Source organism: Cydia strobilella, chromosome 6 (assembly GCF_947568885.1).
Source record: "Cydia strobilella chromosome 6, ilCydStro3.1, whole genome shotgun sequence".
NCBI lineage: Eukaryota > Metazoa > Arthropoda > Insecta > Lepidoptera > Tortricidae > Cydia > Cydia strobilella.
In genome coordinates this window covers 5,069,181-5,213,359 of record NC_086046.1, presented here as the reverse complement: position 1 = coordinate 5,213,359, position 144,179 = coordinate 5,069,181, and the positions used below count along the sequence as shown (strand labels likewise).

General features: G+C 36.4%; 5 protein-coding genes across 7 annotated transcripts; 2 read left to right on the top strand and 3 right to left on the bottom strand.

Moving 5' to 3' along the window:
- Positions 1-38,853: 38,853 nt before the first annotated feature.
- On the bottom strand, positions 38,854-114,562 carry LOC134742007 (mitogen-activated protein kinase ERK-A). Its single transcript, XM_063674925.1, has 8 exons — positions 114,137-114,562; positions 68,202-68,328; positions 62,196-62,306; positions 61,327-61,461; positions 58,632-58,748; positions 50,372-50,539; positions 45,298-45,486; positions 38,854-42,368 (listed from the first exon to the last, which is right to left on the bottom strand). Exons 1-8 carry the CDS (start codon positions 114,259-114,261, stop codon positions 42,249-42,251), a joined length of 1,092 nt encoding a protein of 363 aa, XP_063530995.1. The 5' UTR covers positions 114,262-114,562; the 3' UTR covers positions 38,854-42,248.
- An 867-nt stretch (positions 114,563-115,429) lies between these two features.
- LOC134742012 (calcium release-activated calcium channel protein 1) lies at positions 115,430-128,460 on the top strand. Of its 3 annotated transcripts, XM_063674933.1 has the most exons (4): positions 115,433-115,639; positions 116,058-116,136; positions 122,375-122,524; positions 124,384-128,460. In XM_063674933.1, the coding sequence occupies exons 3-4, from the start codon at positions 122,387-122,389 to the stop codon at positions 124,912-124,914; spliced, it is 669 nt and encodes a 222-aa protein (XP_063531003.1). In that variant the 5' UTR covers positions 115,433-115,639; positions 116,058-116,136; positions 122,375-122,386; the 3' UTR covers positions 124,915-128,460. The 3 variants fall into 3 exon arrangements, with proteins under 3 accessions (XP_063531001.1, XP_063531003.1, XP_063531002.1); XM_063674931.1 differs by lacking the exon at positions 116,058-116,136 and having other exon boundaries at positions 115,430-115,725; XM_063674932.1 differs by lacking the exon at positions 116,058-116,136.
- On the bottom strand, positions 128,415-133,040 carry LOC134742013 (MORN repeat-containing protein 3-like). The gene is made up of 5 exons (XM_063674934.1): positions 132,794-133,040; positions 132,136-132,199; positions 131,679-131,926; positions 129,235-129,422; positions 128,415-128,550 (listed from the first exon to the last, which is right to left on the bottom strand). The coding sequence occupies exons 1-5, from the start codon at positions 132,936-132,938 to the stop codon at positions 128,440-128,442; spliced, it is 756 nt and encodes a 251-aa protein (XP_063531004.1). The 5' UTR covers positions 132,939-133,040; the 3' UTR covers positions 128,415-128,439.
- A 1,099-nt stretch (positions 133,041-134,139) lies between these two features.
- LOC134742004 (small ribosomal subunit protein mS22) lies at positions 134,140-136,932 on the bottom strand. Its single transcript, XM_063674923.1, has 7 exons — positions 136,741-136,932; positions 136,438-136,667; positions 136,207-136,331; positions 135,858-135,915; positions 135,305-135,513; positions 134,481-134,661; positions 134,140-134,388 (listed from the first exon to the last, which is right to left on the bottom strand). The coding sequence occupies exons 1-7, from the start codon at positions 136,856-136,858 to the stop codon at positions 134,173-134,175; spliced, it is 1,137 nt and encodes a 378-aa protein (XP_063530993.1). The 5' UTR covers positions 136,859-136,932; the 3' UTR covers positions 134,140-134,172.
- Positions 136,933-137,336: 404 nt separating this feature from the next.
- On the top strand, positions 137,337-143,392 carry LOC134741983 (zinc finger CCHC domain-containing protein 8 homolog). Its single transcript, XM_063674889.1, has 7 exons — positions 137,337-138,158; positions 138,590-138,759; positions 139,152-139,350; positions 139,721-139,852; positions 140,150-140,327; positions 141,391-141,674; positions 142,150-143,392. The coding sequence occupies exons 1-7, from the start codon at positions 137,451-137,453 to the stop codon at positions 142,693-142,695; spliced, it is 2,217 nt and encodes a 738-aa protein (XP_063530959.1). The 5' UTR covers positions 137,337-137,450; the 3' UTR covers positions 142,696-143,392.
- The last annotated feature ends 787 nt before the right edge of the window (positions 143,393-144,179 follow it).

The window sequence follows — 144,179 nt, the reverse complement described above, 5'->3', positions numbered from 1 at the left end:
GATAAAGGGGGGAATAGGCTTTTTGTTGCCTATTTTCTTAAATAACTTCTAAATTGTTTATCTTAAAGCTATAAAAAAAAATTGAGATTGTCATAATGAGCTCTTTCATTTGATATGTAACACGACATAGTTTGAAAATCTTTATTTTTTAATTTTCTCATTTACCCCCCAAAAGTGGCCCCCGTGATTAAACTTCATTTGTTTACGTTACATGTCCATCTTTGGGTCACAAACTTACATATGTGTACCAAATTTCAACTTAACTCAGTAGTTTCGGAGAAAATAGGCTGTGACAGACGGACAGACAGACAGACGCACGAGTGATCTTATAGGGTTCCGTTTTTCCCTTTTGAGGTACGGAACCCTAAAAAAGATTCATCCTACTCAAACAAGGGGTTAATTGAAGCCAAATATCGAGAGAAATTGAAAACTAGCAAAGTTAACAAATTATAAAACACTCGCTGCCGAATGTCGAAACGAACGAAAACTTTCACCACACCAACACAAGGAAAATACTAACTGTTAATATCAAACAAAATCAAGGAAAATCGATTCAAAATGAATGTACCTATTAAATATTTATCATTTAAAATCATCATTTAAAAGATAATTCTACCAGCGAAAATAAGAAAACAACTCAAAATTTGCATTTGATTACTTTCCCTCACATGTGAATAAGCTTTCTTATCAGTTCACAACACGGTTCACGGTTTTTGAACAATCAAGAGAGCCTTCACCAGCTGGTGTGGTGAAAACATTCATTTCATTACTGTTATAATGTCCTTAACTGAAGATTTTAATAATCATCATTAATTAATGATTTAATTATCCGTTCCTCCCGATTGTTAGCGTTCAATTCTCATTGTTTCGAAGAGGGTAAATAATACGAAAGGCATTCTCCATTCATTTGTTTTCCAACTTGGCGAAGCTTTTTGCAATTTAGTATCCGGTTTCTGGGGCTGAGTAAGTATTATTATTGTTAAACGAGTTCATTTTGATACAAAGTTCTGATAATTTTAGTTTACGCTAAACAAGAAATTGAAAGCGTCAGTTGAATAAACTAATTGATGTTTAATCTATTCAGTGTGATTTATAATTTAGCCATCGTGTTTTGATTAATAAGAATTCTACTCATAGTATATATTTCAGCCAGCTAAGGCGTGACGCGTAATAAAAAGTAGTCGGCAGGAAAATAATGACTTTATACCTCTAAAATTTAATAGATGCGGTCCCCATTAAGTAGTCAACTTCCCAAGGCCTATAATGCTCCATCTCCCCTTTCCACCCTGCTAATGTTAGAACCTTTATTTTACACTAAATGGGTTTGCTGTTTCCTATTTGCAAGGAGAATATTAAAAGGGCACGACGTCCGACGCGCCCTTTAGTGAGGTCATTAGTGTCGCGAAGCGGAAGTATCAGGTTTTCGTAACGAAACCCAATAGAAGACAAAGATAAACGCGCCCTGATATCGGGAGCAGCGATCCACGACCTCTATTACTCATCGCCTCGCCGCGAGACGTTATAAATTCTGTCAACCCGGGGTATTATTACATACCCACTGTTTTCCACCGACGAACACTGTGCCTACATTCTGTACGCAAGTATCGAGAAACAGTGTGTAAGCTTCCAGGCTGTTAGTAGTCGCATGCCGCTTACATTACCATCACGAAGACAATCTCTGAAATACTGTTCCCCACTTTGACGGGCACTCTCTTTTAGTTGACGATGTATTTCCCAACCTTGTGCTGTCGTATTTTTATGTTTTCCGAGAGAAAACCGTCATTTTCTTGACTTAATTAAGTGCCTCCCCTACCTCTGTCGTTACATTTTAAATTCTAATCAAGGTTCAAAGTTAAGTCGTTCTTTCATATCCGAAATCTGGAACAGTTTTTTAGGGTTCCGTACCCACAGGGTAAAAACGGGACCCTATTACTAAGACTCCGCTGTCCGTCTGTCTGTCTGTCTGTCCTTCTGTCCGTCTGTCACCAAGCTGTATCTCATGGACCGTGATAGCTAGACAGTTTAAATTTTCACAGATGATGTATTTCCGTTGCCGCTATAACAACAAATACTAAAAACAGAATAATATAAATATTTAAGTGGGGCTCCCATACAACAAACGTGATTTTTTGCTGTTTTTTTCCGTAATGGTACGGAACCCTTCGTGCGCGAGTCCGACTCGCACTTGGCCGGTTTTTTTTAAATGTAAAACGGATGTCACTTGAAATTTTATATGTTTATATTATTTTATAAAAGTATATTGATGTCCTCCCAGACGTATCCGCCGACAACGACATCCCGACAAGCGTTTTATTTGTATATTATTAATATTATTATTTCTAAATCTACAGATTTTTGTGTTGCTTAAGAAGCAATGTGAGGAACATACCTACGGTACGCGAGCGAATATTCCATTTTGTGACTTTTCTCTATTCAAAAAGTTGCGTAACCTTTGTAGATAGTACATACTAGTAGGAAATTATAGTATAACATGGAAAAATATTCGAATTAAATCGGTAGGCAACGTAACTTTTGTAACTTTTCCCCTTAAATATTAAACGACGGCCGCAGATTGCGAAAACGTAACTGTTAAATATTTATAATAAGGTTCCTTTAAGGATCCTTTTTTTTCTCAGTTCAATATTTGAACAGGATTTGAGCACTTTCACATTCTCTCACCCCGTATTTGAGTCGAAACCTGAGATTATTTATATTATGTACCTCCGATACGGAATATATCGATAGGATAACGTGATCAACCGGGACCTATTAGCTATTTGTTTGTACGGTTGAAACATATCACATACCTAGTAGCCGAGCCGGCATAAGCTACCGGTCCAAAGTAAATTAAAAAAAAAACGGTACAGTCAACTCAGTTACAATTACAGTTGTGCCGTTCCCGGTAACACCCCCATACAAAATGGGGAATGTTACCGAGCGAGAAATTTCCCCATACAAAATGGGGAATGTTACCGGGAACGGCACAACTCTAGTTACAATCCATACTAATTCATACTAATCCATCCATACTAATATTATAAATGCGAAAGTCTGTCTGTCTGTCTGTCTGTCTTTCTGTCTGTGTGTTCCCTCTTCACGCTTAAACCGCTGAATCAATTTACATGAAATTTGGCATAGAGATAGGTTGAGTCCCTGAGAAGGACAAGGGATAGTTTTTATCCCGAAAATCATCCCTTAAGAAAGTAAAAAGTGGGGTGGAATTGAGATAATTAATGAAGTGCCTGCTAATTTGTGTGCATAATATGCTCAAATTGAATTTGCTATGAGAATTTTTCCAGGCGCTATACTTACTTTAGCTGTTGTTACTAAGTCCACGCAGACGAAGTCGCGGGCAAAAGCTAGTCTCTATATAAATATTGTTTTATTTCAGGTACCTAGTTAGTGCTTACATGTTAATTTTAATATTAGTTGTAAGGTTGTAACATACATTAATTAATGTTAATCAGTGCTTTCTTAAGTGTACTCTTTACTTTATCTGGATATTTTTTTAACTATTTGTTTGGGTAAGCTGTTGAGGATATTAGGTAGGTATATTAGCCAGAGAATTTTGACATATAGATGGCGCCTAGAAAAAAGTTATTATAACCATAAACTACTAAAACCAGAGGGTTTATAAGCTAGGTGCATACAATTAACATCAACATGTCATATCATTACATAAAGTCATGCACAGAATACAACTACGAGTCTTATAATATAATGCTTACACTCCGATACTGGTAGTAATATAATGTCGGATAATGTTAAATGAGTCATACTCAACCCAAAATTTCACGCACACAAATTCCAGTGATGTGGATCGAACGTGAGAACGCAACATTAACTTTTCCTTAAGTAATACAAGTGTAACCGCCCGTCATAAACAAGGCGTAATCTTTTGTTTATGCCATTAGTGGTCCATAAATCTGCGCAGGGTCGTAAATCTCGTAATGGCGCACTCTATCATGGGGAATTGACAGCCAGCGACCCGATTAGAACTTAAAAGCACAGTAAAATTATGATAGGTTTCTGAAGTAGTTGATCGACGATAGCCAATTAAGGCCGTTCCGTCGGTTTGCCGCTGTCTCTGTCACATTTCGCAAGAAAGAACGGGAAAGGTCATGCGCGCCAAGTGTCAATTTTGATCGAATTTTGTCAATTTTTATTTATTTTAAAAACGTTACCCGACAATATCGAAATTCGAAAGCTATGAAATTATTATTTAAGTTAAGATTGTTTTTTCTTCTTTTTTTATTTATAGTATCATATAATAAATAACCGAGTAAAGTTGGATTAAATGTCTGAGTTAGAGGTTACTTTGGGAATTAATTCTATCGAGCGAAGTGTCATAATTCGTGTATCGGAAGCTATGATATTAAAGATAATATAGTCAAGAACTACATATATTTTTTCCACGTCTACGTATATCAACGCCTTTTAGGAAAACAGGATCATATAAGGAGATTTTTCGCCTTCTGGCTCAGGGAACCGCCTTAAAATGAAGTGGGTAATTAAATAGTGTTGGAGAAAATGCAACAACTAGGTATGTATCTTGAATTTGATATTAACTTAGTTGTTACCATGTTGTTAATACCCTGCCTACAAAGCGAGAGTGGCCCCTAATTCTAACGGCGCGATTCGAGAAATGAATTAGAGATTCACTAGATATGAAATAGTAAAGATATGTGACATTTCATGGCAAATGTACCGTATGGCGGCTGGCGCGTAAGCGCCATCCAATATTAATTGGAGCGGCGTTAATAACAGCGTAAGATCCAACCGCCATAAGGTACCTTTACTCGTGGGACGTCACATATCTTTACTATTTCATATCTAGTGAATCTCTAATTTATTTCCCGAATCGCGCTGTAATTCTGATAGATAGGCGTAGTTTTTAAGAATAAATTATTGCTTATACTGCTGGGATCTTCTTGATGTGTGGATTTTTGTATATGTTCATACGTTTAGATATCTAAAGGTGATTAATGACTAGATCGACAATCCACTTCTCAATACCGCTTCAGACGTTGCAACATATGGCATGCAGTTTAAATAATTGCTCGCTAAGTAGTGGGTAAGGAGCAACGAATTCAAGCGATCGACCAAATGCCGTAATGTATTACAAATTGCCTGCGATCATCGGTGACGTTTGGCCATTACTTAACACTGGAACCAAGTTCCAATCTTTGTCAGATTGTCCCTCATTATTTATTTATTTTTAGAAATATATGTCATTTCAGTTTTAAAGTTACTGAACAACTTATTTTCGTAGCCACGGTATACCGGGTGCTGGGCTCTGTAACAGGAGCAATAAATCAAACTGTAGGCTACACTCCTTAAACTGACCAATATTTGTTCAGCGACTTTTGAAAATAACTTGTGTTTTGATTTTAAGTCCACCTTAAAGTTTATTCTAAGATGCATTGTATTGCGAATTTCGTTATGTTTCAAGCGTGACAAGCAACGTCAATTGCAATGATGATAGCTGTGGATGATAGCGTACATTGAAGATAATAACTTGTGGCTATGTGAGCTGTAGACCTCGCGATAAGCTTAAAAAATAAACTTACTTCATTGAATCTTTATCAAAGCGAACTCACAATAATCTTAAATGCCATAGACCCTACTGGCGCTTAAGTCCTTTAAGCCAATTTCCGCCATTTTTTTAAGGAAACGACAGAATAATTATATCTATTTACCGAACCTGCCCACAAAATTTCACCAGAATCGGTTAAGGAATGCGACCTGTAGAGCAGAACATCCGGACATACGAAAGCATAATATGCTCAAGCTAAAATGGAACACCTTCGCTAACGCTCGGTCAATTAGTTCTTTATACATATAATATATTATTATATTATTGTTAAAATGTAGTGTTCCTAACCACTGATAAGTGATAATATGAACTAATTACACGTTTATGCCCAATTATATGCGTGAGTGAACTTGGATACTTTTGCTTGATGGGAGATATATTTTTTCAGCCAGGTATTTCTAATTACACAATGTTTTTGCAGCATACCTCTACAGTCTACAATCTAGGGCAAATTCCAATCTAATACAGCACGAATAAAGCAGATTTCTTAACTAACTATTTAAAATGTTTAAGAATCCACCTGTAAAAATACTTTTCTTAATTACAGAATAAAACTAATTCCAAGAAAAATTCCGCTTTCGAGAGGTTTTACAATAAAAACAACGTGCTTTTACTCGTTGTTTTTACTGGGGAAATAACTAAACAATGTCTGCAATTAAATTAGCAGTAGTGTGAGTGGATAGTTTATAAATAATTCCACCGACGTGGCTCGTTTTCGACTGAAAAAGAACCGTACATATTCGGATTTTTCATTCAGATATTCTCGCTTGCTCGTTGTTGATATTTAGTTCTAAGTGAGTAATGTTCTCTTTTTAGGGTTCCGTACCAAAAAGGTACAAAAGAAAGGAACCCTTATGGTGCGACTCTGTCCGTCTGTCTGTCTGTCACATTGCTAAATATCTCGAGAACTAATTAAGCTATCGATTTGAAATTTAGAATTGTCATGAAGAACAAACAAACAAACATATTGAGTGTAATTTTTAAATATTTTTTTATTAATTATAGAAAATGCCCAATATAAAGAGGAGGCAAAATTTCAAAGTCTTGTTGCTAGGTTGAGTGGGATATCATTTAAAAAAACTCAAACTGAGTATTAGGGAAAGGAGGGCATTGTCACGAAGAGCAAACATGATTGCCCGCAGGTTTGCACGATGTTCACGTGACGTAAAACTTACACTTTTTAGAGCGTACTGTACAAGTTTTTACACGTGCAGCCTGTGGGCTAGATTCAACAAGACTGGTTACAATGCCCTCCGAGTACAATACAACAACGCATTTAGGGTACTGTTGGGGCTGCCTCGACACTGTAGTGCATCAGGGATGTTTGCAGAAGCACACGTAGACTGTTTTTATGCAACAATGCGTAAAAGATGTGCCTCCCTGGTGCGCAGGGTGAGGGCCAGCACCAACAGTATCCTGAAAATGATCTCGAGCAGACTGGACTGTCCGTACATGAATCGGTGCTGCACAGTCGCAAGTGGAGGTGTTCAGCGGTGATCCATGAACGGACAATAATAATATAATGTAATGTAATTTAATTTTCAATTTAATTTTAATTGTTATTTTATTGTATTATAAACCTACTAACCTTAGTTATAAGTAAAACAAAATATGTAACTAACAATATGTGGATCCTGGTTATCTAAATAAAGAACTTTTAATAATAATAATTACAAAACAATTTTTTTTTCATAGTAAAAAAAATTGACTTATGAAGGAAAATGTAAAAAAATACCATCCCCACTCCATCTCCACTTCGGAGGTAAGGGGGGGGGGGCTTATCTCCGAAGTTTACTAACCAAAAATTATGAAATTTTTAAACAATAATAACATTATCACAAATATTACAGAGAACATATCACACCTCTATCTTGAACACCTTTTTTAAATTATCAAAAAACATTTTGTAATTTAATTTGCAATTTAAGCCCATTTGCGGGTGTTTATTATTCTTGAAATATCTATGAGATTACAATAAAACCACCTTCTTTCAAATAAAACAAAAATTGTTGAAATCAGTTTACAACTTTACATGATAAAGAATTATCCCAGAAAAACCAACATACATACAGGTCGCGCAGATTAGTTAGCCAATTTGCGGAAAGATGGGGCTATACACAATTACGCTTATTACTTATGATTCTGGTCAAAAGTCTTTTGTGATTATAGTTACATGAGAAAAGTTGGTTTGTACGGAACCCTCGGTGCGCGAGTTAAACGAACTCGCACTTGACCGGTTTTTTTTAAATATACTGTACGATGTAGGTACTTGTAATATTTAAACTTTACTTTATTTTATTTTATAAAAATAATACCTAGGTAACTCGAATTGCCGATTTCGGTGAAAACAAAATTACCGTCACACACGGGGAGCTGGGGGGAGGGGTTTGCCAAATTGGTAGATAAAAATTAGATACGATAGTTTCTGGTCCATTCTAATTTAACTAAATTTGATAAAGTTTTGAACTGGTTTGATACGAGATAAGACCTTGACGGTCGTCTTGGTGACTGGCGCGCATCTCATACACGACTTTCACTTCATTTCGCATGCATCAATCAGCGTGAGCGATCTTCAAGGTCGTATCCAAATAAGATCAAAACCGTAACAAAATTGTTAAATCTGAATCAAGCTCCGGTTTTTACATGATACTGTATGTAGCATACTAGCTAAAGAATGATATACTTAATCTGTGCTAATATGTATAAGGTCCTATTTATTTATTAATATACCAGTACCAAGGCCTAAACGCTGTTTCTGATTACTGACACTTTTGAAGTTCAAAGGGATATTAAGAATTTATAGTTCATGTATGTTCATGTCAGTCTTTCTTTAGCTAGGTACCTGTCAGTCAAAACTATAACGTAGGTAAGCCCTATTATAATATTAACTTGTATAATTATAGAGGGTTCGCGTCTTGTATATAGCTGACGGGTGACAGGTTTAGGTATTATTGTACTTGAGGTTTTACGTCTAATATAGAGATTTTCTTGACTTCACTGCTACGCTTGTAGTGCTACATCAACGTTTTTGATTGTAGGGTAGTTTTTTCCGGTGTGTAGCGAAAAAACTAACAATTCCAATTCGAACAATGATATCCACTCAACAAACCAATCAACTATCAATTTATTATCAACTAGATATCCACTAGATATGAAACAGAAACGATAACGAAATATTTAAGAAAGTCATTTGCGCGATGTCGACATTTCCGCGATTCCGAATGTCGTCTTGAACAATCTTTTCAAGATTTGCTTAAGATATTACTTAGACATCCCAAAACGTCACAATAATTGTAGCGTGAAATGACAATTGGTTTCTCGAATCGAACTGCAAAAGATAACTAGTTGAGAACCAAACTATAACGTAGATACGTTAGATACGTTAGATCTCGTATTGTTCTCGTATCTAGTAATTATCACGTTTTTCGAATTGACCGGTAGGGCTGAATGAGTTAGTTGAGGGTGCAGGAGAATAAGAAGACATGACGAACATGATTGTCAAATACCTAGTCTTGTTAGGCAGTGGCAATGGCACTTCCGTAGGAAGTACGAGTTGTTATCTATTTTATGGAACGAGAATCCCACATGGCCCTTACGTTCCACAGAATACTGTCCGCTTAGCATTAAAATTTCTACGACCGCGACGCATTAACATATATATTTATAAATAAAGTTGACACGTTTAAAACATCTGGCTTAAATATATTTTATTTGTTTAGTCAGTTCATGATTAAAAGTAAAATATGCTACGCACGTACCATGCAATACGAGTACAAATCCAACGTGAATAACTTTAGCAAGTAACAAAGCTGTACCTTGAAACAGGAAATATTTATTATACATACAAGGGATGAAATGAATGGTCCTTTATATGATGCACAGTATGGCATTTTATATACCAGAATAGTCGGTAGACCTGTGCGGGGCCGTAACAATTTTATTAGACTCAGTATACTGCGGAGTTGCGCATAAAAGTTCACTATTTATGGGCCCGTCCCAGGACCTGTAACGCTGAAATGTAGATTCTCTATTTGATACTCTTACCTAAAAATATACAATTTGTCTAAAAGGGTTCGTGTAGGTATAAATAAAGTATGTCCACGAAAAAAAGTGGTCGTGGATGATCTGGTATATCTTTTTACCGAATGTACATTTACAAGAAGTTTTTTATTTTAATAATTTCTATATATAATACTATATAACAAAAATAAGATCGTATTTTAATGTATGCGTTTGTGTGAGTTTTCGCCAAATATATTCCATCACACCTCTCATTGCTTGTACAGTGTTTTTTGACATTCTTCACTCGCTTCGTGCTACAATGTTACAACAGTATTTATATTTTTACAAGCTGTTTTAGGCACATTAGAATGTCATCTTACAAAAAAAAAACTTCTTGAAACTCATTTCTATTTGTGGTAGTCAGGAAGACTTTCTACCAACTTACTCCAAGCACTGAAAGTAGTTTTTATATGGGAGGCATTTTTTCGTCAAAAAGTCAAATTCACCAAAGTTAATTAACCTCAGAACTATCTCAATCTGAATACAATTAGAAAAATTGTTTCTTTTGTGAAAAAAAGGACGTCATAAAGTATAATTTGGATTATCTGATAAATAAAAAAAACCATATATTTAGCAGGACAACTTGGTAAAAACTGCCAGAAGACGCTGTACAAGAAAACATTGGTACCATGGGATATATATTGCCAAAATTCATAAAAAACCTAACGTTATATAATGTTTGTATTTTTAATATGTAGATTGATATCCACAAATTATGTACAAAACGTGCTGTTTGAAAATTCACATTCAAATAAAAGATTTACACTATTATGCATGACCACTTTTTTTCGTGGACAGACTTTAAGCAAACACAGATCATCAAAATGCAATCCTTCTTTTGTAAAGTGAACGGTTGTAAGAGTAGACAGAGAAAGGTTTATGAAAACACGGATCAAAAATGTATTTAATTTTAAATATCCTGTTTTAGACAACGTCAGTAGGGATTCTAAAATTAGATAAAATGACATACTTACTTACTTACTTGGCTGGCACGATGACCCAAAATGAGTCTTGGCCTCTAACACAAGAGCACGCCACTTTGCCCGGTCGAGAGCGATATCCCGCCAGCTTTCGCCGACGCCGAGCTCACGGAGATCAGCCTCCACATAACAGACACCCACAGATACAAAGACATAGTGTGAAATAATATTTTTTGATTTAGATATCATTTAAAAATATAAATGTGACGACGTAAATGTAACACCATGAATATAAAAGTGGCTTAATTTTTGGAAACTGTAGAATTTAACCCACAGTGCGGTTCCTAATGTCATGATATAGGCACACCGAGTTTATCCAAGTAGTTCTGAATATTACTGTAAACTTATGTATTAGGTATCGAAAACTAGGATAATGTCAAGTGCAAGAATATGCAATATCAGACCTTACAATAAACGCTTTGTTTTTTAAATCCGTAAAAAACAATCAATCAATAATAAATCATAACATCTTCAACAGTACCTACAGTCAGCATCAATAGTAGCGGATGAACCAACGGACCAAAAGTATCTACCATCCTAGAATCATTTTCCAAATAGAGATATCTCTTCAGTTCGCTTTCTGATTGTTCTGAGTTATACATAATCACTGTGTAATTATTCTACATAGAGGGATTTATGTTTTTATTAAGCTATCAGATAAATGAAATAAAACTATGAAAACGGATTATATCGCGTATATTAAATTTATAATACATCCCGACGTTTCGAACCCTTTACAGCGTTCGTGGTCAACGGGTGACTGAGGAAAAATTACAAAGTGCAAAAATACCCACATACTAAAATAATGAACAATCATAGACTATAAACTTTAAGGCTGGTTGTACATGCAAAATCGGTTCATAAGGCTAGTTATACAGTACAATTATTTTCAAGTAAAGATATATATATATACGCGATAAAAACTACGCCGGCTCCAACCCTACACCACGGAGCCGAGAAGATTTAATTCCCTCCTAAATTGTAGGAGGGTATCCCAATATAGGACCGGCAACAAACTCAGCTATCAGATAAATATTTGACGCTGACCGTACCAGTCCCGTCCCGTATTGCTTTGTACAGCCAGTACACTACACTAACTTAAGAAGTGTTTTTATAATTTAAATTATTATTCACTTGTACATTGCAACGAAACACTTGACACTCGTAGACGTTATAGTGTTAAAGGGCAATGATCATAATAGTTATAATATAGGCATCGTCAAATATGTAAGAAATTACGTACGTTTAGATGTTTCTATTAACCCTTTACAAAAAAAATAAAAAAAAACAATTAGAACAAAAAAACAATTAGAATAAAAAAGTTTTGACAGCTTTGTACCGTACTCAGGCGTTAATTATTTTTACCAACAAAAATTTTAATCTATTCTTTGAGTGTCCCTAAAGTGGCTTTTGGCTTTGTGTTAATTTTTTATATTGTCATTATGAAGTTAAATATTGAACATTAATACCACGTTTATTTGTTTGTTGCTTGATTTTGTTTGAAGAATTTATATGAAGGCATGGAACCCTCCATAAGAGGCGGTCCGACGCGGAATTGGTCGCTTGTTTTCTCATTATGCCGATTGAAATAGAAAACATTACGTGAACATTGCCAAACTGTATCCTATGTTTATATTATACGGAATAATTGTTTGTGCCACTTGAGGTAGGGACTATCCAATCGCGAAACTCTCGGAGCGCGTGTCAATTGAACAATTTTAATTCTAAATACTTGTTGATATTTCCATCTCACTAATATACGGAAAACAATACTGCAGTAACGATGCGCCTTTGTTTCCGGGGAACTGAATTTCAGCAGCGAAACAAGCTCTGTTGACCACACACGTTCCAGTTAAACATTTCGGTTGGCAACTTGGCGAGAGTAACAAAAAGTTTAAATTGCCTGGATTCTTTTATCCAACTTTTATCGTTACCAATTGCAATGTTACAGTAAAGCCAACCAATTATACTATTTAGAATACAAACTTTTCCGTATTGCTGATTTGTTACCTATTTTTTTGTTTTGCATAGTGCAAATGATAAAGAAAGTGCGGTCGAAATGGAAAGGTTTTTTAAAGTTTCAATTCAACTCTTAAATTCTTTTTCTTGTTGCGCAAGTATTTTAATCTTTTTCTAATTTGCCTAATTATTAGCAATAGTACTTACATTACTACAGAGGCTGGGAATTAAGAGGTTGCCGGTCGAATATATATATGTTTTATTTCTCTGGAAACTTAAAGTAAACTAGACAAATATCACTAACACGTATATCTTTATCACACTTACATTTTACACGTTTATTTTTGTTACCCGTATTTTTTTTAAGTATCTTTGATTTTTTCGCCTTGTATCCATCTGACTACTTTTAGCCACATAACTAAGTTTCCATTTTTTTATGTTGATATTATTCTTCACATACATACAGCATGGAGTGTAATTCCCACAGTGATGACGATTTTATAGTTACTCTCAGTGCTATAAAATGCGTATGCCACAAAATCGGGTCCATATTGGGTTGCATCTTTGATACGCCTAATAACTTGTGTCATAATCATCATTGCGCATACAAATGAAAAGTCATATTATATTGTGTCATACATTTTTAGCCATAATATTTGATGACATACAAAGCAGTTGTCATAAAAATTTTATGCATATAGCTTTTAGTTATAATTAATCAAATGTCATATTTATTGATACTTATAACGTTTTGAAGCATAATAATTTACAACCATAATGGTTTAAGGCATACTTAGTTATTGATAGCCGTATATACACCCTTCTCCCAAATCCCTAATCCTTTTCCCTAATCTCCGTCCAAACACTTTAATTCGACGGAGCCCCACTATTTCTGCGTAGGTTGTCCTTCGGACATCTAAAGAACCTCACCTACCTACTATTTAAATAAATCTATATCTATGATTCGTTTCTTACCGTTACTCCTACTGGAGGGGGCTCCTCTCCTTCGATCTCCTCTTTTATACGGTCTTTGTGTGGTTATGATTATAAATAAGGTAATATTTGCTTCATTCACAACCATACATATTTATTATTCATAATTTGGAACATTTATGAAAAAAAACATATTATGACCAGTAAATATATGACTTAATGTGTTATGTCTATATTAATACTATGCACTGCAATACTTCGAACGAAAAACAATTATGGATATCAAAGAGATGACTTAAAATTTTATGCGAATTAAATTAATGACTATAAAAATTATGACAAAAACCCAGTTATACTCAGGAATCATTCTGACTAAAGATTTTTTATGAATTACAATTTTATGCATAAAGTGTTATGACAATCTATACATATAATAAAGCGGAAGAGGGTCGAAAGTCTGTACATGGAAGATATTCGAAAAAAAATTGGCTGGGGATACTTAGAATCGATAACAGAACACATTCCAACAGTTTTTAGAATTTTTGTCTGTTTATCTGTTTGTCTGTTTATCTGTTTATCTGTTTATCTGTTTATCTGTTTTTCTGTTTATTTGACCGCGCTACAAATGAAAACGGCTGAACGGATTTTGATGCAAACTTTACTAATCTGTCGAAAAAATCCACGGCCAGGTTATAGGCTATAAAAATTTGAGAAATTTTACCCCTAAGGCGGTTAAAAAGGGGATGAAAGTTTGTATGGAGTTCAAGATTTATTTTAAGCTAGCAATTTGAAACTTCGTAAGAAGATATATTATTGAAATACAAGAAAACTAATTTCAGCGTTTTTGAAAATTCATCCCCTAAGGAGGTGAAATAGAGGTTGAAAGTTTGTATGGAGTTCAATTTTGTTTGAGTGCGTTACTTGAAACTTTGTGTAATGGGCATATTATTATAATACAGGAAAAGTAATTTTAGCGTTTTCAAGAATTCGTCCCCTAACACAAAAAATCGAATCTTTCGCGAAAGTCTCGCAATGCATTGCGGCCACAAGGGGCACGGTCTCAGGAGTCTAAGAAAAACCACGGTGAGAGACTCAGTGGCGCTCTAGCCAGGCAGGTCGCTTCGCTTTCGGCTGAAACGGCAAGCCAGCGCGAGTCTCGATTGTGATCCCAAATACATCGTACGCAATACATATGTAGGCGCAGATCCTGACGGAGTGTGGCGCCGGAGAAGCCGTGTTCATCCTGCGTATCCCCCTCATTCCGAGCAACTTCCCGTTCCGCTTTAAGCGCCTACAGGTCCCCGTGAGCGTCTGCTTCGCTATGACTATCAACAAGTCGTAGGGGCAGACGCTACGCAGTTGCATTTCCCACTCTGAAAACAAAAAAAAAGGGGCAGACACTGCCCGCCGCCGGCGTCATGCTTAGACTGATTTGACTGGAGGACCGATTTGGATGACATGATTTTGATGGGTACACCCAAATATTCCGAAATACGTTTTTCCGATTTTTATAACCACGACTTTCATAATCCCGATTATTTATAAGTCCGAAATAACAAAATTACGATTTTTAAAAACACGATGGAATAAAATCACGAATGTGCTATTTCCGAAAACTTTAAATCCGATTGTCACTTGACAGAAAGCTTAAAGTTCCGATTTTACACTTTTCCGAAAATCTTTATTCCGAATTCCTAAATTCCGAAAAATCATTGTCCGATCGGAAATAAAATAATTCGGTATTCAGAAATTCGGTTTTTTACAAGATTGGAAAAATGAAGTCCGTGATATTCAAATGAACTCACGTTTTAGTAATTATTACGGGTACCTGTCGTGCCGCGTCATGTTAAATTCGGCATAAAATATTTTTCGCATAAAAATTCGGCATAAATAAATTAGACAGAACTGCGAACCCGAACTGTTGCTAGAAGTGGGTTAGGTTAGGTTAGAACTGCGACCCTCAAGAAAACGAACTGTTGCCAGAAGTGGGTTAGGTTAGGTTAGAATTGCGACCCCCAAGAAAACGAACTGTTGCCAGAAAAGTGGGTTAGGTTAGGTTAGAACTGCGACCCCCAAGAAAACGAACTGTTGCCAAAAAAGTGGAAATTTAAAAATTGGGATATTTAAAATAGGAATCACGTTAATTCGGAATAAGGGCAATTCCGAATTCGCGATTTTGAAAATCGTAAATGTTAATTTCGGTGTTTGCCACCATCGGAATTGTTATAGTCGGAATTATGTAGTTCGGAATTTACAAAATTCGGCTTTTTGGGTTTTCGGAAATATAAATTTTCGTGATTTTCATCATTCGTAATTATGACAGTCGGAATTTTGATGGGTCGAGCATTTAAAAATCGGAATGATAAAATTCGACATTCTAAAATTCGGAATAATTTTTTTTCGGAAATATGTAGTGTATCCGATTTGGATAGGTACAGTCAAGGACGTAAAAATACAAAAATGGTACTGTATCGTTCGATATACACCTACTACTCTATGCCGTTTAAATCACGTCAAAAATTTGAATAAGGGCAAAAAAAACATTTTGGAGTGTAATTTTATTTAGTGGTAGCAAAGAGGATGTAATATTATAGAGCGGTACTGTCATAGTAAATTTTGTAACCACACTAAATTCACTGCCATCTATCGACACACTTTAAAACTAAAAATGAAGATTTATAAAAATACGATAAAATGTATTTAAATATGGATAAATGTTTTTTATTTTATTTGCATTAATTATTTTTATTATTTTGACCCATGTTCTTTAACTGATATGCGTTAAAATTGTTAAATAATAACAAACGAAACCGTTAACACCCTCTATACGAGAGTAGGCAAAAGGTAGTAGCACCTGATCGAGAATCAAATTTTCGTGATTTTCGAGGCACGTTTTTTCCTTAGACTGTATCCATCTATTACGGAGTTATATCTATCTTTGGTGGTAGGTACCTAATTGTAAAATATTTTATCTGGACTACAGTCCTCTAGCGTATCCATTTGCTTACTTTACTTTAAGTTCCGTCTCCAGGGGACAGGGAGATAAATTAGGGGCGAATTAGCCGCTTACTGACACAGACCGAATTCCACGCAGGCGAAGCCGCGGGCACAGCTAGTTAAAAATATGACAAAAGTTGTTATGCGACCAGAGGGAGTCCCCACAAAATCTGTTTCCAATAAACTGTGGGCATTTTTCTTAGTTTTTCAATTTATAAAATTGCCATTATCAACTATACACTTTGCCTTTGAATCTAGCGGCAGCAAGTTATTTATAATATGACCGAACGAGATGGTCTTGGCGTGGCGCACGCATGTAGCAAATCTATTGTATAGGTATATTCCTATTCTACTGCTGCATGTTCTGGCGCAATAAATTTCATATTCAAACTGATTTCCCTATGGCTGTTATTGTTGTTATGCAGTTGTTGTTGTTGTTGTTGGACAGTATTCTGCATTGAATCTACTAACTTTGATCTCAATTGCGCATTGAAACTGTACCTTAGTTAAATTTTGTAATATTATTGAAGACTCAAATTGAAATAGTCATATAACAGTACTAGGTACTAAATAGTACCAATTCTGTTTTCAGTAGAAGATTTTTTTCTCAAACATGCAATGAAATATTGATATTATGTTCTTCATATTAGGCTGGGAATTATCAAGTCTCTGGTGCGGCTAGGGCTAGACAAGGGGTCTTGTATTGTATTCAGCACTTTCTATTTAGTTCTTTGTTGAAAGTGTTTACGTAACTTTGAGCGGTTTGGATAAGAACGTTAACGTTATCGAACTCTGTGTTTTCTTTACATACATACATACCAATTTCTACTGTGGAATGAGAGTAAAGGCCAGAGTATACCGGCTGCGTGTGCGTAGATGGGCAAGTACGCGTTCGCTAAATTGTTTGACGTCCACGCACACGCCACGCAACGTCCACGCAAGCGGTGTGCCGTCTCTCATAAGGATCTGTAGGTATATTACAACGCGCACATGCACTGCACGTGCACGTCTACCAAAGAGGATGTAATAGGATAGAGTGGTACTGTCATAAGTGTCATAGTACATTTTGTAGCCACAGTAAATTAATTGGCATCTATCGACACACGATTAAAACTAAAATTATCAAAAAATGTATTTATATGTATATGGATAAATGTTTTTTTATTTATGATGTACGGAGCGGAGTGCTGGATAATGGAAAAAAAAACCGGCCAAGTGCGAGTCGGATTACCGCACGAAGGGTTCCGTACCATTACGAAAAAAAACAGCAAAAAAATCACGTTTGTTGTATGGGAGCCCCATTTAAATATTTATATTATTATGTTTTTAGTATTTGTTGTTATAGCGGCAACAGAAATACATCATCTGTGAAAATTTCAACTGTCTAGCTATCACGGTTCATAAGATACAGCCTGGTGCCAGACTGACAGACAGACGGACAGACTGACAGACGGACAGCGGAGTCTTAGTAATAGGGTCCCGTTTTTACCCTTTGGGTACGGATCCCTAAAAATCACGAACAGCAGTTGCACACAGCGGAAATGAAGATGCTGCGCTGGGCAGGCGGTGTTACCCGTCTTGATAGAATACGCAATGAGCACGTGAGAGGCTCTTTCAGAGTGGCCCCTATTATTGACAAAGTAAAGGAAAGCAGGCTTAGATGGTACGGCCACATCATGAGACGAGATGATCGTTTCCCAGTTAAATCCGTCCTAAATATCCCCATTGATCCCTGGGAAGAGGAAGACCTCCCGACACATGGTGGTCCAATATCAAGCGGGAGATGAAAGCCCAGAACCTTACCCCTATGACAACCCAGGATAGAGCGTCCTGGCGCCGCCGTACAAGGAGGCCCGACCCTAGATAGAACTGGGACTTAGGAAAGGAGGAAGAAGAAATGGTTTTTTTATTTGCATTAATTATTTTTATATTATGTTGACCCATGTTCTTTCACTGATATGGGTTAAAATTGTTAAATAAGAAACGAAACCGTCAACGTCATCTATTCGAGAGTAGGCCAAAGGTAGTCGCGCCATCTGATCGTAAATCAAGTTTTCTTGATTTTCGAGGCACGTTTTTTCCTTAGACTATTACGGAGTTATATCTATCTTTGCGTTTACGCAAACGCATCTGGCGTGCACAGGCCTTTTATTTGTGACGTTTTCAACCAAAAGGTACCACATTGTCGATCGTCGATAAGGTTGATTTCAAATTGAAGCTATATGGAAATAGCGCCTTATTGACAACCGACAATAAGTACCCTTTTGATTGAAAATGGCACATATTATCTACTATAGGTAGTAAGGTACAGTAAAATGTTAACTTACCTACTTAACATTTATTTTGCCTTGGATGTAGATTTAGGAGAATTTTAATTTGACTGCCCTTTTCAGTTATTTATATTGAGTAAGTAAAGTAATAAACACTTTATCTTACGAAAAAGGTATAAGGGCCACTTGCGTCATACAGGATTAGTCACTAACTCGGGGTTAACCGGTTTAAACCGGAGTTACCAGTACAATATAAACCTGTATTAACGGTTAACTCCGAATTAGTGGCTAACCCTGGATGGTACAAGTGGCCTTTAAGGATTTAGTGCATTAGCTAATAAATAAATAGATATAAGGTAAGTAACAATTTGTTAAGGTTTTGGTCTTGTTATGATACGACCTTTCAAAACACTCAAGTAGACTGCTGCGCACGAAATGCAATTACAGTCGCACTTATTGTTCGGCTACTCGTTTTTAGGGTTTCGTACCTAAAGGGTAAAAACGGGACCCTATTCTAGGCTGTATCTCATGAACCGTGATAGCTAGACAGCTGAAATTTTCACAGATGATGTATTTCTGTTGCCGCTATAACAACAAATACTAAAAACAGAATAATGTAAATATTTAAATGGGGCTCCCATACAACAAACGTGATTTTTTTGCTGTTTTTTTCCGTAATGATACGGAACCCTTCGTGCGCGAGTCCGACTGGCACTTGGCCGGTTTTTTGTATTTGCTCAAATACCTAAAGTATGTACTATGTTCTTAATACCTTCTTAAGAAACAACAGATACAGGTACCCGTTGTACATTGTGCACTGAACGTGTATTTAAAATGTAGCCGATGTCATTAATTAGTCGCAACTTACTCGTAACGACTCGAGACAGCTGTCCAAGTTTGGCTTAAATGGCTCATGCTAGTTTCTAGTTTGTGTTTGGATAGCAACTTAAAGTCCGGTTTACATTCGCGTGCGAGCCACGAGCCGAGCCGCGATCTGCGACACGAGACGCGAGTGTAAACGGTGGGCTCGTGGCTCGAGAGGCAAAGGGAGGGAGGGAGACGAGCACCGAGCTCACGGCTCGGCTCGTGACTCGCACGCGAATGTAAACCGGACTTAAGGGGTTCGCTGCGGTAAAGGACACGACCGCGGGCACTCAGACTCAGCTCGCACTATACATATTTAAAAGCGACAAGAAAGTTAGCAAACAGTTGTAGAGCTCTGTTTGTCTAGGAAACGTTTTCACAACATTTTAATATTTTAACCCTTATTTTGGTGTGTAGTGTTAAGCCGTTTTTAGGTAGTTATATATATAGATATACACTTACCTATTGGTTGAATAAAGGTGTAATAGAATTCTGTTCAAGAACCTATTAATTATTTTCGTCCCATTTGAATCTCGTTAGAAGGCTCTGTACCTATTCAAATCTCCGCCTTTCATAAAGTCTTTGTCGGGCGCGTGTATTGTTGTCGAGGCAAACATCATTACAAATTCAAAGCGTATATAGCGAAAGTTGGGCGATTTAGTAGAAGCGAGTGTCTATTACAAAACTTACTTACATTATAGAACATCGTCCTCTCTTTCTTAGCAGTAGTCAAACAAACGTGAGATAGGGTATCAGAATCAGAATCAAATATTTTATTCGTGATAAACTAAAAATAAAATTACAAACAAAAGTATAACTAAAAACTACAAGCATACATGAAATAGGTAGAAGTTACCATGAAATGGCCTCGCATCTGCATCTGACCCGAAAGTCAACGCTGATCTTCCGGCGAGACCATTTGTGGACCACGATCGCAGTCGTACGACACGGCCCAACCATAAGCTGAACGCAGCTTTTGCAGCGGCGACCAGCGCCACCATGTTAACCTGTCTATGGCAGTAGTTGAAAGGGAGAGGGGACTAAAGTTTCAGAGTACCTACGCAACTTGTTGAAGTGAGAATTTGAGATTACAGGTAGGGCCGTGGAAGCAATAAGTCTGCATAAACCAGTCGTTGGCAAACTTTCTTCATGGGGGGCCAGAAAGTTAAGAAATTTAAGAGGTGGTCCAGAATTGCAGCTATAATGCATTTTAATTTGCGATTATCGTGGGCCAATGCTTATATACTAATTATTACGTAGGACCGGCAAAGGGCCGGATAAAATCCTTTCGCGGGCCGTTCTTTGCCCATCACTGGCATAAACAAAGGATTCGGGTATTGGTGCCGATAGCACCATCGCATCATCATGAGCCCTGGACGCTCGAAGCAATTTTAAATTCACGACCTCTCACCCCCCTTTCCAACGACCCCTCTGACCTTACACCCCTTACTCCGTCTCATTTCCTTATTGGGAGATCTCTCACGTCGGTGCCACATCGTCAAGTCTCCAGCTAGAACATCTCGAGTCTCCCGAGGTTCCATCGCATAGAAGTTCTCAAACAGCACTTTTGGAATCGTTTCTCAAACGAATACATCTTCAACCTTCAGCAGAGGACGAAATGGCGCCATTCGAGAGGAAAGCTTGAAGTCGGAACCATGGTGGTAGTGAAGGAGAACAACCAACCGCCTCTCATGTGGTTGATGGGCCGTATCGTCAACGTGCTACCTGGGAAAGATGGAATCGCCAGAGTAGCAGACATCAAGACAAAGAAAGGAATCATACGTCGGGCATTTAATACAATATGCCCTCTTCCGATCCACAGTCTTGAAGACCAAGGGTCTTCAACGCCGGGAGTATGGTGCCGATAGCACCATCGCATCATCATGAGCCCTGGACGCTCGGAGCAGACCCGGTCGTCCATCCGCGGCCGGGCACGCGCCCCGCGCCCCGCGCGCCGCGCACGACATTCTCTCACCAACCGCGACACACGAAACACGACGGCTCGCGCCCGTCCCGCTCGCGATATACTGTACGCGCCGCGCTGTTATTATTGTAACGGTCAATTTGTAGTTTTTAATATATTTATAAAAGTTATACAGTCCGCTTATTTCTCTCCAGTAGCTAGATCAACAGGTATTTAGTTTATTGTGAAAAGAGCCCGTTAACGATCTTGGAGCAAAAATGTAAGATTGATAGATTTAGTCGTTGAAATTATACACGTTTTGTTACGTAATAACAAGAATTGGTTTCTATTAGCACTTCTTCTCATCTTGCCTTTTAATAATGAGGTCGCGAGCGTGCGTTACCGGTAGTATATGAAGATAAGGGGCAGTTTAAAAAAAAAACCAAATATTATGGTGGTTAATTATACAAAATGATGTATAAGAACAGTTTTAGCACATGTTGTAGATTTTTTAAGTATCAAAATTACAATGAAATTAAGTCGATTATCAGAGAAATTGTCACTTATTTTGAAGTAATTTCTGGAGAATATTGATTTCATCTAACTTTTTTTTACACTACTTCAAAGTCATAATAATAAAAATGTAGTCTGTGAAAGGTCGAGTACAGGATATGTGTAATACAAAATTACTATTTTTAGCCGTCTAAACTTTACGAAATTTACCTAAACGCCCATCAGATTTGTTATTGATATGGTAGGAGCTTGACACTGTAATTTTTTTCCGACAATGTTAGTTTTACATAACTGCTTTGGGGGTTAAATCGGTATGTAGCTTTTAAGGTCCTTCATTGGCCGTCGTTTGATTCATATCAAAACGGACACCTTGTTCTTAATACTATTAGGTATATACCTACACAAGTTGACAAATACACATATGTTATTAACAGAGCTAATCTGCGGTGTTAAATATTAATGGAGTCACGTAACCAATATGCTCGTCAGCGGAGCATTAACAACCTTGTTTAATTATTCCTTTATAAATAGATATGACTCAACATCCTCTCAAGAGGATACGAGAGCTGAGATTTAAATATTTTAAGTGAATACATCCGTCTCGCTAACAGAAGCGGCTCCTAAAACTAGTGCGACAAGGACAACGCCAGGTTAGGCGAAAAATCCTGCGTAAAAATCTCAATAAACGAGGTTTCGTACTCGTTCCTCCTCCGCCAAAACGTAGCCAAATGTAACAAAATTTAGAGATCTAAATGATAATGAAATTATCTGTCGGACTGTCTTGCTTTTTAGGCTAATTGATGTCAGTTTCGAATACCACGCTTCTCTTTGCGGCCTAGTAAATTAGGCCGTTTTTGAATATTTGAAGTGCTCTACTCGTAGCGCCTTAAAAAACAAAAATATCGAAACAGTCCGGTCCGACACAGATATTAATTATAATAATCTGTGTTGAAAAAATCTTTACTCTAACTTTAAAAACCACGGAGGAAACAGTTGAGTACGTTTGTATGGAGAAATGACCAGTCCAGATGCCTCTTAAGAGACTAAATTAGCACAATTTAATTATAAAAAATACGTTGTCTTTTCTTTGTGAAGAGTTTGCGACTCGACCTCGTAACGTCATTCTAACAACGTCGTAAAGTTTGATTCCGATTTTTTCTTGTAATGACTAGGAGGTCAATTTGAATTTACCAATTTGTTATGATTTTGATCTGGTTTTAATCACCGTCTTGGTAGTTGGCGCGCATCAGATAAGATAACATAAGATAGATAAGATAATATTTATTGCAGACGCACGTTGATACTTCATTTTCTATGCACCAATCAGCATGAGCGATCTTCGAGGTCGAGGTCGTATGAAAACATGATCATTGTTTAATTGTGTGTCCAAACGACTACACTGATACTGATACTTATTATTTTTAACAAAAGAAGCAGATATAGAGCATATGCTTCTTAAACATTAAAAAATTAAATGCTTACTTTAATTCTATATTCTATATGAATGATGTTTTATTTATTAGTTAATTTTTATTCTTTTATTTTTGACATGTTTCCTGTAACTTAGTTAATATTTTAGTAATACATATTTTAATTTTTAAGTTTGTATTTTAATTTTAATAGATTTTTATGTTTCAAAGCTTTTATGAGCCATGTTGCTTGAATTAAATGAATACAATACAATACAATTTAATAAAACCTCATTTTCGTGTTACGACGTGTTACTCCTTTCGATGTAACCTTAATTTAACAACAGAGTTGCGGTAGGCTTCTGTCAGTTTTTTACAATAAGGCACACTTCTCGTAGAACTGTTCATAAATGGTACCAATTGAAAATATACTCGAGTTCACACACACACACACACACACACACACACACACACACACACACACACACACACACACACACACACACACACACACACACACACACACACAAATAAGTATGTACTTACACAAAATCATGCAATTTTCACTTTTATTATTTTTAAGCTTCTAATCTTACTTAATATAAGTACTTTTTGTTCATTTATTTTTATTATCTAGGTAACTACTCGTAACATAACGGATGAGCAGGATCTCCTGCCACAGGTATTGTATACCTACTAGGAGATCTTTACCATTGTAAAATAACCTGTATGTTTTAACAGAAATAAACATTTTTCATTTTCATTTTCATCGCGTGAATAATCATTGATATGAACGTTTTTATAGCGATCTTCCAAGTGAGCAGCTAAGTTATGCCGTAAATTACAGTTTCTGGTTAAAATATATCAGCAGATTTGGATAACTTAAAAATATACATAGGTACCTAACTTGTAAGGATCATGAGGTTATAATATAACAGATGATATAATAAGTTTTCAAACTTCGAACTTCAACATTTATTCAGCAAATAGGCCACGGCACTTTTACACGTCAACATGGAATTTACATACAAGCAAAAAAAACATCAACATTATAAAATACAACTAACTGTAAATATCATCTCAAACTAAGTTTAAGTACATCAAACGTGGAAGGTATATTTTCTCAAAGTCTAGGCATTGTGTAAGTTTCCTTATTTAACGAGCACCTGCGACACCATTAATATGAATGAAAAGAAATCTGGGACTATAAAATATTTATGATTCATAAATATGCTAAGAGCACATGTTTTATACATCGGCGAAACGCAAAACGACGAATTGATGTTTTGTTTTTACATGACGCATAGGTAAAGGTGACGTTCGGAGGTGAACTGCAGCTTGTTGCCACCGCCGCTGTACTGTGTATACCTATATTTTCTTGATTTAAATGAGTGACGGAATGAACGCCATAATCGCTTCAGTAATAAACTGAAACAATGACGCTTCAGTAATGCCTGTAATGCGGCGGCTAACTTTGCACATTTTATCAAGGAAATTGACTGCCGTGAATTGACACTTCAAGTGTGGTCGTGTTATTTTTTAACTTATCTCTAGTAAACATCAAAGTGTGTCCTAACTAGTTTTAGTGCATCCCTTGTTTTACTAGTTTCTATCACCGACACGTCATACTTGTACAACAGTAAATAATATGGAATTTTAGAGGTAGTAAATAGAGTACGTGAGAAAAACCACGAAACATGTAGGTTCAATGCATACTTCATTTAATTCCGTAAGACTTTTACAGCACATGTGTAATATGTAATTATCCATCCATACTATATACATAATATTATAAAGATAAACGCGAAAGTGTATCTGTCTGTCTGTTACCTCTTCACACTCAAACCGCTGAACCGATTTAGTTGAAGTTTGGCATAGATATAGTTTGAGTCCCCGGGAAGGAAAGGGAAGTTTTGATGTCGGAAATTATCCTTAAAGAGAGTGAAAAGGGGAGGTGGGCTGTTCAACACCATATTTCCCAAGTGGCTACAGAACCTCCAAAAAGGCAGTCATCAATCCTTGCCTACAGATAAAAATTTACAATCAACAAGTAGGCGACGCATATGACTTAATTTGTATTTGAACAATCTGTCATGAAATGTGATTAAAACTAGAGGATTATTATAATAAAAAAACCGGCCAAGTGCGAGTCGGACTCGCGCACGAAGGGTTCTGTACCATTACGCAAAAAGCGGCAAAAAAGTCACGTTTGTAGTATTTAAATATTTATTTATTTTACCCCACTTCAATATTTATTTTATTCTGTTTTTAGTAATTTGTTGTTATAGCGGCAACAGAATTACATCTGTGAAAATTTCAACTGTCTAGCTATCACGGTTCATGCGGTACAGCCTGGTGACAGACAGACAGACAGACAGACAGACAGACAGCGGAGTCTTACTAATAGGGTCCCGTTTTTACCCTTTGGGTACGGAACCCTAATAAGAACAAAAAAACTGGCCAAGTGCGAGTCGGACTCGCGCACGAAGGGTTCCGTACCATTACGGAAAAAACATTTATATTATTCTGTTTTTAGTATTTGTTGTTATAGCGGCAACAGAAATACATCATCTGTGAAAATTTCAACTGTCTAGCTATCACGGTTCATGCGATACAGCCTGGTGACAGACAGACAGACGGACAGAAGGACAGCGGAGTCTTAGTAATAGGGTGCCGTTTTTACCCTTTGGCTACGGAACCCTAAAAACTACACTCATCCTTTTCTTTTGGGTGCTAGTATTAGTGTAAGACAAAAATAGTATGATTCTCTGTCTATGTTTGAATTGAGACAGTCCTTTGACAAACTATATATGCCTGTAAACAGCATCAGATACAAGCATTTAAAATTCCTTTGAGACTAGACGAATGCCAGACCGAAGTAATTTATTCTCTTTAAAGTGATAGCTTTAAGGTAACTGACGTGTAAATGTTGCCTTTGAGGGAAAATGAAAATAAATTCAGTAAGTATTACTCGAGAATTAATATAGTTGAGAAGAAAATGTCGGCATGAGATCTTAATGTTATTGGTAGGTAAGTATTAGAGCTGAGTAGCTTGTTAAAGGTTTATGTAGGTGTCTCATAATAACGTTAATATAAATTATGTAAACTTGTCAACTTGCTTGTTTACACGACAGGCCCCAGGGGCTTTACACTAAAACTTAAAATATATATAAATATAATTTTGCTGTTAAATGATCCTAATTTAATAACTTTTTTTGTTACAACCTGTCCTGTCCTGTTCTATTGTCATTCTTAAATTTTACGTTAATTTTTATATCAAAGTGTATCACACTAAATATTCCGCGAATGTGTACAAAATGGGTCTGCCCGTATAATTATAGTGCTTGTTATTGCAGCGACCGCGCTACGCGGTGAGCTACGGCGTAGCGGTCTCGTAGCTCGTAGCGATCGCTACGTATTTATAGCATTATTGGAATTCCAGTGAAGTTGCAGTGGTTTGAATTGAAATCCGTGGCGATCGGACAACAATATATTTAATTTATGGTAAACGGATTTAAATTTAAATCCGGTTCTAGTATCTGTACGTTTACATTTGATTTCGTGTTAACACAGACGTGCCACGGAACCAAATGGTTTATCAATCCTTTATTTATTTATTATTTATTTATTTATTTAATAAAATACAGAGTATTCATACAATAATCAAAGCCCCGCAAAACTCAATAATGAGTTTGACTGTGGGGTCATCAGTCTCTAGTTACATATGTACTTAACTTAATTTTAAAGTAGTGCAATTACTACAAAATATTGAGGTAGTGTATTTTTAACATAGATTTAAATTTGGAGGCCATCTTAATGATGTGATGACAGTCACGCGTGCATTTCCCTCGTACATGGCCTCCAGCTATTTATAGAAGTTGCCGGTTTTCGGCCACTCGTACCAATGAGTTTCTAGGAACTTATGTACTTACGAAATATCATTTGATATTTACCAATCGCTTTTAGTGAAGAAGATATTAGAGAAACAGGAGGTTCCAATAAAGCCTAGTTTCCCCCTTGAGTATGACGGTCTAAATGCAGTCGCTTTCGTAAAAATTGCCCGTGCAATTCTAAGGACTAAGTAGATGAGCAAGTGAGCAGTAAAATTATAGGACAACGCTAGGAAGAGTATGGCTACTTCTGATATTATTATTTCTGATATAGCCTCAGATTTTTACTCGTAAATAAATAGGAACCTATTAAACTAACACCTTCACTGCCAGCGCGAGCGCGTACGCTACGAGCGTAGCCGATAACACGTATTTCCGCTTTGTATCAAAACGCCCCTACAAACAGAGAACTGCTGCTGGCAGTGAATGTGTTCAATTGACAAATGTTAAAAATATGATATGATTTTGACAGAGCTGTATAAAATTATCGTAAACGAACCTGTCACTGGATCCTACGTTGGGTTTATGAGTTTTATTGCTCAATCTGGTTAAACTGCGCCATCAATCTACATCACGGTGGTGAAACGTCATAGTGGACATCTCGCAGACATAAGGGGTCGGTTATACGGTCGGAATAAGCGCTCGATTAAACATGACTCAACCTAATGGCAGTCCTTTGTTTCTTGGCATCACAGAACTATGGATGGTATAGAAAGGATGCCAATCTCTTATGGCAGAATTGTTGCAAAACAGACCGCTTTCAGTTTTAAATAATAGTGCTTAATCTCTCCGGTGGCGCTAGTTAGGCTCTGGGACATGAGTATAACATGAACCATATAAGGCAACAAATAACCCGACCAAATTACGTTGGTTGTTTTTGGTAGTATTTCGGTGTATGGTGGCGCCGCCTAATTACTGTTTTTTGATGGCTTTTCATACATAGAGATTTGGCTCCTTTATATAGTCTCCATGCACAGAACGTTAAATAATGTTGTCTTTTCTAACTGTCATATCACCGTTGAACATTTTAGTTAATGTAGCTAGGTGCCATTTCATTTCATTCATTTATTCCTTGCTTAGTGTGTGTAGAAAAGTTCTAATGCATAAATCATTACATGTCTCAACACAACCCAACTTCAAGAACTTTCATGGAATAATATAGTTTTTGTTAGTCTATTAAAAACCTTAATCGACACGGAATCCATGCTCTTTGTAGAGTTTTTTTGGACGTGTGTGTAAGTAATAGTATACACAACAAATATTTTTTCACTTCTAATGCTCGTAAAGTTCTCCTTTGTGCTAGATGTAGGCTGCACAAAATGCTACTTTTCTGCTCTAGTGCACAAAGTATTTTTTTTTTAAACTAAGACAATCAAATCACTGCCATAGTACACAATAAAACATAATCGGATAATATTGTTATTCCACTTAATTTGGCCCGTTTTTTTAATAATCCGTGTTTTATATATTACTAAATCATTAAAATCTTACAATACAGCATAGTTATTATAGAATTAAACTACAAATTGTAGTTATAATTTGGCAGTATGAATAAAGACTTAAAGCCGTGAACGCGATTGTGGACAGTTCGCTAATCAGCGAAATCGACACCACACTCGCGTTCGCGGCTTTGCGCCGCGATTCGCGCACGAGTGTGCAATGGGCTTAAGGTAAATATGACGTGTTAAAAATTAAAAAAAAAGAAAAAAAATGAATTTTATTTGTTTGCCATTGTTTTATTTTACTCACAATCGAAGTGAAAAGCAGTGTGTATAACTCAGGCACAAACGCCTATTTTTATCCTCGGCTTTGTGCCCTTGTTGTACATTATATGACATAACGCTCGAAGAGACCAGTTTCATCGTTTCAAATAAAATATAAATAATGTTCCCAATCATTCAATCAATTCAGATGGCGGAGTTCTGGGTTACAAACATAAGGGAAAAAAAAGGGATTGAGAATGTCCTCCCTTTTCTCCTTGAAGTCAACAATTCAAGATGCACCCTGTTTTGTCGCTCATTTAAATTATTCTCTTAATAACTATGCAAATATATTTAATAAATAAAGTATAGTAAGTAGATAGGTACAGTCAGCATTAACAGTAGCGGATGAAACGGCGCCAAAAATATCTGCCACCCTCGTATATGTCTACGTTCAAAAGTATCTGCGGCCCTCTAATTATTATTAAGACATTTCTTTTTGTAATGTTATTAGAGGAATGGTAGACGCTGTTTTAATCTGATAAACGTATTACTTTTGATGCTGACTGTACATTAGATCAGTCAAATCAGACGTGTATGGAACCAAGCTAGACTGATCGTCTAGCCAATGCCTAATGTTGGTCTCATCTGGCTCAAACTAGTCCAAACTTAATGACAAATCCTAGAACTTAGTTCATCCATTACTTACCCAATCACACCCTTTCACGGGAATTATAATAACTCTTGTGAGTCCCGCAAAACTAATGAACATACAGAGATTTGGGTGAGCACTTTCCCTTTTCCTCGTTATGAATTAATACCACCCGTTAGGAGAACCCAATAATTAAGCTTAATTTACCTTGAGTATTAAGGAAATTGGAAAACTTTTTAATGTGTATTCATGAATAAATGAAACACTTACCTATATCATTGTACAGATAGGAAAAATTATGATATTTGGGTTACTATTGTATTTTAGTTTATTATGTAAATATTTACGCTTTTAGGAATTAATGGTATATCCCATTTGTCCCCGCCGGGCACAGATGGGAATAGGTGCATTCATATGAAACATTCCTATCCGTCCCCGCCTCATGTATGGCGGCGGTCGCGTGGGGCGGGGACAAATGGACACCCAATTAATTACCAATTTCAAATACAGCATTAGATTCAATAAGATTCAAATATTAAGTCTAAAAAAGGAATTCGTCCAGTAATGGTACGTACTTATTTAAATAAATATGACGACCGGTCTGGCCTAATGGGTAGTAACCCGGCCTATGTTTCAAGCCGATGGTCCTGGGTTCGAATCCCGGTAAGAGAATTTATTTGTGTGATGAGCACAGATATTTGTTCCTGAGTCATGGATGCTTTCTATGTATGTATTTAAGTATTTGTATATTATGTATATCGTTGTCTGAGTACCCACAACACAAGCCTTCTTGAACTTACCGTGGGACTTAGTCAATATGTGTAAGAATGTCCCTATAATATTTATTTATTTTATTTATTTATATGACTGCATACCACTTTAACAAACGGAACCGCGGAAACGTTAATTTTTTAATTGAAGTGTTAGATGTACTTCTAGATAATATTTTAAGTTACAATACGTATTACGAATGATGGATTCAATCTTCCATAATCTCATTCGTCAGCGAAGATTCGTATCGCAGAGAAGGGAGCAATTTAAATTACTTATCTCGCAAATTGAAATATCTTTTTGATCTGAACCTGAACATTAATTTGTGTATGATTGCTTGAAGACGCCTGTCACGAATTAATATGAGTGAGTAATCGATGTAATAATGTACAGTCAGTAACAATATTTGCTAAGCACAAAGTGCTCAAATAAATTTTACATACTGTGCGTTAAGGAGTACTTAGTGACGTATTCAGAAATGTAAAATATGATATTAATTTCATCTCAATGTCAGTACGTTGCAGTCGCACACATGGTGTCACATGCAACTTACATGTGCGAGGTCCAATTATCAATATTACGTACTTTATATCCTATGATAATTATAGATTTTAATTTTAATACTTTGTGGCGAACCTCTTTGGTCGGCCAACGTCCGCCTGCGAACGCAGGCAGCTAAGCCGATATACCTCTCGGTGATCAAACTGACTGATGTGAAAAATATTCTTTGATTGTCATTAAAATATATAATTAGTTTTTCTTAATGAGAATAATTATTTATTTATTCCAAAATAGAAGTCCTACAACTGGTGACCCCGACGTGATTCAGTTGTAGGACTTCTATTTTTAGCTAGCAGCTAGCTAGTGGGTTTGGGATATCTTATCGGATTTCGAAAGCAAGTAGGTATTACTTTTTATATGATATCCCATTGCATACAAGCATAAACCTTGAAGACATTCAATACAAATTCTACTACCTACTAAATAATTTTATAAGCGTGTCTTAGCTTAAACAGTCTGTGCTTTTGATAAAATACAATATGTTGGAAATGTTATTGAAATTTTACTTACAACAACGTATAAGGTTCCGAGGCAAGGATAAGCTTTGAAAGGTAATGCTCCAAGACCTGAAAACTACACGTCTATTTTCCTTTCTTTGAACAAAACGTACCTGCTATAAGATTGCAAGTATCTCCTCGGGGTGAGCTTTTATCGCAGACGTGATTCCTTGTTTTCTAGAAATTGTGTAATGTAACCTAGTCATATCTACCAGAAATTAAACGCTTTTTGGGTTTAATACCTAGGTACGTACTTTAATAAAGCTTAACAAAAAATGTCTGTATGTCTCTGAAACAGCCTTGTTCAAAAGTATGTACCTAAACATTAAACTTGGCTTTTACATTATAAAACGCGAAGGTTAATTCAAGTATTTACATTTTCCATATAAGTAGTTACCTATTTTTTGCAATTCTTTTTAAATAAACTGTAATTTTGGAGTGCCGCATTATACATGTTTAAGTCTAAAACGAACAAAGCAACCATGGAAAACTTAACTTTGACAGGCTACAAAATATGCCAAAGAACAAGAAAAGGGCGAGGGTTCGTAACGTCTACAGAATAGATAGTGTATAATTAATCAAACACTTTTCAGCTTAGCTTCAGCTTTTCACTATTTTTTCCGAGTTTGCTTGAGTGATAATGGTAACAACCCATCAATGTGCCCATTGATTAAATGCCGGTTCTCTGGATGGCACTTTATACCTATCCGTTCCACCTAAGCACCTCTAATAGTCCTGGCGGTTCACCCCGAAATTCAGTAAAATGCTGCAAGTCCATATTAATCAATTTGACCCGAAGCACAAAAAAAAGGGAGAAGAGATCACCATATATTCGACATTAGATTATTACCTATAATAGTTAGTGCAGTATTTTTCAAACACCTTAGTTACGGTGACAGATGTCAAGTCAATACAATTTTGCGAGATTTTGCATGCACAGCTGTCACACTACATGTTAAACGATTGCCTTTAAGTAGTTTTGGCCGCAGAACAATGAACACAGTATCAAACAAAATTGCTACACCACCAGGGTCGCCCTGGAAGGGATCCACCTGGCCAACGTTGGGCGCCAGTGTGAGCGGGCAGGTGGAGGGAGCCATACAATACGGGTGATGAAATGAAAAGCAAGTACCAGAGACGACGATATTTATTGTTGGAAATAAAAGGGAAGTGCATATTGTAACGTAGACGCATCGTTAAAAATCGCATGTGCTCGCTCGCTTTAGATCATACCCTCTACTGTCATATTGCTACCGTAAAAAACCGTTTTCACTCAAAAACCCGTTTTCCCTACCTCGTTGAAACTAGTTTACCTAGCAGCAGTATCACGTAATTCATAGCGTTTTAATTCATTGAGGTGTGCATTTGTGCAATAAACACTATTAAGTTACCTATGCCATAATTGTATAAGGTAGGTATAGGTATGTGGGAACACACTGCATAAATAGAAGATATACATCGATTGACACCGTGTGCTGAGAAACAGTGAATGAAACATTTTGAAAATGGCAATTATCTATAAAACCAGAAGCACTATTACCAAGGCGTCTTCCTTACTGTTGCTACAGTAGTAAGTGCTTCTATATATACCTAGTGATAGATACTTTGCCATTTAAAAAAATACCCCGCTTTTAAGGTACCCTAATGCACCTTATGAGTTTCTGAATAATTCATAAGTTGTGCCTATATAAAAAGATGTCAGGCCAAATGATGTTTACTCTGGCATTAATAGGCATGCCTCCAGTGCCAATAATGTACTTACCGTTCCCGCACGTTATTGCTGTTAAGGCAGTTACGATCGCCAATAACCGCGTCGCCGATAATTTTACCAATAATTGGATTAATCCCTGACGCCATTTCGGAAATACGACTTATGAAGAATTCTATTGAAATTATAGTCGGAGCTAATTTTAATCAGAATAAAACATTTTAGAATATTCTTTAGCTACGAACAATTATGAAATAAAACTATGAAAACGGATTATATCGCGTATATTGAATTTATAATACATCCCGACGTTTCGAACTCTTTACAGCGTTCGTGTTCATGAGTAACTATCGCGGTAACCGAAGACAATACTACGAACAATTATGTCAAAGTGTGAAATAGTATTTTATACAATCGTGATATAATAGAGAGCTTTTCAGTCGAGTACCGTGTTTAAGCAACGAAGCTTGCTGAGTTGCTTAAGTTAAGGTACGAGTTTGAAAAGCTTGATTATATCACTATTGTATACAATACTTTTTCTATGAGACAAAAAAATAATACTTTCAACTAGTAGAATCATATAGGTAAACAAACCAAAAGTATATCTACAGCTAAGACACGCGAGCTGCCGCAGCCCGCGATACCTTCATACTCGTACGCGCCCCGGCCACCGGGCCCGGCGCCCCCGGCGGGTTGGTCAAAGACACCTCCTCGTAACTCATGAGGCCCTGGTACCTGCTCCTTGCTAAATTCAATTTTAAAACAATTTTTTTCTCGATTTTGGCCACCGTAGCCTATGGAGACTAACAAGCAACGCTAAGCGGTTTTCGTAGGGTATGGATGTTGCTATATGAAGGGTGTCACATGCGCGTTTCTGACTTTTGAAGCAATTGTTTCTACTACAACATAAAATAAAATGTTTTTGTTGGCCAACCAATCACAAAGCAGATGCGACGCAGCAGCGTGTTTAAGTAGACTAATTTGCATTGAATCGAGTCTCCTTAAACAAGAAATTTTTTATGGAAATGTATGAAGTTCTATTTTCAAAATTTTTATAATTGACTAAACCGTATCGATAAAATTCTTATGCTTAAGTCGGAAGTGCCATAGACTCTACAACGTTGAAAAGAGTAAGGTTGTAGTGTTGCATGTGAAGTTGTAATACACAGATTATACTCGACGAGTAGAAAAACAAATTATCGTCTTATGTATAATGACCCAACTATGGAAGTACAGGATTTACCAGTCTATACAGTCCTCCCATATACTCGTATTATTTTCAAATCAGTGTTTAAACTATACAATATTCAAAATTAAAATTTTGCTACAGGTATTTCAAAGTTAGTTGTGTTTGACAATGTTTTTGATTTTCTATCTGCACACAAAATTTACTTAACTACAAAAAGGCGCCCAATCTTACGAGGCTAAATTTATGATTATTTTAGGTAACAAGTTAGACAATCAACAGAAACAGATTGTATTTAGCATAGTAACCGTGTGCGTAGCATAGTAATAGTAAGTTTGACCAAACGAAACTAACAATTTCTTAACTTCCAAGTAATTAAAGGTCCATTTTCATATTATCCAGCCATCGCTCAACGTTTCCTTAAGTGCAAGAAGCGCCATTAGAAGACTTATCTCAGTTTAAAGCGGCGCTCAGAATAATTGCGCTCCTTCAATTAGAGCAGTAGCTATTTCCATAAATATTAGCCGGCTTATTTTTATGTTTATAGCCGTTTGCGTAGATAGTAGGGTGATTCAAACTACTACCTACTGAAAAAAAAATGGTATTTTTTTCCCCTCACTAGCTCGGAAAGCCGTCTTTTATCCTTTAAAACAAGCGGGTAAAAACTTATTTTATCCACTAGTGGGGAAAGTAATTTGACCTTGGAGCGTGTTTGAGTAGCTTTTGTTGACAGATAACAAAACGTAAAACGCTCATAATAATGGTTAGTTCGATATTAATTATCATTAAATAAATCGGCGATATTACCGTAAATGACGCCTTTTACTACGCAGCAGTCACATAAACTGGTTTTAATATGTTCCATAATAATATTTATCTATTATAAGGTAAATATTATCATGGAACATATTAAAACCAAACCATATCCCACGTAGCAGTTACGTATTTAATTTTTTTTTGTAAAAGTTGGCCGGTGGTACTGGTGGTAGCGACCCCTAAATGTTAATCAAAAAATCTCTAATTAATGATTATTTTAGGAGGTAGGATGAAATAATGGGGTGAGAGTTAAAAAACTTAAAACTCATTTTTTGAATCACCCTAGTACTTAGTAGGTACTTAAATGGTGGATTTGCGTTCATTCCGTTACCAGACATGATTCACTGCGCGTTTCTCGTATGTATGGCTCTCGATTTCTAGAGCATTCAAATACCTATGTAACTCTTTGATGCTATAAAGTAAGCAATAATTATGTTTATTTATTCATATGGATCTGTGTAGGTACTTATAGTACTTGTTGACCACTCACGATGATGATGTTGACGGATGGGTGGCCGCTTTCGGATGAAAGATGCGCCTGGAGTCCGTTAGCTCGTTGGGTGGCCGACATTCGGAAGATGGCGGGGCACTTCTGGATGAGACTCGCCCAGGACCGGGATAAGTGGCGTAGGTTACACGAAGAGAGGCATATGGTCAGCAGTGGCCGCAGTGGGTGACAGTAGGCTAAAATGATGATAATAATTTGACTACACTGCTTTCTAGCAGTGAACTAGCGGCTGAGGCGAAATAATTAAAACTTAACTGTCATCGGAACTAAACGTTGAATTTTATAGGTAAAAGGGGGTGACTTTGAAATGTAGAGATGAGTATGAAATTTCAGTTTAAAAGCCATAAAGCTTTTTAAGTAGGATTTTTTTTGTATTTAAATATACGAGTAAATTAACTTAGTGATACGAACAGTTTGAGTAAATAAAGATAAGGTAATATTCATTTTGAAACCCTTTTAAAACTATCAAAGTAACCCATTTTTTCCTAAACTAACCTCTTTACTACCAAAAGAAAAGTAGGTAAACCATGTAATAATACATCGGCATATCAGAAATGGAATACAGATATAAAAAATTATGGATTTCCTAATAGAATAATGTTCCGTAATCAATCAATTTCACACGCTCCTGGCCCGCATCGAAATAACGAAGCTAGCGGAAATAAATAATACCTACCTTCACAACATAAATAAATAAATAAATAAAAATACCTTCGCTTGCTGCTGCTGCCCGGTGCGTAGCGAACGTGCAATCGTTAACGCTCCGTAGCGAACGAAACGCAACTTTCATTGTCGCACTAGTGGGGAAGAGTGATAGACTCGTAGTGTTTTAAGTATCTATTAGGGAAAATGATAGTAACTTTTTCCATTACCAACCGTTTAAGATGTAGTTCAATGCCCGCAAGAAGCTAAAATATTTTCATACTGCAAGCAGAAGTTCGTTTTTTATTTTTAAATTCTTTTTTTGGTAAAAAATTAAAATTATTTATTTGGTAGCATACAATGTTTCTGTAATTGGGCTAGTATATCTTTTTAAGTTATTGTAAATACTTGTATTAAGGTGTAACGGCTGTGCATTATGGTACGTCGAATTTATGGTTCTTTCGGCATCTCGTTACTTCCAATGAAACTTGCGTTTGTATTTCCCGAAGAACAATTAACGGTAACTTATTGCGGTCCCATGTTGGGCACTATTTGTTTCGATACTTTTATTCATTGTGGTATAAAAAAAAAATTGTTCTTTTTAATGGAACAATATCGTATTTAGGTAGGTACACTCAGCGTCAAATACTCTGTAGCAGTCACATTGGCCAAATACTTCGGTCATCATCATTAACTTAAGAGTTATTCTCTTGTCGGTGGAGTATCTTCCAGCTTTCCCTATCCCGCGCCAGCTCTTTGACTTTTTGATACGACACGACCCCTACTTTTTCTTTCACTTGATCTAAAAAGCTGCGTCTGGGTTTTCCTCTACCCCGCTTCCTTCCTATCCGCCCCTCCAGGATAGTTTTAAAGAAGTAGTCGTGTCGTATTAAGTGTCCAATCATTTTCCCGCGTCTATTTGCAATAGTGTTCAGAATAGCTCTTCTTTCACTCACTCTTCTTAGCACCTCCTCATTCGTTATCCTGTCTCTCCAACTAATGCCTTCCATTCGCCTCCAGCACCACATTTCAAATGCTTCCATTCTCTTTCTATCTCTTAGGGTCATTGTCCACGTTTCACTTCCATAAAGGGCTATACTCCAGATGTACACCTTAATCAGTAGCTTCTTGCTTCTGCATGATAAACGGGATTTCAATAATTGTTTCCTCTGGTTGAAAGCTTTTTTTGCCATAGCAATCCTTGAAACGATGTCTGGTGTGCACCTGGAGTCCCTGGTAATTAAACTACCTAAATATTTGAAACTATCAACCTGCTGAATTGGGATGTTGTTGAGAACTATTGGAGGATGATTAGTTTTGCGTTTTGAAGTTATAAGGGTCTTAGTTTTCTTTATGTTTATCTTTAAGCCTAATTCGTTAAATACTGTGTCCATTGTTAACATTAGATGTTCTAGTTGAGCTGAAGTTCGGTACATCATACTAAATATATGGTGTGGCGAACTATTTGACTACTGTGCTGTGCTTGCTACAAAGTCTTTAACGCTGAATGTACCTACTGACTCTACTACTGAGGCACAAGCTTAAACATATGACAAATAAAATAAACCCTAGAAGAAGCCGAGTTTTAAATTAATGAGAGGAGAATTACATTACATAATGGTGTGGTTACGGTTAAGCCACGAAATTAAATTTTACAAAATTATGGAATTTATTTTTGAAACAACGAAATACATGGATAAAAACAATAAAATACTTAAAATTAAAATTTACAAATAAATAAATAAATGCCCTAAGTCATGATCGCTTGGTAGGGTGTCCCCTGGATAGCAATGCTCACCCGCTGAGCAAAATATAAAATTGAGCTTTATTTTTATCCAGACGTAAATAAATTACTCGTAGCACCGTAATGATGGCCGATTGCCAAACATCACTCGCCCCAAGGGCCCACTACAATTACCTACTTAAAAGGACGCAATAAAAACTATTTTCATTATTTCGGAGACACGAGACAGGCTGAGATGTCTGGTGACCCTAAGTCACATTGGACTGACCCTGTTTCTCAAAACAACATTGTAATTTATCGCAAAAGTCATTAATTATCTTAAAACGCGAAGCTGCTAGTCGTGACTTAATTTATTTAGAATCAAAACTTACCTGCGAAGCCATTGTTGAAAAAAAACTTTTTTATATGTTACCGTTCAGATCTTTGAAGCCGATTACGGTTAGTTTAGAATTAAAGTTGAAATGATCTGAAATGAAATGGGTTTGCCGTGGATAGGATAAAGATTAATGATTCGAGCTCATTTCAGATAATTACAAGCACCTCACCTATATTGGACACCGGTTCTCTGATATATCTATTATTTATTTATAATATTCCAGTTATGAGATGAGACATTGGAAGTGTATTAATATAAGCTAAATTAAATACCGCTCCTGGAAATACAGGTTTATTGTGAAATGAAACTATTTCCATCCTTTCATTTGATTTATTTTCGTAATATTCAACTGCTGACTGACAACAAATTATCTTAATATATCCAATTTGTACATAATGACTTAAGAAAATATGGCAACACTCATATTTAACAATAAATACATGATAGTTAATGGTGTCATCATTTGAAGTTATATAATTAGACCCCGCACTGAGCGCGGCTACATAGCAAGGAGCTCTAGCAATCCGATTACGGTTATTACAGACCCCTACCAGGAATTTAGGTGACCCGTGGATTAAAGCTCTAAACGGCTGCTTTAGTACTTTAATTGTATTTTTTTAATGACGAGGTCTCCTAAATATCTGGCGTGGGAGAGTTGATAGCAATCTATGAAGACAAACGACTCACTTATTCGATGTAAAATTACTACTAAACGTCACAGTATAACTTAAATTGATTGTCTTTTAAGTTAACCAAGGTGGCGACTAATTATAGTCTTACAATACAGTTGAAAATACTCACATTGCTACTCATTTTATGATTACAATTAAAACATTGACAAATTATTTGTCATAAGTATTAAATTTATTAAAACATGTCTGACTATGATTAAATGCAGTTAATAATATTGTACCTGTATGGAAGAGCTGTAAATGACAGATAAAATCAACATCTATTTAACATCACAACATCATGATCTTATTTGATATAATCTCATTAAATTTGAATGCATTTTATGATTCACTTCTTGAATGACAAATGTTCTTAACGCGCAACAACTTTAGTCCTTAGCATAGTAAAAGGAGGAAAGAAGGTCATTTCCGTTTAAACTTTGAACACTGAACATTTCGCGCTTATGTACTACAGGCGGCTAGAACTGGGCGTCGATGGACTGAACAAAATATATAAGACAGCGCGACATTTGACCCACTTTTTCATTTTACTATGGTCTCAGTGAGACAATGCCCAGATTTCATAGACCGAGCACACTAACAACATCATTATTCATTATAGACATATAGAGTATAACAACAGACAGACCCCTCTCGCCGCCGCGCCTGCACCATGCCGACCATTCGTTGAAAAACTTGACACAAACTCCCGCCCAATCAACTAAATTTTTAATCATCATATAAACATTTTCTTAAACACATTTGATATGAATCGCCTATTCTAGAACAGTGTTGTGCGCTAACATGCAAATACAAGGAAGACGATAATTATTAAGATAAACCATTTGAACAAGCAAGTTTTTCAACAAATACCTTCACCGTAGACAACGAGACACGATTATTCGAAAGTAGACCACGATACAATCGAAGAATAAAAGTAGTGCTCGAGAGTCTGAATCGGTGAAACTTTAAATTACATTTATTGAAATGCAAAAATATGTACACTTTCTAGCCATTTGGCTCTCTGTCCCTTCGAAAATAGATGTCACTCGACGTCGACAATTTTAATAAATTTTAAAAATAATATGTATCTATATAGATTATTATTATCATTCTGTTCGCGACAATTGGGTATTCAATAAAGATACGAATATAGTAATAAATGCGAATTTAATACGCAGATCTGTATTTATCAGCATTGTTTTGTAACTGTAGTATGATGTTATGATGTACGTATTCATATCATTTGACACAGTTAACTTTTTTGGGAAGTAGCAACGCAATTATCTGAAGCACGAAATCCTTTTTCGCAGCCAAATATATTGCGATTATATGGAAAATCGAGTCCAATCAAGAGCATAAAGAGAATATTTACTGGCTCAGATTCCAAATCAACGTCGTAATACTGCAACACCCCTCCCCACCTCATACCCAACTGTATTGTATATCTGCATCATATACCCAAATACCAACTGTTAATGTTTAACGTTTATAAATTTCGGAAAGTCCTATCTAATATCCTATAAGGTTTCTAGGCTTACATTTACATTATACTGTTTCAACTTTTCTACATTCTGAACCAGTCGTGACGACTCTTACCCTTGTGTATAGACATTTCAAGTAAAACTATTTCTCTTAACATCACATAAATGATCAGTTCTTCAGTAGCTGACAATACGACAGCAAGAGTTTAGAAAAAAGCTCTGCATATGTAAATAATGCTAAAAATAAGCTTTTTGGAGCAATATAAATATTAGAACAAATCTTTAGACCTGCATTTCTATTTACTTCAATGCTGTCAGTATTTTGCTGTCCTCAAATTCTTAGAAGACTAGTTATGTAATAATTCCGTAAGAAACTCGAAATATTTGCGAAGCCAATTTAATAAAAAAATATTCATCTCTGTCCATTTTCGGTAAAACAATAAAGCGCTTAACTAATGCAGCTATTACACCAAGAACTTCTTCCCCTCTAATATTATATCCAATATTTCTAGGTAACTTGATTATTACAATTCTCTCGCTGAATTCGTACTATTTCAAAAATATAAGCATTTCAATTGAATTTACCGAAATGAAATGCACATTTTTTTACTGGAATACTGTTATAAAGACAAGATAACTCAATATTTTCTTTATTTTAATGCAACTCTCACTGGTAAAAGTCCTTATATTAATCGAAATATGTTATTTTAAGGAATCGCAAGTCGCGATCTAACCACAATCTTTGTGTCAGTGTGAAAAGCATTGATGTCCCATGTATACGATCTATCTTACAGTATAATACCAACTGATCCCGTCGACTCGTTGTCGAGTCCTACGTCCAATACTTACTGAATGAGCCGTGCTGAGTCAAAACGGCCTATGAGTTTTCATTTATGTAGTTCGTTTTAGCGAGGTGTATAAACCGTTTTGGCTCGGCACGGCATGGTTATGCTTAAGTTGGGCCGCCGGTCGAAGTGTAGCTTTGGTTGTCCGGCGGCGTGTACTATACGTTTGATAACGTCAAACTACGTTGACTGCACCGTCCGTTTAATTAGACCTTTTGTCAGTCTGTCCTTGCAAAGCCTTATCATTTTCCTGTTATGATTCTCTGTAGTTTAGAATTCTCGTTACCTCGCGGTAATGCGATCTGATAAGATATTCGGCGGTCACCGCTGGATTATCTTCGCGTTGTCAAATAATGTACATAGGTACTGATAATTTGTTATCAGTTCGCAAACAGTAAGCGAATGCCGTAGATTGATAGACCACGTTCACAATCACGAGGTGTAAGGGAAAACCGGGTGATTTTTTTAGCAATGTAAAGCATTATACATCAATGGCTGTTCTTTTAAAGATTCACGTCTCCCGGTTTCTCCTACATATTATATGATGTAGAAACCATCGCCTCATCAGCCAAAGGATAGTTAAAAGAACTAGGAACCATCAAAATGAAGATATCTTCAAACTTGCTCCATCGATACAAAGGCCAAGACCGCTTACCATACATGCACAGAGGATAACGTAGATCTCTTTAGGACAGTGCGTTAGTTAGTCGCCTACGCGTCTTCGTTGAGTTGCTTGAAGAGTAGAGTCTCCTCGAAGATGTACTTCTTGAGGGTCTCCTTGGGCAGGTCGTCCAGCTCCATCGCGAAGCGGAACGGTTCCTCTGCTACTGGCTGCAGGAAAAAAATATACCTTTAAATATTATACTTTAAAATGACTAAGTACGCAACATTCGGCAAAGTTCAGAACTAGTCGCGTTAATCCGTAAAATTCAACTTTTATATTTGACATTCGAATATTGTGAAATACGAAATTTAATCACGAAATCACCGTAAAACTTTCAAAACTGAACGTATATATGAACAATACAAAAAGCACGATGTCAGGCTTATTGGCAACATCTTGTCAGTGATAATAGATCGATCCCAATAGAGCGTGGCACGACCATTCTCGAGAACTGGCGCACAGGTGAGTGGGTGAGTACGTACGTACGTACGTAGTACGGCACTTCGCGGTCCACGGTCGCGGTCATAATTTTTATTTTTACTTTAAATTATTCGACTTGGTGTGTTTGTATTTTGTATGTTATGATAAGTTATTTATTTATTTTTTAAATTTAACTTGTATGTGTTGTGTATATGGACAGTTGTGTTTGTGTCTGAAATAAACGTATTGATTGATTGATAACCAATTAAGTTCCAGCAGCGTCGGTCTCATGTTTCCGTCAATATTAACCATCAGCAGAGGTTATGCGTTAATAAATAATAGGTACCCTTGTTTGGTAAAATTGAAGGCCCCGGGGGATTGTGCCGCTAATTTAATTTCCGTGTTGAGTGCCGTTACGTCGTCTACCAACTATCACGCAATTTTAATTCAAACATTTACTTAGTGAACCTTTTATTCAGCGCGCCGCTTATGAGGCATTCTTGACCAGTGTAAGTGCTTACTCCGATTATATTTATATATTACGTATCTCTAGGTTAAGTTAGACCAGGCACGTGGCATGTTTTGTGGATTGGAGCAGGAAACTAATGACTAACAATCAAGCTAACGACACGTCGCGCCGTGGGAGGAAAAAGACAAATATTGGACAAGCACGCGTTACACCAGGAAAATGTGTCTAATTATTATCATGATAATACCATGGTAAAAATAAAATTTGTAATAATAGGAGTACCGTAAACATTACCATAAAACATGAGGCTTACTGGCATGTTTCAACTGTGATGATCGATTACGAATATTTGTTATATAACTGTTTTATTACTACTTTAGTTGTAGGTAATTGCATTCATGTAAACGAACACCTTATATTTTGAAAGGAGCTTTTATTTACTGCGGGTTTTTATTTATTTTACTATAACAACACCATTACTATTACACATGATTCATTGCATGTCATAGAATTTTAAATAAAGTAACTATAATTTACGTCAACAGGTGCGGCACCGTTCAGTCCTTTCATATAAAATGTATGCCATAATCTAACCTCTGTGCGGCCCTAGAGACCAAATCATGACGACCAGACGAATGCATACAAATAAAACAAGTATGAGCGGAATGAAATGTATTCAGCTGCCGTCAAGTCAAAGATATGCATACTGCAAAAGAATATGATGCAATAATTGTAAGGATATTTTTATTCGACCTCTCTGAAGTGCTGAATCATAACAAAACAAATCTTGTTGCCTTAGAGATATTTATTATAAGGAAAACGTAATTCCATATTTGGAATTCCTGAAATCACATAACCACATCACCTTATAATCATTTCTCCGCTCTCGCTAATTAATGTATATGTGTTAGGAATTTATCTTGTTATTAAACAAGCGAGAATTTGCATAATTCAAGATATTCGACTTCTCCCAGTAGATCCATTCTACGTTCCTAGTAAAGTACAGTACAAGTTATAATGTACAAGTTTTGTTACGGCATAGTTGCTAGATTAATACAGTAGCGATCAATAGTTATTTGTGCAACAAGAGAGAAAAGTTGGTTTTTCTTGCGAGTGTTGATTTTGAGTCCCGGGTAAGTGAAAGATTCTAAGTAAGAATCTTGAGCGTAGCGAAGGACTCAAAAACACGAGATGTAAAATAACTTTGCTCTCGTGTGACACATCTAATTATTCACCTCAGTAGTGAGAACATAATAAAGGTTAAAATGTATTTCGAATTTGTAATAGACCCCGAAGTATGAAGTGGCAGTTCATGGCCTTCACTAAATTAAAAAGCTACTTTGTTTCACTCCCTAGAGTGAGGAAAGTCGCACTTTCCTCACTCCAGAGAGTGACGAAAATAGGCTTGTTCGAGCTGCTAAGGTGAAAAAGTATTTTGACAAATGAACCTCTTTCAATGCGTTATAAATAGAGTATATATTTAATCATTACGTTACGAATATATTCACCCTTCATTTGTTACGTTCCCACTTAGATTACTAAAACTAAACAACAGTCTTAGAATTAAAACTGATAATTTGCGCTACAGGTAGATCAAAAGTATTTTGACACTATAATGAAATGCTTTTGCTGAACTGGCAAGACGGTTAATAAAACATTTCATTAATGGCATATCCTCTGGCCGTCGTCACAGCAGTACATCGAGACGGCATGGAGTCCCCTAACTTCTGTATATAATCATATAGCATGTTCGCCCATTCTGACTGAAGTCCTTGGAAAAACCAAGGGGGGTTTGAATTATTTCTGCACCGCACTAAAAGCTCAATAGAATTAAGATCAGTACCTTGCCTAGGCCACTCAAAAACCTTAATTTTATACGCTTAAAAAAAGCCTTTACATAATTGGATTTGTGTTAGGGGTCGTTATCACGCTGAAAACCCCAGCGAGGTGGCATATTTTCTTTAGTATATGGTATCATTTGTGTGTAGAGTAAATTTTCATACAGGGTGGAAAAAATAATGGGCTCTGGAGGGAAAGTGCCTTTACTAAAACCTTAAGTTAGCTCATTTTACTTAAAGGAAACATTCTTTTATTTTTAAAAAGAAAGAAAACTGAATTACTGAGGTAACCGCAGAGTCGTACGTATCACTTCAAAGTATGAAAGTATCACGTCAATCGGGCCTGGTCCATGGCAACAGTGAACTAACCTCGTCGTTGGGGTCGTAGTACTGCTCGAGGTAGGGGTGCGCGAGCGCCTCCTCCACGGTGATCCGCCGGTGCGGGTTGAAGGTGAGCATGCGATGCAGTAAGTCGAGAGCACGCGCGTCGGCGCCCGGGAACAGCTCTACCCACGGCACGCGCGGCTTGAACGGCAGCGACTCCAAATAGCCACGAGCCTGAGGGCAAACGGAATTTTGACACATAAATCCATCAGTGATTGCCCTATTTACAAAAGCAATCTTGGACAAATAATGTTGTACCGGTAAGTACACATAAAACATTAAGAAATGGAACTAAAATCTAGCAATCTTCAAGTTGGATTGAGGAATATTAATCTGTAAATCGACTATAAATTGGCCGAAGAATGTACTTGATAAATGTTCAACCAACTTTCACAATTTAACGTGATCTATATTTTCGATGGTTTTATTTTCATTCCAGGGATATTCTTAATTACTATAATATAAAGGTATTGCAAATCGTACATTTCCTAACGTGAAAATGTAAGTTATTTTTATCTGTAGATTAAATTTCTACCGATGCAGTGTTCCGGACAGTACATAAGATTGCTAGTCATTGAACAGGTTTCAATACTCGTGTGCCAAGCCTTTATTTCCGTGTTATTACAAAAACCTTTCAAAGGATAAATGGACAATTTAAAATAAATTTGCCAACTACAATAGCATAAAGCTTTGATCCCGTTTGTAGATTGATTTATTCATGGAAGGCCGCGTATTGGTTATTTGTGTATCCAGAGCGCAACCCTTTCCGCTTGTTTGTATAAATAAATAAGTTACAGTATGACGTTTTAATATCGCCGGCTGATTGGTTGGACGCAATTTTAGAGGGATTATATAGCCCTCGATGGAGCTTGTTTTTGTAAAGATAAAAATAGCCAAATCGAGTAACATAAGTTTATCAATAAAAATGTTAAATACATATATATTTCCTTGCGTCAATAGATTTGACGGAGGTATGTCTATCACCTCCTGCCAAAAGTCAATGTATTGTACGGGATAATGGATGTGGCGTACAAAAGGCATACAGCCGATGACATAAATCACTAAGGAATGTGACGCATCACGCCATCGGCAGTTCCTGGTGCCTTTCCAATCGCTCACCGAGTAGAAGCAACATTCGCACTTTGCAAAATTATTGGTATCAATTTGAGATCACTCGGCAAATATTGGCCATTTGCGAAGTGAATGGTGAACGAAATACAAGCGAAAACGACGCGCAGAGTAGCGAAAATGTGATCTATCAGGGGACGACAGCTGGCAAATAGACGAAGATCCATTTGACAGCTGTCAACTCAACTGTCAGATAACGACTTGTACAAGAACATACTTTACGATCTCATAATTTGTAATTAAGGTGCAGGGGGTTCAGCCAGCACATCCTTCTCGCTGATGCTCACGCTCAGTGAGGGTGAGATAAGAACCTGAACTCCCGGCGCCTTAATGTAATTGCCGCGTAATTGGCGCCTTAACGCACGCTATATACGTTGCATTGCAGTGATGTCAAAATGTTCAAATTACAAGTAAAAACGCTCAGGCTTGTATAACGAACCTGTATCCCCTATTCGTATTCGCGTTTCCTGTTGCTTGTCAAACAAGACACCACAAGTTAATAGAAATATCACAAGAACCCGAGAACAGCCCAAAGCTCGTGCAAGCAATGCTAATAAACAATTTGCTTATTGATGAGCGACGCAATTCACATCCCTTTGGTACGCGTGTGTATTGCCGGGTAACGAGGCGGAAACAAAGGACAGCTGCAAGGCGCGCCTTTAAATAATGAAAGTGGTTTAAAGAGTTAGCCTGACTGACACTGAGATACGAGGCAATTACTAAAGCTTTTAAACAGACTTTGAAAAAGGATAAGTATTGTTTATGTTAAAAGCTTTGTAGTGACATGTGTCTGTGTGTATAGTTACTGGTTGGCAAGTTTTCTTTTGAATATGAAATATTGTTGTTCTGTGTCAATATGTTAAAAACTATTGATTTTACTTGATGTTCAAATAATATATTATACATTTTATTACGGTTTTAGTTGTTTATATTCCAATAGTTTATTTAACACGAAAGGGGACAACCGCCCCGAAACTGCCTTTCCATACAAACGTAATCCACATTTTCCTCTCTGGATATTACCATTATTGAAAATATTTTTAGAGATAGACCATGAAAAGTCTGCAACGATTTTGATAGCATAGGTACGCAATGCAAGTTATTTATACGTCATAATTTCATAAACACTTGCACTGCGTGTGCTATCAAAATCGTTGCAGACTTATCTTGGTCTTACTCTACACAATTTGAAGTATTTTAATCATAGCTATGCCCGCCAGTTTGATGTTTTGGATTTTGTCATTATTATAAGGAGCATTTAAAAATTTGTATGAAACCTGTTTTTCGCTCCTAAGTTTTATAATAATTAAAAAACGACAAAAATTGACATGTAAAAGTGCCCCTGTGGCCTATTTGCTGAATAAATGTTTGATGTACGGTCGAGCATAAGCTTCAGACTAAAATACAAAAAATTATATAAAAATATTTTCCATAATGTCAATATCCAGGAAGGAAAATGAGGACTACGTTTATATGGAGAATAGATCGTCCCCTTTCCTCTTAACGCTGCGCAAAAAACAGCAGCGCTATTTTCTAATATACCTTACTGACTTTTCCTGAAACTACTGAATTTTCGGCGAATACTCACAAAGCCCTCCATTTCCTATGACGCCGAATTTTAACAGCATTCGCATTTTTTCATTAGTTCTTTTTGCAGCCTGGATTTAATCGTAAAAGTTTAAAGCAATTAAAAAGTTTTATAGCAGGTATGTTCTACACACTGTTCAATTGACACTAGATTAATTGAAGCTAGTTAAAAACTTTTAATCATCTGGCCCACGAAACGTAACGCGAAATAATCTTAAGTACCTAGGTGGAAGGCAGTTATTGAATTGAATTATTAAGTGCGAGTAGCAAATGTATGAACTCGCACTTAAGTTAAACACTGATCAAAGTCTTACGGCTTGTACAAATTTCGCGCGGTTATCTTTAATAATCTGTACCAAATCGGCCGCTATCGATTATTATGGCAGTTATCCAATCAGTGGAAGGTCGCCGTATCCCACAACGCGATCCATCACACACTGCTAATCGGCCAGCGTGAGCTATTGCCTGCCGACCGCTGGAAATTGGATAGCGGCGTCCGAACCTATAGATCGCTTACCTCGATAGAGCATAAGACGATTTGAGCTCACCACGCTATCCCATTTTTAAGCATTTATTAATTTCGGTTGCGTCGGTTTACGAGCGTAATAATTTAATATAATCATAAACAAAAAATGGGTATTAGAGGTTATTGGGGCAAATCCACGTTATAAGTAACGCGAGCCATCACTAATGCGTGTTCCTTTTATTCTTAATTCAAAATTTAGTGTCTCTCACACTTTAATTTGCATCATTAATAAAAACACGTTATGAAAACTTAATTCACGTAAATTTTTCGTGAAATGATGCAATGGTTTTTGTAATGTAAAATTGTGTATGGTGTAGGGTACAAGTCTTGCGGTTCGCTGCGTAGTTATTTTCAAGTCATATTAAGTAAGGGTATTGACCAGTATATGTATATGCACTTTAGCAGTAAATGTATGGAGCAGTATGCACTTTAGTCTCAGGCGATGCCGCTTGGCACGATTTTTACTTAGGTCAAACAAAGATGATTTAGCCCGGTAGCCACGAGATCGTGCCCTGAGTACCCCCCAAAAAGAGGGGGGGGGGGCAGGTTCAATCTGTGCTGTATTTCGCAACTAGGGCAAGTTATATATCATTTTCGTATAATTTAGGGACGATAATTATTGGGGGGTACGCACGATACGATCTCATGCCTACCGGGCCCGCCAAATCAGCTTTGTTTGACCTAAGGAACAATCGGGCCAAGCGGCATCGCCTGAGACAAAACTGCAGACTCACTGTTACTTACCCTACTAATAAGGCTATGTGTGATCAAAACGCATTAGCAGATGGCTAAGACAGGGACTCGGTCGTTTCATTTCCGTCTGTGTATTTAACATGTTTTGTAAAATAAACCATTTTAGAAGTTTCATAGTGCGGAGTCTACTGGAAAAAGTAAGTACATATTTGTCGAAATCACACCAGGACGTGCATATTTCAATGCATACCGATTAAGTCGGGCACGGGCACATCGTTGCGCAACGTAACTAACTAGAGATCATTTCGTGACAACTTGAATCACACGTCTAAATGACACTTTGTATTTAAGGCAGTGGAATGTCGTTAGTGCCATGGAACAAATTGTTACTTAGATTTGGGTAGGCACATTTATATTCGTCCCGGGTAAAGTTTCGCGGTTAAAGTTAGTGACGTGATATATTGAACTAGACGGAATTAGACACTTGTCCAACTTTGTAAGTATTCGATCAGCTGTTTCTCGGATTCGCTACGGAAATATGTATGATATATTAGCTGAAGTTTTGTTCCGTGCTAAAATTATAAAGGTATGTTCGCTAATGCGAATAAAGTAAACGTGTTTTTGTTTCATAAAATACAAGGACTAGCTGCGCCAGCGGCTCCCGTTGGACTTCATTCATTGGGCCGTTAATAGTTGACAGAGAGGCACAGCATTTATAATATGTACTTATCAAAGAGGGTAGGAAAAGGAAATAGTATGTTTAATCTGCAAACAAAACCTTGTGTAGGTAAGCTTAGTGTTGGCATTAAATGTAATTGTAACTTAAAAATTGTTTAACAAAATTGCAACAACATACGAGATGTATAGGTATATTTGTCTGCCCTGACATTTTATTATACCTAGAGTAGCCATAATTTCTGTTACACTGTTAATTGTACATACTCATAACATAAATGAAAAGTTATTGAAATAAATTATAGATATGAGATAGACAAACTAATTACGAATATAAAATACGTAAAGATTATTGGATTTTGTCATCCGTTGCGTGTTTACGTGTTTTTTAATGAAGCAGCGAAGTGCCTCAAAAATATGCACGTCTTTTTCACCACCTTTTCCTCTCACCTTCTCGTTGATGATGCACTCAAGATCCTCCTGGCTGGGGGAGCCCAGCACGCCCAGGATGTGGTTCAGCTGGTCGAGGTAGTGCTTGCCCGGAAAGATGGGCCGGTTGGACAGCATCTCCGCCAGGATGCAACCCACTGACCAAATGTCTATGGACTTAGTGTAGCCCTGCGGGAAAGGAAAATGTTTTAGCATTATGAACGCCAGTCATAAGTGTTCGGTATAAAAGGGGATTGATTTCTGCCTCGGCTATGGAAAAATGCTCACAGAGAATTCGCTCAATGTTGACGCCCGCAGCGTCGATCGCTATACAAATATGCTTTCGGGTTAGAAATACGCAGAATGTTCAGCTCAATTAAAGTAAGGACACGAAAAAATCTGGTCATGCAATGATATGGTAAATCTTTTAAATTAATGATTATTTTCAAGCAGCACTTTTTTTTTAAAGATTTGTGGATAAAAAAACATATTGAAAAAAAAAAACATAGGTATGGTGGAATATATAATGCTGAAACTCACAAACAACTTAACGTTATATTATGACTAGCTTTTGCCCGCGACTTCGTCTGCGTGGAATCAGTAACAGCAGCTAGAGTAAGTTTAGCGCCTGGAGAAAGTCTTATAGCAATCATTCAATTTGAGCATAATACAAATTACACAAGGCAAGTCATTAATTATATCAATTCCACCATGATTTCACCCTCTTAAGAGATGATTTTTGGAATAAAAACTATCCTATGTCATTCCCCGGGAATCAAACTATCTCTATACCAAATTTAAACTAAATCTGTTCAGCGGTTTAAGCATAAAGAGATAACAGACAGACATACAGATAGACAGACAGACAGACACACTTTCGCATTTATAATGTTAGTATGGATTGTATTTTTATTAGGTAGTTTGATATCCACAAATCATTAAAAAAAAAAGTGCTGCTTGAAAATCCATATTCATTTCAAAGATTTACCATATCATGCATGACCAGATTTTTTCAAGTCCATACTTTAGAATAAACAAACGAGCGAAACTGCAGTGCCATCGATAAAAAAAAGGCCAGAAGGCACTGCAGTAGGTACCATATATTTACATGAACAAATTTATGTCCTATTTTCCGTCGAAAAACTGTTTTCCTAGCATAGCCTTATTTATGGAGCATTATTCTATTTTAACCTTAGCCTTTAATATTTTCTATTTTCTTATTTAATTTTTTTGGCCATTAGGTAGATGCTTAAAAGCCATTAGGTTCTAGGTTAATAATAGATAGATATATGCTAGTTCTCTAAAACTCTCATAAATTTAAAAGTGGAAAAATTACTGCCTTGGGTGAGACTTGAACTTACGGCCTCTGGATAGATACTCCAGCGCTCTGCCAACTGAGCCACCAAGACCTCATCCATAGTCAGCAAATCTTCCCACTATATGGGTCTAGGGGACCCTAGCGACATCTACCGTAAGAGCGTTACACTTCTTAAACGGCCACCGGAGTTCCAAGTCACATTGGAAATTCACCAGTTACGATGTGCTACCCATTCTAAAATAATTTTTAACAAGCAGAAACGTCTGCGATCGATGCTATTAAGCTTAGAATAAATTTAAAAGTGGAAAAATTACTGCCTTGGGAGAGACTTGAACTCACGGCCTCTGGATCCACTTTTAAATTTATTCTAAGCTTAATAGCATCGATCGCAGACGTTTCTGCTTGTTAAAAATTATTTTACTCTCATAAATATCTAAAATATATTCCCAGATGAGTTAGATCTTTGAAAGTCAGCATCAAAAGTATTTTGAGAAGCCACTACTTTTATGTGGCGCATAAGAACTTTTCCAATTTTGACATGTATATTTCTGGCGGGGTAAATCTTGCTTGCAATAGCGTAGGTAGCGGTGACGTACGCACTGACAAATCGGCGTGATCAAATCAATGCCACATCAAACGGCTACAAGTGTCGAATTCGATTTCACGAGACAGTCAAGGGGAGATGCCAAGCATTTCAACTAACGGAATCGTCTTGATCCGAGTAAAAAACGGTATTTCGGACGAATTTCATCTAAAACGAAACGACACATACGATACAAGCTTTTATTGCTAACGAATTTTCCTTTAAACAGATGCAAGATATCTACTAGTCAACCTTGAGACAAGCCTAGATTAAGGTATTGTTGTTTTATTTATTACAGACTTTTGATTTCTATCATTGGACCACCTTGTACTAATACCATTGCATTGTCACCGAGGTTACGAAAGGTATGCAAAATTTCAACTCAACCGGTAAGTAATTCAAATGAAACCTTGATTTCATTGCAAGGTTTAACCTTAACAATGTAAACACTATAAGCTAAATAAAAGCGTGTAAAAACATCTAAATATATTTTAACCGCTGCTGCTTTCAAAAAATCATAATTATTGTTTATACTAATGGTAGAAGAGCCGGCAGTAAAGTTTCGAACCAACGTGATACCGCGATGAGATGCACAATGGTTTCCCATAAAACTGATGCTAAGTCCGAATTTGATAGTCTGCCACGGCGGAACTAGCCGAAAGTACAAAAAAAATAGCCACTTCCGGTGCGAAAAAGGGGGGGTCATTTAACCCATCTGATACTGCAATAAAAGCTATGGCATCAGTTAGAAATTTACTGGTAGATACAGAAAAGCGAAATCTGCCAGTATGATTCCTGCCGGAAGTGCTTGGCATACGCTCTCAAAGGTGACCATCGGGACCCCTAAATTAACCCATCTGATACCAGCACGAAACCAATTCCAGTCGGTAGATATGAACCTTCTCTTCAGGAATATATAAGTCTGCCAGGGCGCTTTCAGCCGAAACACCTTGACATACGAGATTATGTGAGCAACATCCGTGGAACCCGTATTTTGGAATTGTACAGATTACAGACATTTTAATTATTGCAGGCTTATGATTTATTACCTAATGCTTATATTTGTATATTTTTATGCCATTAATAACATATATTTCAAATTTATTAATATACACAATATAATTTGGGCATTAATTTAATACCTGCTTACGGCTTTGTACTTCTTTGTTTGCCTTATAAAGGTGCTAACAAATTAGCTACCGATATCTTTACAGTTGATAGTACTCGGCTCCTGAAGTATATGTAAGTATGAAACATTATAAGTTTTATGATGTTATTTTGAGAAAATTGGATAACAAATTTGCTTTGTAAAAAAAACTCTGTTAATGAGATAATTAAATGAGACCTCATTGAACAGATTCTAAAACCTCTTTTAAATATAAAACTTAACTGGCCACTTCACGCTGATAAATCAAATGATACGTTGACAATGACATTTAAAACAAACAAGCAGTTAAATACATGATGATTATTTTTTAGATATAATTATAGTTTATTTATTTTGTTCGGTAAATAAAATAAAAATTATGAGAAACTTTCTTAATTTCTATTCAAAGTTAATTGTTCTAGTGTAAAGTACCAACCACCTCGTAAAATTTCTGTAGCTAATTTGTTAGCACCTTATATATAAATAATACAATAATTTCAAATTACAATATCCTTTATTTACCAAAATGAACAAAATTATTATTATTACATACTTATTGTAAACGGGTGTAAAAAGACAGGATTTTCAACGTCAAGGACGAATTTTACCAATAATCCAAATATGAATATTTTAAATCATTTTTAGGGTTCCGTACCCAAAGGGTAAAAACGGGACCCTATTACTAAGACTCCAATAAATTGTATTCTGTTTTTTATTCCGTAATCCGTAGACTAAAATGACATTTCATGTGGTACTAAGAAATGTCATGTCTTACATATGAAACGTCATTTTAGTCTACGGAATAAAAAAACAGACCTTAGTTATCTCAATTTGTAGTGTTATAAAACAACACCCTGAATGTTAAACTACGTCAGTTTTGCGTCAACGTCAAGAAATGTAGGGGAGAGGTGGGCATGACGGGATACTTAATGTTTCAAGTCCAATAAAACTGAAAATGCAATTTTTTTTAAGTTTTTGTTATTTTTATTTTTATAAAATAAACCGTACTTGAAACCAAACAAGTCCTTAGCTGTTGGCGTGATTGCTGGGCCATAGGAATAAATTAACAGTATATATGTGCTGGTGATAATAAGGAAACAAACGCAAACCAAATAAAACACAAAAACCGGCCAAGTGCGAGTCGGACTCGCGCACGTAAGGTTCCGTACCATAATACCATTTCGCAAAAAAGTCACGTTTGTTGTATGGGAACCCCACTTAAATATTTATTTTATTATGTTTTTAGAATCATTTATTCATCAATTGTGCATTACAGGTAATGAATACAGGTGTTATAAACAATTAGTTTTAGTTTTTTATAACGGCAACAGAAATACATCATCTGTGAAAATTTCATCTGTCTAGCTATCACGGTTGATGAGATACAGCCTGGTGACAGACGGACAGACAGACAGACAGACAGAAAGCGGAGTCTTAGTTATAGGGTCCCGTTTTTACCCTTTGGGTACGGAACCCTACAAATAACAAGGAATATGGCAAAAACAGTTTTTTTGCAAATAAATAATTAACGACACCATTTGTCTAGCCGGTCACTGTGCAAACTGATTGCTATGATGGCGACGCATCGTCATGCGTTAACGGGATTCTGATGGTTGGTCAGTCGTGTCGCCATATAAAGCCGCTACCCCGTCTTACTCGTCTTGCCCCTCTCTCCCCTACATAAGATAGTGATTAGATACACCAAATAGGTGAAAAAACGCCTCAAGCGTAAAAGAAACCACCAAAAATCATTTTATGTCGCATTACAAGCCTGATTTAGCTATGAATACTAATACCCCCTTATTCGTAAAACTTTACGAGCCTGAATTAGTTAAATTATGTTTTATCCTTTTCTTACAAATACATAAGTCAAAATGACAGACAAAGACAAACGATTCATATAGCTAATTCAATGACTATTAATCATATTAATCACATTATTTAATTTATTTTAACTTAATTTATTATGTTATTAATAACGTAATAATATACAAATATAAGCATAGAGTAATAAATTAATAAGCCTGCAGTATTTGAAATGTCCGTAATATGCACAATTCCAAAATACGGGTTATACGGGTACCACGGATGTTGCGCCACATAATCTCGTATGTCAAGGTGTTTCGGCTGAAAGCGCCCTGGCAGACTTATATATTCTTGAAGAGAAGGTTCATATCTACCGACTGGAATTGGTTTCATGCTGGTATCAGATGGGTTAATTTAGGGGTCCTGATGGTCACCTTTGAGAGCGTATGCCAAGCACTTCCGGCAGGAATCATACTGGCAGATTTCGCTTTTCTGTATCTACCAGTAAATTTCTAACTGATGCCATAGCTTTTATTGCAGTATCAGATGGGTTAAATGACCCCCCCTTTTTCGCACCGGAAGTGGCTATTTTTTTTGTACTTTCGGCTAGTTCCGCCGTGGCAGACTATCAAATTCGGACTTAGCATCAGTTTTATGGGAAACCATTGTGCATCTCATCGCGGTATCACGTTGGTTCGAAACTTTACTGCCGGCTCTCCAACCATAAGTAATTTACAAAATAGGTGTTTGTTTTTCAACCATAAAGTTCAATAGAAAAACGTTTGAACATCAATCAATAAGACTTATGTGGATAACTGACAGCAAAGAGTGGATGCTTTAGTTTGTCTTTTTCACGTGATAAATGCGACCATTTTGCAGTAATAGCGTTTGTGAACTAGACTGGTTCTAAAACTTAAACGAAGAGCTAGGATTGTGTACAGAAAACATGTAAACTTCATTAAGTTTCAGATTGTATATTCTTTTGGGATCAATGTTATATTCTGTATTCTTACCATAATAATATTACCATCAATAAATATTATATTGTCATCGATTTGTAAACAAGTCCCTATAATCAATGCTCCGCATCTTCTGGTCAAATATGATTCGCAATAAATTGTGGGCTCGATGTGCAAGGACACCAATTGGGCAAAAAGTCGCGGAGCGAAAGTGGAAATGGATCGGGCACACTATCCGCCAAGTGAATATAAATTCACTTCCACTGATATCAACTGGAAGCCGATGAAAGTAGTCCGGTTCGTCTCGTGCATTCATGGCGATGTTGTGTTGAGAAGGAGCTGAATGCCGTTCAGATGTACTGGAATGACATTAAGAGTACTGCTGGATATCGTGAGATGTAGCATGAGCTCATGAAGGTCCTCTATACTTCTAGGGTACCATAGAAACATCATCATCATATACTTAAGAGTAAGTCTCTTGTCGGTGGAGCAATTTCCATGTTTCGCGGTCCTCTGCCTTCTCTTTGACAGCCTGATACGACACGACGTTGAGTTTTTCCTTTATTTGATGCATGTACGCTCTCCTTGGTCTTCCCTCCTTCCTCTTTGCTTCAACTTTCCCTTCTATGATGTTTTTGATAATTTCGTCATGTCGTATCAGGTGCCCAAGCATCTTTCCTCTTCTATTATCTATAGTTCTTAACAAAGTCCTCTTTTCTCCTACTATACGTAAAACCTCTTCGTTGGGTTTTTTTTCAGTCCAACTGATCTTTGCCATTCGACGCCAGCACCACATCTCAAAAGCCTCCAGCCTCTTCCTATCACGTTGCCTCATTGTCCACGTTTCGCTTCCGTACAGTGCAATGCTCCAGATGTACACTTATACTTTACTTATGTTATGTACTTATGTTACTTATGTACCATAGAAACAACAACATTGATATCCATTAAAAGGTCCAGATAAACACCTAGAAGAAAACATAAATAACATGGTCTCAATGTTTGTCGGTACTCCCTAGGGAACGGAATCATTGTGTAAAGATAATGTGTAATATCTTATGTATGTGTTGGCGGGGTAAAGTCCCTCCGGATGTCGCCGGCCCGGGTAAGGTTCTCCGGAAATATACGGTCCAACTCCGTAGCTAATGGACGATTTAGTACAGTACAGTACAGTATAACAGTAATTGTATATTCTTGTATATGTTACATGTCGCAAAATACTAAGTGTACGAAGTGTTAGACTAAGTTTGAATTTAGTTGTTTGATGACAAGCGGGTTAGGTTTGTACAAAGTGAACAAAACCTACTATGTACTTTACAAATCGATTTTAACGTCACTGTACTAACAAACTCTTAATTAACCATGTGTAGATCTTATGTCTATTTGCAATATTATTTTCGAATTGTCAATTAACTGTGTGTACATGTCGACTGGTAATGTAAATCTTAGAATTAAGTAATATTCATATTACAGAAGTGTTTCAACGTGTCTTAATCTCGAGCGCTGAAGCCACACAAATGACGGCACCAGTTTCTAGAGCTGTCGCCTGACTAGCTAACTCAATTTATCATTCGTTGTAATATTAATTATAGACTAGTTAGCTAGCCATCCCTGTTAGAAGCATAGTTGGAAACTAAGATCTAATGTATCCAGGGTCAAGCATATTATAGGACTTAGGTAGAGTCGACACTAACTCCAGATTTAACCATAAGTGAATATTAAGCGAGAATGTAGTTACTTATAAAATAATCATAGAACGTAGCTTGTCGAATAAACAGTAATTCTGGACGTCTTTTGATATTAGACTTAGACTAAATAGGGTTAAATATAGGAGCGAAATCTGATGAAGATATTTGCAAATCTTAATTTAATTAAAACGTGGAATGCCTGGCCCTCCTCTTGTCCAATAGGGGGTTCTTTAAGGGCCGTAAAAAACACCGTTTCTAACCAGAGCATAACGTCAACGCCGGATCCGACCTCGAAATTTATTGTCTTTCCGGTATCACTTTTTATGCCTTATATGTAATTTCAATGGGCGCATTGAATTGTATTGTTTCCATTTGTGTGTGCTAACGAATAAATTATTTCTATTCTATTCTATTAAGCTTTGCTTTAGTGCTACTACACGAAAAACTAAATTAAATCAACTTTTTGGGGTTATGTGACGTTTCGTAAAGATTCTACAATTTACTACGGGATACTAGTACGAGTGCCTACAATATTACGTTTGTGGGCCGTACAATAAATTTTTATGACACTTATGACATAACACATTTCCACAAATTCAAAGTTCAAACTATACGGAACTACTTTTGACTTTGTATTCCGAGAATAACCGAATAAAATGAGGTATGATACGAGTAACAACCAAATATCACTTCGGTCCTGCAATCGAGTTAACTCGTTCAGATTGAATATAAAGTGCGACAATTCCGTACCGAAAGGTAAAATATACAGAAGAAACTTACCTTGGAGTTGAGCATAATCTCCGGGGCGCGATACCAGCGCGTGGCGACGTACTCCGTTAGGAAGCCGGTGTGATCGTGGTCAGGGTCTGCCACTCGCGCCAGCCCGAAGTCGCATATCTGCCCAAGGAAACAATCATAGTTATGCGGGAGTAATTCGTGATATTTTTAATTTTAACGACGGCTGATTTTTAATTAGTTAAAGTGAACGTGTTTGAATCGAGAAACTAATATAGATACTTGATATTATTGTGTAAATAAATCCAGTTTATAATTACTTAAGGATTTGCAAAACGACAGTCCTAATTAGTCACGCCACGAAATAATCGCGTTAAGTTGAAAGAAGCGCTCACAAAATCCCAATTTATTCTCTGAAATTAGACGCTGTTTGACAAAGCATTTCACTTTATTAAGTGACATCCGAGTAAGCTGAAGCTTACTCGGAGGACGTTCACCTTTTCTAGTAAGAAACTTTTAACATCAGTAAACTTTGTTGCCTTAATTTGTGTGGTTGTGCTTAGAAACTTGATACCTTCTAATCACGTACGGATAGATATGTGCTATGAACAATCACGTTCCCGATAAAATTCCTTAAACAAAGTATTACATTGTTGTCCTATAAGGACATTATGAGCAAGATAGTAACGCACGGATTAGAAGACGAACCCGTTTGCCCGCACTTCGTGTAACTATCCCACGTTAGTGAAAAAAATGTAGTCTTAATTTCGCCTGTGTTTTTTTATCACAAATGCGAGTAAAAACGTTTTACAGTACATATGGTGCTACTTTCTCGCACTAGTGCGTCAAATAGCACTTTTCGTGCATATGTCGAAAGTTTAAAGGGCCATATGTACTGTTAAACGTTGTACGATACACGTGCGAATAGGTAATTCGCAACTCGTGTCGATTTAAAACACTCCCTGCGGTCGTGTTTTAATTTATCGCCACTCGTTTCGAATTTCCTCTTTTCCGCACTTGTATCGTAAATAACTATTGCTTGCTCTTATATAGTATTGTAGTCATGAAATTAAATAGTGTCATGATAAAAATGCACGAACACGTTCCGCTTTTTGGGTTAAGCATCTTAAGAGTCCCCGGCAAGCCCGGCCCAATTTCACCTTCCCATACAAACGGAGTTTCGTTCTCATTTTAAAACTACGTGTTGGATTGTAATAAAACAGGCATAGACATGAGGTATATCTACGCCTGTAATTAGTTTATATAGCTCTATTAGTATATAAAAAAACGAAATATTGCAAAAACAATTTTGGTACGAAAAACTTAAATTCGCAATTTTTTTTACTATGGTATCGGAAGCTACATAAACTAATTACAGGCATAGATATACCTTATTCTATTGTAAGTACAAAGTTTCAGAGCAATCTAGCTAGTCTTTTCAAAATGAGAATGTAACTACGTTTATATGGAGAACCGAGCTTGCCGGGGACTTAAAACGAGGATATTCTAAATTCCATTTACTCGTACTAACATTTCCGAGTGTCACATAACTACGGAATACTTGTCTCAGTTGCACCCTTATAATTATACCCCTTGTACGATCCCTGATAGGAGCAGGAACCCTAGTCAGCCGTCTTAGCGCAGTTTGATCTCGTAATAAGTTTAAAGTTCAGTGAGCTATGCTCGTTCCATTTCAGATGGAGTCTAGATTAGATTAGCTATAGTGACCTAGTGCTAGTTAGCTATAGGGACTTATGTCTTCGCTTCTGTTACTATAGAGATAATTTCTCCTTATTCAATTCATACTTCAGTTTTTGTTTATGACTAAAAGTACACTCAAGTATACAATTTTAAACTAAGTAATCCGTTTTTATTGCTCTTAATTGTAGGATATTCTAGATGGTTAAGTTCTTTGGGATAACTCAAAACGTCAGTTATTTTCAAGAATCTACTTTGACACTGAACGCATAAGAGTAATTGGGCTGAATAGTGTATGTTTTTGGCAAAAATTTCATTTATGGTACAAGCTTTTATCGCTGACTGTACTTTTCTTTCCACAGCTAACATACTCATCGAGACAATTCTAAAAACCCCAAACACAATTAGGTTTCGTTGTTTTATCACAGAGTTCCTATGCCACAGGCCACCTTCTGTCTCCATCATCAGATCAGCTCGATGGTACCATAATATTGCATTGTCACCCGACTTACATATGTATGCAAATTTTCAGCTTCATTGGAAGTCGGAAAGTGGGTCAAATTTAACTTGCAAGATTTGACCCGTACATACATAGATAGGTACATTGCAAATTAATAAAAAGCTTGTAATAAACACTTAAACAGTTACCTAGTGCTTGCGCTCGGCGTAATTCTGTCAGGTGTGTCTCTTTTATAAAGCACTATTCAAATGTGACATATCATGTCAATATTATGTCATTAACCGCTTTCATAATACCTACATCCGCAGCCTATTGAAAGCACTTCATCATCATCTTCCTCGCGTTGTCCAGGCATTTTTGCCATTGCTATTGAAAGCACTTACTGTGAACTAATTTTAAAATACTCTTATTAGTTGCACCAAACCTTCAGCCACGCTAAATTTTATTTATTTATTTATAATACACGGAGAACCAACAGCTTTTACTATGTTAATAGTGACATAAATAGTGATACTGACTGCTGTGACGTTGATGAGTCCGTCTAAATGTGACTGTATAGGTAATTTCTAATGATCAAGTTACCTTCAGATCGCAGGTGGTGTTAAGTAGCAGGTTGGAGGGCTTGAGGTCCCTGTGTAGCACGTTCGCCGAATGAATGTACTTCAGCCCTCGTAAGATTTGGTATAGGAAATAACAGATGTGATCGTTACTTAATTTCTGCAACAATAAATAAGTAAGTAAGTAAATATTCTTTATTGCACCAAAATTATACATTTTACATACATGTAAAACTACAAAGAAATATTTAAAGAAAAAATAGAACCAGGTAACAACAGGCGGTCTTATCGCTAAAAAGCGATCTCTTCCAGACAACCTTTGGGTAGCAGGAAATGTAGAACTCATACAAAAGTCAACAGGTAGTGCAAAGAGCTAAATATGGAGACTATTAAACACAAACACACATACTACAATTACTACTTATACATATAAGTATTAAAACGAAACCTAACACACAGATAAATATACAATACAATATATATATATATATATATATATATATAAATAACTGTTAAATAAAGAATAATTTTCCCAAACTTTATACAATCAGCATGAAAAGTAGCGGATCAGACTACGCGTCAAAATCAAATATCTCTAATTATACTTAATTAACAACAGTACTTCTTAAGTGTGTTAACGAAGATACATATATATGTTTCATAAAATATGTGAACATTATAATTGAAACTAGAAATAACCTGCCTGTGTACCTTTTATTGCCTTTAGAAATATGAAAACCATTAAGAAAAAGGATAAGGAAAATAGCAAAACGACACGTGCGTCTATGGATTAAGATAGATAGATGGAATGTTACGTTGTATCAGAAGCCCGAAATATATCGTATTAAATATCCTCGTATCTAGATTAAAATGATGACAATGTACAATATTTACCTGTGTCTTTAACAATTTGTATAAGTCTGTTTCCATTAAGCATTGCACGATGTAGACATCCTTCATTTGATCAATAGAATCCGCCCTTAAAATATCCCGAATGTCGATTATCTGTAAATAAAATAAAATAAAAAGTTACCAAATTGCAAACTTTATTTATACCAATGTACTACTCGTAGCGCTACGCCGTAGAGCGTAGCTTGTTAGGCAAGGAGCCCGATTCGAACACACAGCTGGATATTAATTTGATTATTTTTTGACATCATTAGCCTGTGCATGACGCTTGTAAATGGATTGATGCGAGTCATAAAATATTAACAAATATATATTTAATGTTCGAACACTTCTAGAAGTCGTATATAAATTGGTCCTCCAATGCCGCTCGTAAAGATAGGAAATAAAATAATAAATCACGAATTCGCGCGTCTGTCGTACATATTAGGATGCGCACTTGTCGTGCATGCATATACGGTATTACACATATTAAAATAGCACGTGAACTTATCGTTCTTGAATAAACAGGCAGGTAACCTATAGTTTGTTTTTTTAATAACTATACGCCAACATTACGCCATACATTTTCTATGCAAGAAACAAATGAGCGTTCCATACTATTTCCTATGGGAAGTACCTACTTATTATTATTCAACAACGACGGGACTTAATCGCGTAAAATAAGTTTTAAATTTACCTCCGACGTTTCAAGGACGGCGTTGTCCCCGTGGTCTCGGAGAAGACTGGCTAAAGTTGACATCAACATCTTCTAGGCGCGCGAGTTTTTCGAACTACCCGCACTTGGTCTTGTTTATTAACTTGAACGTTTTATGTTGTTGTTTTAGTACCTACTTAATTGTAAAAAAAAGACCATAGTGAAACACATGCACATAAAGGGTAAACAAATTTCTAACCTCGAACATAACATTTCCTCTTAAAATTTCATGCATCCACTTGCAATATGTAACTAGTTTTCTTTTGAAGAGAGCGTAAGCTTTGGAAACAAAGAGGATTATATTTATACGTGAAAGGTGCCGTGTTCTATCATTTTAATATCAGTTTTTATATGTTTACTCAACATGCGAAAGATAAAACTGCATATTTATTTATTTATTTAAACTTTATTGCACAAAATAAATACAACAATGTACAAATGGCGGACTTAATGCCAAATGGCGTATATATTAAAAGAACACCGATATTGCACGCGTTATAGGGACATAATATATATATTTATATCATTTTGAGCGCTTGATATTGTATATTTTTACTAAATTTATTCGCGGATTGTGAAATATTTTATAACGTTTGTTACGCTCTCAAAAAGAGTATAAAGGCGAGGTATGATAAAGCCGATTGATGATGTCTTTTGGGAGCAAATTCTGTCGAGAGATTGTTGTCGCTAATTGAAGTACGATCAATCGACTTGAGCAAACATGTTCCCTTAAATAAAATTAGCTTCTACAGGCATTAATAATAGCGGATGAAACAATGCGCCAAAGTATCTGCCACCCTGGATTACTTTTCCAAATAAAAAGAGATATAGGTATCTCTACAGTTCGCGGTCAAAAGTATCTGTCGCAATCTAATTGTTCTACATATACCTATAGGTCCCTAATTGTTCTACATAAATAAGCTAAAAAATAAGTGCATTCCCGTTGCCAGGGAGGTTTTGGAATCATACTGAGCAACTTATTTGGTTGTTTCATACATTTTGTCTGGTCCATTTTCTATGGGAGGGTAAATTTCTTTTCGCGATTTCGTGGTTGGTCCCATAGTAAAAGTTGCTCAGTATAATCCCATAACCTCTCTGGCAACGGGAATGCACTTATTTTTTAGCCATCCTGTAAATCTCATCTCTCTTAAACTCACGATTTTTACTCAATTAATCGCGTAAAATTAAGTTTAAAATGAAGTTTCAAGATTTATGTAAGTTTCATGTGAACCTATTTTTGTACAATAAAGTGATTACTGTCACACTACCAACTTCTACCAACAATTCTTAGTTAGTTTTAGTTTTACTTTTAATTGAATAATAATATGTTGTCATCATCATCATATACTTAAGAGTAAGTCTCTTGTCGGTGGAGCAGTTTCCATGTTTCGCGGTCCTCTGCCTTCTCTTTGACAGCCTGATACGACACGACGTTGAGTTTTTCCTTTATTTGATGCATGTACGCTCTCCTTGGTCTTCCCTCCTTCCTCTTTGCTTCAACTTTCCCTTCTATGATGTTTTTGATAAATTCGTCGTGTCGTATCAGGTGCCCAAGCATCTTTCCTCTTCTATTATCTATAGTTCTTAACAAAGTCCTCTTTTCTCCTACTATACGTAAAACCTCTTCGTTGGTTTTTTTTTCAGTCCAACTGATCTTAGCCATTCGACGCCAGCACCACATCTCAAAAGCCTCCAGCCTCTTCCTATCACGTTGCCTCATATAATATGTTGTACAAGTTGTAAAAGAAAAAAATTAATAATTAAATTACAAAATGTCAGTGTCACTTTTCTATTATTTCTGGCACATACAAATTCTAAATTCCCTATTCAAATTCAAATCTTTCTTGTAATCCCTTTCGTCGGTTTTAATTTTCAAAAACTCCGATTGATAAAATACTACTACTACAACCAAAGATAGATATAACTCCGTAATAGATGGATACAGTCTAAGGAAAAAACGTGCCTCGAAAATCAAGAAAATTTGATTCTCGTTCAGAGGGCGCTACTAGTTTTGGCCTACAGTCGTATAGATGGCGTTGACGGTTTCGTTTGTTATTTAACAATTTTAACGCATATCAGTGAAAGAACATGGGTCAAAATCATAAAAATAATTAATTGAAATAAAAAAAAAACATTTATCTATATTTAAATACATTCTATCGTATTTTTATAAATCTTCATTTTTAGTTTTAAAGTGTGTCGACAGATGGCAGTGACTTTACTGGGGTTACAAAATTTACTATGACAGTACCGCTCTAGTATAAGTTACTCTATGACTACAACTAAACCTCTTTTTGTTAATATATTACAGAATGGTAAGTATCTACAATTTTGACGTCTAATTCGCTACTTTTGATGTTGGCTGTACATATACAGTTCAATTTTTTTGTAAAGTTTGTGCAACCTGTTTGCAATAACGATACATTCGTGGAGATTGTTTACTCAAAGAGAATTTTAACAGCATTTGTGGACTTTAGCGCATCAAAGAAAACGTTAAGTATTTATCTAAAGTTTCTGAGATGTTTCTTCAAAAAAATATATAAAATATATCTTGTGTTACAAGGTTTCTCGCGGTAAAATCGGACTGAATAATGAAACCACCTGTGTCTTTTGAGCGTTGTTTGAACTGCACGTGGGAGCTTTTACACCTATATTGCGTCCCTTGGCGGTGTTAATCGCATTAAGCGCTATTGGATGTATTTATAAAACTAGCGCGTAGCGTTGTGCAGCCGTAAATAAGGGTTAAAGCGAGTTTAATGCCACAATTGATATATAACACAGTTCTTGTTGTAACCTACACTAAGGTCTTAAATATAAATACGGATACTACCTACGCAAAAACTGAATTTCCATGTTGAATACTGAATATACATGTGTTGGTGCTGTGGCAACACCGCTATCTTCGCCGCAACCAATGATGTGTGGAAATGCAGTCCTGCAGCTCTAAGATGCCAACAGACGACGGGATCGGCGTCCAACCAGAAACCGCGATGCTAGCGCCAGTTTTACATATATCATGAATCTAGTATAACTTGATCGGTCATGAGGGGTGGGGGGAAATGACTGAACGGGATAGTCTTATGTATCTTTTAGTAGGAGTAGCAGAGAAAGCGCTGTTATTGTTTGTCCTTGTCACAGTCTCACATTTTTTTTATTCCCCACCGTAAATTTAGTATGGTTTATGGTGGGCTACAAATCATCTACTCGACCAATTATATCGTCATTGCGTATGTTTTGTCCCTCACGGGCGCACGCGTATGGCTGATCTATGACATATATATACAACACATCGTCAGGCAGCGCTGCGTGCTCATCCGCCTCTTGCTTCTTGCAATAGTTGCAATCTAAACTTCACACTGATCGCGCGTATCCTAGACAAATATAAGAACCCTAATATACACACCTATATTGAAAAAAAAAAAAAAAAAAACCAGTGAAATGGTCATTTAAGTTAACCATTTGCTTTATTTATACAGCGCAAATAGGCGCTAACAACACGTATTTAATGTACCAAAATATATATTTAACGTTTCCATAATAATAATTCACTTTAGAAGCAATTAAGAGTAAGTAAATTTCTGTAGAAATATTTTATTCAAAACTCCGACATGATACATAGATATTGTTCCAGAACTTTTAATTAAATAAAAGTTACATGATAAATCGGTCTTTAATTATTGTTTCATGCCGAGGCCTCAGTTTCCAGTGTATTAGTGAAATAAACAAAAGATAAATAATTGTGAGAGAAATATTTGTATAATAAGTACTATGTATTACTCGTACATCTGGAATTAAAACCACGAGAATCACAAAATATAATACGGCATTGCAGCTTGGCTTAGAAATGACCACTTAATTTCACTAAAACTACAAAAAATGAGATTGTTCGTTTTATGTTACCTCAAGATATTTATTTTCAAATACGATTCAGTCTACTTAGTTAAGTAGTGATGGTGTAGTGGTGTATTATTTCCAACAAGGTTTTTAATTAGTGATTAAGATCGATAAAGCCCGTTACGGATAATAAACAATTTATGTATATATAAACAGATTAATTAATACAATTCCATCGGACTCCATAAGAACTTCATTAATTAATTCATTAATTAGAACTAGAACAAGCTCAGTACGCTTTGATTGAAAGTATTGGACTAATATCCGAACAATACTTAAAAATATAAATAAATAAATAAATATAAATGTTATAGGGACATTCTTACACAAATTGACTAAGTCCCACGGTAAGCCCAAGGAGGCTTGTGTTATGGGTACTCAGACAACGATATATATAATATATAAATACTTAAATACGTAGAAACCACCAATGACTCAAGAACAAATATCTGTGCTCATCACATAAATAAATGCCCTTATCGGGATTCGAACCCACGACCATCGGCTTTACAGGCAGGGTCACTACCCACTAGGCCAGACCGGTCGTCAAACCACCGATTTGGATACCGATATGGATAAAATCTGTCAGTGACTAAAGTGACATTTCTATAACCAAAAACGTCAGTTTTGACACTGACAGATCTGTATCGTATCGCTGTGACATCTTAGAAGCATTGTTCAAATTGGGCCGTAAATGATTTTTTTGCTTGTTCCAATTGAGCACTTTTCTTTATAACTTTCAGAAATTAGTGCCAAAATCGTTAGTAACCGCAAAATGTTTATTAAGTATTTTACAGTATACATATGGTGCTACTTTCTCGCACTAGTGCGTAAAGAGCACTTTTCGTGCATATGTCGAAAGTTTAAAGGGCCATATGTTCTGTACAACGTTGTACGATACACGTGCGAATAGGTAATTCGCAACTCGTGTCGATTTAAAACACTCCCTGCGGTTGTGTTTTAATTTATGGCCACTCGTTTCGAATTTCCTCTTTTCCGCACTTGTATCGTAAATAACTATTTACGTTGTATCCGAGGTATAGGTAATGTTGATGTTACTGCGTATAGCAATAATAACATATCCTAAAAATATTTTATCCATTTTATTTGCCTTATTTACTAATACATATATATAACTGCTGTCACAGATTGCCTTCAAGCCCCTACAAAGTATTTCCGTAGCAAATACAAACAATAACAGAACTAAACTTACTAGCTACGGCGTAGCGCTACGAGTGCGACAATCGAGTTAAATATAGATCGAACTTACGTTTCGACATCAAGATGATGTCATGTTAATAAATTCTTACCATCCGCCCGTGCGAGCGAAATGAACGCGCGAACGATAATAAATATTGATATCGGAATGTAAGTTCGTAGTCACAAATAAAATGTTAACTTACGTTTTCATGCTTAAACCGTGTAAGGATTTTGATTTCTCTTAAGGTTCTCTGACAATACGTCTGATGCTCGAAGGGCGATATTTTCTTAATGGCGACTTTCGTTTTTTTCACGTTGTCGAAGGCCGATCTGGAACAAGAGCAATAAATCATCATTTATGAAGGTCTCACCACCCCTAAAAAGGTATTATCATATGAACACGTAGATTCCGCAGTTAAGTGAGAAAAGTAATAGGCCCGTATCCAATATCGGCAAACTGGTAATGGCGGGTAGATATTCATCAAAGTAAGCTGTCATATGTGTGAACCTTTAAAAAATTAATTGCCTAAAGGACATAAAAATATAGTTGTTAGGTTTCTTAGCTTATTTATTACCATCCACATTATTAAAACTTCGAGTACCTATAACTAGACTGAGAAAAAAGTTTATCGACTAACTCTTAAATATGTCCGCCTTTAGGTATTCGAAATCGATATACTAAGTACTAAGGACTAAGGTAAGGTATTTCAGTAAATTTGTATTGCATAGCACTCGTGTACCAATTATGGATCTACTGATGTCTATTTTATCGAAATCCACTCAATAGTTTAGGCGCTAGAAGTAAAAATATGATTTACTATTCGGCGTCCTCTCAAGGCGGCTGTATTAAATTTTCTTTAATAAAACAGGTGTAAACAGGTTGTGAAGGGCAAGAGGAATCTACCGATATGTCATTTTAAAAATCCGTCCAGTATCCTGAGCTACAGGGTGTACTGATTTTCAGTATTTAAACCCATAACCCTACTTTCTGTTTAAGTCGCAGTCGAGTAAAATGTTGATATTGGAGTAGAACGTGTACAAATGTATATACAAAAGTGGAATTCATATTCCTCCAAGTTTCATATTAAGAGAATATCCCCTGAAAGGGTATAAACGCTAAATCTGGATTCAGATATTATTTTCTATAACAAGATGTATTTTTTCCGCAAAGTTATCTAGGACTTTTTTGTGTAGAATTTAATAAGCTTTAATGTTGCCTTACACTATATTTTCATAGAGAACGTATATTTAGAGTAAAACGCAAATTTCTCCAGGATGGTACACATTTTCCAAGATGGCTGCGATTCCTCGAGGTCCCCAAATATCAAATAGTGTGGACATGAAAAATAGACCTTTAGTTAACATACATACCAAATTTCATATCTTTGGAAGGATTTCGAGGTGAGACTTAATCCGATTTTGCTAATTTATATATTGGATTTTATAGATATTAAGTAGGGAAGGGTAATTTCTAACTTTACTAGCAAATATTTTTATTTAATCATGTTGCTATGTAAGGTTAGGTAAAAATTGGAAAAACCGAATTGGATTATAAGGCGGTCTTCACATTAAATGCCTACATCGCTATATACGCGTATAGCGCTGTCATGCCCATGAATAAACCGAAGCGACGCGACGTGCGAACTCGCATCGGTGTGATAACCGCGTAAGAGTTTCGCCAACTTCTGTCCAGCGCATGGTGCAGGCATTCCGCAACGAAATTTATGGCCAAGGGCTTAAAAGCCTTGCGGGGTGTAAAACTTAAACATAAATAGTTTTTTCATTTCTCATGCTCTGAAAGAGGGTCATTGTTGTTCTAAAAGGTGCGCAGAAAATGATACGTGTCTGCACTAGAGCATTTTACGTTCGAAGTACGACTTTTTTAATTTTTTTACGATACGCAATTGAAATTTGAGTTTAAATGGATTTGTAATAAATTTTTCATTTTGATATTTGACTCTCCATTCCATAAATAACGATACTTTTGTCTGAATTGTTAATTGAAAGTACCCTCAAGAAATACTATAAAAATGTATACTTAGTCATGTTTAAAAAAAACATGCATTTTACTTTCCTCGTATTCGAAATGAAAAGTAGAGTGTTTAACTCGGGTGAAAGGCATCATTTCTTCCTCGGACTATTGGCGCTCTCACTGCGTTCGAGCCCCAAAATACCTCGGCAGAAATGAGTGCCTTTCATCCCTTGGTTAACAATCTACTATATGTCTGCCTAGCTGGATTACTTACAATGTTAACATGTTACTATGTTGTAAAGAAGTAGCTCTGTGAGCTGTAGACCTTGGGAGTCCAAATCCGCCATTTAGATTTTTTTTACAAACGTGTCATGATTTTTTAGTAATTATATCAAATACCTGAATGTAATAATGTATAAGAAAAAAACAAATTAGGATACATCGTATATTAATTACATCGTTTCCCGCACGGATGACCAGCAGAGGATTGTATTTAATTCCGTAGAATGAATTAGATTTGAACTTGCGAACACAAGTATTGCAAATTAGATTTATTTTAATGTCACTAGTTAATTAGCCTGCTTTGAACTAAGTATTGTTGCAACCACAAAACATGACAACAGTACTTATATCTAGCTTCAGTATTAATTAGGAATAATTAATTAACTAGAACAGGCGACGAATGTCTATAGAATACATACTATTAGTTTACCTAGTATTTTATACAGCTGGCTTTACCTGGAAAACACTAATTAATGATAAAAGTCAATCACAAACTTTCTATAAAATAGAACGTATAATCAATAATGTTCGTATATCGTATTAGGTGTGGCTGCGCCGATAAATAAGATGAACCGTGAAGAAAACGAACCCCGTTTATTTAAATCATGGTATTAATTCTCAAGGTCACCAGAGATATTTTACTTCAGGCAAACATAATTTTTTGCAATTTGAACTTCTCACGTTTCAATTATGCCGGCTTAAATTTTAGAGGGCGGCTGGCGTCATTAATAACAAACAATGACAATTAACGCCGTAAACATAGTTAATCACAATATGCTGATGTGTGTTTTTGGTGTGGACGTTCGTGAAATATGAAACGAGTAATGATGACTGATGAAAGTCACTGATCGTAAGGAAACACCGAAAATATATTTGTATATTAAACATATATGTACATCCCTAAGTGAAAATAGTTTTTAAACTTTTTTTTAATCAAGCCGGTTAACTGTCGACATAAAATTTAGATCTAAGAAGCAAAACATATCTCACTAGATCCATTTTGGATCTACCTATATACACTGGATCTATAAAGATTGAAGCGGTTAAAAAGGCGTTAAACACTCAGTCAAGGTGAAAAAATGTTTCTGAGACAAAGGAAAATACCTAGTGTCTACCGAGAGATCAATAATTCGAGACATCATCGAGTTGTTAGATATTATCATTAGTGACGAAAGGAGCGAACTACCCATATGAAATTAGGACCCTTGCCTCGGAAATCAAGAAAATTTGATTCTCGCACAGATGGCGTTACCACAAATACCAACCTTCGGCCTATTCTCGTTTAGATGGCGTTGACGGTTTCGTTTGTTATTTTTAACACATATCAGTAAAAGAACATGGGTTAAAATCATATAAAAATAATAAATACAAACAATAAAAATCATTTATCTATATATAATTTTTTTGATATTTTTATTTTTAGATTTAATCGTGTGTCGATAGATGGCAGTAAATTTACTGTGATTACAAAATTTACTATGACAGTACCCCTCTATCCTATATATTTTCTTTGGTTACAGGAATGACTTCCGTTGAAAAACCTAAATCTTTATAAGGTTTACTAACAAAAAACTATGGTACTTTCCGTAGTTCCACATAAAGATGACTAAATTGAAGGCGACACGCCCGTCTAGGAACTTTTAACGAGACGTAACCTATTTTCGCGGCTGTTTAAACAGTAACTTTTCTTTTAGTATCTAATGTAACGGCTATATATAACGTACGACCCTTGGGGCTAAAGTTATAAGGACCTGAGCCCCGCCGGCGGGAGATAAGACAATAGAATACTGCGTAAATGATGGCAAGAGCGATTAGATTACGCGACGATACTCAGACGCGCTCGTTTAGGATAATTTCCCCTTAACTAACGACAGTAACGACAACGCAGAACAATTTGGTTTCAGTTTTGTGTAATGGGTAGCAATAGAGCTTAAGTAATGATAATCACGTATAGACTATAAATTGTCGAAACAATATATATATATAGCTTGATAATTCATTATGTAAAACAACCCCAAGCAGTACATCTACAGATAATACTACGAATAGAAGGAATGGCATAAGTCAAGGGAGCGAAAAGTAATGCATCACAGTCTTACTTTTGTGTTATTTCAAGTAGATATAAACAATGTTTTGGGTCACAAACAGGACCCAACTTCTAAGCCTACTCTGTCAGTCTGTTTGCCATCGGGCATGCTAACGGGCTGTATTTCATCATGAACCTTGAAGACTGTTTTTAATTTTTTACGTGTAGCAAATATTTTTTTGCGGCTACAACGAATAAAATAAAGTAATGTGGGATGCCATGGTCTGCACTTGGACAGTTTTTGATTTAATGTTATGTTGTTTAAAATGTCTCTTACTACATACTTTCTCTCACTTCGACGTTAATAACTTAGGAAATACATTTCATCCCAGTAATAAACAAACGAAATTATTTTTTATTCTGCTACACACCAACTTGACGTCAATAAAAGAACAACAACATGTTTTTTCCATGATTAGATGATATATGCTCTGCAATTTATAAATAAATCATGATTTAATTCCAGCGGCGTCCTATGCATGGTTCGCATTTCGTGACCTGTGTAATATGGTACGCTGTTTCTTTAATATTCTCTTTTATATTTATTTGACCCCATATTTTATTCCGAGATTTACGAGGTCGACCCGTCCCGTTCATATCATATTGACAGCTAAATCAACTATGCAAATTGAAATAGTCGATAATCTCATTCGTTAGGTTTACTTAGTACGCCAGTCTGCCAAATAAACTAATAATGGAAATCTAAATAAAATAGTATTTGCTGTAGCCAAAATTGGGTCCCTTTAGCGACACAAGTAGGAAAGGAAGCGAATTTATTTCTAAGTACGCTGCCAATCGAATTGCCGGTTAGCATAAATTGAGGCAATTTTATTAGGAACCAATATATTATCTGAAGTTTGAAACTCACAGTAATGGCAATTTTATTTAAATTAACTTCATTACCGAGCATTTACCAATATTCAATTTCTCGAAGTAGCTTTAAAGATTCAGTTATAAAAGGTGATCAATTTATTCCTGTTGTTTTAAATATTTTGCACTTGGAGAAAAACAGTCCTATTTCCTGCGCCGAGAAACGTGATTTTCTATATAATGCAAGCGAAAATAGTGGAAAAAGCGAGAACGGTGTAAAACGTTGACACTCAATTTCCTTTCCCGGTAAGCGAACGTAGCGGCATAGCGAAGATCCGTTGCCCGCAGTAGAGCCAGTGATGTATAAGAGAATACAATAATTAATTTTGAACCTCTAGAGCCCGCACAATCCTACATGGCAAACAAAGAGATAATAAAAGAAATTTCAAGTAAAATAACGCTTCAGTGTTCTGTGTATTACGGTTAAAGAGATGTGTATTTGTGATTAAAATATATTTAATAGGCTTGATGGCAAATTTTTATTAATGGTATCAATCGATCAGGTTTGTTTTTGGAATCAAATATCTATATGGGATCCATTGCATTAAAGCAATACAAAAGTCAGAAATGATAGTCAAAGTCCGACAGTCGTACTTCACTCGCGAAACGCTCCTAACAAAACGATAAGTGAACGTGACGTCTAGGTCACTGAGAGCCGGTCTTGAATATATGAAAAATTGCGATTTTGTCGGTGAAATATTGCGTTTATGCATATATTTAATTGCTGTTCAATCTTTTTTTGGATAAAATGTAAGAAATCGAATGGCATAAAGATGCCATAAAGTAGACTTTTTCCCCTCACTAGCTCGGAAAGCCGTCTATTATCCTTTAAAACAAGCGGGGAAAAACGCATTTTATCCACTAGTGGGGAAAGTAATTTGACCTTGGATGGAGCGTGTTTAAGTAGCTTGACAGGTAACAAAACGTAAAACGCTCATAATAATGGTTCGTTCGATATTAATTATCATTAAATAAATGGTTTGAGAATCTAATAAAAAATACCAAATTTAGCTTTATTTAATAATTTTAAGTCATAAACCTTAAAATTCCATAAGAAACGTTAGATTTTTTATAATGATGTTAAATATAATTCTGAACGCACAAGTTGAGTCGATGCAATTTCAAAACGCATCGTTGACATTTCATACGTCAGAACAGAAATGTCAACATTGTCAACAAAAATTTTACTGTTCTTCTCACCGACTCACGTAAAAATCAGAATTTCTAGTGTTTTCTGTTATAATATCGTAAAAAAATAGTAATTCCAGTGATGAAGATGATCTAACGCCTGTGGATGTTGCACTTTCCTCGCTATAGTGAGGGGAAAAGTTTTGTGTTACACACGGGTGCAAATGTATTTTACTTCTCGTGTGTTGAAACACTCGCTACGCTCATGTTTCAATTCCACACTCGCGGGTAAAATACAACTTTGCACCCTTGTATAACAAATAACTATATTCCTTTTTGGAAGTTAAAAAAAACTTTAAAATTTGAAACTTTTAGATCCTGTATTTTTTATCATTTATAATATAATACATATATAATACATAATAATACATAATATAATAGTATACATTTATAATACATAATATAATAATATAATTTTTTTATTCAGATAACTAGGATCCATTGGGACGTACATTGTGACTTAAAATCTATTGTTAATATTTAAAATAGTAAATTAATTAATTTAACGAAATAAAAATTTACAATAAATTAAATTAATAACATCAAAATTCACAATAAATATATAATTTTATTATTTTAATATCCATATTATTGTGATAAATTGTTCATTTGCTATCTATGTTACTAGATTTTGTTATAAAATTCTACATGTGTCATCATCCCTATTATTATTCGTAAATTGATTTCAACATTTTCAACCGACATAGCATAAACCTCCATCCATCTACATATCTCTCTACACAGGTATGAATTTTATTTCTCCTTTTTCTTGGACGACCGGTCTGGCCTTGTCGGTAGTGATCCTGCCTATAAAGTCCTGGGTTCGAATCCCGGTAAGGGCATTTATTTGTGTGAAAAGCACAGATATTTGTTCCCGAGTCATGGGTGTTTTCTATGTATTTTTATATTATTATACAGTGTGGAAAAAAAAATGGGCCCTGGAGGGAAAGTACCTTGAAACCTTAAGTTAGCTCATTTAACTTAAAAGAAACTTCCTTTTATTTTTTGAAATAAACAAAACTGCATTCAAGGATTTTTTTTAATTCGCTTGTCTCACCCGGGAATCGAACCGACTAAAAATTCTAAAAAATAAACATCTGTTTTATTCTACTAGTCGATACAGTTAATGTTAATGATAACATTTATCCAAGAAACATTAGGTCTGACTCTCGTCCGTCGTACAAAATATCTATAAAATCGAATATTTAGTACCCAAGAATATTTTTAGACAAGCGGAAAAAAATGAAAAATTTATGAATGCAGTTTTGTTTCTTTTTATAAACAAAAGAATGTTTCCGTTAGGTAAAATGAGCTAACTTAAGGTTTTAAGGCACACGCTCCAGGGTCCATTAATTTTTACCACCCAGTACGTGTGTCTAGTACCCACAACACACGCCTTCTTGAGCTTACTGTGGAGCTTAGTCAATTTGTGTAAAAGGATGTCCTTATAATATAATATTTGTTTGTCCCGACGTTTCAAACTTTTTACAGTGTTCGTGGTAAACTGGAGAAATATAGTTCTATCTCATGAAAAACTATGGCGGTAATCGAAGGCAATTAAATTATACTTTAGAAAGTTTAGAATATTGTTTTAATAACCGGACTAAACAAAGTGCTCATACAGTCAATTCAGCCTTATTAACATGGTATCGTTCCGTAAAAGTCATCTCCATCGTTTAACGGCGAGGAACCCAAGCCCTAAATAAATGTTTAAATAAGAATTAATGGGCCGTTCACTGCGTCAAATAGGTTTTTATGTAAATGTACTAGTTCGGAATTCCAGTACAAGTAAATGCTGGACCCCGTGGGTATCTGTGTTGTTTTCCATGAATAACTAATTAGCTACGCAAACCATAAACAACATAGGAGAGGCCATCTCCTATGTTGTGTATGGTTACATCATCTATCTATACATATAATAAAGCGGAAGAGGGTCGAAAGTCTTACATGGAAGATATTCGAAAAACGTTCCAACAGTTTTTAGAATTTTTGTCTGTTTGTCTGTTTATTTGACCGCGCATCAAATGAAAACGGCTGAACGAATTTTGATGCAAACTTTACTAATCTGTCGAAAAAAACTACGGCCAGGTTATAGGCTATAAAAATTTAAGAAATTTTACCCCTAAGGGGGTTAAAAAAGGGATGAAAGTTTGTATGGGGTTTTATCTGGACTACAGTCCTCTAGCGTATCCACCTGTCAACTTTACTTCAAGTTCCGCCTCCAGGGGAGAGGGAGATAAATTAGGGGCGAATAAGCCGCTTACTGACCGAATAGGCTATTTGACTAATTTTTGAAAATGGTTTTATTTTATTGTTTATGACTTAATAATTACACTACATTGATATTTCCGTGAAATTTCCTGTATTAAATATAAAAAAAACAATGTTAAAGTTTATTTATTTTGAACGCGCCTTAAACGCTGTTTTTGCAAAGGGGCTAATCACGTGACACGTGTGACGTCACGCGCAAGTAAACTCAGTCAATGACCTTAGTTAATCTTATGGTTTATGTGCATTGAATTCATTATTTCACTGTAAAATGTATATAAATGGTGTATAGTGCCGCAATATTCAAGTACGACTATAAAAAATCCAGACAAATCGTTTGTTTCCATTCCAACGAATCCCAAAAAAAGAAAAATGTGTTTAAAACTAGCGCGAAGAGACCCAAAGAGCATTTTAGCGCATATAAATGTTTTTATGTGTGAAGACCACTTCGATGTAAGTAATATTTAACTGTAAATAAATATGGCAATTAAAGCAGCGGATTTTGTTATTTAACGAAACAAGATCTAGGTATTTAATGTATTACTACATAACCTCATAACATAGCTCTTTCAGCATTAGTAGGTACCCATGCATAGGCAACCATGGTACAGTATAGATGTCAAATAGAATGTGGTCAAAATTTTATTATTACCTGTGTCTTATAACTAGAAATAAAGTTTTGTTAAGAAGACAAAACTGAACGTTGTCATTCAATTTATGTATCTAGAAGGGATTCAAGGGATACTAATAATAAATCAGGAAATACAGAGTACCTACCGTAAATAGAGGAAAGGACTAGAATAGGAATAAGTAAGATAAAGACAACTGTTTTATAAAGAATAGCCGTTTTGTTTAATATAGGATATATTGGGCATGGTAGGCAATGTTGAGCAAATTTACGGTACGTGGGTTCGGGAAAATCGGCATCTTTTGTGGATATTACAAAAGTTAACGATTTGGATACATTTTTCTACGATTATTTTCATACACCTTTTAAATGGTTAGAGGTTTTAACATGCCTATAAGGATAAAGTAAGAAAATTACGCTTTAAAGTCCGTTTATGATATAGGAAAGACACATAACCTTAACTCATCTTTTAACCCACATAAACATTAACTATATACGAAACTGATGAGTCACCAAAGTGTCACTATATACACAAGCGACGCTACACCCAGCAACTCACGATAATCTGTACGTTAACCTAAAATCTAGCACGGTCATACACCATAATTTGCATATAAAGCGGAGTTCTCACATTTAATGTCGTATGAAGTGGACGTGGCGCAGTAAAGCGTTCGTTATGCTTGAATTTCAGGCCGAGCATTACCATTACTTGAGGGAGCGCCGCAGTCGCTTACTATGATATGCTTGGATAACAAGACCTCGAGTTACGTAGGTAGCTTTTTCATTGATGACCAGCAATCTTGTGTTTATAACCAGTAATGGACCCCAGTCTCATTTGGGGGAAAGTGACGACAAAGCTGGTTTAGGAATAGCCTAGACGAATTTGTCAGAGAAGAGGCACGACGGCAGTTATCAATAGTTTCCGTTGAGATATACGAAGCAAATCGGTTCGTGCGAAACGACAAAGTAAGGATTGTCTCTTCGACTTGAGGTCCGGTGATGGAACGGAAGACGTGAAATTAGGTCATGCAATGCCTGTGCACACCAAAATGTATCAAATTGAACACAAGTAAAAAGTAATTTCCGTATTAGAGAATGCAGATATGGATTAAGGTATGTACACCGGTTCGTTAAAAGCATTCGGCTGAGCGAGCGCTTGGAATGACATTTCAGTAGAGTTCGTTACGCCTAATGAGAGGCGACCCAGTCTCTTTAAACATATTTACTGCAGCACAACATTGTGCTATAAAACCCGCTCTGCTCTAGTACTTTCAGCAAACTAAAATGCTAATATGCTGCCAACGAGCGCTTGGTTACTAAAAAGCTTACAAAAAACAATGTAGCAAGCACTCTGTTGTAAATTCAGCACCGTTTCCTGGACAATAAAGTTGGAAAGATAGTAGTTTTGAACAGTTCACGAATGGAACCCGGCGGACTGGAGGAATATTCGGAGCGCCCAGATTCAATTATCTTTTTATTCGGTTCACTGTTCCGTTACAACCGGGGTTTTCTATTGGTCTTGTGACAGGAGATTGGAAGAAACCAAGAGTTTATTGTATTATTGTTTGAAAAGTGAATTGTTTTTTCTCTGTTAAGAATACTTACTTAGGGCAAAGTGGAAACAAATCAAAGACAACGGCAAGCAAACGGAGCGACAGTGATGAATTTATGCGCTTGCAACTCCAGAGGTGTCACATGCGATATTTTAATTCGGAAACACTTTAATGTCTCCTTTAAAGCCGAGTTTTCGGCGATCTTTATCAAATCGGCGCCCCATTTCGCTGTGTGTTAAATTAGAAAGTAAATAACAAAAAAGGCCCGCGAACCTAACGACGCGTTTATTGTCCCGTTTTGTTGCAAAATAAAGGCTTATTGTAACGACTTTAGAAATATATCCCGCTCATTGAATATACATTAGCGTAATCCGGGCCGGGCACGCCGCGCAACACGTTATGATTGGCGGTAATATATACAAAATACGGAACATTATTTGGTAATAACAAATCTGCAACACATCGGGCGGTAAAGTTTAATTTTACAAACGCCTGTATACCCAAAATATTCTAATTTATATATAAATAACAAAAAATCGTAACTTTGATAAATTACTATTCTCAGCTCAGTGTAATATTGCACGACAAACATAAGCAAACGTATTATGGAGCACATTAGTAATCTCGGGATACGGCACCTTATGAACGGCGGTGATATAAAATATAACCAGATTCGCGTAAAGCCAGAAATAACGTTAAAATGGGGTGTGATTCATCTTGTTTAAGGATTAAGTTCAGATATGCAACTATGCTTCTTCGTCGAAAGTTTAGATTCTTTATTATTAAAAAAAGTTGGATCTTCCATAAATTTTTATGGAATTTTATTAGCTAACTTTTATACTAATAATAAAAAAATCGAAGAAAAATACACAAAGAGGCATCGCTATGGTTAATATATACCTATTTACCGTTGTAAATAGGTATATTATTAATGGAAAGAATTGTGTAACAATACTTTCCATTATGCCAATATCCAAAAAGAAAAACCGGCCAAGTGCGAGTCGAACTCGCGCACGAAGGGTTCCGCACCATTACGCAAAAAACGGCAAAAAAATCACGTTTGTTGTATGGGAGCCCCACTTTAATATATATTTTATTCTGTTTTTAGTATTTATTGTTATAGCGGCAACAGAAATACATCATCTGTGAAAATTTCAACTGTCTAGCTATCACTGTTCATGAGATACAGCCTGGTGACAGACAGACAGACAGATAGCGGAGTCTTAGTAATAGGATCCCGTTTTTACCCTTTGGGTACGGAACCCTAAAAATGGGGACTATGTTTGAATGTAGAAGCGGTCGTTAGCAATCCTATATGTACTGCTTCTTATTTACTGGTGAACACGCATTACCATAACAACAAAAAATGTACTTACAGGTGATTTAATACTGGCACGCGCCGCGGAAGTAACCACGAGCACCTTTAATAAAATATCCGTCACGTGTACCCCCGTATTTCAGGAAACACCTTCGATAGGCACGGCTGCCTGGAAATAGCCTAGTTCTAAGTAGTCATTTATCTCCAGGCGCCATTATGTTCCATTAGGGGGAAAATGAAAATCCAACTTCGTAAGTTGGTTTGGTAACAGCCATACACCCGAGAATAGATTTATACTTATTTTTTCGGCGATGTAATAAATTGCGAGGAATATTCTATAGGTACATAATTTCCTGGAATCTTTGCAATATTAAAATTGAACCGACTCCGAAAACCACTTTTCTCTACATAATAGAAGCCAGAATAATCGCACTTTGTGTTGGTAACAAAGCGTCCCACCCCTCTAATAGGTAATAATATTTTCTTAAAAAATCTGATCTTTTCTTAAAATATAGACATATAAATATAGACACAGTACGCACAGTGTGTTAAAAACCCTCATTTTGTCTCATTCAGTTTTTATTTGAAAAATGCATAGTTCTAATCGTTTGCGAAATTTTTAGTTTTTATATTATCAGATGTCCCGGTTGTTGTTGTCCCAAAGTTGACCCGGGTGTAGGTGAAGAAAATTGAAAAATAATTAATTGTCATAAAACTAAGCGGCCTATTTTATTTTTGTTAATACACAAGTATTGTAAATGATATGCTTAATTTTTATACAAATTTTCGTTACTAGACCGTGAACAGTTTAGAAGGTACATTATTTTTTATGATCTAATTTAGTTTTTTTACTCCGTAATTCCGCCGTATTAGATCGCGGTTCTTGTGAGCTACCTAAAACTATTAAAACTATGCATGTTACAAATAAAAACTGAATGACACAAAATGAGGGAACACACTGTGACAACGTGCTTTCGCAGAACTACCTATTTTTATGAAACTTTCTGTTTAAGGAATTGAGAAGGGCTAACGCAAAATTGAACTTTTTAGAGTTCCATACCCAAAGGGTAAAACGGGACCCTATTACTAAGACTCCGCTGTCCGTCCGTCTGCCTGTCTATCTGTCTGTCCGTCTGTCACCAGGCTGTATCTCATGAACCGTGATAGTTAGACAGTTGATATTATCACAGATGACGTATTTCTGTTGTTCTGTTAACAAATACTGAAAATAGAATAAAATAAATACTTAAGGGGGCTCCCATGCAACAACCGTGATTTTTTGCCGTTTTTATAGATAATGGTACGGAACCCTTCGTGCGCGAGTCCGACTCGCATTTGACCGGTTCTTTATATTAAATTGTTACACATTTTTACAAAGGAAATCATGAAAAAATCACACGGAAACAAGAAAAAAAATCACGAAAAAGTGTCTATTTCTTCCTTTTTTTTTAGGGTTCCGTACCCAAAGGGTACAAACGGGACCCTATTACTAAGATTCCGCTGTCCGTCTGTCACCAGGCTGTATCTCATGAACCGTGATAGCTAGACAGTTGAAATTTTCACAGATGATGTATTTCTGTTGCCGCTATAACAACAAATACTAAAAACAGAATAATAGAAATATTTAAATGGGGCTCCCATACAACAAACGTGATTTTTTTGCGGTTTTATTCGGTAATGGTACGGAACCCTCCGTGCGCAAGTCCGACTCGCACTTGGCTGGTTTTTATTGTATATCGTTACCCTGCATACCACAGCAATATAATTTTACTTAGTATAAACTAGATATAGCCGAGGGATATGTCTAGCACAATTATAATCGGAAGTCTGATTTCAGAGTTATTGAGGTAAAACTTTTAAACCTGCGCGATTGCCAATCGCGTCACATATTTTAATTTTAAAGAACTGTCTTAAGATAAACACTTACCTACCGTATCTCCTATTGCTCACCACGTGTTTGCGACAAAGTTAGCATTGCACTGCGGAACGACAACGACATTATTAACTGGTTTCAGTGTATGTGTAGTTAGAAGTTCTGTCACGCCGCAATGCGTAAACTGTGTGTGTAGTGTTAGGTTTTCATGTTCCACTGCGTTTTGTAATATACCAGTATTATGTATGACTGACTGTCTCCATTTTCATAGATTTATAGAAAGAAAAAGTAATAAAGATATGTTTCTACAGGCGGATTTTACCCAATAAGAGTTATATATTATGATACTGACAATAGAAATTCTCCCCATCATCCCATAGCCTTAAAGCTTTATTGCCCAACTAGGATACACAGACATAATTTATTGCATAAATTCATGAGCAAAAGCCTACAAATATCTTATCCGCGCCAACAAAAGCAATAAACGAAAGGATGCTAGAATTTAACTACGCCATTTAAACGAACCATACTGTTCAGAATATTAATTAGCCTACATTAATTCCTTGTTTCGTTATTACAGTTAAGGAAAAAGCAATTAAAAGCAAGCAACAATATTAGCATGATTTATTATATTTCTCGAGCAACTTAAGGCGCTGACAAAAACTAAATAGGGATGATGACACATGTTGAATTTTATAACAAAATCTAGTAAAATAGATAGCAAATGAGCAATTTATCACAATAATGTGGATATTAAAATAATATATAACAAAATACAGGACCTGAAATATTCAAAATTTAAGTTTTTTTTTTTTAAACTTCCAAAAAGGTAAAAAGTAAGGGTACCATTCGATTCCTTACATTTTATCCAAAAAATGATTGTATAGCAACTATATGGGTCTGGGCAACTATTGTTTCCCATATAGTTATAAGTCATAATGTATTTAATATTGTCTTCGGTTACCGCGACAGTTACTCATGAAATAAAACTATGAAAACAGATTATATCGCGTATAACTGGCGCGCCTTATGAACCGATTTTGCATGTACAACCAGCCTTAAAGTTTATAGTCTGTGGTGGTTCATTATTTTTAGTATGTGGGTATTTTTACATTTTGTAGTTTTTCCTCAGTCACCCGTTGACCACGAACGCTGTAAAGGGTTAGAAACGTCGGGATGTATTATAAATTCAATATACGCGATATAATCCGATTTCATAGTTTTATTTCATAATGTATTGTTTGTCCACATTTTCGTTAGTCATAATTTGGTTTTTCTCAGAAACGCTTAACTTTTCAGGATTGCCATAAAATAAATCTAACCTAACCTAACCTATCTATAGGATACCTTGACGAAAATCCTGAAAAGTTAACGGTTTCAGAATTATGACTAATGATAATATGACAATCATTACATTATGACTTCCAATAATTATGTCAAACAAAGGGACCCCCAACTATACCTATATACATAAACGCAATATTTCACCGACAAAAAATAAATTTTCTTTTTTTTTGTCCATACTTCAAGATGGGCTCTCAGTGACCTCGACGCCACGTTCACTTGTCGTTTTGTTAGGAGCGTTTCGCGAGTGAAGTACGACTGTCGGACTTTGACTAACATTAAATTTCTGACTTTTGTATTGTTTTAATACAACGGGTCCCATACATACACTTGATCCTAAAAACACACCGGATCTTTTAGTACCATTAATGAAAATTTGTCATCAGACCAATTGACTTAAGCAGTGCTTTAACGCTATCTGATATGCACATGTGAAACCAAAAACATGTAAAAGTATCTTGAAACATGTGACACAGTTATATTTATATATCTATTATGTGTTAGTAATTCGTCATATTGTTTCAACAAGATTAGACGTTGAACGCAATCGGCTCAATACCTATGAGTAAACGTAGGTATCATACGTATATGTCATTGGCTTTAACGACCTCTTAACCCTCGAAACAAGATCTATAGGTAAGGATTGGTTCAGTAAAAAAAAGTAGCAGTGAATTTTTTTTTACTAGCCTATTATGGTGTCCCACTGCTGGGCAAAGGCCTCTCCCCTTGTCTTCCACGACTCCCGATATAGTGCCTCCTCCGGCCAGTTGTTGAGAAAGGTGTCTACAGTACTGTAGCAGTGACTTATCTGGTATATTTTTTTATCTATTGCTAATCATGATATCATGAAGCAGTTTATTTATTTTTGTAGTCTGTATGTAATATACTATAAAGTAAAAATAAAACCATATTGATATGAAATTGTTTGAGTTTTCTCATTTTTATTACATTGTACTTTGAAAACTTTTGAACAACGCAATTTGACAATCTTTACTTGCCGTTTTCCACAATGCCACAATTGCATTACCATTTTCACAACTTGTTTTATGCTTTTAGGAATATCATGTTACGAATAAGTTATATCAATTAAATGGATTTCATCTTGGGTAGTCGGGAAGTATCTCCAATTTAACCTCTGACAGAGGTTTTTCTATGGGAGACAAATTTCTGTAAAAATGGCAAATACACAAAAGTATAAACTCCATGCCATTCCAACTTAAAGTGAAATCAAATCAAAAAAAGTTCAGGAATTACACTTACACAACCAATTAATCCAATTCATTTTCTTGTGTTTCATTGAATTGTTTTGGCACCATTTTACCGCACAAGAAGGCATTTTATGTGGCTTTTTGAATAAATAATTTTATATGGGCTGGCATGTTATGCCACATGCCAAAGCTGTCAAATTCCGCCGAGCACAGTCGATTCGTTTTCCACACAGTAGCCGTGGGGTCATTTTTGAGCTCAGGTATACGAATATACACAATACACTTGTAAACAAGGAAACCTTCGGATTTGAATTGCGTCGACTGAATTATTTATACGCTTCTAAAGCATTATTCATCACGAATGAAGTGCCTCGTAAAACCAGAGTCAACGTGCTACCGATTATAAATGTTTCAAAGGATCTCGATGCCAAGTTATACTAGCTACAAGATTAGAATACAGACAAAACGTTCTGTGAACGAGTAAGCAAATGTAAGTCAGCAAAATTGGTTCTGCCAAAGTGGCAGTTGCGGTCTGTATTGTTTATGTTTAGGGGGGTAACTAGGAATACAGTACCGAGTATTAATATATTAAGTAGGTATACGTATTATATGGGCGTTGGGATCCGTTGTCGTTTCTATTTTTTTTTGGAGTCCTTCATTTGGTCCTGCTTAACACTAGCGTGGTGCGCTAAGTTGATACCTTAATATGAACTTCTCAAAAGTCCCAAACATACCTGGTTAGCGTTAAGTATGAAACTGATATTTGAACCAAGTTGAAGTAAAGTGACAACTCGTGTCAAGCCCGTCATCGTCTACAAACGATAGAAGTAAGACTCAGATTGACTCTCAGATATTTTCCAAGTGGCACTGTTGTTTGCAACGCGTCCCTTCAAGTCGGCGTAGTGGCGGATACCTAACAGTAAGCCATTCCATCCTTTTGGCGTGTAGTTTTCTGTTATAGAGATTTCAGTATTCTCATCATCTATTTTTAAGTTACAGATCCCAGCCAGTCCTGTGGCTTTACGCTAAAATTTAATTAAAACCGAAACCCGTCGTAGGATCTCATGGACTGAAAGCCGTACAAATGCATGCATTAAAACGAGGCTCTCCACTGTTTGCAACCAACGTGTACTTGGTTGCTTCGGCCATCTGAGAAAGGGCCAGATAGTTTGGAAAAGCTCATAATCACTGGCCGTATGGCAAGGAATCTTAGGGATGGACATATGGTCAAGCGTTGGGCAGACAGAATAACATCAAGGACAAAGGCCACATTACAGGCTAACATGCACTGGGCCCAGGATAGAGCGGCTTGGAGAGCACTGGTGAAGTGTCGTCACGTCCCTCAGCCTTGAGGACACGACAAAGAAGAAGAAGAAGAATATTTTTTTAATAGCCTACTATGGTGTTCCACTGCTGGGCAAAGGCCTCCCCTCGTTTTCTCTCCACTCGACCCTGTCATCGGCATTTTCCCACCATTTGGGGTAGAATGCGTCCAAGTCGTCCCGCCATCTCCTTTTCGGTCTGCCTGAACCCCGGCCGTCTATGGTGTTCCGTGAGTCAAAAAATTCTTACTTAAAAAAAATGTTAACATATTTTTGGACCATTACACAAATTCACACATTAATAAGATACCGTTGTTTCCTGATGCATTCACACAAAATTGTCTTTGAATAGACAATAGCCTAAAGCCTCTATCCGGTCCATTACTAGGGCTGTGACTGTGATACAAACACTGAAAGCGAGACGATAAACATGGCCCAGATTCCGAGGTCAGTAAATATCATTAGTACAATAAATAAATAATGAAGATTGGGCTCGGCCTTACGCAAAAAGTGTAATGTAGCGAAACGAAGACCTACTATGTCGTAGCGTAGGGTTACTGTTTATTGAGATACGGTGTAAATGATTTAGGGTTGGCTTTTAATTTCCGGGTTTAGGGCAAAATTAGACACCGGGACACGATGTGTTTTTGTTATCATTCGCCCGTGCGTCTCGCCCGCGCCAATACACGTCCTCCTGAGAAATGCATGCGCGAATAAAAAAATTACATCATTTAGATATCAAAATGTAAGTTCGAATCTTTCTATCTAACGGACAATCTTGACTACTAAAGGAATTGGCCTTATTTTATCATTAAATCATACTTCAGGCCTTAATAATTATGTAGCTACTTTGTAAGTATAATTTAATTTACAAAGAGTGGCGCTCATTTATCATTTATATAATTTATAATAATATCTGATGTTCACACGTACCACAAATTATATACAAATACCGTAAAACATTGTTTTATAACTTTGTCAATGTCGAATACTCTGAAACATTAATAATAAACAGAATAATCGTTTGATTAGTGACGCATACTGTTTGTCTAGGCCCTAGAGTCCCTAGACTCTAGGGCCTCTTGGGAGATTTGTATTAATTCCGGCCTTGGCATCTTCTATAAAAATCCGATTGAAACTGATCTTTCTATTCTGTTTTATGTCTTCTCAAACCAGGGTTCGGAATTGGCTATAAATAATTAAATATACAGGTAAATATCAGCTTACATTTGCTTTATATCGAATAGTCGGAAGTTTTCCTCAGGATACGAACATTTAAGGCTTTTGTTTAACACAGCGGCCCAGTGGAGGGGCATAAGACGTGGTTAAGTTAAAACCTGTTTTAATGTTCTGAGTCGGTTTATTCGCACAAAATTAAAATAAAACTCCAACTGATGAAAAACACTAAACGCAATTAATATGTTTGACTTCTAATAAAATAGATTCACGTTTTGAAAATATAACTGGTATCCGAACCTTGCATCAAAACAGTTATCATTTATTGTAGAAAAATCTCAGCGAACGCGCCAATGAACGCTTTCATTCCAATTATTGGATTTTTCTTAGTTCGTGCCGAGAAGAATTAAGTGATCGGGATTTGCAAAGGCTGACGATATAAATATCTTCAAGCAAGTTTCCTTTGTGTTATTTAAAATATTAAAGCTCTAGTTTTAACAGATTTGTCATTAGTTAGACCTTGTTTCATCAGATCTAATATTTATGAAGAATACATTGCCTTGGTTTTTTATGAATTGTTTAATGGATTTTTTTGGACCGATAGTTAGTTACGTTCGTGGGTAGCAAACGAAAGTACCTACAAGGTATAGGTAATAAATAATCCTATGTTTTGAAGCTCCATATTGTGGGACCATCTCTAGATTCGAAAAGAAAATAATGGCAGTAACTATTCGGTACCGCTTCTTATATTGGTAATTTATTATTATACTACGTCATACGTCACTTTAGTATATTTGAGTGCCCCAAATTATCCCAGGTATGGTAAGTATACTTACCAAAAGTAAACTATAGTATACTTTTTAGGGTTCCGTACCTCAGAAGGAACCGTACCTCACTCTTGCGTCTGTCTGTCTGTCAGTCTGTCTGTCTGTCCGTCTGTCTGTTTCTCCGTCTGTCACATCCTATTTTCTCCGAAACTACTGGACCAATTAAGTTGAAATTTGGTATACATATGTAAGTTTATGACCCAAAGACGGACATGTAACGTAAATAAACGAATATAAAACACGGGGGCCACTTTTGGGGGGGTAAAAGAGAAAATTAAAAAATAAAATTTTTCTAACTATATCGTATTACATATCAAATGAAAGAGCTCATTGTGAGAATCTCAAATATATATTTTTTATAATTTTAGGATAAACAGTTTAGAAGTCATTCAAGAAAATGGGCAAAAAATGACCATTCCCCCTTTACCTCCGAAACTACTGGGTCTAAAATTTTGAAAAAAAAAAATACACAAAATATATCTTTACCTATAGATCACAGGAAAACCTATTAAAAATGTGCAGTCAACTGTCAAGCGTGAGTCGGACTTAATTACTTAGTTTTTGATCCGACCCCTTCCTACGGGTTTTTTACAGACATTTCACTCACGTTTCACATAAACGGAACGGATGTAATGTACGGAACCCTTGGAATGGGAGTCCTCGCACTTGGCCGGTTTTTCATCATATTTCCAAACGGCGTGTACAATATACAAGTAATAATGATATTAATGATACAGATAAAACACGTTTCTATTTTGCCCAAACAAGCCAGAGGCATTCGTGTGGGTGGGAGCCGTTTTATAAAATTGAACTTGGGCAAATTGAGTAAGGCTTCGAACATACGGGCCCGCGTAATTTAATAACAGAACGTGAATTTTTCGTATTGGTAGCTCACATAATTGTATTATATTACGGGTAATTTTATGGCCAACGGCTTGCCTACTTTAAGACCATTATGTATCTGATAGGTAACAATACAGTTTTACCGAGGAATTTTGAAGTTAGAACGTAGTACCTAAAGTGACACAAATAAAAGAGATTTCTATGATGGATTTATGATTTTTAAGAAGACTGAGTAATTAATTGTTTAATATCAGGAAGTACAGTAATATAATTATTACTGTACTTCAGAGAAAACGTGAATCATATTTCATGTTTATTTTTTTATCATATAGATACCAATGACTTATATTTATTGTGACACCGCAACACTTATCTTCACAAGTATCTTCTTAATCCTCAAGCTAATGATTATTATGCAGCTTCCTGGCGCGTTTAACGTTCTCATTAAGCAGGGTCGAATTACCATAACTGACACGTGATCCGTATCCCACATCCGACCCCTGTCTCGTCACTGATCAGGTAAGCCACCCTGTGTAGTTGTACATATCTTGCGCTAGTCAGTTAAAACAACTTTTAATTATGAGACTCAGGCAGTATAGTATTTGTATCTTAATGGGTCGACTTCAATTACGTTAAGTCACGTTGGAAATTTCGATTTTCAAATAATATTTAAAGAAATAAAACTATGAGAACGGATTATATCGCGTATATTGAATTTATAATACATCCCGACGTTTCGAACTCTTTACAGCGTTCGTGGTCAACGGGTGACCACGTTCACGTTCTCATAGTTTTATTTCATGAGTAACTATCGCGGTAACCGAAGACAATATTAATATTTAAAGAGTTCAAATTTCAATTGAGAATTACACCTCAGTCAGTAATCAGTATAAAACGGTGTTCACTAAAATCAGATCCATATGAGATATCCTTTGATCTAAGTATTTAATTCGCTATTTTTACAAAAAAGAGATACTAGTGTCAGTCCTGTGAACTCGTCAATATCCCGATATGGTTAAATGATAAGGGACCAATATGGCCATTTGCAAACAATACAACTAAGCCCAGACGTTATAGACCTTTTTTGTAATTACAGGCACGTAGCAAACCGGAAGAGTGCTAACCACAAAATTGAGTAACCTTTAACTGGACTTTTGTATTATGACTGTGTTTTCTTCACAGACGTCGCAGTCGCACACTGCCAATTTTGGAACATCGGGTACAAGCGAACTTGGGTACTTTACTACATTACACCGAGTGTTTCTAGGCATATACTATAAGAAGTGTTTCTAGGCGTCAGTTATGCTATCGGCATCGGCAGTCTGGAAAACACCGTTTTTTCACGTACGCAATCGGTCCACAGGAAAACTATCGAATTATTAATATCTACCCTAAAAGTCCCGCTTATGTGAAGAAAGTCATAATTTTATTGGTATATTATCCCAGTTGATAGACCCACCGAAGCCAGGATTAGCCGAGTTTCAAATCCCTCGTCTTCGAGAATATATCTCTAAATGACAGATCGGGCTCAAGTGACCTCTTAATTAATCATTTATATTTCGTTGATCGTAGTTCCGTAAAAACGAGGAAAATATTTCGTACTCAGTGATGTAACGGTGCGGCATCGTATCTCTTTAGGTACTGCTGTAATCTAAAGGATATAGATTATATGTTGTTCTCCGAAAAAAGGACCTTGTCGCAAGGTAAACTAAGATCGACTTTATCGGGCAGCGACGCACACAGACGTCTTTAAAGTTATGTTCATAAGCCCTTCTTGGTTCCAGCCAGTATGACTCAGTACGCTAGGGCGCGTCATCCCAACTTCCGCATCAGACGAATATTTGCATTTAACTATTAGAATCATAGAATGAAATGGCGTACGATTGTTTAAAACAGTATCAAGCAGAGACATGTTTATTTAAAAAAAAAACAATTTTTCGGTTCATGTTTGATTAATATTGAAGCAGCATGAAATCATGATTTTGAAGTCACTCAGGTTTTAAAAGATGTAACAATAGAAAGGTTTCATTAAAGAATATTATTTGTTTGTAACGGAACGAAGCCGATACCGTAATACCTCTACCCACCTTTCTATACCTAATTTAAGACATAATATGATTAATAAATACAATAAAACTCCCGTGAGACTCAAAAGCGCGAGCGAGCTATTCGATTTAATAATATGTGAGTGACCCGGTTCAAAATAATTGTAATAAATAGATTGCGCAATTATTATCTGCCAAAATTATTTGTTCTCCGTAAAGTGAAAGTTACCTCATTCTTAAATATGCACCGATGAGCCAATTTAAGACTGCGAAAGTAATATTGATGAAACATATACCTAAGTTTATATTGTGAATGAGTATATGTCGCAGCGCCTAAATCTTAAATAAGATAAAGATAAGATTAAATTTATTTCATTGAAAAATATCCGAAAACTTAAATAGTTACTTAAATACTATAAATGTACAATCATGGTTTAAAAAAGTAAACAAAATTTAAGATCTTGATTGAAATTATTAAGAGTTAACCTTATCTGACAATTAGATACGTTCTAATTGGTTAGACAATGAAATTTTTATTCGAACGCATTGTTCTACTGCTTATCAATATGCAATGCAGATGCAACACGATATCGAACGTATGTCAAGTCCATTCAGTCATTAGTCATGGCAACATGTAAACGTTCGGCAAACTTTCACGTGCATGTACCGAAGAACATCTCACTCGAATAACAAACAATATGAGCAATAAATTTAATTCAGCATCCTATCAACAGGGTATACAAATAAAAGGACGCACGATAAAAACATTTCGAGCATTTTCCAGACAGCAATTAAATGGCAGTTAGATTACGGTATGCTTTGGGGCGTCAATTTCAGCAGTGTGCAAAGAGCCCCGAGCACACGAGGCTTTCACAGCCGTAATAACGTACACATTATATAATAGAGCAGAACCATGACTGAATAGTGAATAGAGCGTCGGAATCGGCGCGCGTATGGAAGTCCCCATTTAGGTTATCAAACGTTGTAGATATTGCGGTATAATATATACGCATAACACGCAAAGCCCGGTATGCGGAATTTATCCGAAACATATTTTGATGGTATTTTTTAACAAAAGCTTTGTACATTATTCACTTGTCGGTATTTGGAAATTTATGAGCATCGTTAAATATCAGCTCTACGAGTTTGCATTACGCCACGTAGTTATACCTATAGGTATTAGTCTAAAACCTTTTTACTACTTACTTATTAAAACTTGAAAAAATAGGTAAATAGTGTTTTCATTTCTCATGCTCTGAAAGAGGGTCATTGTTGTTCTAAAAGGTGCGCAGAAAATGATACGTGTCTGCACTAGAGCATTTTACGTTCGAAGTACGACTTTTTTAATTTTTTTACGATACGCAATTGAAATTTGAGTTTAAATGGATTTGTAATAAATTTTTCATTTTGATATTTGACTCTCCATTCCATAAATAACGATACTTTTGTCTGAATTGTTAATTGAAAGTACCCTCAAGAAATACTATAAAAATGTATACTTAGTCATGTTTTAAAAAAAATACATGCATTTTACTTTCCTCGTATTCGAAATGAAAAGTAGAGTGTTTAACTCGGGTGAAAGGCATCATTTCTGCCTCGGACTATTGGCGCTCTCACTGCATTCGAGCGCCAAAATACCTCGGCAGAAATGAGTGCCTTTCGTCCCTTGGTTAACAATCTACTATTTTAATACAGTTGCTCAAAAAGTGCTTCTTTTCGTAGCTGTTTAGCGTGCGGAAAGTTGGTTTTCGCGAACTAGTGCTTTTTACTTTTCCAGTTTTTTTTAATTTTAACTTGTTCCAATTCATGCCTACTTATTGATGAGTGTTAATATTAGTTTCCTTTAAACGTCGTAATCAACATAAAAACCTACTGTTAATGTAAGAAAACGAAAAATATATTTCATATTTTATTACTTACCTCTTCATCATTATAAGTATTATAACACGTTTATTTTTTTAATGTTGAAAAACCGTTCTTAATAAGTTGTCTGAATGGAACGGAACGCCTGTCAAAGAAGAGGCGTATTTTCTTACTGCAAGAATGTTTTAAGTTTCCAAAGGCAACATTCGATATTGATTTTATAAATATACGATACACAAATAATCGAAAATAACGATATTTAAGTAATAATAGTACAATGTTTTAATATTTACAATTGTTTCTGTCTTATAGAACATGCATTTGAAAAAAAAACTTTCATTGAAGTGGGTTCAATAATAATAACAAAATCTATTCTAGTTGAATAAAAGCTAGAAAAACACCTCTTCATAATGTCAATGTCAACGATGTCAGTGTCACAGAATTAATAATATAAAAGTTTCTAATTCCATTCCCTTACTTGTTGCTTTTCTTATTTTTTCGCAACTGTATTAAAAAACGTCGTTCGATACACGTGCGGATATGTAATGACATACTTTCCGCACTAGCATCGAAATGTACTATTACAGTACATATGGTGCTACTTTCTCGCACTAGTGCGTCAAATAGCACTTTTCGTGCATATGTCGAAAGTTTAAAGGGCCATATGTACTGTAAAACGTTGTACGATACACGTGCGAATAGGAAATTTGCAACTCGTGTCGATTTAAAACACTCCCTGCGGTCGTGTTTTAATTTATCGCCATTCGTTTCGAATTTCCTCTTTTCCGCACTTGTATCGTAAATAACTATTATAGTAAATTTATAAATAAGAGTACAAGCTTTTATCGCTGACTGTACTTTTCTTTTCACAAGCAAAAAAAAAACATCAAAGCATCGAGACAATTCTAAAAACCCCAAACACAAGTAGGTTGCGTTGTTTTATCACAAAGTTCCTATGACCACCTCCTGTCTCCATCATCAGATCAGCTCGATGGTACCATATTGCATTGTCACCCGACTTACATATGTTATGTATGCAAATTTTCAGCTTCATCGGAAACCGGGAAGTGGGTCAAATTTATCTGGCAAGATTTAACCCGAACAAACATAGTTATAGTTACATATATACTTACTTACATAGGTACATTGCAAGTTAATAAAAATCTTGTAAAAACAAAAGTTTCATAGCATGTTATCAGCAGTAGGACATGTGCAGTGTGCATATAAGATTTATATTATAAAATTGAATGATTACCTATGATTCTGTTTCATCATGATTACAAAACGCAGATTTTTTGGTCATTAAATTTTTTACTTAAGCAATTTATGCAATGTTCTGTATTCTCTTTATTCCATGTGTACCCTAATGCCACCACACACGTGTAATCACTAACCATTCGGACTAATGCTAGCAATGTGATGACGTCGGCGATAGAGCGTTAGTTTGATTAACATTAATTAGGGTAACTATGGCAGCCAAATGTAAATGTAATGATCTATACAGAGGGTATGTGACATAACAAAGTTTCACAGATACATATCCACGAATCAATCGATAAAAAGTCATAGTCTTATTCATATTGCCGAATATAGGTTTTCATCTGAACTCGATCTTCGAAGCAATATTGTCTCATGTAAAATATTTCCTTTTTTATTAATATTTATGTACGTGGGATTTTCATCCTGCTATTTCGAATATTCCTCTGAACCCCAGAAACTCAAGAGAAAATTTTAAAATCCGATATGAACGCAGGTAAACGCGGTGTGTGTGCCGAAAAAAGCGAATAAAAAAGCAATGTATTTCATAAATTTGGACATTGTGTTATCCGGGCACATCGTCAGCGATTTTTTCCCAGAAACAAGTGTCTATTTTCAAATATGTATAGTTCAAGCATGAATAGATCTACATTGAAAAATTAAGTGCGAGACCTGAAGTCAACTTAGAACTTAAAAGCATAAACTAATAAACGTTTTATTTTAGAACTATGTATGTATGTGTATGTAAACACTTTATTGTACATAAGACAGATTACAAACACAATAAAAGAACAAAAATATATACAATGTACAAAAGCGGACTTATCCCTATAAGGGATCTCTTCCAGTCAACCTTTGAGCAATTGAGAATGAAACAATAAACAGATCAAGATAGACAAACGAACACTATGAACAGAAAGTAAATTATGGTTCAATTATTACAAACGTAAATAATTAAAACCCGTAATCTAGAATATAAAATAAACATATACCCCGTACCCCGTATCCCGTAGATACACATCAAAGCATTGCCTATCATCAAGAAACGCAATTGCTAATTTGTCCGCAGACCAATCAGAGAAGTAGACAGTATAAACGAAGTTTATTTCTTGTGTTGCGTACCTAAAAATAATTGGTAGGCAACTAATTATTATTGATGATTTCGTTCCGAGCCGCCTCTCACGTCACGACCTCTAAGAATACGACGATTGATGAGATTCGATCACTTGCGCTCGCAGTACGATACAATGGAATACAAAAGTCTGTCTCGTAAATTGTGAATCCGATCGACGTACAATACGACATTAATAGGTTCGGAAATCATCGTTCATTTTTGGAATACTAACAGGGCGTTCAGCAAGGTTTAGTGAGCTGTCGTTGCTTTTATGACCAATTATTGACGTAATAGCGATAGTATAATTTTAGGTAGTTTATGTGACTGACTACACACATATTATAAGCTCTCTATGATGTGTTCAGGAACTGCATTTACTACCGCTATTGCGGCATTTGATCACACTGATGCAATTGGCATTTCATTTTGACTAATACAAAAATGAGGTCAAATGAAATTCCTTTGTTTTTCAGAAATGTTCGAAATTTGGAAGTCATTATTAACGATATCGACGCAATGACAACATTTTCACAGATAAGAAATTTGTTCTAAAAAAATACCTTATTTTATGCTAGCCGTAATTTGCGGTTTTTGATATGTGTGAAGATAAATGTAATAATAAATGTACCATTAAGGCATATTGCTATATGACTACGTTGCTTTCAGGGATGTTTCGTAAGAAATACTTGTATAATAAAATTGTAATAAGTTAGAAGTTTTATGTAAGTTACGACTTTACGATACAGGTATATGTCTATGTTCATAATCTTTTAAATGGTCGAGATGGGATTCCACAAATTGATCTCATCGCTAATTAAATCACAGGAAAAACATATTATTACTTACCTTAAGGCAAATAATGATACCGCTTTTTTCAGCCAAGAAAATTCCTATTACAGATACAAAACACCGCAATTTGGAGAGAATGTTGCCGGGGATACATGGAATTACTTGTTTAGCTAAAACATTAACACGAAATTGGAATAGCAGGTTGTTTTGTAGAACCTTTAAAATCGATTTTTGTCCGGCCGACTTTAATAGAAAGGCGGTCTTAGTATAATGCGAAAACAACTTTGACACATTTTCTTCAATTATTTTTACCAATAATAGAGACAGATTTAATTATTTGCTGCTGAAAAAAAGGTTTACAAGACTACAGAATCATCTTAAAAGTGTTTTTAAACTTAGTGATGTAAGATTGACAAGAATAGCCTAGCCTCAATAATCGTTATAACCGAGATATTCTTTGTCTTTATCTTTTACTTTGTTTTCGTTTATTTTTGCAATGGATCAAAATATTGTTTATTACCTCAGTACTGTATACCTACAGAATGTTTATTTTTGCAACGGCCCAAATTTTTTTTACATTACATCAGTGCTGTATACCTACAGAACAGAAAGTGGCCGAGCATCACACGCATGATCTAATTCCAAGATACCGAGCATCACACGCATGACCTAATTCTCCGTTTCAGTGGCCGAGCATCACACGCATGACCTAATTCAAGCAGGTACAGCCGCCTGACCTTCGTTTGCTCATCCCTGGCCTGGTGGCCTTGATAGGGAATGCCCAGCGTACCGTGGGAAACCTTGTGGCCGCATCTGCCCAAGCAGCTGAGTTCACAAGCTATGACGCTAATTTTTATATCAATTTGACAAAATGACATAATTTCGATTTTCGACATCAAAACGTAAGTTTGTATTGGCGTTGCAGGAATTACAGACTTCACAAGCCGTGTAAAAAAGTGGGAAATTTATTACTAAACAATAAAGGTAATATCCTATTACACCGCCCCATTAGTTAGCCCCTTCAATATTAATTCATGGAAAAGACGATTATTGGGTACCTATCAAACACTTAGACATGTTGGGGTAATACACGTTAAGGAACTGAAAATAATGTATTTTATGTACAGCATTGATTACGTACAGCATTGTATTTTGGGGTAACTCAACAAATTGGCACCAAGTATTTCTTGTGCAAAAAAGGTGTATACGTGCCATTATCGGAACTTGGACTTGGGAAAGCTGCGAACCCATTTATAAAGACCTTGGCGTATTGACTGTCCCCTCATTATACATACTGGAGTGCCTAATGTTCGTTAAAAAATATGACAGTCGCTTTTCAAAAAAACAGCCTAACCCGGCACGTACCTTCCGGCAAAGAGATACACTTTTAATTCCACGTGCACATTGCGCACTTTTTAGGAAAAGCGTTTTTAGCATGGCTGTAAAAAAAATTAACAAACTACCAGAATCGATACAAACTTTACCGATAAACAGATTCCGCAATGTGATAAAAACTTTATTAAAAACCAAGTGCTACTACGACATAAACGAGTATTTAAATGACAGAGAACTTTTTTGATGCATGGATATGTACCTAATGTAATCCAAATTATATAATTTAAATAATTAATTAATTTGACATTTAACAATTAGAATTTTGACATTAGTTGATAAGAATGTGTGCCTATGTAAATAGTTGACATTTATTATTGTATTATTATTATGATGATAATTAAATTGAATCTCATGAGCTTCACCGCCACTCACGTTAAATATTTGTATGCCTCATATGGCCAAAAGTGGAGCACTTAATTATATGTATGTAACAACTGTTTGTAACACTACCTGCTTTTCGACAAATAAACGTATTGTATTGTATTGTACTTTGTATATTACAGTAAAGTTGTTTTTTTTTGTCGGAATTTTAAAAACAGGAGGTGTATAGTTTTACCTCAAATCCTCCGACTTTTATAAAACTTAGATCTTTTATTTTTAAGCCTGAACAATCTTAAGACGAAAGTGGAGGACTCGCGCAAAATCGGCTTTTCATACAAACGTAGTTCTCATTTTTCTCTCTGGATATTAACATTATTTAAATTATTTTGTCATAATTTGTTGTGTATCAATCACAGCTATGCCCATGCCCCTAAGTTAGATCTTTTTCGAATTTTCAATTAGGTATAAGAAGAGTTAGGAGCATTTAAAAATTTGTATGAAATCTGTTTTTCTCACCTAATTTTTACAATAATCAAAAAATTCAAAAAAGTCAAACGCCCCTACGACGTTGACGTTACAATTGGTTAATATACATCAAATTATGTAAAAATATTTTCCATAATGTCAATATCCAGAGAGGTAAATGGGGACTACGTTTGTATGGAGAAGCGACCGTCCCCTTTCCTCTTAACGATTACATTTTGGCAACAACTTTTCTTGTCAATCGTAATCGATTTAACTAATTATTGTTTAAATATTTGAAGCTACAGTGCAAAATAATAGTTACATGACTTCCTCTCACATTAGATTAATTAAGAATACAATCCAGTTATTATATTAGTCAAGTAGCATTGCGTTATACATAAGCAACATCTCAATTAAGTTAGCCTGACTGAACGCTGCCAGTCTATTCAATTGTCTATCGAGTGCGTATATACAGCACAGCCACAAGAGCAGAGATAATAAGATAATAATAATCACGTTAGTGCTACGTAGGCAACTCCAAAAGATCGTAGAAAAAGGCGAGAGATCATATACAACTCTTTATCAAAATATAACTCTTTATAATTTTTTTGAGGTATATGCCATTTGGTCGTTACTTTTGTTTCAGGATTGCTGGCAATTTGGAAATTGTACGTCGAGCGTTTTTCCAATTTCGACCCAAGAATTTTTTCGTGTCACTATTTTAAACGATTTTATTGTAGGCTCAGCCAACAACAGAGTTACAATAGTTATATTTTCATAATGAAGACTAGTTCTCGTACGTCTGTTTATTCTTAAAATATAAACGCTTTTGTAGTTATTTAACGGATGGTCATAGTCATAGAGAAGCATGTCATTCAAGAGCGACGTCAAAAGTTTACATCGCAGTTGTGCGGTTAATAAAAAATACTGACAAAAAATTGTATATCAGCAGTTTCTGACATCCCTCAGTATTCACATGACACTGTAAAAAAACTTCTTGCATAAATATTTATGTGTTAAAAAAACTTTAATCCCGATGGGTACCTCATGAATTTCATACAACAAACACTCAGTTTGCCCCTCGTATTGATTGATAGTATCGCGTATGTCGATGATAAAATTGATCTATGTTTGAGGCAAATTCAATTGAGTGATTATAGATAATATGCTCAAGTGGAATAGATACAGATTTGTACTTAAATCAAAGGTACCCATTTTTATTACTTTTAAGTGTAATATATAATCTAGGTTTATAGAGCGGTAAAGTAAAGAAAATAAATATGCCTCACATCAGACGTTCTTAAATCACTGCCCATGGTGTGTATAATATTATATGTGAGGAAAATGGATTTTATACCTCCATAGCGGGAAATTTTTGTTCCTTTATTGCCTGGGTTGGCGCGAATTTATTTGAACGAAGCTATTATACCTATTATCATACGCGGCGGGTGGCATAATCACAAGAAGGTCTGGAACTCTGGACATAATCCACAAGTTATTATTATGAGCTCTTAATAATAAAAAGTTTATATTACAATATAATTTTCTGGTTTAGAATCGCTAGCAGTTTGAACTCCCCCATAGCGAGACACTGCATGGAATAGCCTTCATGTATTGAGTTAATTCGACGGAATTTTGGCCATTATTAATATTTATTTTGTAATTGTTTAATTTTTTAATGTGCCTTTTTAGTTGTTTTACGACTGAAATTTTCATTTAATTTGAATATTTTTTTTAATGTAGCTATTTTATTGTTATTTTAATTGTGCTCATGATTTTAATGTAATATGGATCTCGTTATCTGCAATAAAGATGAATTGATTGATTGATTGAATATAAGTAGAAAACAACTGAAATGTGATCACAACTATAGTAAGGTGTAGTAGCAACCTAAACAGCGCTGCAAGCTCTCAGTTTAATGAGAAGTTACCACCGGGAGTAACTCTCCCTGGCTCGTCGTCCAAATGGGTTTCATATGGATTACTGTCAGCCTTTTGTAAAACAAACAATGAGATATAACCTTTCGGGTACAATTCTCGAACACGAACAAAAAATATTCAGTAAAAATATCAAATGTCAACAAAGGAATATTATACTAAAATTTTTGTTCGACGCGTCAACAGCAGGCAGGAAGATTGCTATGGATTTCAAATAAAACTTTTGTCGCAAAAATGATTTTTTATACCTATTTGGATTACTGAGAAAACAATTTTCATACTCATGATATTTTTCTACTTTTTATCAATAGGAAATTTGGAAAAACAATAGTGCGAACATGACGACAAGAACATAATTATGTCTGTTTTTCTTTCTATCGTTCCGTTTCTACATCCAAAGAGAAAAAATAAAGAAGACGTGGGAATCCTTAATACGGCGAATAAGTATATTTTATGGATGTGAAGAGGAGACACGACGTCAAAGAAACACTTTCGCGTGAAATATGTATTTTCTCGACACGACGCCCGTTGGAAGCAAACGATGTCATGTAACATTACCGCGTGTATACTGTAAACTTCCAAGGCATAAAATTCGCGACCTCCTAAGCCATTAAATTCGAAGCTTACGCTACGTGACAAAATAATAGGCTGATACAAGTAGTAATTTCTGAGTACGGCTGGCTTGGCATTATGGAAACCTACCGAGGCTGCGGTCGAGGGGTGAAAAACGTGTGTGCGTCGAGTCGAGAAGCTATTGAAAGGCGTGTCGAGGACGGAGCCGCTTAAGATCGAGTCACTGTATCCACCGGTTAGAAGGATCTTTATTTATGAGCACGTAAGATGAAGCCACTATATGTATATGTATAGGTCCTTGAAAGAGGTTAACCACCGTGGAGTTTATGGGGGTGAATTTAAATTGATGAGTTTGATATCTAGCTAATTTTAACTTTTAATAAAGTAGACGCAGGCAACAATGAAGATAATAAATACAGTAAAATATTATAGTCAAAGCAAATTTTTACAATGAATATTTAATCATAATTCTTTTGTTCCTAATTTAGCAAGATAATACTCAGAAGAGTTGCTTAGATAAAGAGATTTTGTAAGATTAAATACATTAAGTAACAGTAGGTTGATTTGTTTTATGAGAATATTTAATATTGTAATTTGCGTTGTAAAATAAATTTCTCAAAATCTAGTCGGTAACTAAGTATTATGAATAATTAAACTTTGTGGATTCAAAGCCAAAGTTTACAGCGCGTGACTGGTATAACTTTTGCATTTCTCATTTAGATTACCGGGGTTAGGATTTACCTAACAGGTTTCTGGGTAATGAGCAACCTTTGCGGTGGAACGTGAACTGAAGTTTTGTTTTACTTTATGTAACAAAATAATAATCTCAATGACTTATATTTATAGCAAGGGATTTTAATAGTCGCTACAATCTTAATACTTATAGTAGTCACGATAATATTAAATATGGAAAGTGACATAACATAACATCGATTAATAAATTGTGTAAGTACAATAATATTTTTTAGATGAAAAATGGTATAAATTAGTCAATAACCCATAGAATATTTTTTGATTATTTTCTCTACAATTTTCATTTCATTAATCCTGTTCAAGTTCAATATTATTTTAGTGTCACACAGAAAATAATCACAGGGTTATCCCTGGCCCGATTGCTGAGAAAACGAATTTATAGAGGCTTTCATGTCAAAATCCAACAAATAAGAGAACGAAGGTCTGTTGCGGGGAACATGTATACCAGAACACCGTGTTCTATGTCGCTGCCCCAATATTACAGGGTTTATGTTACATTTTCAAGATAGTTGAAATTCGACTTAATGTCACTATGATAAAGTTCAAATTTCAGTTCGATAAAAGTGAAACATATGTAAAACCCTGTAATATTGGGCCAGCGATGTGTTGGGTATGTAATCGACTATTCGAGTACGGCCGAATCGTACGCTCGATAAACCCAGTATAAAATGAGCTCTCCGATTACGCAAAGTTGTGTTAGATCGCAAAGTCAGGTTACGCTGGCTCGCCGAGAACCCGACTCGCAGTACTCACGCAGCCAAAGACAAATGCACGTAGAGATAGCCACGGCTTTGAACTGTCAATTATGTCTGCACCGTGTGGCTGCTATTTTTGCCCGGCGTATTGAACAGAACGTAGCAGGTGAGAAAAGACCTTCCAACTTGGTTAAAAGGCACGTTTTCTATTATATGTTTTAGCAGACTGTGCCATTGGTAGCAAAAATAGGCTCTTGAAATCAATGTAGAATTATGGTTGCATTGCAGCTTATACGGAGTTCGTTTGAAGTTGAAGCAAATAAAAACCGCGTTTATAAGGCTATAATTATATTACAATATTTATAATACTTGAAAATTGCACCAAGATGCCTTATTACGATTGCGACTCGTGTCGAACGAATATATGACTTCTTCCTTCCATACGTTCCACCGACGAAGTGTCACAATCACAACGCCAGACGACAATGGATGACATTCGCACAACGTCGCGCGTAGTTTTTAAATTTATAGCCTCATGTCATACGCGACAGTGATATCGCACGATATCATCTGACGTAGCTTTATGGTGACACGTGCTTATCGTAGACGTATGGTGTTTTTGCGAGACAGTGAAAAGTAGACTTATAATAACCACATAAAACAATAGACGAGCGAGCAAGCATAGCAGTGCAAGAAAACATATGAATGCAGTAAAACAGCATCGATACTTCGGTTATTTTGGTTTTTTTTTTTAGCATTAGAAACAATCTTGGCGTGTCTTTTTATTGAAAAATATTGAAAAACGCTTTAAAAAAATTAGTTTATATTACTTGTAAAGCAAAAGAATGTAAAACATCGTATATGATCTAATTGATCTATAATTGTAACATATTTGCTGTGACTTATTCTTATTTTTCAAAAGTGATTTTTAATAAAAAGACACGTCAAGATATCGCTTACCTTCTTTCTAATGCTCAAAAAACCGGCCAAGTGCGAGTCGGACTCGCCCACCGAGGATTCCGTACTTTTAAGTATTTTTTGTTACAGCGGCAACAGAAATATATCATCTGTGAAAATTTCAACTGTCTAGCTATCACGGTTCATGAGATACAGCCCGCTAACAGACAGACGGACGGACGGACGGACAGACGGACAGACGGACGGACAGACGGACAGACGGACAGACGGACAGACGGACAGACGGACAGCGGAGTCTTAGTAATAGGGTCCCGTTTTTACCCTTTGGGTACGGAACCCTAAAAACGACCTATAGAAGTTAAAAGCCATTCTGCTGTGCCATTTATGACTATTACGCACCGAATGGATCTTACGAGTATATAATGGTAATGTCCACTGGCTCTCTCAGTTCCAATTAACCTTATTAAATTGAAATGAGAATTGAGCGTTAAATCATGAATTTCATGAAACTTATGACTATGGACGATGCAATTAATGGCTGGAGTTTCATTGTACGTTTAATGAAAAATTTCCATTTGGAAAATATTCTCGCTAAAGAGAGTATATACACATAATAAGAAACGAATTGGTTAGATTTTATATTAATATATTTCGTAGTCAGGATTCAGTTATACTGACTGCAGCTCAACGGTGACCCTGTTATAGAGCTTGATATGCTCATAACTTAATCGGCCCCGAGGCGATCAATCGTGCATGATTGTCAATTTCACGTGATCGACGTGAAATTGACACGATTTGAAGTGATTGTCAATCGCAGTTACGAGATTGAAAGTGATTAACATAAACTTAGAATGACACTCATTAATATATAACTATTTAGGCGCTATTGGAGCATACGATAAATCGGATCACTAAGTAATGTAATTATATAAATATAATTGACAATCGCGACTGATGATCTCGTAAATCTTATAAAAGGGATGAAATCGCTGTTTAAGGCGCCTCTGAAGACCCTTAAAAGGTCTTAACGATCAAGTTATGCAAGTTCGTGAAGAGCAATTTGTCTAAAGCCCTACCGCAGCTGCTAACACGGGCGAACGTATAATTTTCCTTACAGAATTGCAAATTAGAATAGAATCACGCCAGACTTGTATGTTCAGATTTTAAAATATAATACTAATTTCATTTGCCCGCTCGCACATATATCAAACTACGTATAATTACGAAAGGGACGCAAATAAATAGATAAATTCCGTATCATATTTTTAGATCTAAACACGCTCCCTTATAGCTCTTACGAAGCTCGCGTGATATCATTTAACAGCATTTTTATAACTTCAAATAAAGCTTAGCTTTTATGAAAATATAAAAATTATATGAAGTCTTTGTTACGACGCCGAAGCAAACCATTCTTTATAGGGTTCTAAATTGCCAAGGTTTATTCCCTAGCTTATCTCTTAGTAACGATTTCAGCTTATTACATAGATTAATTCATATTCATACCTTCATGAATTTTATGATATTACTTTTCCATAAATTTCAACTTGAGTGTTAAAACTTAGGTCTTAAATTAGAAATAGGAGTGTTAGACCTTGTTTGTGATAACGGTATGTGCCAGATGTAGGTCAAGACCGGGACCATTATAGGAATGGAAAAAGGGAGGCCACAACGGGCTCTTAATATGATTATAATAATAATAAAAACCAGCCACGTGCGAGTCGGACTCGCGCACGAAGGGTTCCGTACCATTACGCAAAAAACGGCAAAAATGGGAGCAACTTAAATATTTATTTTATTGTTTTTAGTATTTGTTGTTATAGCGGCAACAGAAATACATCATCTGTGAAAAATTTCAACTGTCTATCTATCACGGTTCATGAGATACAGCCTGGTGACAGACAGACAGACGGACAGACGGACAGACGGACAGACGGACAGTGGAGTCTTAGTAATAGGGTCCAGGGTAAAGAGAAGTATATCGCAAAATATCCCTCGTCTAAGTAGATTTCATAAATTTCTAAATTCATCGAAGCATAATCCCGAATGGGACGTCTCATATAGAGTTATGAAGATGATTTGTGCCATTGAGCAAACAATAGATTTAGGTATTCGAGAATGATTATACGAAGACGCTTCGCACGTGAGTCGAATAGAGCAGCAAGCCGCAGATTAAATAATAATGTAGCAGACACGTCACTGTGTTAACGGCCTCCTAAATAGCCCAGACGGTAGTGACCCTAGCTGTGCCCACTAAACCGGAGGTCCCAAGTCCGAATCCTGGTAAGGGCATTTATTTGGGCGTTTATCCCAAATATTTGTTCCTGTGTTATATAACTTATACATATATCGCCATCTAGTAGGTAGGTCCCCACAACACAAGCCTTATTGAGCTTACTGTGGGACTAGGTCGGTTTGTGTAGGATTGTCCTGTAATATTTATTTCACTGTGTAGCGAAATTCGCGTTCATTAACTATTATTTTTACCAGTCAATAAATACTACGATGTAGGCCATCGACCAGCATAATGATAAGTGGTTCTGTTTGTTTATGGAAGAATTTTTATTCCAGGGGTGTAATAAGATGCAAGTTGCCAACAACAACAACAATGCCAACCTATCTAGCATAAAACTGGATATTGCTTTCTTGTACAACCCCTTGGTTGACCCGACCCGATATTTTAACCCTGTTGTTCAAAAAAGCAATATGAGATTTTACAAATCCTCAAGAAAATATCGGCTGAGAGCTAATTCCTTTGCCGAAATTCTTGCAAACATAAATTACACATGTGGAGAGGAGAATAAGTCACTGTCCTTACCACAATTTCACGTTTAAATAATAACATTGAATCTTCAACGATCGCGCATTAATATAAATTGGTAAACGTGTTTTATTAAAAATAGCATATCTGGCTTATCTAATCTATGTGCCAGCTTCAAGCTTGGAGCGGACTCGGCGGGAATACTTATAGCGGCGTCCGTCCACCATTTCTACATCCGTATTCAATATCGGAGGATATGTTAAACAATTTGTCTTTAGCAAAGCTGGAGGTAGTGATATTTTTATTGTATGGATTACGCCTGGAATGGAAACTGAGCACTGATTGCAAGCTTTTTATGAGTTTTGAGCTCTTAGCAAAATTACCCAAAATATAATCCCGTACCACACTGTAGATTTCACGTAAGCGTAAGAGGCAGTCAAGATAGGCAACAAGTTTACAACTTGTTACAAATTATTGCTTCATATGTATACTAATTGTACTTATAATGAAGTTTTAATGAAATACTTAGCTAAAAAGTATAATACAAAATGAAATTCAATTCAGTAACTGCTGCAACCCGTGGTATTGAGTTCCAACATAAGTAGCATGATCGCATGTCTGACTTTAACCGTCGGTCCTGTACTATCAAAAATGTAAGGCGGTAAGAAACAAGAGCTATTCGATAGTGAACTTTCTTTCTGTGACTTGGCTTATGTCAATTTCAGCAAGTTTGGACACTAGCAAATGCCAGGCGCATATTTGGTGAGCCGAAAAAGGTTAAAAGGCACAAAGGTTAAACGTTCAGTACGCGGTTCATTGGTCCCGTTTGAATTATGTATGGGGTTAGCTTATAGGTGAGGCTATTTCGAGTCTACGGGGAGCGAGAAGTAATAGCATTATTTTTTTGAATGTTGCGTAGTTTGGATGTCTAGGGATTCTACATTTTCAGCACAACACGCGGTACCTACTAAGGGATTCAATGCTAGAATAAGCATTTTTTTTTCAGTAATTTTAAAAGTATGGCCTCTTCTTTTTCCTTTTATTGCAAACTAGCGACCCGCTCCGGCGTCGCACGGGTAGTTCAACTAATTTACACAAAACCGTTATAACCTTCCTCTTGAATCACTTTATCTATTAAAATAAACCGCATCAAACCCGTTGCGTAGTTTTAAAGATCTAAGCGTACATAGGGACAGACGGACAGACAGTGGATGTAGTGATATATTTGCTCAGAGTTGTATTATAAGCATAGCGTTAGTTGGGCTTTTTCTGGGCATTGGGCTGTTTTCGTAGTTTTTGTATAAATAGTAAAAGCCAAATGCGCTTTAAAGTTTAAAATAATTATATAATTGATCATTTGTCCTTTTATCTTATTTCAAGACATGCAAAAATAACAAATTTTGTTTTGTTGTGTGCTACCGACTATATCGTTTAGCGATGGTGAATGTAAAATAATCTAATTTGGTTGTACACACGCTGCCATCTTGGTCTTGGATATATGAAACATAGTACTAAATCATAGTTTAATCGTCAATTCTGGTCCTCAAAGCCAACCGCAATAACGCAGCGATACGATTGATACGAAGTACGAACTTCTGTCCGCGCGCGAATTCCGTGCATGGCTGAGGAATGTTAGGAATGTTGGGCGTCATGACAGAGTGATGGGGACCATGTCATCTTCCTCGACCTCCGAATGCACGGAATTGGCGCGCGGACAGTAGATTTACGACGACTGCCATTGCCGATAATTCCCATTGAGGTATACCAACTGAACTGGCAGTTTGAATTTAATTCAACTGCAAATCAACTTATATTGTGCATGAAGTCCTGAATTTACGTAATCTCGCATTTATTACTTTATTCGTTTCTTTATTATATTCAGTTTTGTTTGTAGATTACTAACGACTTCGTTTTTCTAAAAAAAAATAGATTACTTAATAATATCGTACTCGTATTTATTCATAAACCGTTTTAAATTGATTTTAACAGCTCTTTTATGTCTCTGCTGCAACTTCGAAATTGTTGAAGTTTATAAAAAAAAAAAAAACATTTTATAGTTAGATAGTTTGGCACTGACAACTATATAGTCTATATACCTATAGTAGTAGTAGTAATAGTAAACACAAAACAAGTACATAACACAGAGAGGATACAGTAAATGTGTACAAAGGCGAACCTATATCCTTATTATATTATCAAAATAATCTATGGCCAAAGTCATGGGCCTCACGACCACAAGATACCTACCACTTAAATCACATGCTTAGTCTTCTTAAGTAAAATCGGATTTTACCCACTGCCGTCGTTAAGATCTAATATCAAAGTACAAATTGGACTTGCGGTGCAATCTGACAATGATCTGACGGTTGACATGTCGTGTTTAATGAAAATACGGCGTCGTCGGTTATCGAAATCGAAATGTGCATACGTCGGTACTTTAAAAGTGATGTTTAAACTTATTGGAGATTTTAACTTTCTGCGAGTGTGTAGCTGGAGAATGGCGTAATTTTAATCAAACCTACGTACCTAAATCAAATTTTAAACCTAGTCCACCATTACGAATACCTACCTTTACAAATTTCTTGTGGTCATTAACAAATATACACACTTATTATACCTAAATACCTATGCATATTTAAGTTGACCAACGGCAGAGATGAAAAGTTAATCTACCTAAAACAGCGTCCATTGTCAGTTTTCACGAAACGCTGTTTAGCTGTTTTGTGTAGCTCAAAACACTTTACTAATTAACTTTTCTCGGACAACAGCGTATTAAAATAAGCTTTTTTATTCGTAATCGAAGAAGCAAGAATCTTTTGGATGGCAATTGTAGTATCTGCATTAAGTTTTGATGTGGTCTGACGTCGATCTCTCTTCGAAATTTAAAACAAACTTGCAAATAAATTATCAATCGCTTTGATACAAACAAAGGGAAATCTAAAATTGGGACCCACGATTGATAATATCAATTTGAATAAGCACTAACTAGTTTTGGAGAGCTTATTCAAAACTGAAGAGAGCTTTGGTATCGAGCAAATTGGTGTTCTAAAGGCGATTCAATGGTTATGAATTATCTGACATGTATTATTTGCATATTGATAAGGGTTTAGTACGAATTTCAATTAGACGCCGCTGCGATAGAAAGGATCTCGAGTGGCGATATCTATGTCTACGCAGTGGGATGATCATAAACTGAAATATATTTCAGATGGCTCCTCTACACTATCGGCGATGATAGATGATAACTGGCGGGCACGATAGTGTAGAGGGCATACTCGGCAGTCCCGCCAGTCATCGTCTATCATCCCCTGCGACCCGTGAGTTGTCGGTTTTTTGGGCACGCATCAAAGAATATCGCCGGGTGGTTGCGTTGTACAGGCGATCATGTGGATGCTTGTACGATGATTTTGTCGATGATACCATCAAGGATTATCGCCGATAGTATAGAGGAGGCAATATACTAAAGAAAAAGTGACCAAGCCCTCCAGTGGCGGAGGCCGGGTACGAACCGGCGTCGTCAGCTTATGCGGCTAACGCCCTGGAGCTCTAGGCTATCCGGTCACGGTGACAGGCGTCTTTGACCAACTCTAAGGGCGATCAGTGCGTGCTTGCACCTCCGAATCCCTTACGATATAGCGAGAGATTGGTATCGGCGTTATCATTTTTTCCTAAGTATAATATATGATATCTATTTCAGTTTAAGTATATTAAATATACTTAAACTATAAAATATATTGAAATTTTAAATATAGTATTGTGACTACTTAAAAACTCAAATCAAAATATTTAAAAAGTTGTCTAATTGAGAACCTACTCCTTTTTTTTGAAGTCGGTTAATAATTTGATTTGTTCCCTAACTCGTCAGAGTAGGATGATCTAAGTAAAGTGGACTGTACCACAGTACCATATAAATAATTTTTGTATAAGTAAATTTTTTTTATTTTTTATTTTAGTTTACACATAGGTGCAATACGAAACAACCGTATGGCTCGCAAAACTAACGCGACATGAAAACTCGTAACCATCAGTCGCGCGAACTCTTCAGTGCGTTAACTCAATCGACTCAATTTTGGAGTATAAAACAAGTCTAAAACTACGTAAACCAGCCATCATGTTTCGGTCTAAGTAGACTTCTTTAGTATGCAATACAATCGGAGCCATTTGTATCGTTGATGTCAGCAGCATTGCTGCAGAGTCATTGTGCATTTGCATTTCACATTTCTATGCTGGAAAATGTCTAGCAAAAATAATTCCGGTCAAATTGCTGGAAAACCATTGAAGTGGAACGTTCCATTTCGATTGACTTATATCGGTTATATCACAACCTTTTTCTTTCGTGACGAAAAAAGGACATGGAGACCTCCCGCTATCAACGTCTCTTAGTGCCAGTTGCACAAGACTGATCAACGTCACCCGGCGCGCCGCGGCCGTTTACTATGAAACTTTCCATACAATAAAATTTAGCGAACTCTTTAACGATGACTAACATTTTGGTGGTTAGACGCCACGCCAGGAGCACTCGCCGTCAGAATTATCGGAACGGCCAAGGTATACACAAATATCTGAACAGATCATCAAGACGTGTATGTTCAGATATTTTTGAGCATATTGGCCGCTCCGATATATCTGATGGCGACTGAACGTGCATAGTATATTCTTTTGGAAACGGGTTTAATTAATTAAATGGTTTACCAGTAATTGGATTGGTCTGTGCCGAAGGACGAGATCTTCCCTGCAGCGGCCACTTAAAGCTTTTAAGAATAAATCGGTGGTTTAAACTAGAGTACAATGCAATTTAGGAGAATTGTTTTAGCTTAGCTTTGCGTTTGTAAATGTCGTAGTACCTATCGTGTTTTATGTTTTTTTTTTTTTTGAAAAAGGAAAGCTATAAGTTACAAGATCTATTCACACCATTCTGTATCGCTCTGTATTAAACGGTTCTTAGGATGATTGGCTTTTACAGTATTATTAATGTTACTCCCACACAACATACAAGAGCGAAGGTTTTAGTGATAGGTCTCTTATACAGCGCAACACATACCTATAAACATCGAAATCAGTTTATGCAATGACAATTTAATAACACTTCTAACATCTTACGTCTGCACTGGCGTCGGGGTCGTCTTAAGCAACAATCAAAACTCGTTTTAATTTTTATTAATGCACATTTAGATTCACGCCGCGCCCACGCGCTGTGTCTTCGATATCGATGGTCGAGCCTTTATATCCACAGTTTTTGGCTGGCTCAAAAATACATTTAACAATTTTTTTTAGGTGCCTGTTGTTGATAATTTTAACAAAGCATTGCGTTTATGTATTAAATTCAAAGGAGAATATTTTGTGTCAGTTATAAGATTGTAGTTTTAATTTTTAATGACATTTTGTAAAATTACGTGTAGTGTAAGTCAGGCTACGCCAGCCACCTGAAAAATATTGATTTGTAAATAATAATTTTGACTTTTTTATAACTTAATTTGCATTATGCACAATATTACCTTTCAAGCAACGAGTCTAATTGGAATTTTACAATGTTTTACCGTAACTGAACCAATTGCGATCCCGATGATAGTAATACCTACGTAGGGATCTAGGGATCGCAATTTACTTTATTTGTGGTATTTCCTATAAAAAAGGACCTTATTGTCGATGGCGCTTACGCCATTATAAACGATGCTCCGATATAAATACAATGCCGCGCGACGCTGTGCGGCGTAAGCGCCATCGACAATAAGGTCCCTTTTCATAGAAAATGCCCTATTTGTCTCTGGGTCTTTTAGGGAATCCTAATGCCGCGAACCGGATTATGTAGATAGGTATTCATGTATATCTATAAAAAGGTTTATTAAAAAAAAACAGCGCCACATTTTATGCACATGTTCAGCGTGTGCTAAAATAAGTTAGCGTTTTGAATGATTTCTCTCTTGCGTTTAGCCGGTTTAGAGACATTTTTTTTAACTGCTTAAAAAGTTTTGATAGTGTCAAAATGCGCGCTGACGCTTTCGCTTAGGTATGTATGTCACCAATTCTAAAATCATTACTAATTCACATTGTCCTAGTACGTTACCAATTATCACAACAATTAGCCAATCGATCTACGTTCGATGGGTCGATCGACATCTAATTGACTCGGCGACGATAAAAATTAATCGATCGATGATCTGTTGCCACCAGTCGATGCAACGATCGATGGTACATATATATATATACGGTTATTACTCGTTTAAAGGGATAAGATATATGTGCCAAAACAGTTGTCACGCGTGCAATACAGTATTTAAGAGCAAGTTAGGCATTGCCAGCCCCATTAGGGCTCACGCTAGTCAACGTTTATAATGTGTATTTAGGGTCGCAACTGGCGTTTTATGTCTAGGCTTGTGAGGCCTTCTTCAAATGTTTTGACATCGTTATGGATGGTAGAACGCCAGGATGACCTAGCATTACCGAGTCCAAGAGTCCGAACGAACTGGGAATATCAACATTTTAAAATTTTTGCGGAATATATAAACAAATAGTAAGCTCCATGGCTAGTTGGCTATTGTTAAACATGTGATATCAAAAATGAATCAATAATAAATAACAAACCAAAACGCAATTGTTGTCCAGGTTTCCCCACTGACGAATGATTCCTCATACAGCTTAGCTATATATGCACCTCTACAACAAAAGCATGACATACTCTATAGATAAACATGTTTCTATGAAACTATTACATAATCAATAAAAATAAAAATAAATTGTTTAGACAATCTGATTAGGCATATTTGCAGTGTGAAAAATGAGTCACTTTCTGTATTATCAAATTTTACACCTTTAGTGAGATAAGATAATTACATTTTAAGAGCAAATGTTTTGGATTAACTTAGTACATGCATTTGAAAAAAATTCTAAGTTTTTTTAAATCAACTTGCTATTGGGTGTTTGATTTTTCCCTGTATAAAATTATTTCCTAATCTTTAACTTTTACTGTATGTGTGTAAGGTCCTGTGGGGAAGCCTAGCTTATTTTACTCCGAGCAATAGAAACAGTATGAGGGTAATCACCCTACAAGTTCTTCCGGCCCAATGTTTCTTTTACCCTATCTAAATGTTATCCACCATTTAGCCTAACCTAAGGGCCCTGTCTAAAGCAAGGCATTTAACTATCTCAAGATGCTGCTGGATGCAACCCGTTCTCGGAAATATTGATTCTCACCAAACAAATCCAGTACCTGGAGACTTCCATTGTGTGAATAAATAAGCTGCCAGTCATTAAATAAATAAATATTATAGGACATTCTTACACAAATTGACTAAGCCCCACGGTAAGCATAATAAGGCTTGTGTTGTAGATGCTTAGACAATGATATATATATAATACATAAATACTTATATACAAAACACCGACAGGAACAAATATTCATGCTCATCACACAAATCAATGCCCTTACCAGGATTTCAACCCGGGACCATTAGCTTCATTGGCATTTGTATAAAATAAAATGTGTATAAGAATATTCATCTATGATTCCCGGTGTATAAAAATCAAAAATATAAATGAATAAAAATAAAATTTTAATTAGTCTACTAACGTAATCATTAAATCCTAATAATAATAAAAGGTAGAATTCAACAAGCATATTTGTATATATAAGGACTAGGTACATGATATACAAAAATATGCTTGCTGAATGTTCTATATTAAAACTATAGCAGTTTTTTTTAGTCATGTAACTGATGGAACACACATTTAACATTTTAGATAAACATAACGGACAGTAAAGAAGCAGCCCATGTTCATATTAAACTAACAAACACTTGTTACATAAGGCAACTGAAGCACTATTAATAAACTTAATATAGCCAATGAGGAAAAACAAGGTACTTACCTTTTATACCTAGTTACTCAAGCTTCATCACATACGCCTAGTTCGGACTATGTTGGTAATTTAGTCAAGTGACGAGTATTATGTGTCCGAACACCAAAAATTTTGTTGAGTAGCTTAGTTAATGTTTTAGTCGAGTGGATCCATTTTGTTCAATTGTTTTTGGCAAGTGAGCCTTCCCCACCACTTACTAATCTACTAAACTAAATTTTTGGTGTTCAGACACGTTTAGTCTTAAATACTCGCCACTTGACTAAATTAACATAGTCCGAACCAGCCTTTACTTTTCTACAAGTCTGTACTGCGAACGATTTTTGGTCAGTTGACCGATTTTAGTTAAATAAAATACTCGCCACTTGACTAATTACTAACGTAGTCCGAACTAGGCTATATATGTAGAACAAAATGAGGTATAACTAGCATGCTACCTTGCCTAATTCAACTCGGCATCATGTTGTTTTATCACAATGATGTCATTTCTGAATGAGATAATACACCAAATGTTTTAACATTTTTTATTCAATGTTAGGAATATCTGTTCTAAGTTTTTGTCAATATAATTGCCTGTGAAAAGGTTAAATTTTATGCAGATTATGGTCAGTTATACCAAACAATGCAGGTGTAGTAGATACTTACACAACCATCCCGTAGGCGCCTTCGCCGATGTACTGCAGGTTAACGTAGCGGGGCCCCACTTCGAAGACCTGGCCCCGCACGATCTCCGCGTTGGGGTTGGTGCTCGTTGCTCCTCCTTCAGCCATCACGATGCACTTTCAGTAAGCGGGAACACAAACTGTTTACTAAGTACCTCACACGCTCACTTCTTCCAACTTCAGCATCCGTAAATGAGGCCACACACTGATCAAGTTTTGGCGTTTTAATTTACATCAAACACCTAATAATTAACCAAAACAAACCGTATCCGACCTACATTATCCACTACCCGACCAGACCGTACACTTGTCACAGTCACAGTCACTCGCTTTCGCTTATCATTCTCGTTTGCAAGACTTCATGGACACTCCCGCACGTACCGTTACCGCTCCACAAATGAATACACACATAACAGCATCTCTTTCACACTTGTGCTAATTGTAATTTATCGTTTCCTTTTATTCCCGAGTGATGTGCAACTCTGCGGATGCCTTTGATACCGGTTTTTCTGTATTATACAATAAACAAGAGGCAATTCAATTTGACTTTGAGTAAATGAATTTGAATTGGATATTACGTAAATGAAATTATTATTATTATCCTCAAATATAGTTTGTCAAGGGACTGTCTCATTTCGGGCGTAAACGGAGAGAGTCATACTGTCTTTGTCTTGCACTGGTGCTAGCGCCCAGAAGAAGGGGATGAGTGTAGTTTTTTTTGTTCTTATTTACTGACAAGATTTGCTTGACCAACTATAAAAATATTATTTTCATAAACATTTTGTATAATTGCCAGCACACAAAAATGTTTCTGACTGACATTTTTTTTAAAAGATAGTTTTAAGAAGTTTTTCGAAATATAGTTTGTCAAAGGACTGTCCCATTTCAAACATATAGTTTGTCAAGGGATTGTTCCTTTCAAACATAGAGTCTTACACTAGTACCAGCATCCCAAAGAAAAGGCTGAGTGTAGTTTTTTTTGTTCTTATTTACTGACAAGATTTGCTTGACCAACTATAGTCCTATTCGATTTTTCCTCCAAAATTCATAAATCTTTCAACAGATTGTACTCAGTTAACTGTGTTATTATGTTATTTTAAGAAAGTTCAAAAAAATATCATAAATTTTGAACATTTTACTATTTTAATTATTTTCCTGACGGATCCATTGAGTTTAAAAAAACATCTCTTGCTTGACATTTATTTGACCAGGCCATAAATGTTAAAAAAAAAAAAAAAAAATGACATTTATTTGACATGTACGTGTGTCACGAGCCAATACTCGCGTTTTAATTGTTCAATTCAAGAAATGCAAATATTTGCAAATATTATTAAATTCGTTTTAATATCGTAACGCAATCCTCTTTTTTAAGGAATATAAAATTGTTCGTGGAAAACCTGACGCGGGCCATGGAGTGATAGATAATATTATAAAACTGCAAAAGTGACCTCGTCTCATCGTATCGAAGGACTGTGCAATTTTTTAGGTATGTCGGTTTGGTCAGGCAGTACGGTGCCAGGCCCACCCAATCGTTACTCTCAGTATAGTAACTGGTGCCCAAAAATGAGCAAGGTATGATGTTTCTCAGCATGTTTTTTTATGCCGCTCACTGAGTCGTGCTACGCTAAACGCAGTGTTTACAAGCAGACTCGCACGATTACACGTATCACGTATTATTATGCAGTCTCTTGCGTGGTTCTCTGTTGTGTAGTTGTGTCACAAGTTTTCTTGTATCAGCACAGGAAGTCCTCTTAACTGGCACTCTTATGTCCCACATTTCAGTTAGGTTGTTGGAACTGTTAGTAAAATATTGATATTAAAAGTAGTAGATTAAATAAAGACACCGTGAAAGTTACAAGAGCACAAGTAGCATGGTTTAATTTTTATATTTATTTTTTTCATAGTGAAATTGATGTGATTTGCAAAGCCTTAAAATTTGGTTTTGTAACACGGAGGCTGCTACTAGTCCTTCTTTAATAAAAAGTGAGTTAACTGTTTGTTTGTTGGGAAAGGGTTGCTTGGGTCCTGTAGTGTAGTCTGAAATCCTGGTGTAAATGTTGTGAAATATGACTTTTTATGGCAAAGGTATAGGGTAAGGTACTTTATTATTATATGTATTTTATTTTATTTATTGTAATCAAATGTAAAAATTACAATTTAACAAAGCTCCACAAAACTGTATTTAGTTTGACTGTGGAGTGAAGTATCAATCTCTTTTTATACTTAGTTTTTTTTTTTCTTTATTGAACCTGGGAGTTTTAGCAGTGCGCTAAGCCACCCCCGTAATACAAAAATTACATTTGTCTATAACTATTTTCTTATTCTTATACTTAGTTCTATTATTAGATATATTAAATACAATTTAAAGTTACTTAATCTAAAAATTTGATGAAAATAAAGTGAGTAAGTAGGTATATCCGGGCTTATAGAGCATCCAAGAGATATTTTTTAAGCAATTTTTATTATTTATAAACTTACCTTTACCTTTGGTATAAGAATGACACAAATAGATAACTCACAGGATATGAATCAAATGGATGTATTTACTAGCCAGAACTCAGCAAAATGGCACTCTAGACTAGTCTAGCCCTCTATAGTACCATGTCAAATTGACAACTATGAAGAAATTCATTACATACATGGTTTATAAAGTCACTTTAACATAGTTCCACAGGGGGTAACTGCACAAAAGATCCCTATGGGTCGAAGTGTATCCGCAAGGGCCCCCGAAAACCATAAGATAACATAGTTCCATAGTAGTTGTTCTGAGAATGACTTATAAAGTCACTTTGTTTGTATTATGTTATACTAATTATAATTAATTGCATTTATGCATCTAGGTTAATATTTGCTACACTATCGCATTAGGCAACGGTTGTGATAGCTATACCATTATTATTAATAAATTACTCAGTGTTCCCTATCCGTACATAGCAGTACATACAACCATTTGGTTCTTAGAACTTATATTAAGTCACAACAGTGGTGCCAAAACCAGTTTACCACCAGTGCTTTTTTATATTTGTGCCATTTTCAACCAAAAGGGTACTTATTGTCGGTTGACGATAAGGTGCTATTTCCATATAGCTTCAATTCGAAATCAACCTTATCGACAAGCGACAATGTGGTACCTTATGGTTGAAAACGTCACATTTAACATTTACAAATTAAAACAAGATTTGCTATTTAATTGGCTATGCTTCTCGCTTTTTGTTTCAATTAACTTTAATTGTCAGTAATTATTTGTTTTGTGGCTATTCAAGATGAGATGATGATGATGGTATTGGATAGAATTGATTGCTTGTTAATTGTTGTGCTGTCATTGTCAATACTGATTGATAGGGAAATATATAATATTGTTTACAACTTACTAATTATTCAATATTTTCCAAACATTCATCACAATACAGCATGCTCTAGCCACCCAGACATCGAAACTTGCCAAGACAAATGCAAATTTGATTTGTAAAAATAAAGATTCAAATTAGAATGGAACGGGATAGTTTTTAATAGGCCTCTGAGCAGATAGTAGAATAGAAGTAAAGCATTCTCATCCAGTTAGATATTATTATGCAGGAAACTTTTAACTAATTAGCCAATTTCCATAATGATTACTAAGAATACCCAATCTCTGTGGCAACAACTAACACAAACAATTCACTGTTATGTGTTGTTATATTCTATGCCCTTTTATTCTCATCCTTGGAACCGTGACATTTAAATAATAGTTACAACAGAATGAACATAATCAAATTATAAACTGACATAGATAACATGCGCTAAAGGAAAAGTGACCAAGTCCACCCGTGGCCGAGGCGGGAACCGAACCCGCGTCTTCAGCTTACGCGGCTAACGTCCTGACAACTAGACCACCCGGCCACAAAAGCGGTCTAGTGGTCAGGACGTTTGACAGGTTATTGACTTTTCATCTGAGCACTCATCTCTAAGATGATATCATGTTCCTTATACTCAGTCTCATTTGAATATCAACCTAATGTGCTTACATTAAGGATAATTTTTGGTTAGCTATAATGGCACAATGTAACCCATAATATTCAGTTCATGCATGATTGTTTCTTCATGCGAAGCAAGGCCTGCACGCTCAGGCAAATTGTGAATGGCACTTGCACACATGTGGTGGTTACGCATTGTGTTGGATGTATATGTTATAAATAATAATATAATAAATTAAATATATATTATGTTAGTACAGCTTAAACCACCAAAGATTAAGCAGTAGGTTCAGCCAGCAGTTTTTGAAAATCCATTGCGTTTTTTTTAAATCACAATACGGTTGCCAAAAATTTAAGTAACAATCTTGAGGCCTTTCTCTATTAACTTCATTGATTCGAAACCTGGACTATAACCGCGAAAATCGAAGTTCGCAAATTGCGGGCATCTTTCTCTGTCAATCTAATTACGCCTTAATTGGAGTAAAAGATACGCAATATGCTAATTTCGGTTTTCCCGGTAGGCCCTCTCCATTCTTGACTGTCGCTCGATAGAAAAAATCACGAACATAGGTCTAAGACGCATCTTAAAAATTCGTAACAATATTTGCACAAAAGCTAAAAATATGAAAATTGCGTCTAGAAATGCGCAATTTTATTCCTGATCGAACTCATCGATTAGGTACTTTTTTTGTTATTAAGAGGCCGTAGTCGATTTTGGAGCAAAAATGTAAAATTGATGGATTTAGTCGTTGAAATTATACACGTTTTGTTACGTAATATCTAAATAACAAGTATTGATTTCTATTAGCACGTCTTCTCATCTTGCCTTTTAATAATGAGGTCGCGAGCATGCGTCACCGGTAATGCATGAAGAGAAGGGGCAGTTTTTAAAAATTCATCAAAAAATCATGGTGGTAAATTATACAAATTGATGTATAAGAATAGTTTCAGCAAATGTTGTAGATTGTTATAGTATCAAAATTACGTTGAAATTAAGTCGATTTTCAGAGAAATTGTCATTTGTTTTGAAGTAATTTCTGGAGAAAATTGATTTCGTCTAACTTTCATTTACACTACTTCAAAGTCATAATAATAAAAATGTAGTCTGATAAACGTCAAGTACAGGATATGTGTAATACAAAATTACCATGTTTAGCAGTCCAAACTTTACAAAATTTACAAATAAGAGCGACAAAATCATTGCTTTACGCGCGTTTACCTAAACGTCCATCAGAAAAGCAAACATTACTAATTTAGTGAGTCTGTTTTCAAAAAATTGATCTGATAAAAGGTAAGATAAGAAGACGTGCTAATAGAAACCAGTACTTGTTCTTTCAATTAGGTAACATAAGGTGTACAATTTCACGGACTAAATCTATCAATTTTACATTTTTGCGACTAAAATCGATACCGGCCTCTTAAAACTTACGAAAAAATAATTCAAAAAACATGATATCCGCGATCCCGGGCACGCACAGCCATCTCGCTTACGCTCAGTGAGAGTGAGAGTAAGAACCGAGAGAAGTTATTATATTTTAAATTCAAATGTGTTCTAATAGTTAGCACGTAAAGCATGATAAAACACGTTTACAAACATCTTAACCCTTAAATGCATGATTTTTTGTATAACTTTTTAATAAATTGAAATAGATGTGTCATGCTGTATAAAAGTAATAAATGTGATTTTGGATAGCTGCATATTGAGCCACGGACCATCAAATATACGATGCATATATACATCATTATGCATTTAAGGGTTAAAGGATAAAATTAGATGTGAGTGCGAGAACATAAAAATAAATTACATATTTGAAGTTGTTGCAATGTGGTTACGATAACAACCACACAACGCAATACAACTAGGAATATAATAACAGATATAATGAACTTGATTAAAAGTTATATCACATTATTTTGTAACATACATTCGCAGGGAAACGTATGACATTAACAGTTATTTTGTGACTAACTTTAACCTAACGTGGTGATCTGGTAACAAATGTTCAAGCCAAATTTTCGGGGTTTGTAAATTAAACTGAAACTTTCACGACGGCACTTTCTTCAAGGAACATACCTCCATTCAATCGGGTTAATTAAATTAATTTAAATCAAAAAGAAAATCCACTGTGTCGTTTCGTGGTTTATTATCACGTCGATGGCTGCGTCACTTTCGTTTGGAAGGAATAATTTGGGCGCATACGGCAATATGTTGCATAGGTATTTAAAAACTAAGGCGCAATCGAGGCGTTTTGTACGTGGTTTTCCGAAATGAGCGCCTCAAGACCGCTTGGGTACCTATTGAAAAGTATCAGTATATCTATTCAAATATATTGTTTACTAGCGACCCGCCCCGGCTTCGCACGGGTAGTTCAACTAATTTACAAAAAACCTTTATACATTTTACATATTAACTTTCCTTTTGAATCACATCTATTAAAAAACCGCATCAAAACCCGTTGCGTAGTTTTAAAGATCTAAGCATACCAAGGGACAGACGGACGGACAGACAGCGGGTGTTTTATACTATGTAGTGATTGCAGTCAAGGTCTCTGATTGATCTCGCTGCGACCCACTAAGGGTCGTTTGCACCGAACCTTGTGTCACGGTTAAAACGTTCGCTATATTTTCTTGTATGTTGTTTTAATAGAGTTAGACCAATTTTGATAGCCCAGGCTGTAAGTGTTCTTCTTCTTCTTCTTTTAAAATTATGGCTTCAGCCCAGTGGGACTATTTCGCCAGTATCAAGGTATTGAGAGGTTTACAAACGACAAAAATTGTACGGTTGTACAAGACAGTGTACGGTGATTTGTTAGCTCTTGTAAATCGATAGCTAGACTTTACAAGAAGCACGTGGACTACCGGCCGTTGACTCCAAGATGGTGGTTAAACGCGCTTCAAAATTAATTCTCCATTCACTGCACACTACCACATTAGTTTACTGTATAATAAGCTATCGATATTACACTTTAAACAATATTAATAAGCAAAAAACAAAGTAATTAATCACGATGCTAACTATCAAGATGGCGCTCGAACCGGAAGTCCGCTGTAAGTGTTATTTTAAACGTCAAACTTCTATGACATTATGACGTTTAAATAATACTTGCACAACCTGGGCTATAAAATAGCTATTACCAACTTAGCTTGCTCTAACTCTAGTAACATAATTTAATTCATAATCTATTGCATATTAATCATGTGGTACAAAACGGATATTACATTAGGGTAAGTTCACACATGAACCCTGTTAGGGCATAGCAAGTGAGACGCATAACTCTAGTTCACTACTCGATGATGTTGTTTAGTCCGTCAATGAGGGCTAACGCGTATGAATTCGCCGCTAGGGGCGCTAGTGTAGATGGTGGTCTCTTCCATAGTTCGAAATGTCAAATGTCACTTGTCACTTCAATGACTGACAGCTGTTCTTTAGTCTTTTGGACCACCATCAACAGAGGCGCCAACTGGTGAGCAAAAAAACGATAGCCCTCATTGTGGTTGGTGCAACCGGCTGAACCGGCTCTAAGCCTGGAGAACAAGTATAGCAACATTAGCAACCTGTAGGTATCTGAACAGATAGGTACAGAATATTGTTTTCGTCACACTTGTTCGAAAAAGATATTATTTCATGCAGTTGTATAGGACAAAGGCCTATATTGTTCCCGCGGGAGTTATAATTCTGAAAAAAAAAAAAGCTACAACTCGTCGAGTTATAGCTTTTATTTTAATTAGGTCACTAATTTATACGAACCAAGTTTTAGTTTGGAAATACCGACGTTTATAAATTATTTTTGTTGTTTATGCTTAAAAATATTTAATTGATGAATTTAATAGCCGTTTAAAATATATTTACACAATTTTCAATTGTGGCTGAATGTCGATGGGTCTGTACTGTGCCTTCGATGCCTAAACTAACAAAAAAAATCAATATGGCGGACGAATGTTTTAAATATCACCGTATTTAAGAATGATTTCGCTTAAAATTTAGTTTTTTCTTCACAAGATGAAAAACATTGTGTATAACTCCGGGGGTAAAAATATAGTAACTCGAGTCTTTAATTCACTCCAGCCTGCGACTGTCGTGAATATTTACTATCTCGTACGATATTTCACTTACCCCCCACGTTGCACAATGTACTATTATTACCTCATGGCTCCTATGTTTTTTTCGCATGTTACGCGTTCACGCAAAACCAGCTTCTAAAGGTGTCGGGGTCTCGTACAATTTTACCCCAATTTCGCTTTAATTCAAGTTCGTGTTTCGCTTGCAGCACAAGTGCGTGATGTCGGGCGAGGCGCCAATCCAGTCGGACGCAGGGCTCCACACGCCCGCGTACCTGTCATGGCGGAAACTCCAGCTGAGTCGCGCGAAACTGAAGGCTTCGAGTAAGACTTCGGCACTGCTCTCTGGATTCGCTATGGTAAGTGAGACCACATATAACAAAGGCACTAGTGCGTGATTTCTGACGATAAGTCTTATCAGTCGGACGCAGGGCTCCGCATGCCCGCTTACGTGTCATGACGGAAACTGCAGCTCAGTCGCGCGAAGTTGAAAACTTCGAATAAAACTTCGGCACTGCTCTCTAGTCTACTATGGTAAGCTTGAAGTCCCGATAAATACGCCCATTGCACTGTATTATGTAAATTTGTGCGTAACTAAATAAAAACTTTGTGGCCCAGTAATCTACCTGTGAAGTCGCAATTTCTACCATCTGGTTACAACGAATACCTTCTACACGATAGATTTAAAAAGCAATCGCGGCCAAATAAAAACACATAACACACACATAAAACACAAACATTGGCTCCCTGCCGGCTGCCCCCGAGTCTGACGCACTTTACTGCATAAGCTATGGAATATCAATTTCACACGTTCCATATGATGAGCTTTTCAACTTAATAACTCGCCCCATTGACGTCAATGGTTCGTATACTGTTAAGCGTACAATCTATTAAGCGGAGGCTATAAATTACAGACATTTGAAAATTACTTTAAAATGTCGTAACTGGGGGGTTTTTTTTTAAAAAATGGTACCATTTACTTTTTTTCGAAAAACCATCCACGATTTCGAAAAAAAGTAAATGGTACACGTTTAAGAGAAAATGTCCTTCTACAATGGGCTTATGGTGCATGTATTTGTTTACACTCTGAGCCAGAGGAGCGATAAACGAAAGCCTCGTATCTCGCTCTATCAGACAAAATGGTAACTTCTCTACCTATCGTTGGTCTTCCTTTGTTTGCTCAATGTGGACGCAACATTCACTGAGAGTAATAGAATTTAAACTGTCGTGAGACATACTAACATTGAAAGTTATTTTTAGTTGTAATATACTTAACATAAGAAAAGAACTCAAAATTAGCATTTGATTACTTTGCGTCACATGTGAATAAAATGCAACTTTCTTATCAGTTTTGAACAATCAAGAGAGTATTTTAGACTAAAATAAAGTAAGTTTAAACCGTACAATTATTTAGTCACTCGCGCGACATGTTTCGAAGAGCCTAAAAACACGTGAGTTTAAACCGTAAAATTATTTTAATTAGGGTTCCGTACCCAAAGGGTAAAAACGGGACCCTATTACTAGGACTCCGCTGTCCGTCTGTCCGTCTGGCCGTCTGTCCGTCTGTCTGTCACCAGGCTGTATCTCATGAACCGTGATATTAGCTACATTTGAAATTTTCACAGATGATGTATTTCTGTTGCCGCTATAACAACAAATACTAAAAAGTACGGAACCCTCGGTGCGCGAGTCCGACTCGCACTTGGCCGGTTTTTATTTTTGTTCACTAACAGATTTAGGATGATTTCGTTTTTTCCAATGCATAATATGAACGTCAAAAACAAAGTAAGCAAATGTTCTTTACATTCAAGCAAACAAACGAAGGTGAAATCCCAATTATTTGATATGACAAGTATTACAACAAACAACTTATAATGTAAACAATATAATTATGTATTACATACATCCTGAGTTACCGTCGTCCTTAGTTCCGACAATTGAAACAATAGAATTGTTCGCACATAACGATTCTTGATTATTTATGAGTAATACATATTAGTTTTATTGTTTCGATATAGACAGCAATAGATTTGACATATACGACAAAATCCCCACGTATAGTGACTAATGAAGTAACGCGAGTCACCGTGGATTGACCCGAAACACCGTATCACATTTTGTATGCACGTAAATAGAGCGAACCACGAATGCGACCTACATTTACAAACTGCGATAACAATGTTTACAATACAAACGTTGATTTCACATTTGTTCACAGGTAGCTATGGTGGAAGTGCAACTGAACACAGACCAAACCAGTAAAGTGCCCAAGGAGATGCTCGTCGCGTTCACAGTGTGCACCACTCTACTCGTCGCTGTTCACATGCTGGCCCTCATGATCAGCACATGCATACTACCCAACATAGAAGCAGTGGGGAATCTACACAGCATATCTCTGGTACACGAATCGCCCCACGAAAGACTACACTGGTACATAGAAATCGCTTGGGCGTTTTCAACACTACTCGGACTAATTCTGTTCCTAGTAGAAATAGCCATTCTCTGTTGGGTGAAATTTTACGATTTAAGCGAGACCGCCGCCTGGTCCGCCTGCGTTGTACTTATACCAGTCATGATTGTGTTCCTGGCGTTTGCTATACATTTCTACATGTCTTTAGCAACACATAAGTACGAAGTTACAGTTACTGGCATTAAAGAGCTAGAGCTACTTAAGGAACAGATTGAAATGGGCGACCATGACGGTAGGATGAATAATCTCACATTACTCGACCAGGGCAGAGTCGTTTGAAGACTTATGGCGCTATTCATAAACGCACTACAAGCCTCAGTTAGCTATTAATCGTTTGTCTTTACCTTTTGAACGCCATCTATCAAACCCAAGAACGTCTTGCGCACACCGAGCTAGAAATATAAACCATACTGAAAACATCGAAGGTTACTTTGACAACGTACGCCATAGCACTTATAAGCGTTCTTGGCGCCACGGGCACGACTTCTTACGACACTTTTTGGACGCCAATGACCGATATATCGGCACCGCAGGTCCAACGCCAAAGACCGATTAATCCGTCACAGACCACAGAGCAACATAGACCTACGTTGTGCATAAAGTTTAATTTCAGTTTTGACATTTCGGTGACGTGACATCCGAGTGACAGCTTTTGTGTTTGACACGGCGTCGAAAAGGTTAAGGGTTCTTGGCGTTCAAAGGGTTAACCTGTAATTTTGACTTCTATTTGCAAGAGGGATAAAACATAGATTAACTAATTGAGGCTGGTAAAGTTTTATGAATTAGGGATAAAGCCTTACCTTTCCAGTGTCCGATTTTGGGATGTTATTTACCTTTTTGACTTAAATATACCCACGTTTTTATTGTTAACGCGTAGATTGTAGGAAAGTACTTATTGATCTGTATATTAAAAGTGTACTTATATAAGTGCCAATATACTTACTTACTTATCGGGTATATTAGGTTGGGTCGTGAGCATTGGACGTAATATAATAATGTCAATCTTAGTAATTCGTAAGACTTGCCTTACAAAACCAATAGACGGTATAGACAATTTAAAGTTTACTGCCTGCGGAATGAACAGGCGGTATTTTATTTATCTCTCTATCTTAAAGCCAAGTAAATAAAGTATTTGTTACTAAAAACTTGCTCAAAAAACATTTTTTGTGCATATAATCGTATTGTACTTTTTGAATAATATGCGAGGAGCATGACATACCTACATTCGAATCTCCAGTTCATTAAGTTTACTATGAAAATTATCCTTATTATGTTTACGATATTGTTTTTTTTACACATACCTTCTTTAGAAACGTTGGTCATACCATATCTTAATATCGGATATAATACAAACTATAAATATAGGTTAGAAGAATGGCCGAACTTATCCTTTTGTCGAAATGTGAAATAGTTTAATTTCTAACCAACATGTAATTTACATAATAGTCCTAACTACCATCTAACTGCCTTAGCAAAAAAATAAAAATGACAAAAACGTCCTTTCAGTTACCTAATTATATAAGTTGATTAATTAATTTCAAATATTACATGCCTACATTTTAATGTTATTTCTGCAATGGTCAGTCAGAAAGTTATTGTTATTATAAATTGTTCACGAAAATAACTCGCAATAATATCGTCTTCTTTATATTTTGTTTGAAGTGTTTGGGTGCTAATTTCGAGACTTGAGATCCCTTCAAGTTAAATCAGTAATGCCAAGAAATAATAGACCTCAAAAATGCAATTAATGCGAACAAGATCCATAACGGAAAACGAATTTATATTTTGATTGAATTAAACAGGGTGCCGCTGGTTGTTTTTTTAGTTAATTTTTTAGATAATTGATTTATTTGTTAACATAACATTTTAATTTTCTATTATAAGTATGAATAACGAAAAATACAATTTATTTCTTTTGAGTTTGTTTGGTTATGTTATGAGTAGTGATCGGTAACAACGTTTTAGTTTCATGGTCGAGTTAAAGTAACGGAAAGTAACAATTTTAAAGGAGATTCCCAATTAAGTTTTATATAAAGGTTATTAACCTTAATTAATAATTTCAGCTGAATTTTACTTTACAGATTACTTTAATTCAACAACGCTGCCATGAAATTAAAACTTTACTAATTACTAGTTATTAGTTATCTGGAGAAGATGTCGATTCAGGAAAATATGCGAAGACCCGAAATTTCGTAGGCTAACTTTAGTCCTAAAAGTTAACATAGTAAAAATTTATCGTTTATAAGTAAGCGAAAGATGCGACGTACTTATTTAATTTCCAATTACTTCAATGTTGCCTTGGAATGAGTTACGTAGTTTATAACTTCGAATCCTTTTCAGTTGGCTTCAATGTATCTTAAAATGTAGTTTATTATAGAGTACCTAATTACCTATTCACATACACAAATAAAATTATCGCATACCTACAACTAAGTATCAGCTCTGGTTTCCCCGGAATAGGCCGATAAAATTCCGTTCATTGCGAGTTTTATAACCAACCGTAACTTAATAAAATAAAGGCTAAAATCGCAAGTGACTAACATCGCAAGTGAGTAACATTCAACTCTTTCGAACTAAATTATCAGTAAATTGACGATAGATTATGGAAGGCAATAAATTAAATGTAAATGTTAACTTAACATTAATTACACTTAAGTCCTCTGTGATAATGATAAATATGACATTTTGTTGAATCTGTCGATGTATCTGCGTCAGATGAAAATTGTCGGAACCTACCGCGGCGTCGTATTGTGCGCACAAATGTCAATATCAGGGGGGATTGCCAAGATATTGTTTGGTGTTTGTCGATATACTATTGTCATCGTGGCTAGGCCCCCAGTGGTAGCGTTGCCGCGCAATACTTACTCGTAACAGGACGCCACAAAAAAAATTGCTGATGCAGATTACATATTAGCATAAGAGTTTTCAAGTCCATTAAATATATATTGCATTGAATTTTATACATATAAACCCTTAACACGTATCCAGAATAAGAGTAAACTCTTTGAACTGACGGGGAAGTAGCTTATTCATAAGAATAATGAGATTTATAGTGTCCGAACGAAACATGTTTTTTAGCCGAAACGGAAACAGAAGGTTCGGCTTTGGCTCTAGTTTCGGCCGAAACCGAAACTTTTGTAGACTTGGTAAAATCGTTGAAAAAATGACTAAAAACCGCTTTTATGCACATATTAAGACTGCGTCGACCGTCCAGTGGCGCCTTCAGTAGGGGAATTGTGTTTTCTAATAAACCAATTAATTTCTGTATACATAAATCAATATATTAATATTGTTGTCCTACTTGTTCCCCAACTTTTGGTCTTGGTCACATAGTTTTGTTTCCTAGTACGAAGTTTTCGCCCGGGAGGCGATTGGTCATGGAAATCTGTTCCTGGCCCGCGGTCTATCTCGGACTTCTGGTGTCAGTTTAGGTACTCTAATACTGGATACGAGTTTACGTAGCAGGTACCTAAGTATTCATATTAAATCCTAGCATGGAATGTTAAGACATACCTGTGTAATGCGACAGTGCACGACAAAAGGAACTACTAAGACTTGAAAACCTTCAAAGAAATTTAAAATTGTGTAAATCGAAGCAGTGAAAAAAAATACAGACACATTTGAAAACAGCCAATGACAGCAACCTACCACCTATATGTACCTATACATATATATATGAAGTTCCTTTTGTCGTGTATTGTCACAAAATTTCAAATAAGACATCCGAATTATCCGTGCATGATGGCAGTGTACCTATACCACTTTATTTATAATCGATCGATCTGTTATGGTTTTAGTAATAAATCACCACATTTGGTCAATACAGTAGCGTAGTTTCTTGTCAATATTTCCTATTTTCATTTTCAGCCAAAGTTCGCTGTCATCCAGGACTTTTCTGGAATTTTCTAGTTGTTCCTGTGCGAAGGAAATACATTTTTTTCTGACCACGGTAACTTTGCACAAACTTGGCAGTAAGAATGCACGGTTTTCCATACAAACGTATTCCCCATTTTCCTCTCTGGATATTAACATTATTAAAAATACTTTTACACAAATTGATGTATTTTAAATCATAGCTACGCCCGACCGTATTTTTTTTTTCGATTTTTTAATTATTATAAGAGGAGAGAAAAACAGGTCTCATTTAAATTTTTAAAAGCTTATAATAAAGTAAAAAATCAAATGGTCGGGCATAACTATGATTAAAATACCTACATCAAATTGTGTAAAAATATTTTCCATACCTAATGTCGATATCCAGGAAAATGAGGACTACGTTTGTATGGAGAATCAATATATCCCTATCCTCTTAGCGCCACTTGCACCATCCCACTGATCCCACTAACCCGGGGTTAACCGGATATAAACCTGGAGTTACCATGGTCACCAGTACAATTTGACACTGGGTTAACGGGTTAACCCCGGGTTAGTGGGATGGTGCAAGTGGCGCTAAATAAGTCATACTCAGGTTCAAGGTAGGACGGGTTAAGGCGTAGGCATATCACAAAACTGAAGTATGATAATGTTGGATTCGGGCATTTTGCAAAGTCGTCAACTTGCCTGCGTTTGTCTGATGTGCAGAAGATAAACCATACTCACATGCAGGATGGGGTATGGCGTGGGCATATCACAGAACTGCCGTATGATAATGTCGGACATCCTGGACTTGACGCAGATATCGTCCACCCAGCAGCCTTCCTGCATCTGCCCCGTGTGCAAGTGGTAGAACCGGCCGATACCGCTCTTGATGTTGCCCTCCCAATGCCCTTCGTAGCGGTTGCTGTTTTCTGATTAAAGAAGATGATTAGTTGGACTTATAAGCGAGACCTACAGTTTGGACTATAAGAACAACACACACACTTCTCGACTCCAGGACTAATAGGTCCCTACTCCTACAGTATGCGTGTAGCAAATGATTGCGTGAAATTAATACTATTAGCGGCATGCAGATGCAATAAACGCTGCGTTAAGTGCGATGCGTTTGCCGCACACCATTTTACATCAGATAATCTAATGACCATATACATATATTGTTTTTGACATTTTTTTTCTACATTCCGTTGATCGCATAAAACAACCGCGCGCTTCTGATGACCTTTCGCTGTTTCACATCGGTTTTGTTAAACAGTAAGTTTTGCACGGCGTAGGTAGTATTGTCTGAATGGGGTTGGCCGGACGAAGTGTTAAGCAGATGGCGCCATGGGCGTAGCCAGACTTTTTTAAAGGGTGGGGCAGAAGTAAATAAACTAAGTGGTGGTTTCCGACCATAGGCTTTTTATTTACTACACTACACCTTATTTTAATTGTAACCTGCGAGAGTTTAGACTAAATCTAGCTATAATTTCGATTTCAAATTTATTTTGTGCTTCCTGAACCCTCTTTCCATGCACACTCATCATGCAGAGGCCGACAAGACGGTTTTCTGTCATTGTTGATCTACACCAAGTTTTTACCCTTCGTAAAGTACTAAATGACCTTTCGATAGTGCATGTTGTGCAGGGTTGTGCAATTGATATAGTAAGCGTTTGTCTTATGGTGGAAAAGAACAGCTGTGTCTCTTCAATTAGCGCAATTAAATCAATTTCCTTCAGATCACTCTGTGCCATTTTTTTTTGCTTCCACGTGTCATACCAAAGTTCAGCTTCACCAAGAAACCTACTTGTTGTAGTAATTACAAGCACCTTCCATTTTTTTCAAAAATTATTCATAAGGCTTTTAAAGCATTAGGTGCGGGTGTAATGTTAGTAGTGAATACGCTGGTAAATTGCTCTCAGAAAAACGCTGCTCTAGAGACATAATTAAAGAATCTAGGTAAGGAATCATCAATGATCTGTTCCAAAACTCGCTAGGTGTCTGTGCCGGAGGATTAGCACGATGTGTCTGCCTATTTGCAATCCGTGGCGGTGGCGTTCTAAAATCTATATCAAGATCGTCGGCGATTGATTCTGCTTCGGCTATTAAACTTTGGCTTTGAACTTCGGCATTTTTACGGTTTTTTTTCATGTTGTTAGTTATTTTTTTGATATGGTTTGCACACTGAAACAAGTCTATACTTTTTGACTGCAGAGTATTTACCACCGGTTGCAGCATTGCGGAATATTTTGCTATTAGGCAAACACTAATAATAAACTCAGTATTTGTATAGCTGCACAATGCAATTGAAAAGCAGATTTTCTGGTTGCATTGTTACCCTCTTTTGACAGTGTTAAAAGTGCCCTGACCACCTGAACATAGTGCTCCTTGAAAATGGCAATACTTTTATATTTCTGGGACCAACGGGTTTCACAGAACATTGGTATATTGGGTATGCATTTTCGACAAAGGGGTGATTCTCGAAAGAATCTTATTATTTATTTTATTGTGGTTTCATATTCCTACTACTTGGTTTAAGCCGTGCACAACTAAATAAATTTGAACACCACCATCCTTTCCTGCCATAGTGGAACAGCTGTCATACCCTTGTCCTACGCACTTTTTTGGATTTAGATCCATATTTGTTATGAAATTATCGATAGCAGAAGCTATAGATTGTTGGCCGTCAATTCCACAAAACTTAAAAACTCTTCACGAACAAGCATCTTTTCTTCATCAAATAATCGGATACCAATTGAAAGTTGCTCTTTTCCTGATATGTCGCTGCTCTCGTCTGCTAGGATACTATAGGCGCGTGCGTTCTTTACGTCGACTGTGATATCATCTCTAATGACATCCCCGCACAGACCAATTATTTCATTTTGAATGGTTGGTGAGGTATATGTGGCGTTTTTTGCTTAAAAATTCTTACCTTGGGGTCCGAGAGCAGAGTGGGGCAACTGCCCCACCTTGCCCCACCGTGCCTACGCCCATGGATGGCGCCATCATAGCTTGCCCTGTCAATCCCTAGAATTGTGTCAAATAGGTATTTGTTTTTTTAATGCCCTGGATGCCAGCCCTTTAAGCCAAATCTCATAGAAAAAGGGGCAAGCTATGATGGCGCCATCTCTGCAAACCTTTGACAATTGCCAACCCCATTATCTTCTATAGTAACCTTAACTAAAACTTACTTTGAACGAACATGCCCAACCCCTCTCTCAAGCTCTTATTCCAATACCCGACGTACAAGGTCCCGTCGGCGTACCACATCTTGCCGTAACCGTGTCTGTGCCCCCTCTTCCAATGGCCCAGATACACGTCTCCGTTCTCGTAGTACCACACGCCGACGCCCTCCGGCTTGCCGCGGACCCAGTCGCCACGGTAGTCGAGACAGAATGTGCCGTTGTCTAGCCGGTGGCTGAGTGTGCCGAATCCGTGCCTGCGTGTTTGTGAATATATTTTTGGAATGTACTTAAAGATGCTTGAAAAGATGTTTGTGAACTCGACCGTACCTACACGTACCGTACAACCACCTGCATTAATCGTAACCTTTTTGTTAAGTGCAAAGTTTACCTATAATGATTTATACTTAGTTTGAAACTAACATTTTAAGCCAGAAAAAGAGCTTGATAATTATTAGTTACCTACCTGAATCCTTTATACCAGTCCCCTTCGTACAGTTTTCCGGTAATTGTGTAAAAAGAACCTTTTCCTGCAACATGGGACTAAGTTAAATCTTAAAACTGCCTTGATGAAGGCTAATACGGAATTGAACATCATTTCAACAACGTGAACTTGCAACAGGTTATGGGCCCTACATTGCTGTTGAATGAATGAAGTCAACAAATGGTTGTTCTGTACATAACTTCGCGGACCACACACTTCGGGACCGTGGCCAACTCCACTGATGACCATCAGCTGGATGTGATCCAGGTGACCACTTTGAGACGCTAATTTGGACCTTAACGGCCTCAACCCTCCCAGCCCATCGGTTTAAATATCCACCTATATTTTAACAAAAGAGAGAAATTGCAGCAACAAACTGCTTACACTAACTTTGTTGTGTTTAATTATTCTTTGGATGCTTACCAGTGGCGGTTCATCATCAGTACCTATTTATAGGCAAGTCGGAGTTTATTCGGCTTTCCTTTTTTCATTAGTTGTAGAAAATGCTCAACTGTAAGTAAGCCGATGGGTAAGATTCGAATTCTGTGAACGCCCTGACACTGGTGCCTACAATCAAATACCTACGAGTACCTACCTCTATCTAGGCCACGCCTAGGCTCATCATAATTGTTAACCCTACCTTCTTTTAGATCTGATTTCCATTCCCCTGTGTACACATCCAGTCTAGACGTAAATATTTGATGGTGTAAACCGTTTTTTATCGACTTCTTTTCAGCGGCTACTGAAAGCGGGGCGAAGTTACGGGGGTGCCTATAAAATGGCATTATAAAATCGAGTTTGAAAACATAAATAAGTATTAAAATAACAATTAATATAATTAAAAATAGCTACGTCCGCTGATGACAATTTATGACATATTCAGACGTGACATAAATGTATCTATTCATCTTTTTTAAATTTTTGCTAAAACCAACCTTTATACCTACACCGCATTGAAAGCAATAGGGTGAATAGGGAATATTACGAGAAACTCTGCGCAGGAGCGCCACTACCACAATCTGAGGGTCTATCACAAAACAATAAAATCGAAATTTCGTTATCTAACATCTCTGTCACTCTTGCATATTCGAGCGATAAAGAGGCAGATAGCGAAGTTTCGGATTCGCGTTTTCACCTACACCGCATTGAAAGCAATAGCGAATATTACGAGAAACTCTGCGCAGGGGGCGCCACTACCACAATCTGAGGGTCTATCACAAAACAATAAAATCGAAATTTTGTTATCTAACATCTCTGTCACTTGCATATTCGAGCGATAAAGAGGCAGATAGCGAAGTTTCGGATTCGCGTTTTCCGGTAGGTTCTCTGCAAACAAACCGCCTTGGTGCATCAATGTCATATTTTATTATCTCTAAAAACTTGTCAAAAAACTGTTAAAGGCACAGTATGTATAATATGGACGGTATAGAAAGGACGACAATCTCTTATGGCAGAACTATTGCAAAAGTGACCAGCTTTCAGCTGTAAATAATAGTTCCTAATCTCTCTGGTGGCGCTAGTTAGGCTCTGGGACATAAGTATAACATGAACCATATAAGGCAACAAATAACCCGACCAAATTACGTAGGTTGTTTTTGGTAGTATTTCGGTGTATGGTCGCGCCGCCTAATTACTGTTTTTTGATGGACACTTTTCATACATAGAGATTTGGCTCCTTTATATAGTCTCCATGATGTATAAGTCACTCTAAGGTTTACTAAACGGGCTACTACTGGTCAAAGAATATCTGCTGGTGCTTAATTTATTTTTTATATTTCTGGCATTTGGAGTTTTTTTTTTCGTTCAACGCATGACTCTCTCTCGTAGGGTTACGATGACGACCGCCAAAGACCTCAACTTATGCGCGCGGTTACAGCTAAAATGTCAACATACGTTCATTCAGACAAGGTATACGATGACGCGCTGTACATGATGTGCGTGGCGTTCAAAGTGTTAACTTAAAAAGGTTGATAAAAACCAAAACCATTTCTTAACTATACATTTATTACGCATTTACATTCAGGCACTCCCGTGTGCTACTTTAATTCCGCGACTCAGCTCGACCAGTTGCTGGTAGTGCTCCCTGAATCCCTGCAGCGCCAGCTCTTGCTGGCTCTTCATTGAGGAGTTGGTGGTGATGTACTTCTGGACACAATCGACGCAATTGCTGTCAAGTCGGATGTCTTGTTCTGTGAGGCGATCCGGCTTTGTTAGTTGGATGGGGGTAGGCAGGATCTGAAATAGAGAGGCGTGTTTTTTACCCCTTGACCGCCAAAGACGTCCAGCCCAATATCAATGGCGTTTAAAGGGTATTAGTTTGTACAAACCTGTCGCACAAGTTCAGTAGCCAGATGTCCCTCAGCGACATCCCCATGTACGGCCTGTCTCGTGGCGATCAGAAGCGCGGCCTCCCGCACCGCGCCTGTCTGCAGCAGCTCCAGCATGAGGCTGTCTATGCTTTGATGCCAGGTCAGGTAGAATACTAGTGGCCCGAAGTGGCGGGTAGACCTGTAACAATCGTACGGGTTAATCCCAGCTGTTAGCACTGGTAACTACAATGATTTTTTTTTCCTTAATTGTTTCCAGTTGGGAATAGAATACCTTATCCCCCATACAAAACACTTGATATTTCAGTGTAAGAATCTTTTATCATGGTATCCATCAAGAGACTGTATTTTATGAAACATAATAGGTAAGAGAAAGACAAAGAGTTTCATTGTCTTTGTAATAAAATTAATCCCTAAGTTAAGTGTAATTATTTATGAATATATTGAAAAACAAAACATAATAAAAACTTAACTACATAATACCTATATATTATCTACAATGAATGTTTTACCTAAGTAAGAGACTTGACTATATATCTCTTAACATATAGGCCTCCTCTAGATCATTCTACTGTATTCTGTCATGGACTGCATGAGACCATGCGCTTGGCGAGGAACAGAACCCTATGGAGGAACCTGGTCTTCAGCAGAAGGACATGATGTCACGATCCTCAGTATTGAGGGACCGACTGAAGAAGAAGTCTGTCATGGGCCTCTTTCCTCCATTTTGGGCCCTCCATTTGTTTAAGGTAATCTTCCTATTTTGATAGAAGTGTTCTCTGGTGCTGTTTGTTCGGAGCGATTATTTTATAAAATTAACTCACCTCAATAAGTCATATCTGCTCTTAGCATCAACATGCTGGTAGGTAAGACTGGTGACCCGTTGATAAGATGGTTCGTCTGGCTCATACTGAATGCAAGCTCGGTCCAGGACGAATTCATACTGCTCTCTGTCCAGGGCGCTGTTGAATTGCTCCTCATCCGTGAACATGAGGGGCTCCTTTATTGAGCGACCATTAATGGGGAAATATATCTGAAAGGTTTAATAAATAATAGCATCATAGTACATCTAGAACCTAAATATTGTTGATATTAGATAAAAGATGTAATTGTTAAGTAACATGTAAAAGGACATTGTATAGATTTTTTTTACATGTATAACCTAGTTTATTTACTATGGAATTAAAAGCTAGCTAACTACCATTGCTGCTGAACCTTTACCGAAAACTGCATAAAAATCGGCAAATGGTTACATAAAATAATTTGTTCAATTGGTACATCAAGAGAACAGTCATAACATAGCTCAGATCAGACAGAAAAAATAAAACATTTTATGAATGTTGCAATAAGATATTTTAAAATAGTACTGCTTAATACCTGGTTTAGCCTCTTTCTGATGTCATGGTCACAACTTTGAAGAGTGCCATCAGGTAATCTGAAAGCAATGGCATATTAACACTTTCGCAACCGGGCAAAATTTTGAACAATACCCCAGAAACCGGTCGTCTATAGCTGCATATAAAACAACCCGCTGGGTGGGTTGTGGCATCTGAGCATAGTTCACGAGTGCCTACCGGGCGGGTTCTCGGTAGTCAGTGTTAATATTAGCTAGTTAATCAAGCAGAGGCATTCATCCAAATAAATAGAGAAACATGAAAACTAGGTTTGTCTTAAATATTGAAATTGATTCTGTTGGTCATTCTTAACTAAAACCTTATACACTCACCTCTCTACAATAATTCTGTGTTCATTTGCAACACCAAAACTGATATCTGTGAAGATGTATTTGGATGTGTCATAGCCAATCAAAGCAGGGTCCTCCGACAGGACATCTTGAATGTGTTGTTGGATCTGGAAATATTTTATAATGATTATGTCAACTCTAAGATAAGGAAAAATTTGGAATATTCATGAAATACTCTTACTTTAGTGTAACATAAAAAAAATGTTTGGGAACCTTAACAACGGGAGGCATCTGTAGAAGTTGATCGGCTCTCTCATTTGCTTTGGCGACCTCTTGCTCTAACTCCTCGGATGTTAAGAATTTATATTTGGGAGTAGGAAGCACAGGTAATGCACTGCTGGTTCTTTTGCGGAAAACCCTCGCCAAATCCGGCCTCGTTAACCTTTTCAGCAAAACTTGAATGTCAGGGGAAAAAAACTTCAGCGCAGGATCTTTATCACCATCTAAAAGACGGAAATAATATTAGATATTGCAGTTTATACGTCTTTAACGTAGTTGTTGGTTAACATCTATTACCGTATAAAGATGGCACGAAACTTAATTTTCTTGTATAAATGAGGAACTGAATGTCGCTGTGCTTTAATATTACATTTTTAACGCTAGATTGTGCAAATTTCTTAAATAATATAGACATTTTAATAACAAACAATCCGCAAGACCCCAATCCTAACCTAACTTTTGTATATTTTTATAATTTTAGATATAATTTGATTAATTTGACGTTTCTGTTTAGGGATGTACTACGGAGAAAAGAACCGGTAAAAGTTTCTCCTGTGACAATTTGTTTGCAACATTTTTGATTAGTTGTCTGCATGGAGACTATATAAAGGAGCCAAATCTCTATGTACGAAAAGTGTCCATCAAAAAACAGTAATTAGGCGGCGCCACCATACACCGAAATACTACCAAAAACAACCTACGTAATTTGGTCGGGTTATTTGTTGTTGTTGCCTTATATATATGGTTCATGTTATACTCATGTCCCAGAGCCCAACTAGCGCCACCGGAGAGATTAGGAACTATTATTTAAAGCTGAAAGCGGTCACTTTGCAACAATTCTGCCATAAGAGATTGGCATCCTTTCTATACCATCCATAGTTGTCTGACTTGTCTGTCTTATCTGTCAAATTTCTTACGCGCTTCGTTGTATTTATAGGGAATTTCTTGTATATTTTCTTCTTTAAAATTGGTTTGTATCAATGGTTGGATGACCTATCTTCACGACAATGTCCAAAAGGAAGGCTGGAGTTAACGATATGATTTATGAATTGGATAATGATGACATCGAATTAAGTAGCGAAGATGAAGGTAAACATCCTAAAATTAACCGCCTCGAGCCTAAAATCGGCCCACAGACCTCAAGCGACGATGTTATTATTGAAGAAACTTCTGTAGAATGTATAGATATCGATTGCTCTACGGAAACTATTGAGATTAAATCATCGCCTACTAAAGCACAGAATGGAGGGAAAAGTCCGAATGTTATTCAACTTGAAGACGACGACGAGCAACTGGTGGTCGAGGAGGACGATATCATTCAGAAACAGAAGAGTAACACTTCTGGGTCATCAATATTTAATGAAGATATAGTTGTTGATTCTCCAGCATCTAATACAGACCTGGGTGTAGCGGGTTGTGAGAATCGGACGCCTTTGTTCACAGTGCGCTTTAAAGATAAGAAGACAGCTAAAGCTTATAAGGAGGAAGTAAAAGCCTTTATGTTGAAACTTATTAAACTGCATGACACTGAATCTTTGGAGGGCTCGGAAACAGAAACTGACTTGGAACTTGATATTTGGCCTGAAGACTTACAGGATATTGACAGTGCTCCTCAAATAGAGTTGCAAGTGGAGACAGAAGAGCAAGACAACTTTTTCTTTGTCGATACTGACCCATCTACTCAGGAACCTGGTGAAATACCAAGATACAAACAGGTGAAAATCTTTATTTTTTAAAATTTTTGTTAATTTTAACTCATTAGGTGTAAGTTAGGGTTATGTCTATTGGGATAGTTTAAAAATGAGATAATCTCAAAAACCATATTATTCTGCTAAACATGAAGCTCTTTATGAATTAAGCCACACTTACCGAGATAAAGCCTCAGATATTGGTTTATTCTCTAATCTAATCCAGTGTTTTTCAACCTTTTTTATGACACAACTTTCGCTTATGTATTTCTTTACTGCTGGTAATAGCTTCTCAACCCCGTAGACGGTTGCAACCCACAGTTTTCCAAACACTTCGCTAATCATTAACACTTGATTTAATACCTTTTTATTTCGATTTCGTTCTAAGCTCCAGTAATTTGAATTAGTTTATTTTTTTTTCGTAATTGATATTAAAAAACCCCTGCTTGGCGTTTCAGGCAGGTACTCTCATTTGCAACGTACCAGCAAAAGAGCCCACTCCCCCACCTGTGCTGCGTCGAGGCCCGACTTGCTTTAACTGTGATGGCGCACATCCGTTAAGAGACTGCACAGTACCAAGAGACAATGCTAGGATTGCAGAGAAAAGAAAAAATATGGTTAAAGTTGGGTAAGTTATATACATAGTATGGTTAAAGTTAAGTTAGTACTTTTACTTGGAGCCAGATGGGAAATATTAAGTAGATGAACATCTTCCACTTCTCTTTATCCTCTTGTCCGGGGTCTGCTTTTCAGGAATAAAATCTCAAGAATTGATTCAGACTTGTTCTGAGGGTCTGTGCCAACAAGGCTTTGAGTCACTTGTACTCTGTGTGCAATAAACGTTAAGCCTTATTGAGATGTCTACTATTAATAAGAGATGAAACATTAAAAACACATTTTCATTATAATTAAAGGTAATAACAAAAAAAAAAAAAACAGAAAATACCTATGAATTTGTAAAGACCTGCAAATCAAAGCAATTGGAAGAACTCTTTCCTTCAAAAATTACAAACATTTCAGCCGCTACCATGTAGAAGACGAACAGAAGTACGGACACCTGATCCCCGGCCGCATCTCTGGCAACCTGCGCCACGCGCTCGGCTTAAAACGAAACGAGATCCCCCTCTACATATACCGGATGAGGCTGCTCGGATACCCGCCTGGCTGGCTTGAGGAGGCGCGGATATCACACTCTGGGATCACCATGTTTGACTCCACGGTAATTCAACAACACTTGTCTCTTATAATAGTATTTTACATTGGCGCCCAACAATACAGGCTCGAGTACGGAAATTTATGAACCCAAGGAGGTCAGAGAACGCAAGTATATTATTTTGCGTAAGTAAAGCTGAGCGGTCTAAAATCGGCTTAAAAATTCATATGACGAACTGTTTTAAAATTTTCATGGAGATCAGAATTCCGATTATGGTTTCCGTTATTTATGATGAGACCTACTTTACGAGGAAATACTTTGTAAAAAACTTTGGCTAGCAACTTTGCTTTTCTTTACACAGTCATTTACTACTTACCAAGCCCTTTGGTTGTATAATTATAATCGCTTATGTAACTTATCTTAACTCAATTTTCAGGGAAGCGCAATAAGGGACCCAGAAGAGGAAGAAGGCGAGGTCTGCGAGCCGGGCTCCAAGGACAAGTTCGACATCAAGAAGATACTCGACTTTCCTGGCTTCAATGTGCCTGCCAGTTCGCGTTATAGAGAGGTTGGGCAAAATTCCAGCAAGTCTAACGAAAACTAAACTTCCAAACATGTGTATTAGAATGACCAAACTAATAAAGTAGTTAGTAGTGGATCAATCAGCCTCACATTTTTGTCGCAGCATATGAGTTATTCTGAACGTAACTGTGACGAATGAGGTCCCTTTTATGCTAAATGGACACTTGATTCTTCTGTGACGAAAGTGCAAAGTACCACATAGCTGCCACTAAAATCCCCACTATCCTGATAGTCACTTTTTTCTGTTCCACTTCACTTCTAAAAACATGCTGTTTCATTTCAGGAATCCCACTTATACGGCTTGCCGCCGATATCGGAGCAAGACAGCAAGATAGCCATGCTTCAGATGTTGGCGCCCAACGCCATGAAGGCGTATAAGAGAAAAAAGCTGACATTCTTCCCGTCGGCCGACAAGGCTAAAGCCGACGGACAGGCTGAGATGGAGTTAGATAGTGGCGATGGTAAGAATAGATGAAATTTGTTACACTTTAGGATATAAAGGGGTAGGGTATTCACATACGGATGTGAGACATGGGCACTCAACAAAGAGCACCGAGACAGGCTTAAGTACTGCCAGAGGTCAATGGAAAGAAGTATGACGGGAACACGCAGACTAGACAAAGTGAGAAATGAAGACCTGAGACAAAAAACAAAAGTGACCGACATACTCACTAAAATAGATCAGCAGAAGTGGAGATGGACTGGCCACATGTTAAGAGACAGGCGGGAAAAATGGAGCAAAATAGTAATGGATTGGTATCCAAGGTTGTACATGGGGCCAGAGGAGACCTCGAACAAGATGGGAGGATGAACTCAAACTCACAGCGGGCCCGAACTGGAGAAGAGTGGCCCACGACAGACCTCAATGGAAAGAGCTAGAGGAGGCCTTTGCCAAGCGGCACACTGAGCTACGGGACATACTCTAGCTCAGAATAAAAGGGCTAGATAGATAGATAGGGTGTTCACAAGGGTCGGCAACGCTTAAGTGGCTCCTCTGATGTTGCTTATGTCCATTGGCGACGGTGACCGCTTTCCATCAGGCGGCACGTCTGCTCGATTGCTGACTATCACATATCAGCCTTAGATATGATTGTGTACAACTACACTTTCTAAAAACTTGTAGAAACCAAATATAGTGATTCAAAAAAAGAGTGTACAGGTTTTTAAAAGGTCGGCAACGGTGACTGCTTACCATCAGGGCCGTATTATGCTTGTTTGCCACATGTGGTATAAGAAAAAAAAACTTTTAATCCCTAGTTTGTTTTAATTGCTAGTCGACCCTCGCGGGACGTCCTAATAAATGTTGTAGTAGGAACTGCTTAACCTAATAAAAATAACCTACCTCATTTTACCGTGAACTTTTAGTCGTAATTTGATTAGGATCCTGACTACATGTTTCAGGCATTTTTGCATTTTTATTAAGAACAATTTTATGCTGTAAAGTATACAACAAGACCGAGGTTTGAACTTCCGATTTTAGTAAAAGTAGTAGTGAAAAAACCACTGAAATCTTTGGCTTCACAGAAGTCGCCGAGTTTCCTTCAGTGCCACCGCTGCCCGACGACGCGCCACCCCCACCTCCACCACCCCCCGAATGTCCCCCACCACCTCCAGACTCCCCGCCCCCACTCCCCAAATCTCCCCCTAAATCCTCCCCACCCCCTACCCCGCCCAAGTCCCCCGAGCAGCCTGAGATAGAGACCGACAACTTGAATGAGATGGACGATATCGAAATTGTGGCGGTGACCGAGGTGAGGGATATACCGATGCCTATGGATGCGTCTCATATCACTATTGAAGATGATTTGGTGAGTTGAACAATATGCACGTTATGTTTTTTCTCAGGGAAGTGGCTTGATCATACTTGTATAGAATAACATATAAATAGTTTCAATATGTGCGTGAGCTCAGAAGCTTTCAGTTGTGAAAAGATGAGTAATGCACACAAAGCAGAATAAATCGCGAAAATCGTGAAATGTTAAATGTAATTGCACGAAATTATTTATAAATTTATTTAAATTCAATAGAAATGAATAGTGCATATACTCACTCGACTATACCAACTTTCCTGAAGCACACGTGTTTTTCAATGCTCTCATACAATTTACGTAAATTGCCGTGCAGTCTCAAATTCTTTTCAAAACTTATTTTTCATAATGCATAAAGTTTATCAAGATTCCTTACGAATTACGATGCCATATGTTATGTGCTATTCTTTCTTCACTATTTTCCAAAATAATTTTTAGCTTGACAATTTCTAACAGCATTCAATATATATTACAGGAAAAGTCTGAACTAAGCAGCGGCCACATTAGTCCCAGCCTAGATGACTTAGAAGAAAAGAAACGACTCTTGCTCAACGCTTTAGAAACAGACGTCATTCCGAACTCCCCTACCATTGTCATAGACACAGAACCAAGCAAAATATCAAGCGATATGGACACTGTTAGTGAAAACGAAACCGAAATTGACTCTAAAGAAACTGATGATAAGGATCAAGTGCCTAATGCAATACCTTTAAGATTGGAAATTGATACTAACGCTGATGCTTCACCCTCAAGTATAGAAAGTCCAAGTAGAAATCCATTATCAACCGAAGCAAGAACACCCACATCAGACAACAAAGGCGTCAAAACTACCTCCTATGGAACACCAGTCTTAAACATTGCTTCCCACTATGTGAAATTACCAAGTGACTCGAATTTTTCTAAAGACATTTGTGACATTATCAATTTTGAGAATCTTCCCAACTCAACGGGGAAGTATAAGAAGATATGTAATCTGTTGAAGAAGGTGAAGAGTGAAGTGGACAGGATACATGACTCGTGAAGTGATCACTGACTTTATTGTAATACTGGATCGATCGCTAATTCTCCTGTTTGATTTATCTGTTTGTACAATTAGCTTGCGAGTCAGGAACAAATTTCCATGACCAATAAGCACTTTGATCCTGCTAACGATATAAACTATCATCTGACAAAGTTTTAATTGGGATGCGATGACATTCTTTTACGTGTTTGGGTGGCTCCGTTTCTCAACCCACCAACGGAGCGGCAGCTGACGTTGACGAGGGTTCATTACACATAGCCCTTAACCACTCTACGAATTATCGCCCGAGATGCGATGACCGACGAAATATACGCCTGGCCCGCGGTCTAAAATACTTGTCAGATTTTTTACAGAAATAACTAAATTGTGAAGACTACCATCAGCCGGGCTAGCACAATGATTGGCGCGAGAGTATCTCGCCGCGACATAGACAACCCTTCCCCCTTTAATTCATACAGTTAGTAAAAGACGGGTAGTCTATCTCGCGGCGAGATACTGTCGCGTCAATCATGTGCTCGGCGCATCGTAGTACCCAGTACTTTTACTTAAGGTGTGCTCCCAGTACTGGTTTTGTATACAATAATTCCCGAAAATTCAGTCCTGCTTTTACTGTTTACTATAATTGGTCAAGCAAATCTTGTCAGTAGAAAAAGGCGCGAAATTCAAATTTTCTATGGGACGATACTCCTTCGCGCCTACATTTGCTTGCTAGATATGACTTAATCCTATAGGTGTTTTAAAAATTAATATAAATAAAGGATGTAATGGGCGATACTATCCAGTGTTTATATATATTAGATAGCAATCAGCGGTTAGGACGAATTGTGTTCATAAAATAGTACATGGATAGGTTATTAATGTTATTATAACAAAAGCAGATTTAATTCAAATTGCAGTCAACAAAACACACCTAACACCTGTAAATAGTTCGTAATGAGGCACGACAAACGACAATGCGAAATAAAATAAATTAAAATGGTATGCCATGACAATAAATTCACGATTTTCACTAAGATCACCTGAGCGTGTCACCCAGAAAATTGATCATTGGGGCAGTGGATATCTGTCTATTAAGCCAACATCGTAATGCGTAAAATGTAGGTTTTCGGATGGATGAAAAAAGTATACAAACGAGCTCGAATTTGTTCGTTTAACTGACCCTCCGGTCATATTCTGAGGTAAAAGAGGTAAAAATATGGTTTCTCAAAATTTGTTGACTGTACAGTTAGGACTATGAATAAGAATAAGAGGTATTTTTTTACTTAATAGCATTAGTTCATAAAAGCCATTTGGAATGTTTTGAGCTTCCAAATCTAAAATATATTCTATGTTAACCATTGTATGTATTAGGTACATGTGTTAAAGAAATAACCGACGCCTGTAATTTTTTTTTCTCAAACTTGCAATGAAATGTTGACATAACTTAACTCCAGTGGGTTATTCCCACTAGTTACCACCAAGTTCTTACCAGTGGTAACTACTGA

Excerpts from the sequence above, each read along its gene's own strand:
- LOC134742013 (XM_063674934.1), bottom strand. The coding sequence starts at position 132,938 with ATGCCATTTTATAGGCACCCCCGTAACTTCGCCCCGCTTTCAGTAGCC. Across the intron at positions 132,200-132,793 it reads GAAATCAGATCTAAAAGAAG|GAAAAGGTTCTTTTTACACA; the intron begins GTAGGGTTAACA and ends CCCATGTTGCAG. Across the intron at positions 131,927-132,135 it reads GACTGGTATAAAGGATTCAG|GCACGGATTCGGCACACTCA; the intron begins GTAGGTAACTAA and ends ACAAACACGCAG.
- LOC134742012 (XM_063674931.1), top strand. The coding sequence starts at position 115,642 with ATGTCGGTTTGGTCAGGCAGTACGGTGCCAGGCCCACCCAATCGTTAC. Across the intron at positions 115,726-122,374 it reads GGTGCCCAAAAATGAGCAAG|CACAAGTGCGTGATGTCGGG; the intron begins GTATGATGTTTC and ends TTTCGCTTGCAG. Across the intron at positions 122,525-124,383 it reads TGCTCTCTGGATTCGCTATG|GTAGCTATGGTGGAAGTGCA; the intron begins GTAAGTGAGACC and ends ATTTGTTCACAG.
- LOC134741983 (XM_063674889.1), top strand. The coding sequence starts at position 137,451 with ATGTCCAAAAGGAAGGCTGGAGTTAACGATATGATTTATGAATTGGAT. Across the intron at positions 138,760-139,151 it reads AAAAATATGGTTAAAGTTGG|CCGCTACCATGTAGAAGACG; the intron begins GTAAGTTATATA and ends CAAACATTTCAG. Across the intron at positions 140,328-141,390 it reads GGAGTTAGATAGTGGCGATG|AAGTCGCCGAGTTTCCTTCA; the intron begins GTAAGAATAGAT and ends TTGGCTTCACAG.
- LOC134742004 (XM_063674923.1), bottom strand. The coding sequence starts at position 136,858 with ATGTCTATATTATTTAAGAAATTTGCACAATCTAGCGTTAAAAATGTA. Across the intron at positions 136,668-136,740 it reads TTTCGTGCCATCTTTATACG|ATGGTGATAAAGATCCTGCG; the intron begins GTAATAGATGTT and ends TCCGTCTTTTAG. Across the intron at positions 135,514-135,857 it reads TCAGAAAGAGGCTAAACCAG|ATATATTTCCCCATTAATGG; the intron begins GTATTAAGCAGT and ends TAAACCTTTCAG.
- LOC134742007 (XM_063674925.1), bottom strand. The coding sequence starts at position 114,261 with ATGGCTGAAGGAGGAGCAACGAGCACCAACCCCAACGCGGAGATCGTG. Across the intron at positions 68,329-114,136 it reads GGCGCCTACGGGATGGTTGT|ATCGGCCTTCGACAACGTGA; the intron begins GTAAGTATCTAC and ends CTCTTGTTCCAG. Across the intron at positions 58,749-61,326 it reads ACACCACCTGCGATCTGAAG|ATATGCGACTTCGGGCTGGC; the intron begins GTAACTTGATCA and ends TTCCTTGGGCAG.